The sequence below is a fragment of the Schistocerca piceifrons genome, chromosome 2 (genome assembly GCF_021461385.2).
Source record: "Schistocerca piceifrons isolate TAMUIC-IGC-003096 chromosome 2, iqSchPice1.1, whole genome shotgun sequence".
NCBI classification, from domain to species: Eukaryota; Metazoa; Arthropoda; class Insecta; order Orthoptera; family Acrididae; genus Schistocerca; species Schistocerca piceifrons.
The window spans coordinates 53,817,272-53,961,450 of record NC_060139.1 but is presented as its reverse complement, the minus strand read 5'-3'; the positions used below and the strand labels follow the sequence as shown (position 1 = coordinate 53,961,450).

The 144,179-nt window shown below is 42.9% G+C and overlaps 1 protein-coding gene across 1 annotated transcript; it reads right to left on the bottom strand.

Annotated features, from left to right (window-relative positions):
* Positions 1-78,279: 78,279 nt before the first annotated feature.
* Positions 78,280-139,762, bottom strand: LOC124775143. The gene is made up of 3 exons (XM_047249982.1): positions 139,611-139,762; positions 79,184-79,355; positions 78,280-78,983 (listed from the first exon to the last, which is right to left on the bottom strand). Exons 1-3 carry the CDS (start codon positions 139,760-139,762, stop codon positions 78,609-78,611), a joined length of 699 nt encoding a protein of 232 aa, XP_047105938.1. The 3' UTR covers positions 78,280-78,608.
* Between the last annotated feature and the right edge of the window lie 4,417 nt (positions 139,763-144,179).

Below are 144,179 nucleotides of genomic sequence, written 5' to 3'. Positions count from 1 at the left end.
AACGGGAAGGTTGAAAAAGCCTTTGCTCCTTCGGATCTGGTTCGAATTTCGTGGAATGGTTTTGAACGGTGCCTAGTGGTAGTTCCATCCTGTATATCTGAGCAAAAATTGCGGTCACGCTACACTCCAAATGTGTCAGATCACGTCCAAAGGCGAGTTTTCCTATTTCACATACGTGAAGATAACGTATCAGCGCTACAGCACGGACGGAGTAAGGAGCTAGTGGTAGGTTGCCATGCTGACTAGCGCAGGCAGACGGGGATTTGGCACTTTTAGAGCCAGTTGGATGAAGTGCCGATAGAGAAATCGCTCGCACCGTCAGCAAAGAGAAACGCTGGGAAAGTGCATTTATTCTGGCGTGAATCAAGTAATTGCTATTACTTAACATTTGCTAACCAGTGTAGCCTTTCGCCACTCAATCATTAGGAGTCTACGGGTCGTAAATACTATCCTACAGTAAATTTACAATGCCTGGAAACGTTGATATTCATTAATAAATTGATAATTTTGGTATACCCGAAGATGTACGATCTTAATACGAACTATACCGAGAGTACGATCAAGTTACAGGCTGCGCACCACAGTCGGCAGTCGGCTTTCGATCTAGTCATGTGGCAGACCACGCCCCTGTACCGTTTACAGCCAGCTTCTAGTCAGTATGAACATGTTTTTACGGCGTTTCTTAAATAAACACGCCATAACGGCTTCCCGTCTAGAAACTACTTGCACAAAAATCTTCTTCCCGCTTCACTACGTGAAACATAGACAGTGGTATTGCAATTTCAGAATCCGACGGCGCTGCTACGGCTCTGCAATCCGACATAAAACTACGAGAACATCTCCACACAACAGGAAGGAAAAAGAGCTACGCGACAACTCATTTCAAGGGCAGACTGGCTTAATAATCACAAAACTCGGGCGCGAAAGCGTGGTCAGTTATGCTGTACACTCTTACATATCTATGGACTCACCGCTAAAATGAGACAATTCTGAAGGTTTAGTATTAGTGAGGGGTTCTTGTAGTGGAAATCAACGCCATAAGGTAAGGGCTGGCTGTATTTACGCTCTTTATGGCACCTGCTGAGGGCTTTTAGTGTCGATTCTATGTGGGGTGTATGTGTGAAATGTTTTCCTCGGCCACCCGTAAGACAACCGCAATACTTCAACTCTGAGTGCCGCGGTTCGGACCTCCACCAAAAAGGCGTCAAAAGCATGGATAAGAGGGGTGTGTGGGTGAGAAGGGGTGTGATGACCTTGTCATGGTGCGACACTTCCAATGGCGCCGTTGGTCAGAATTGTAAAGACATTTGGTGCCAGTGTGACATCATTAACCCACCTCACACCTCACATGTACTTCTGAACTGCGGCCCTTTCTTCGTATGTATCGATACGTCGATGTCCGAAACGTCGGCGAGCCCAAGTGTGACGCCACAGAGCGCCACACTTTTGGGCCAGTACTGAGGGGGGTTGTAAGAACCTATGAATTAATTTTTAAAATTATACGCCACGGTCGGGAACAATCACAGGGTATCGAAATAATGGTACTTTTTTGCGCAATGTACTTGATTGGCAGGATTCAGCCACACTTCAGTTCCGTGAGTATCAAGAATAGCGGCGAAGAGTAGCCTAAGAGGAGTCCGAATCAAAAGTTATTCACTATTATAAATCTCTCTGAAAGTGTTTACAAAACGGCAAATCATACGTACTGATTGGATTTATTTTATACAGTGTCATCATAATACAGTTATGAGATCATAAATTCAATAAACATGTACATAGAAGTAATTCAGAGGGGTAGAGTCAAATAGAATCTGTGAACTATAGATCTTAGCGACGCCGCATTACGGTTTTTCAGAAATTTCTCAAACATAAGCATTAAAGGAAAGTGATTTAAATGAAATCCATTTTCTTCTCTTTGGATTAAAGTACCTGTATCGTCGTTAGAAGATTTATATCACTAATTTACAACCTATGAAGGCAATAAAATTAAGTAACAGAAGATTAGTATGCGTTGAGACGCTTACATTATGCAGTGTCCACCAATCACTTCATGAACATCTTTTTTGGCTACAGTAAAAAGTCTAAAATCTCACGAGAGTCAGAATTTATACAGATTCAGGTTTATATGTAGACGAAACACTTTTTATCCAAAGGGGACTTCTGAACAGTTGACACTGGTATTGAATATTCCTCAAAAGCCATTTATCCCTCCTTAATTGAAGCTGTGGTTGGGAAGGGAGTAAGACAGGGTTGTAGCCTCTCCCCGATGTTAATCAATCTGTATATTGAGCAAGCAGTAAAGGAAACAAAAGAAAAATTCGGAGTAGGTATTAAAATCCATGGAGAAGAAATAAAAACTATGAGGTTCGCCGATGACATTGTGATTCTGTCAGAGACAGCAAAGGACTTGGAAGAGCAGTTGAATGGAATGGCCGGCCGAAGTGGCCGTGCGGTTAAAGGCGCTGCAGTCTGGAACCGCAAGACCGCTACGGTCGCAGGTTCGAATCCTGCCTCGGGCATGGAGGTTAGATAGGTTTAACTAGTTCTAAGTTCTAGGGGACTAATGACCTCAGCAGTTGAGTCCCATAGTGCTCAGAGCCATTTTTGAATGGAATGGACAGTGTCTTGAAAGGAGGATGTAAGATGAACATCAACAAAAGCAAAACGAGGATAATGGAATGTAGTCGAATTAAGTCGGGTGATGCTGAGGGAATTAGATTGGGAAATGAGACACTTAAAGTAGTAAAGGAGTTTTGCTATTTGGGGAGCAAAATAACTGATGATGGTCGAAGTAGAGAGGATATAAAATGTAGACTGGCAATGGCAAGGAAAGCGTTTATGAAGAAGAGAAATTTGTTAACATGGAGTATAGATTTAAGTGTCAGGAAGTCGTTTCTGAAAATATTTGTATGGAGTGTAGCCATGTATGGAAGTGAAACATGGACGATAAGTAGTTTGGACAAGAAGAGAATAGAAGCTTTCGAAATGTGGTGCTACAGAAGAATGCTGAAGATTAGATGGGTAGACCACATAACTAATGAGGAAGTACTGAATAGGATTGAGGAGAAGAGAAGTTTGTGGCACAACTTGACCAGAAGAAAGGATCGGTTGGTAGGACATGTTCTGAGGCATCAAGGGATCACCAATTTAGTATTGGAGGGCAGCGTGGAGGGTAAAAATCGTAGAGGGAGACCAAGAGATGAATACACTAAGCAGATTAAGAAGGATGTAGGTTGCAGTAGGTACTGGGAGATGAAGAGGCTTACACAGGATAGAGTAGCATGGAGAGCTGCATCAAACCAGTCTCAGGACTGAAGACCACAACAACAACAACAACAATTGAAGCAAGGTAGTCGGGTCATCACAAGTTCTGCAACATACTTTGGTGAACCAGCACACCTCGAAAAATTGGCTTGTGGAGAAATGACATAGCTTCAAGGAGCGATTTGACAGTTTTAGAAGTTTGTTCTTTTCCTCCAAATATTCCAGTACACTGTGAGGGGAAGCAGTGGTGTTAGCAAATGGCAGTATTTAGGTAAGGATATTAGTTCAGGATTGCACCTGATCAACAAGGAAACAACCCACAAACTGTTGCCGGAAACGGGGGACTGGAACTACTTTCACTTATTTCTGGTTTCAGATACCACGCTGTCACATTACATGAGTGACTTGTGTGTTGTCTAGGAATCCTTGCAAGAGCGTGTGGACTGTTCTGAAACGTCCCATCAGAAGTGTAGCTGTAAGAGAGAGTCGTGAGTCTTGTGTTGATAACTTAATTAGTACTTGTTTCTGCAAGTAATGAAACCTCTCCCTTTATTTCTGTGTTCATATACACAATAATCAGCGGTCTCCGTATCGTTATCGAATCTCTTAGAGATATTTGGTTCGTAGATAATTCACTTGATGCCAATTTTCTTCTTTTCCTTATCTCATTTTTCTTTCCCATTTAAACTACATTAAAATTACTATAGTGTAAATCAGTTAGGCGATACAATACTAAATGTTTCTAGATCCCCATATGCTCTCTTACTTTTCTCACTAGGAAATATTTGGCGTAAACACATTTTTGTAGAAAAACTAAATAACCAGTGTCTAGCACAGCGGACTGTCACCATATCCACAGTATCACTGTAGTGTGCTTGATTAAAACATTTAATTAATTAATTAATTAATTTGTGAGTGAAAATGAACAACATTATCACCTCATACGGTGCAGTTCGGTTCATGTACTCACTAAGTCGTTCGACTTTTGTTCTTCATCGGGGATTTGAACTCGTTTCTTCCCAAGTCCTTGGACAGTGTCTCAGTCACTCCTTCTCTTCGCTCAGTGGAAATTAGTTCAGCCAAAAGGAGAAAAAACAGGATAATGAATGTAAAAACTATAATGAGAACAGTCCAAGTTCTGTGTCACTGGATTTTGTTTATAAAGTACTCGCCACCACAGACTTAACAGAAAGTTTCAGGGAACAGGAGTAGTCACACTTTCCTTTGAATATTACAGGTGATAGAGGTGTCTGTTACCTGCTATCAAATAATGTCATTTCACTGGGAGATGTCTGTGGTTGTAAACGTACATTTTGAATTTAATTGTGCACCAGATGGAGAGAAATACCCATCCTTAGTGATCTGTGACCAACTACATCCTCTGCCGGAGCGGTTGTTATGTGGCATACCACTTGCTAATGTGTCTAGTCGAGAGCTGTTCATACTGCATCACCTTACACTCTCTACCCACGCCGGGCACGCGCACGGCAAGGATATGAAGGATGTGAGAGAAGGTAGGGAGGAGTGGGAATATGACAAGAGCTTAGCTGATTTACATGCACTAAAATTGTTTTTATTTAACTTATGTAAAACAGCTAGACCTACGATAAAATTGTAAAACGTGAAAATTATGAAAAATATCATTAACGTCAAAATATTAAAACTAGAAAACAACTGAAGTTTTTCGTTGATTTTCCTGGCTTTTATCCCGTGTCTACACGTGCTCAGCATGTTAATTTTTGGATTCAGTTTTTGGTTATAGTCAAATGGTTCAAATGGCTCTGAGCAATATGGGACTTAACTTCTAAGGTCATAAGTCCCCTAATACTTAGAACTCCTTAAACCTAACTAAACTAAGGACATCACACACATCCATGCCCGAGGCAGGATTCGCACCTGCGACCGTAGCAGTCGCGCGTTTCCAGACTGCAGCGCCTAGATCCGCTCGGCCACTCCGGCCGGCTGGTTGTACTCGTCTCCACCCCCCCCCCCCCCTCCCCTCCTTAGACTGAAACTGTGAAACTAATCTCTCTGCGACAGTTGCTAATCCGTGTGCATTTACGCGAATGTTATCTAAATGTCTACGAATCGTTTGTCCTAGGCGGGATGTGGGTACCAGCCCGGTATTTACATAGTCGGTTATGGGAAACCGCCTAAAAACCACATCCAGGCTGGTCGGTGCACCAGCCTTCGTCGTTAATCAGCCGCACAGTGTGGACCAACTCGCTTGGAACCTGGAGAAAATAGAACAATGGATATAAAACGCTACAAATCCGAGGTGTGTTTAGATTTCTGGCGTCGCTGATTATGAATCCGAAGTCGGACTTACGATATTCGGAACGGCACATCCAATACGACGGATGAAAGGTTATAAATTTAGCGGATCCGAGTAAAACTTCGAGTACAAAGCATTTCAAGGTCGCTGATAACCTCAGGTGTCATCTGTCTATCTTATTCAGTTGTCATTTTCTGGAATCTCTAGATGAGTGGATACGAAGATTAGATTAGATTAGTTTTTCGTCCCATAGATCCGTGCTGAGGAGATCCTTGTGGATGTAGAACATGTCAAAATTTTCTTTCTTTATTTTTTTATTTTTTTTAAAGCTGAATTAAGAATACTAATAGTATGAATATATACAATACATCATTTGCTTCTATTAAAAAATTCGTCAATGGAGTAGAAGGAGTTGGCCACTAGTAAATCTTTCAGGCTCCTTTTAAACTGATCTTTAGTTGTAACTAAATTTTTTATGTTTGCTGGCAAATTATTGAAGATGAGTGTTCCTGAGTAGTAGACCCCTTTTTGAACTAAAGTAAGTGCTTTTAAGTCCATGTGCAGATCATTTTTGTTCCTGGTATTGTATGTATGAACTGAGCTGTTTGTTGTAAAAAGAGATATATTATCTAGGACAAATTTCATTAAGGAGTAAATATACTGAGAGGCAGTAGTTAGTATACCCAGTTCTTTGAAGAGATTTTTACAGGACGCCCGTGAATTTATTCCACAAATAATACGTATTACACGCTTTTGGACTCTGAAAACTTTTGTTTGACTTGAAGAGTTACCCCAAAATATTATACCATATGACATTATGGAATGAAAGTACGCAAAGTATGCAAACTTTTTCATTTTTATGTCGCCTATGTCTGCTAACACTCGAATTGCAAATACAGATTTGTTAAGGCGATTCTGCAGTTCTGTGGCGTGCTCCTCCCAACTGAATTTATTATCAAGTTGTAATCCCAGGAATTTAAGACTGTCAACCTCTGCTATTCTTCATACTTTATGCATATGCTGGGTGGAAACCTCTTGCAGGTTCTGAATTGCATATAGTGAGTCTTTTCGAAGTTTAATGTCAGTGAGTTGGCTTTAAGCCATTTATTAATATCCATGAAAATATCATTAGCAGATCTTTCTAGAACTACATTCCACATACTATTTACTGCAATACTTGTGTCATCTGCAAACAAAACGAACTCTGCTACTGGCAGTGTAACTGATGAGAGATCATTAATGTACACAAGAAAAAGCAATGGCCCTACGATAGATCCTTGTGGGACACCACATGTAACTTCTTCCCATTCTGATGATGACTGATGACATAATTCACTAGTCCCTTGCACTGACACCTTTTGTTTCCCTTTAGTGAGGTATGACTTGGACCATTTTGCAGCACTGCCCGTGACACCATAGAATTCTAATTTATTTAAAAGGATGTTGTAGTTCACACAATCGAATGCCTTTGACAAATCACAGAAAATACCTGCTGCTTGTAACTTGTTATTTAATGAATTAAGTACATTTTCACTGTAGGTGTAAATAGCCTTCTCGATATCAGAACCCTTCAGAAATACAAACTGTGTTCTTGATAATACACTCCTGGAAATGGAAAAAAGAACACATTGACACCGGTGTGTCAGACCCACCATACTTGCTCCGGACACTGCGAGAGGGCTGTACAAGCAATGATCACACGCACGGCACAGCGGACACACCAGGAACCGCGGTGTTGGCCGTCGAATGGCGCTAGCTGCGCAGCATTTGTGCACCGCCGCCGTCAGTGTCAGCCAGTTTGCCGTGGCATACGGAGCTCCATCGCAGTCTTTAACACCGGTAGCATGCCGCGGCAGCGTGGACGTGAACCGTATGTGCAGTTGACGGACTTTGAGCGAGGGCGTATAGTGGGCATGCGCGAGGCCGGGTGGACGTACCGCCGAATTGCTCAACACGTGGGGAGTGAGGTCTCCACAGTACATCGATGTTGTCGCCAGTGGTCGGCGGAAGGTGCACGTGCCCGTCGACCTGGGACCGGACCGCAGCGACGCACGGATGCACGCCAAGACCGTAGGATCCTACGCAGTGCCGTAGGGGACCGCACCGCCACTTCCCAGCAAATTAGGGACACTGTTGCTCCTGGGGTATCGGCGAGGACCATTTGCAACCGTCTCCATGAAGCTGGGCTACGGTCCCGCACACCGTTAGGCCGTCTTCCGCTCACGCCCCAACATCGTGCAGCCCGCCTCCAGTGGTGTCGCGACAGGCGTGAATGGAGGGACGAATGGAGACATATCGTCTTCAGCGGTGAGAGTTGCTTCTGCCTTGGTGCCAATGATGGTCGTATGCGTGTTTGGCGCCGTGCAGGTGAGCGCCACAATCAGGACTGCATACGACCGAGGCACACAGGGCCAACACCCGGCATCATGGTGTGGGGAGCGATCTCCTACACTGGCCGTACACCACTGGTGATCGTCGAGGGGACACTGAATAGTGCACGGTACATCCAAACCGTCATCGAACCCATCGTTCTACTATTCCTAGACCGGCAAGGGAACTTGCTGTTCCAACAGGACAATGCACGTCCGCATGTATCCCGTGCCACCCAACGTGCTCTAGAAGGTGTAAGTCAACTACCCTGGCCAGCAAGATCTCCGGATCTGTCCCCCATTGAGCATGTTTGGGACTGGATGAAGCGTCGTCTCACGCGGTCTGCACGTCCAGCACGAACGCTGGTCCAACTGAGGCGCCAGGTGGAAATGGCAGGGCAAGCCGTTCCACAGGACTACATCCAGCATCTCTACGATCGTCTCCATGGGAGAACAGCAGCCTGCATTGCTGCGAAAGGTGGATATACACTGTACTAGTGCCGACATTGTGCATGCTCTGTTGCCTGTGTCTATGTGCCTGTGGTTCTGTCAGTGTGATCATGTGATGTATCTGACCCCAGGAATGTGTCAATAAAGTTTCCCCTTCCTGGTACAATGAATTCACGGTGTTCTTATTTCAATTTCCAGGAGTGTATGTTATTTGCGGTCAGATGGTTGAGACGCTGCCTGTACATTACTTTTTCTAAAAATTTTGATGGAATGCGTCGTGCATCTCTTCCAATGGGAATATTTACACATAGAATCTTCTAGGTAACACGGGATATCCTCATTCTGAGCTTTCTGCTTATCTTCAGGTAGTCGACCAATTGGCAACGGAGCAGCTTCGAGTATGGCACACACGTGCATAAAAATTGTCTGACGTTTACATCGAGCATTAATGTACAATATCGCGCACTGTTGCACAATAATTGTTTACCGTACGATACTGACGCACTGAAGAGAAATGACCATCCAGTAAAAAAGTGCAAAATATGAACACACATTTCACCTGTTTACTGTATTGTTATGGTAGTTGAAGAGACATTTACAAAAGTACAGGAATGCAGAAGACATTTTGCAGCCAACTATTTGGGATAGCATGGCTAATACTTTTGTCTTAAGTCGATGTACGTCATGCTACAGGTTAGAAATGTCTTAAACAAGCCTTCTGGAATGGTACCCACCTTATTTTATAGCGAAAACAGGGCCGAATCGTAGTCATATATTAAATAGGCCACGCAAACAATATCTAAAAAATATGTCGGTATCCGAGTCACTGTTTACCGGTAACGGGAAAGGCACGTATCGTATCGACTTGCGATTGGAATGCCAACACAGCATTGAACAACTGTGCACCAATGAAATCTACCCAAGATTTTGCGGGACCAAAGACGCAACTCGCGCCTTTTACTATTTCTGTTGTGTTCAGGTTTTGAAGCGAATTGGCCAGCCTCGCGCCGGATGAGTTCGATCCGGGGTCGGCGCGCCTCTCCCAGTTCCGGATATGGCGCGCTACCGCGCGTGGCTAAGCGTTCGGGCCAAAAGAATGTATGTGTACAACTGTAAAAAGTATAAAACTGTAAAATTTCAAAGAGAAACTTCTGTGAAGTAACTAACATTACGGAAGCAGCATGTGACTTAAGCAGTTAATTCTGTTTGTGTGTGACTCTGGTGCTGTACGGTGCACAAATTTTGAGGTGTGTGGCTTGCGGTCTGCTGATAGGGTGGAGCATGAGCAGGGCAGCGGCCGCAGTCTTCCTTTGGGGAGTGAGATACGTGCGATAAATGACTAAATGAGGCCCTGAGAATGACTAAAAGTACACTACTACTCTGATGACTTAATTCACTGCCACTCTGCTGTGACCAGTGTTTATTATTTATTTTTTATTTATTTTTTTCCACAGTCCATGTTTCACTGCCTCACAATACTGTGCACCAAACTTATATCCTCAGTAATTTCTTCCTCATATTAAGGCATATATCTTATACTGGCGGACTTCTCTTGGCCAACAGTGCGCTTTTTGCCAGTGCTAGTCTGCTTTTTATGTCCTCCTTGTTCTGACCATCATGGACTACATTGTTGCCAAGGTATCAGAATTCCTGAATTTCATCTACCTCGCAATCGCCAATCCTGATGTTAACCTTATCGCTGCTCCCATTTCTGCAAATTCTTCCATATTCAGTACTCACTACACAAGTGATTTACAACTTTAAGGTAATTGCTCCCTGGGGGAAGTTTTCTGAGGGGTAATAGCAACAAAAGGGGTCCATTCGTTTTCGGTCTCCCAAATACATTATGCTTGTAATATCATCAAATAAATGGTTCAAATGGCTCTGAGTACTATGGGACTTACCATCTTAGGTCATCAGTCCCCTAGAACTTAGAACTACTTAAACCTAACTAACCTAAGGACATCACACACATCCATGCCCGAGGCGGGATTCGAACCTGCGACCGTGGCAGTCCCGCGGTTCCGGACTGCAGCGCCTAGAACCGCACGGCCACCACGGCCGGCAATTTCATAACTGTTGTCACTTTTCCGTATCACTCATTATGTAAGTAACCAATAATTATATTGTTTTCAAACAACATCATCAATGTGCAACATAATGTGGTAGGTGTTACAGTTTGTATTACGAGACTATGAACTTCTTCTCCTTGAAGAGTCCATCCACTACACACACACACACTTTGTAGCATGCATCTATGACAGTAAAGTTGGGGCACGTATATCACATATACTTAAATATCTAAATGTTTTGAAGGTCATGCAAAGGACTGACCATGATTTAAGAGTGATTGACTTAAAATAACTATTCCAAAAGTCGTGAGTGTGTACTTAAGAATAGTAATGTTAAGACTGTAAAGTCTCAGAAAGATCAAATGAATATATTAATAAGAATACACGATCTTCAGAAAAAATTGCTGTTGGTGAATAATAAAACTAGAAAGCTAAAGAACTGGTCAGAATATGCAAATGTATGGCACAAGTAAAAGATACCAGTCTCAACTTGATCAGAGCAATGTTTTAATTAAAATAGGGGCCTTTACGAAAAATGGAAGCCGCTAAGTAGTAATGAGAAATTGAAAAATTCGTACTTAGCCTCATATAAAAACATTAAATATCTGACACCAGGAAGTTACTTCTTTTAGGTTTGAACTTATTTACTGAAAACCAAATTTGGTACGAAAACATCCTTACTCATTGTCGATTAAGTATCATTTGCATCTGCAATAGAAACTTCTAATTACAGCACTCGATTACATCCACGAAATAATACAGCAGTACAAAGTTTCAAGACTTAATTGTAGATGACAGTGGTTAAAGGAATCTTAAAGAGGCACCTTTAGAGGTCATGCCCTACTGTGAGTTCCGTTATAATAATTATAGCCGCCGAAGTTTAAATGCAGCCCAGTTAAAACTTTATCAGCAACTAAAGCAAACTTAACACTATTTAATGGGTAACAATTAATGGGTAACAATTAATAAAATCGTCATAATTTCTGGACGGTTTGCATTAGGACGTTCAAACTGCACGGCTGACCGCGGGGCAGGATAGGAATTACTATGGTTTGGTTTAGCGACGAAGCCCACTTTCAAAAAAAAAAAAAAAAAAAAAAATGGCTCTGAGCACTATGGGACTTAACATCTATGGCCATCAGTCCCCTAGAACTAAGAACTACTTAAACCCAACTAACCTAAAGACAGCACATAACACCCAGTCATCACGAGGCAGCGAAAATCCCTGACTCCGCCGGGAATCGAACCCGGGACCCGGGCGCGGGAAGCGAGAACGCTACCGCACGACCACGAGCTGCGGCCAGCCCACTTTCATTTTGATAGGTTTGTCAATAAGCAAAATTGGCGCATTTGGGGGACTGAGGATTTGGATTTCGCGATCGAGAAGTCTCTTCTCCCTCAACGCGTGACTGTGTGGTGTGTCACGGAATAATCGGTGAGAACTTCCTTGATGGCACGGTGACTACCGAACGGTACGTGAACGATTTGGAAGATGATTTCATCCCCGTTAGCCAAAGCGACGCTGATTTCGACAAGGACCCTGATGCAGGACGGAGCTCGACTCCAAGGAAGAAGGAGTGTGTTTGATGTCCTGGAGGAGCACTTTGCGACTCCTTTTTATCGGACAGTATTAAAGACAAGGTGTACAGCAATAGCTCCAAAACCATTTATGAGCTGAAAACAGGCACTCAGGAGGTCATCGACTTATCAGTGTTCCTATACTTCAGTGGGTTATGCAGAATGTCGCTATTTGTATGCGCCATATCATCGCCAATGATGACAGCCATATCGAACATGACATAACCTAAATCCGAATATCGGTAGTGACGTTTACATGTTGAATAGAGTATGTGAACGCCCTAGTTTGCAATTTAGTAATTTACGTTTTTTCATATAGTTCAATAATTGTCACCCCGCACATAAGAATGGAAAAGACTGTAAATTGTTAAGCGACAGAGCTATTAATTGATACGTGTCCGAGAAAGGGACCATTGACACACTACTACCTATGCGTAGAGCGGTTGCTAGCAGACATTCCTTTGGCGGTCTGCTGCGCCCCTACATAAATACAGCCAGAAAGAGACAGTTAGGACACCCGCCACGTTAGCCGAGAGCGCTAATGCGCTGCTTTGTGGACTCGAATAGGCGCGCCAGCCCCGGATCGAATCCGCCCGGCGGATTATGACGACGTTCGGTGTGCTGGCCAGCCTCAATGTGGTTTTTAGTCGGTTTTCCACATCCCCCTAGGTCAGGGGTAGGCAGGAATCCTGCACATGTGTGGTGCACTTGCACGCGTGCAGTTAACAGGTGTTCCGCATGCACACAGGGGCAAGCTGGCCACCCGCTTATCTCCCATCCCCACCATAACTTCTGTCCGCTCCTTCCTCTGTAATGCGTTTTGTTTCCTAGCTTGCTTTATTGAGTGAATGAATAAGGTTAGTAGGAGTGCTTGAAAGAAACCATGGTTTGAAACAGTACCTATTACCTACGATACGTTTCATTTAATTATCACAGGTGGAGTTTACAATACGTTTAATATCTGGAACAAAATTTCTACATACAGACAAACACAAACAGTTACGTAAATTTTCATCACTGATGTTTGCTCTTAACCGAGACTTATTAATTCAGCAAATGGTTTTCCAGCTCTCGCTACATTAAGCGCAGTCTTATAACTTGCACATACCGCTGGGCTATTATTGTTGTCGTCCTGAAAACTTGAAAACAGTGCCCCATAAAATGTTAAATCAGTTAGATAAGAGACATGACGAGAGAAAGTCGCAGATCTCTCGTGACAACAGCAACTACGACAAATTCAAATGGCTCTGAGCACTATGGGACTTAACTGCTGTGGTCATCAGTCCCCTAGAACTTATAACTACTTAAACCTAACTAACCTAAAGACATCACACACATTCATGCCCGAGGCAGGATTCGAACCTGCGACCGTAGCGGTCGCGCGGTTCCAGACTGTAATGCCTAGAACCGCTCGGCCACTCCAGCCGGCCAACTACGACAGGTTCATCTGGTATCGTCAGATCGCTCTTCTTAAGCTCAGTCAATTCCCCATCCGCTCAGAATCCGACAATAAATTGTACTCGTCCTAGTGAAATTTATTATAATGGCCTTCAATACTAAACTTCCTTTGACCAGCGAGAATACTGCCACATATTAAATATTTCGAATTTTCACGTTTTTGAACAAAGAAAAAATGATTCTCCCATTACTTTTAAAAAAAAAAGCAAATCTCCACTTCTCTGTTTCTTGAAATACAACGTTCACTACATAGTGCTCGCTTCGCATCAACGGCCGCAGCTTACCCTGGCACTACACTGCCGCAACCTGCCGGCTGTCGCCACAGCCCCGGTCGACGCCTGCACGCAAGCAGCACACGTGCAGCGCTGTGCGCTCATGAGCCGTGTGCAACGTTGGCCCGCCCCTGCCCTAGGTGAATACCGGGCTGGTCCCCACGTTCTGCCTCAGTTACATGGCATGCAGCCATCTGCACACTTTCGCATTATTCCATGGATTACACCAGTCACACACATTTGGGGTTCACTAATTCCATCCGGGGGGTTGCAGTGTCGCGGCAGGAACGGCATCCGGCCACCCTTTAATCTAACATTGCCAAATCCTATTAACCATGTCGACCCTGCGTTCCCGCGGGAAAACGGCACAAGTAAAAGAAAGAAAGGCAGTGGTAGGACAGACTCCCACCGAGATATCACACTGTGCTTGTCGGTCATACGTCCGCGTGCGCTATGCCTCGACGACGTAAGAAATAAACAGATTTGAATACGTTTTTGGTAAAAGTAGGAAGTGGACTCGCGAGGACTGTACACCGTTCCGGATCGCTTGGATTTCACGCACGCAAATGTTTGTGTGCTGTCCGCAATGTTGACAAAACCGCGTGGCTAGTGGCGAAATTATTTTCCTCTTTCAAGGCAAGTTATTAACTCTTGGTGATTAGACGTCATGTCGACAGACCATTTTAATTGGAACTTTCCGTAGAGTTTGCCTCTGAACTGTTAACAGTGAGCGTTCTGTTAGGGATATTATCTACAATACTAAGACTTGTGTTAAGTGCGTGTGAACTTCTACAGAATACATTAATAAGATTAAAACTCAAGACTTTTATTTATAGTCATAGTTACAGATGCTGCTGAGCAAGTAACAGATATGAACATTTTCTTTCAGTACGCACAAAGAGAAATGTGGAATTGCAGACTGGAAATAATGGTCAGTATGTTATTCATCGCTTTCTTACTGACAAAAATAATGGATTTCAGGCTGCTGTAGGTGGTGAAGGTAATTGGAAAGCACGTACAGACAATTTACTAGTCTTTTCATAACGATGTATTGAAGTAAGAACCATCTGATTATTTGATTGCCCCACACATCGTTCGACGATGATGTAGAGGTTTTTTTTGCGGGGTGGGGGGGGGGGGGGGGTGGTCGGTAAGGAACATGGTGTCGTACAAAGAGTGAGGCTTCAAAGCAATGCTGGTACCTCCCAACGCAACCACAATAGAAGAATGAGCGATACCTGCCACGCCGAGAGTCGTTTCGCTACACCGCTAAAACCGATCTTCTACTTACGGCCGTCGCCAAGAAGAAATTGTAAACAGCATTCAAACATAAAGAGCCGTGAGTACAGTTAGCTGCCTCGCCGCTTACCACGACTAAGTCGCCACTGCTCCACCCGCTTCATGCATACAGATATGTATCGGACCAGTTAATTTGTGTGAGTGATTTAATAATAATCCAAGTGCTATAATCCTATGTTTAGAACCGTATCTTATATCCTGATCGTGAACCTATGCAGGATTCCCTGCTAAGTATTCAGAAAACCGAGTATGCTTTTTCAAACAAACTAGTAATTTATTTCTGTGTATTAATTGTGCAAGAATTCAGTGGTAGACTGTGTAAATGTTGCTGTCTAAAATACCTGCTTCACAGGTCATGAAAAAGGCACGTAAGTTAAACTTATTTGAAACATAATTTAGCCTTGATTGCTGTCATGCTGGATTTTTTGAGGTCAATCGAGCCCAGTGTTGCGTAATTTGCTTTGGAGGACGAAAATAAAAATTATTCCAAGTGAGGCTAAGAATTAAATTTAGTTGAATCTTACTACCAATCATAGAGTTTGACTAGTGATACAGTATCAGTTTATGGGTCACCACAATATTCTTCTCATATTAGAAAGATAATTGGAATATTGCTGATACTAAAGAACTCTGATACATTGCTATGAATGGGAGTATAAATAGTGTAGTTGTAGAATTATTTAATTTTATTTGTGGTATTTTTATGTCAGTTAAGTCAGAAGCTCCACCATGTTCAATTTTAGTTCGGTGCTTCCTGCAGTAACATCTCAATACTGAGTCACGTAATGATCGTGATTGTAATTGTTATTATTATGCGTTGGGTACAATTTTGCTTTCTGTGATTACTGGTCTGTGCCTTAATGGTAACTTCTGCTACCCACAACTTAGAACGCTCTGTATTCTTGTGTATCCAGTGTGCTATTGAAAGGGAGTCTTATTGAAAGTCACTACAACAACTAATATTCGATTTTCTTAAACATAATATTTCAAATTAAGGTGCCTAATTTGGCTGGTGACCGCTTATTATTCATTCGTGTATGAACTTTACTACTTTCACTATCCCCAGAGTAAAAGCCTGTTTAGTTTTTTTCTGTTAATTTCAATATATTCAAAACTTCTCTCCGATACCTTAATCCATTAGACACACGCACGGGCGAAACTCAGAATCCTCCCAGAGGGTAACATTGGTTTGCGTCACAGTAAGCGAGTGTTATAATTGCTCTTATGAGTATTTTGTTTTTAATATCACCATTTTTAAATTGCTTGTTTGCATAGTACTAACTGATTTTGTCCGCCCCCGGTAGCTGCGTGGTCAACGCGACAGAGTGCCAATCCTAAGTGCGCGGGTTCCATTCCCGGCGGGGTCGGAGATTTTCTCCGCTCCGGGACTGGGTGTTGTGTTGTCCTAATCATCATCATTTCATCCTCATCGACGCACAAGTCGCCGAAGTGGCGTCAAATCGAAAGACTTGAACCAGGCGAGCGGTCTACCCGGCGGGAGGCCCTAGACACACGACCAGAGCCAGAACTGATTTTATAAAGTTCTGTTCACGTTGTCGCGCATGTTCTTTATTTAATAATTTTTGTAATAGGTACTAATGTGACTTCATCAAAAAGAAATTGTGTGAAAAATCCTGATGTGTTTTGTTTCATCCGTGGAAAGTACGTATTTATTCGACAGAGACCCATAACTGACTTTATAAAAAAAGAGCTTGTCTGGTCTATTTCAAAGTAACCTCGGAGACCAATGTATGGCTTGGACACCTCACATTGTATGTAAGACGTACACAGCACTTCTGCGGCAGTGTAAAAATGGGAAACGGAAGTTCTTGGAATTTGAGCCACCAAGAGCCGTGCGTGCGGAAACGTTGTTTATCTGTGCCACCGGAATCTATATTCCGCAGACCGCGCAGCGACGCCTCCCGGTCTGAAGTGTTGCGACAAGTCTGCGGCGTGGCAGAAGCAGATTACTAACTTGCCGAGGAGGCGGGGCACAGTTTGCTGGCAGCCGTGCAGTTGGTAATAAATTGGATTCAGCCTTGCTCTAGCGTCCTAAGAGGAATAAGATGTCCTAAACCATTTATGCTGCCATTTCCTGTTTTGATTAAGACTGCCCCCTACTGCAAATACCATTTAGTGGAAGACGACAGAATCGGAATTCTGCACAAGAGTTACGAGGAATCGATGCATATATCTCAGTTCGGCAGAGAGATGTCACTGATACGAATGCAAGCGTCCACAATGGTGGTCGGGAGCGGTGGGAGCGCGTTGGAGCAGTGTTTATTTTTTAATATTATAATACTTTTATAGAAATGGTTGTGTCATTTGCATAGCCATACATTTAACATTGTTGAGCGTAAAAACAATCTTGTAGCTTTAGCAGTCAAGAAATACTTGGGTAAGGTAGGTTACCGTTGAAACCTGGTTGTCAAGGGAAGGCAGGATTCGGTTGCGATTGTGGGCGGGGCCGTAATCATTTACTATTGGTTGCCTTTTACAGTTACACACAATTCATTTTAAACCAGTAATTCCAGACTCAACGATAAATAAAAAATACCACACGTAATTAATGAACGAATAAATAACTGTGTAAATAATAGTGTTTTCAGTGAGTTACAAATTAGCAAATCACCATTAAATACAGGTACAGCAGATGATGTTTTAAAAGCAGGCCACTGTGATCCGGGCAGAAGGCCTTGCACGCCAGGAATGGCAATAAATTAAGAGTTGTTCAAAACTCGCTGCAACTTACAAACTAGGTATTGAAATATTAAAGGCAAGTAGCTACAAACACAGCAGAAGGCATCAGGCGCCAGGAATGGCAGTAAATAAGGTATCAAAGGCTTACTGCATGAATACAAATACCAAATTAGAATTTTAAGGCAAGAGACCACAATCACGGCTGAAGGCCTTACACGCCAGGAACGGCAATAATATAAAACATTTTGAAACTTGCTGTAAAAAGCAAATACAACAGCAAAGGTTAATTAAAAAAAAAACAAGCAACTGATCACCAAACAGGTGGAATAAGATTATGGTAAACTTTGTAACACAACCATTAACATCCACTGAACACTACACTGGTAGATTTATTCCAGAAGACGACCGTAACTATTAACTAGACATATATAACCCTTAACGTAGGCATTACAAGGTGTTGTAATAAATAATACAATAGTAAAACACAAGGACCAGCATAAGTTCCTTAAGGGGTGCTGAAGCAGATTATACCCGCAGAAGGCGTGAACTGAACGGGCGTTACACTGAACTACGGGCCATCAGAGGTCCGGCACAAACAATTTCGCGAGCGATGAAATAGGCAGCCAAGAGTTGCATTCACTCACAAGACGATAATTCAGACTAGTGGCAGTCTAACGAGTGACTAATGATAATCTTGCTGAAGCTACCTGACTTCCGATGGACGAAATGCAACGATCGACCGGTGATCTGGAATACGTCCCCAGAATACTGTGTTTAGAGCGCCCGGAACGAGAAAGGAACCCTTACCACCAGAGTAGAAGAATCACCAGCCGGCCTACAACCAAGAAGGTTGTCAAAACTACACGCCGTACCGGACAGCAATGGCAAGGCGAGGAAACGTACACTAACGTTACATACACTAACCCCCAGGGCAGGTAACTGGAGCGTTAGCGGCCACTAGGCAGGAAAAAATACCGCTGGTTGAACTTAACAAATAGTAACACGTTGCACGCAGTAAATAGTAGTAGGAAGTCGAGGAAAGCTAATCAGATCCGCCTTCCCCAAGCAATCCACTCGCTGCTCTTCGCCTCGGCGACACTACGAGCAGCAACACGAACCCAAGTCACTGGAGAATCGCGAGATATCACAATGGTGGAGGTTTCCGTACTTGGATTGAAATGTACTCACGGATCCGGTTTACGACGAGGTCGTGCACCCTCGTGACCACAGCCCTTCCATCCGGCGGTCCATGCGTGCCGCCAGCGGTACCGGCGTGTTCTAGCACTGCGTGGAACTGGCTCCTCCTGAGTCCCCAACCAAACTGGCCCACTCAAGACCCGGAAAAGAACAACAAAGATTGGGCAACAGTTACTATATATCGATAACCGCCGCTGCTGCCACTAGCGGACAGGACACGCTTGCGAAACCGAGTGGCGCCAGTAAACTAAACGATACAATCTGGCCTCCAAGAGAGGACGAAACCTACAAACAGCACCAACGTGAACCGCAGCACGCCTCAGCCTTGCTGTTCACAAGAATTTACGTCGTTCCATTGACTCTTTGACACTTTCGACTTTGTTGGGCAGACAAATTGGATGATAAAATTTACATATGTAGGCAAAGTAGATTCCCCAAAGTAGATTCTCGAAACACGCCTCAGTCGCTTGCTCGTTAAAAGCTCATCGTGTTTCATAAAAAGATTGGTCCGATACTCTAAACAGAATTCACTACCAAATGCTTTGTCACTCAGCTCCTCATCGCTAGTGGCACAAAACTTGGTTGTGTTCTACAGCTAAATGCATACTCCGCAAGCCACCTTATAGTGTGATCCGCAGCTTGCTTTGTGTACCAGTCGAGAGAAGAACGACTAACAATAAGTCTGCACGGGGGCCCGAGTCAACCTAATGTTATGTTCAAGGTATTCTCACGAGATACACGTAGGAGGAGACAATACATCGGTCGACTCTTATAGGAACGCACCGTCTCGAAATTTGAACGGTAGACCACACCGTGATAGAGAATGCTTCTACTGCAACGACTTCCACCGGAAATGGCTGTGCAACTCTGTGACCCTTTCGCGCTTACGAAATGAACCCGTAAGGAAACGTGCTGCTCTTCTTTGGATCTTCTCTATGTCATCTATATGTCCTATATGGTACGGATCCCAGAGTAATATTCAGGAACAGTTCAAACAAGTGTTTTACAAGCTACTTCCTTATCTGATGGGCTACATTTACTGCCGATTCTCCCAAAGAATAGCTGTCAGGCATCTGCCCTGTTTGCGATTAGCATTACGTAGTCGTTCAATTTCAGATCACTCTGTGAGTCGTGTAATGAGACAAAAAAGGATTTTTCTGCATATGTACGAGGGTAAGTCAAGAATTATTCGCAATTTAGTTATGTTTCTGTTTATTTTGGTAGTATTGTCGTTTTACGTTGAAGACACATGTTTTTAGTTTATTTGTTGTTATATCTCTGCAATTTTCAAGCTGCCAGCTTAGTTTCGTTATCGCTGCCGTGCTGTTAATCATGGCTGCTCCGCTGTCTATTTGCACCAAAGAAGAACAACGTTCAGTGATCCGGTTTTTATGGTCGGAAGGCGTATCAGGGGCTGAAATTCATCGAAGACTTTCAGTACAGTACGGGAATAGTGTTTTGCCATAACGAAGTGTCTACGAATGGATTGAAAATTTTCTAAATGGTCGCACAAGTGTTACGCACGATGAAGGAGCTGGACGACCGTTTGATCGCCACAAATGAAGAAACCATTGAGCGTTTATGTGAAATGATTCTCTTAGACAAACTATTGACAAAGTGGCACATCGTCTGCAAATTAGTCACGATTCTGCCTACGAAATCATCCGCAACAGACTTGGGTTTCATAAACTTTGTGCAAGATGCGTCCCAAAACAACTCAGGCAGTTGGATAAATGGCATTGAGCACTATGGGATGTCATCAGTCCCCTAGAACTTATAACTACCTAAACCTAACTAACCTAAGGACATCACACACATCCATTCCCGAGGCAGGATTCGAACCTGCGACCGTAGTGGTTGCGCGGTTCCAGACTGTAGCACCTAGAACCGCTCGGCCACCCTGGCCGGCAGTTGGATAAACAAATGCTCTTGGACATCTGCTAAAACATTTGGATCGTTATGGTAACGACGAGGACAACTTCTTAGACAGGATCATTACTGGTGACGAAACATGGATCCATCATTACGAGCCGGAGAGTAAACGGCAGAGCGTGGAATGGAAACATCGAAATTCGCCGTGTAAGAAAAAGTTCAAGACCCAACCGTCCGCAGGAAAACTGATGCTTACTGTTTTTTGGGACGCACAAGGTCCAGTACTGGAACATTATGAGGAAAATGGGCACAACAATAAACAGTGTACGTTACAGTGAGATGCTTACTGCCAGGCTAAAGCCTGCAATTCGAAGCAAACACCGAGGATTGCTGTCAAAAGGTCTTGTACTATTGCACGAAAATGCCCGTCCGCATACTGCTGCCCACACTGCTGAAACGCTCCAGAAACTCAAATTTTAAGTACTGGATCACGCTCCATATAGTCCCGATCTTGCCTCTTCCGACTAGGTCCACTCAAACAGGCATTAACGGGCCGTCGATTTGCCCCAGACGAAGCAGTGTAAGAAGTGGTGCATTCCTGGCCCGCTGCTCAGCCAAGAACCTTCTTTTATGAGGGCATCAGGAAGCTTGTACAACGATGGATCAAGTGCGTTGAAACGCAAGGAGACTACATCGAAAAATGATGTTCTTGTAAGTTTCCTGTTTGATTACAATAAAATTTTATAACTACTTTGCGGATAATAATTGAGTTACTCTCGTTCTCGCGATACGTTAGATCTGTTGATGTTTAGCGTCAGTTGCCACTTCCTGCACCAAATATCGATCCTCTGCAAGTCTTTCTGAATTTCGTTATAATTTTCTATCGTTGTACTTCTCTATTAACAACAGCATCATCCGCTTAATGCGAAAATGCGAACATACGTCATTGTCTACTAGGTCATGGTCCTATAGCTCTTCTATGCGGCTCGCCCGAAGTTACTTTTTACGTCTCCGAGACTTCTCTCTGTTCGGAATAGCATGTTGTGTTCTTTTTGCCTGGGACTCTTCAAACCAATCAAACACTTTATTAGGCGGCAGTTCGGAACTCTGTAGAATGCGTTCAGAAAACAAAGGAACACGGAGTATAGCCGGACGCTTGTATGAACTGCTTTCTGGATCTCGTGGACCAACAGAGCGAGCTGAGTCTCACATGTTCGTTGTTTTCGGAATCCATGTTCAGTCCTACAGAAGAGATTTTCGGTCTCCAAAAATATCGTAATACGAGAGCATAAGACATGTTTCAGCACTGTACAACACACCGACACCAGCGGTACAGGCCTATAGCTTAACGCGTCTGTTCGAGACCCTTCTTAAAAAGAGGAATGACCCATGCTTTTTTCCAATTAGGGACGCTTTGCTCGTCGAGAAACGTACGCTACACTGCCGCTAGCCGAGGAGCAAGTTATTTTGCATACTCTGTGAAGAATGGAACTGGTATCCCTCAGATCTCGTAGCCCTTCCTCTGTTGAGCGATTTCAGTTGCTTTTCTATCTCCTGGCCATTTATTTCGAGACATATCCCATAGTCGTTCGTGCGGCGATTTAGAGGAACTGCAGTGCGTTCTCTCCCTGAGAAACAGTTTTGGGAAACGACGTTCACTGTTTAAACCTCTTCTGTGTCGTCCTCTGCTTCAATGTGATTATGGTCACAGCGTGTCGGACGACTGGCTTCGATCCGTTAACTGATTTAACATAATCTCGATGACTTCCATCTCCAAATAAGACAAATACATCCCTTCCCGCTACTGCTCAACTTAATCACAATAGTAGTTTACAGTTAGTCCGCAATTGAAAAAATCTGTGGTGGAATGCTCGAACTAAATGCGGTTTAAAACGTCGGAACAATTGTAATAGTCTTTGGAGAAAACTGTCGTCTCTTAGCATATTTGCGGTCATCTAAGCCTCATTTGGGTATAAAATGCTTCCATCAGAAAGCGAATATTCAGTTTTCTGCTCTACAAAAGAGAAAAATCTGTAAAATTTCAAGGTCGAAAAGGTGTCGTCCTACAAACTGGCACCTTCTCGATGACTATGGGGAGTACAACAATACAACCTACACTCACAGAACTACGAATTCAACAATCTAGTTGGCGTGGGTGCATGCGAAGGTATGAAACTGAGACGAAAAAGATAATTTCTCAGTTTCAACAAATTTGTTGACGGGGAACCAACAACTTAATTAAATTTCTTGAAGTATCGTCAGAATGAATGTCACAATAGACATACGCCTCCTGCCAACTCAGGTTTGACTTGGTAAGAGACGCGTGTGGAGCGTGGCTTTCATTATGCAAATGTATACAAGGCGTGTATTGCCATTTTGATGTTTTTTTATTAAGATCAGGCCCTGCCTATGCATCCTCAGTAGACCAGGCTTGAAAATGAACCTGTAAAGTTTGGAACTAGTCGCCTAATACAAATACTACAACTGTTGACAGAATCGTTAATAAAAGGGCTAAGAAAGAAGGTATGTTGGATCAGTTCTAGGGTATTAAGAGTCAGTAGTACAGGCCTAGCTGAACGACGTTTTGGGAAATAACTCACATTCACATAGTCAAATTTTAGGCCACGAATGTATTTTTCAACCCAAAACATTGTAGCTTCCAAAATATGCTTTGAAATCTTTACGCAACTCGACTTAAAAAAAGAGATATGAAAATGATATAACGAATTTATTAATATGATCAGATTTGAACGTGAATCTCTGTACGCAACCGAAGTGTTCCACATGGTATCTACGTTAATAAACGTTTTTCAATTTTATTCGAATTTCCCTCTCTTTGAATAATATTAGTCAACGATATTTTCTGCGAGTCTGCTTGTTGTCCAATAAGATTTCTCAGTCATCCAGATTTCTTCTCTTTTTCAGACCCTTAGTTTTCAGTATCACTCTAACATTACTGGTATGTGAACAGATATGAATTTTGTAAATATTTTTAACACTTTTTTAACTTGTTGGTTGTAATCGAACAAGGATCAGTAACTTAAAAAAATGTGATTAGTAATAAAATCAGCAATATAGAAAGATGTCCCTTGCATACCAGTACCCTAAATATATTTACTTACCATTGTATCAAAGTGATTAACGTTAAGAAATGAATGCCGGCCGTAGTGGGCGAGCGGTTCTAGGTGCTACAGTCTGGAACCGCGCGACCGCTACGATCGCAGATTCGAATCCTGACTCGGGCATGGATGTGTGTGATGTCCTTAGGTTAGTTAGGTTTAAGTAGTCCTAGGCTCTAGGGGACTGATGACCTCAGAAGTTAGGTCCCATAGTCGTCAGAGCCATTTGAACCATTTGAAGAAATCAATGGACCTGCGTTCATTAAATCTCGGGCTTGCAGCCGCGCAAATAAAACTTCATCCAATGATATTTCGGCCGCGTATCGTCCGGCCATCCTCAGAGTGAGTCACAAGATTGACGACAAGATGCCAAGCGCGGCCTTATATGCTCCACCGCGGCGGTATTGCGTATGCGGGTCACAGATGCTGGTCGGCGGCAGAGAAATACGCTTACACATGCGCCGCCTGTGGCGAAGGCGTACAGATATTCGATTCGCTTATCCATGTATGATCGGTGGCGGTGTCACTATGGCGACTTTTCTGCAGTTTAATTACCCCAAGAGCCGGATTACATGCTTGTCCAAATTAAAACCATTATCTCTATTTATTAAATTATTAGCTAATCTAATCTCTATAGCTTCCTTGAAGACAGATTCCCAAAAAGAAGCAGTGGATGTTAAAATCTTCACATCACTGTAATTCATAGAATGCCCTGTATCAATACAATGTTCGGCCACAGCTGACTTCTCCGGCTGTAATAAGCGTGTGTATCTTTGAAGCTCCAAACACCTCTCATGAACGGTGCGTGTTGTTTGACCTATGTACTACTTCTCACAATATCCGTAATGAATCTGATACACACCCGCTTTACGAAGCTATAAATCGTCCTTGACAGAGCCGAGTAAAGCTGCAGTCTTCATGGAGGGGCCGGAAGATCATCTTAACACAATGTTCCTCAAGAATACGGCCTGTCTTCGAGGAAAAAGCACCCACATAGGGCAAAAACGCACTAGATCTGAAGGAATTACTATTTTCTTCCCCATCACATACCGGCATTATAAGTTTTGTATCGAATGCTTTATGCATTTGTTGCGGAGAAAATCCATTCGATTTAAAAATGCTCTTGAGGTATGTGAGCTCTTCTTGCAAATTGTCTTTATCGGATATACAGTGCGCCCGATGCTCTAAGGTGTTAAGGACACCTATGGTCTGTGGAGGATGATGGCAGCTACTGGCATGAAAATACAGATTTGTGTGTGTTGGTTTCCGATATACGGCATGTCCTAATGTGCCATCACCTTTACGACGAACAACATCCAAAAAGGGAAGGCAGCCGTCTTTTTCTATTTCCATAGTAAATTTAATGTTAGCATGGATGGAATTCAAATGCTCAAGAAATGGGTGGACCTCCAGAGGACCGTTTGTCTAACACTTGCTGAATCCAGTGTCTTGTCCTCGAAGTCTTCGATGAATAAATTAGCTAGCAAACGACGTGTGTTAATGAAGAGATTGGAGAACTCCATCGTGTTTTATTTTACTTTATTCGTTTTGCCTTCCGGATTTCCTCTTCAGGCATAGTTACTTCGAGTTGAAAAAAGCGTTGACCAAACCGCATTAGCTGAAGGAAGACGTCGTCTAAAATTAAACGCTTTAATTCGCTGCCAGACCGAGAATTCTACTCCTTGCTTTCGCTCATATTACGCATCACGGCGCATGGGTATCATAACTTGTTGGAGTACTTTACACTAGAACGACCTAACTGGCAGTTTTGAATTCCTGTCTGTTTATAAAGATAACACGTTTTTCGTAAAAATCTGAAACGTGTGGTTTCAAGAGAGACTGCAAGGTAGAAATTACATACCTTGAAGTACACTCATTTCTTTCTTTTCTAGAAACGCGGTAGCGGTCATTATGGCCAACTGCCTAACGTTTCTTTAATGACTATGTCACCTGAAAATGCTCAGCTGCGTTCCAGAGGATGGTGGTAAGATACCATAATGTATGTTAAACCTTTTGATCTTTTTATTGCGTCTCGCTGTATCTAAAGTGCTTGGACGTCTGTAAGATTTTGAAAATAACGAGTACGTTGTCAGACAAGGAAGTAACGGAATATTTCGAACACCTGCGGAGGGCTTTAGAGCAAGAGCGAATGTGAAAGATAAGTAGAAACTAGCAGTGTTGATTATATTCCAGACAATGCGGACGTTGTGACGTGTTCGGCGAAGCTAAACCAATGACTATAACCTGTTACAGCCGCAAAGCAAATTCCCCCTCAAAAAACAGAATGCCAGTCGTGAATAGATGACATCCGATGCAACAAACTTTCATCAATATCACTGGGTTGTTAGGAATTGGGAAAACACGAGATATAGTGGAGGATTGGGATCATCTCTCGAACAATCTTGGAAGACTACAAAACCAAGCTGCTTTCCGCTATATAGGAAAGATCAACGCCACTTGCCACAGAAACATCAAAACTCACAGCGCTCCTAGTTGTTGACGGCTGTTTGTACTGGGTACAACGCCAAAATATATAAAAATTTGCACGTAACAGAGGCGGTTAGCTACCTCTGAAATAAAAACGCCTAGTTCTTTTTGTAGACTAGATGCTTTCATTGCAATTATGTCTGGTGTGGTTTCTTTAGTACTAAGATTATCGAAGTGGACAGCTTGTGTTCATACAATTGGGAACAAATCTTCTTTTGCACTATATTGTCTAGAGATGGATTAATGAAATCTCGCTTTGATATCAATAAAAATGTGGCTAATACTCAAAACTTCCAAGTCGGTATTAGTTGAAAGATTACGGTCTGAGGTAGGCCAAACTATCAACCCATACCCTGCTCACCTATAACACTACCCACAAGTTACTGCTCATTTATCAACCACACAAGTATCGTGAGTCTCAAGATTTTCAAGTCAAAAATCATACAGGAGACTGGTGGTAAATACAGTAGTATAGCTCCCACTAGCGAGAGATCGATTGTGACCAAATGCTCGTGTAACAATTACATTTCGAGATAATTGGTTGGGCACTAAAATAGTGATCAGAGTTGTTAGAGGTTATACAAAGTGTAGAAACACATGCACAACTCGGATGATTTCCTGTAATGAATTACGCTAGGAGTTCATAATCTTTGCACACCATAGATTACTTACCGTTTTTGGCACTCAATAATCATTCTCACGATGAAGTCCAAGATGGCCGCCGAGTGAGTTTACAGGTATTCGCTTCATCCACTTAAAGAAATTATTTAAGAGGAAATAGCGTCATATTTAAATTTCCTTTGCTCTTTATACTTGCTGTAGTGTCCGTTCTTGTCATACAACTAAATATTAGCGTCCCACCGGTGTTTGTTCTTGAAAAAACTTCGTGTTAGTTGAAGTCCCGAAGATTGAAACACAATCCGAAATTTTGCGTGACATAAACACAAAAAATTTTATCCATTTTTCTTGATAGTGCAAAATTCGCTTAAAAAAGGCAGCTACTAGTTTCATCAGTGTCTATTGTCGCAATAAAAGTGTAATCAAACGTTCCTTAATCGTATTAATCGTATTTAACTAACACGTTTCGTATTGGCTACTAGCTAGATAGACGCGATCTAGGCCTAAATTTTCCGAGTTATAAACGTTTAAAAACCTGACCACACACGCTGCATAACGTAAATTCTCAAAGAGAAAAGTAAATACGAATTCATTCTTCTGTCACTGTAACTCTAAATCAGTACAAAAACAACAACCACCGCACAAAAGAGATTTGTGTCATTTTTTGATTACACGTAGACAATGTCGTGTCCTTGACAAATTTAAAACATTCATTAAACTTAATTGTTCTTTCGAAACTTACCTTGAGTGGGAGCTGTTATAGGGTAGTGAGTACAACGTTGTAGGAAATATTTTCATGGAGGGGAAGGGGGGGGGATGCAGTGGGGAGAATTTTGGGAGATCAGAAGAGGTTCTCTCCTGGAACTACAGAATATGCAGTAGGAAAATTTTGATTGGGGAACAGGAAAGAAAAATGCGTGCCCTTCAGGCACAGTTGGAGGAAGCAAGGAAGGAACTGATAAGAATCAAGGGAGATATGGGGTAGGAGGGTGGTTGTGAACTGGCAGCTGGTAGGAGGATAGGGAATAAGGGCCTCAGATAGAACGAGGCGCAGGAAATGTGCGACACACTTCAAATGAGGCTAAGAAGATAGGAATGTATAAAGTGTTAGGAAGAAGAAAGTGCTGCTGCTAGGTAGTACCCATGGGCGAGGTGTAGGCCCTCAGTTACAGGGAAGTTTAGGGGCAGCGTACCAGGCCACCAGTATCTTCAAGCCAAATGCAAGGCTAAGTCATGTGGTAGAGGACTTACGGTCTTTATCTAAGGACTTTACAAAAGAGCACCATGTAGTGATACTGGGTGGGGCGGGTAAAGTTTGGACAGGGTTGAGGCATATAACAGAGGTAGTGACCTGGACAAGATGGCTTCCCGGACTCATGGCACCAATGTACACGTTGTTGAACTGTTCCGGCGTCATGATCGACCACACCTTGATGGATCTGTGAGGCGAATCAATGTGTTTTAGGGATGGCTCTGAGGACAGCCAACGTTGCTCATGTTTCTCTGGTGCCCGTCTGGACTATCAACAGATGGGGTTTCGCTAGGCATGGCGTACACCTAAACAGGACTGGGAAGGGAAGACTGGTAAAGCTGATTCATAAATGTATAGCAGGTGGATCTCGGGCCACACTATGTAAACGAGCATTTTTCAAGTATTGCAGAGAAGTTACAGCAAGAAACCCCCAAAACAAATATAACACATGAAATAATGTTGCACTAAATACAATGATGTTACTTCCAACCACTGAGACTGAAGTCAATAAAACTGTTCCAAAAATATAAAATAAAAAGTCAGTAGGCTCAGATGAAGCACCAATGCATAGAGATTATGCAAGGCCCCTTAACAAATGTAATAAATGAATCCTTCACATAAGGGACATTTCCAAAGCAGTTGAAACAGGCAAGAGTTGTACCATTGCCTAAGAAAGGTAATGCAGAAGACAGAAAATTACCAGCCCATTTCCCTGCTGTCACCATTCTCAAAAATAAGAGAAGCGATTATGAAACACAGATTAATGAATTACTTGAATAAATACAATGTTTTAAGCGAATGACAGTTTGGTTTCTGAAGTGGCAAAAATATGGAATGAGCCATAGTAGAATTCACAGAAGTTGTACTTGATACCCTTGACAAAGATGAGTGTGTCACAGGCATAGTTTTGCATCTTTCTAAGACATTTGTCACAGTCGACCACACGATTCCATTAAATAAATTAGTGGCATTAGGAATAAGAGGGGTAGCTAATGATTGGTTAAACATTTAGTAAAACACTTATGAGAACCAAAATACATTAATATAGGGGTGCCACAAGGTAGCTTATTAGGACCAATACAATTCCTGATATACATCAATGAGTTTCCCAGTAGTGTTACTCATGGTGATACAATTCTCTTCGCTGATGACAGCAGTATTACGAGGAAACTAGAGAACTCCCTGTGGAGAAAGCAAATGAAACTTTCAAGGAAGTTTATGATTGGTCAATAAGCAATACAGTGACTTTGAACATAAAGAAAACCAATGCCATGAATTTCAGTTTGAAGAGGGAAAATGACAATGTTAAATTAAATTTAGATGGTACCTTTATAGTCTAACAAATGCAAAATTTCTAGGAATGGATATTGCTTCGCAGTTGAAGTGGTGTGAACACACAGAATGTCATCAGCTTTATATACCCTTAGAATCCCGTTATCAGTGTGTAACATCAGCATCTTTTAGTTACATATTTTTCATATGTACACTTAGTTCCTAGGTATGGCATTCTTTCCTGGGGATCAAATGCACAAAATATGAACACAATTTTCAAACTTCAGAAAAGAGCCATAAGAATAATAACCAAAAATTCTATTCGAGATCATTGTAAAGATCTGTTCAAAACACTGAGGATTTTAACTGCTCCATGTGAATACGTTTATCAGTCAGTTGTACACATGAAAAACAACATTGGTAACCACTGCACAAACAGCTCTGTCCATGACCACACAACAAGAGCTGGACTCAAATTACATTTATCAAGAAAAAATCAACATAAAACTCAAAACAGCGTTTTCTACCAAGGAACAAAAATATAAAATAAATTACCAAAAGAGGTTAAGGAAATTGCAAAAATACACTCATTTAAAAGGTCAGCTAAAAGTACCTGTTATGCAATACATTTTATACATTGAAGAATGATTAGATAGAACAGACTAGGGATTCGATAAAAAATATTATACGAATAAATAATTATAATGATTATAAAACATCCTACATTCCATATAACTCCTTCAGATTTTTATTTTTTCCTTCTTTTTTCCATTCTAGAAAAACTTACCCCCACTCTATGCCAAGCACAATATTAACACCTCTTCCTCTTTCTGAGCTCAGCATCTCACTCATTACAGAGGGATGCTGACTCAGTTTTTCATGACAGCGAATGGGAAATTGTGGTACAGTGTGTGTGTCTGTGTTTGTGTGTGTAGTGACTGAAGTATTATGAAACAATATGTGTATATTATGTGCAGTGATTGATAGTGGTATATGAGTGAACAGTGTGGGATTATATTAATTAATAAGTTATTTGTAAAAAAAAACAAGTGTTGTGTACCAGGAGTAAATCTAATGATTGTCTCTAACTAGAAGTCTGTAAAAGTACGTGTATACGAATTAGCTTATTTAAAACTGGTCTAAACTTTTAAATACAGATCTACAGATGAATAAAGCTACTACTGCTACTACTACTACTACTACTACTCTCATATTGAAAAATCAGTTTTTCGTCAGGCTTGCTAAAGTTAACTGTTGCTGCAACACAAAGAGTAGTCAGATGTGTATTTACTGTGGCTTTCCTAGAGAAAATGGTTGTATACACCTTGCAGGTAGTACTAATCTCGTTAAAATAGATAACAATTCGATTTCAAGTTGTAAATATATATAAATATGAATTATATACCCAATTGTCGGTTATTATATATATATATATATATATATATATATATATATATATATATATATATATATATATATATATATATATGTCATGACAGCCAAAAGCAGTTGCAGGATAGAATTTTTTTATTAAAATTCTTGACCAAGGTTTCGGTACATATAAATATACCTTCATCAGAAGTAAAACTTCTAAAATTACATCATGCACTGGAGAATAATAAAAATAATTATGCCAAAAGGCGTCGTCAATAATTAAAATATCATCTCCATTTGTACAACATGTGTAATGGGCACAGGATCAAAGAGAACGGTTTAACACCGTTACTTCGCCTATGAACTATTCATAGTTCATAGGCGAAGTAACGGTGTTAAACCGTTCTCTTTGATCCTGTGCCCATTACACATGTTGTACAAATGGAGATGATATTTTAATTATTGACGACGCCTTTTGGCATAATTGTTTTTATTATTCTCGAGTGCATGATGTAATTTTAGAAGTTTTACTTCTGATGAAGGTATATTTATATGTAACGAAACCTTGGTCAAGAATTTTAATAAAAAAATTCTATCCTGCAACTGCTTTTGGCTGTCATCCTTTATTGTGAAGAATTTTAACAGTTGCTGCTGCAGCCATGTTTAAAATCTTGATATATATGTCAATTAAGAATTTACATTATTGCAGCATGCATACTTTTTCGCCTTCGTCTGGAAACCGAGCACATCGAGTGAAAACACCCTGACTGTCCTTTTCGTGCAGAGTGTTGTGCTGGAAGGTATTTGTGCCTTAAACCGAGAGTTCCATATTGAATGTTCCATTTTAGAGTTGGCTGAAATTCTACATATAAGAGATGCAAAACTTGGAGATTAGAACACACTAGATTTAGAGGTCAGCGAAATGAAAGACAAAACGTAAAAAGAAAAAAGAAAACTGTCACAAAAACACTTTTTATCACAAACTAGGTGGTATGAAAATGCGATGGCACAGACACACGTAAATGCACCGGATTATAGTAGAAAGAAGAAAATGCAAGTCTCGCTTGGTGACGGATTACCTGTGTGGAGACTAACAGTCCGAGGCGCGGCAGCAGCAGTTACCTGCAACAGAAAAGTAACACATGCAGTTAAACGGATTTTACACGAATTGATGTAATTTTAATACAGAACCGCCAATGCTCTTGTACAAAACAGAAAAAGATTTGTTAGTAGAACAATGTGCAAATTTTCTTTGACCTGCTTTTCTTTTAGCTCATTCTGGATCTGTTTCCGCTAATTCAACAGACAACTTCGTTAATAAGGCGGGAGAAATTTATGGAGAAATAGAGCCAATGTCAATTACAAAATTTAAAGAAAATCCTTATATTAGGAATGTTAACAGATTCTCCCATCGCTTTTTCGTAGAAATGTTCATATTCAATAAGGGATATCGATTGATCTTAACTCGTGTTGTATCTGATATGACAGAAACTACATGAGGCTTTTGCATGCTGCAGCACGGCAAAACTGTCAGGAGAAAATTATGTTAAGAGCAGATTTAAAATCACAATGCAGATAATTACCACCTAAGAAAGACACATTTCAGAAGAAATATCAAATATTTTCTAATGACTCTCACAATCTTAAGCTGGATACTGGCCATTCAAGCCTCTGTTGCTATTTGTATATATCCCACGTTTATAATTTTTCTTATTATATTCCTTTCTATTGTGTCATCTTGCTTTATTCGAAACCCGACTCCTTTTTTGCTACAGTTTAGTCTTCATAAATTCTGTGCATTGTACTGTAATTCAGTTGTTCTTAACGTTCGTATTGTGGTTCATACAAGCTTACTAAGATACATTGGGCATCGCGTGAGCCTTCACTACACTGCAGTCTCTGGGCTGTATCTATACTACCGTGATATGTGGTGTAATAGTTTTGTACTGCTATCGCATCATTCACTCTGTAAATTGTTTAGTATAGTTGTGTTCTCACTCTTTTATTAGGTACTACACATTCGATAAAGTATATAGGAGAGGCGTTTAATAATTAATGCAACACCTTTTTTTTCTTCTCTGCCAGTTTCGGTTGAAAAAAATTGTGGAATTTGTTATGGGACATCGTGGAATATTTCAGCATGAAGTTCCGATTGGTGGCGAAGGCATACGTGGCCTTCAAGATGGCCCCTCTAACGGAGGTGCTTTCCAAACAGAGGGCTGTCAATGAGTTTCTTTCGGAGGAAACCCATAGCATCACAGATATTCATAGGCGCTCGAAGAATGTCTACAGAGACCTGGCGGTGATCAAAAGCACGGTTAGTCGTTGTGCGAGATGTCTGTCATCGTCGCAACAAGGTCGGGCACACCTGTTCGATCCCTGAAATGTGTTGTGCTGCCCCCACGAAATTTTAGAAATGACTTCAGCGTGTTCATATCCACAGAAACGCAAACGAATTTCTCCTTCTACTCTGACGTCGACAGGTTTAGTGGTACCGGGGACATACTGTGTCTCCATAAGGTCGTGTAGTGCCGTTGGATTGAAAGGAGTTTATGTGTCCTCGGACATCGAAAGAAAGCAAAGACATGCGCCACGCGGGAGCGGCAAACGTGGCGCCTCCCCTTGGCGCCCCTGACGTCACCGGTGTGGCCGTGGGCAATTGCGCCGCTAGCTGCCCGGGTCGACTTACCAGATTCCGTGTCAATGTGGCAAGTCGTATATTGGTCAGACGATGCGTACCGTCGAGGATCGATGCCGTGAACACCAGAGGGACACTCGACTGATGTATCCGAGCAAGTCGGCGGTCGCTGAACATTGTCGGAAAATCACTCTATGGAGTATGAACGCACGAGGATTCTGGTACAGACGTCGAGATACTGGGACAGCGTTGTTAGAGAGGCCATCGAAATTCGCACCAATGACGACCTCATAAACCGTGACTGTGGCAATAATCTTAGCAAGGCTTAGGAACCAGCGATTGGGTTAATCAAGAGTAAATAGAGCAAACGTATAGTTGTGACGACCACGGCGGACAGAGCCATCACACCGACGTCATCTCAGACGCCGTCGCAATCTGTTCTACCGCCTGACCGTGGCGCGGGGCGCGGACGGCGGAGGGAGTGCGCCGCGGCGGAGGGTATTTAAATCGGCCGCCACCGCGACCGAACCCAGCTCCCCCTGAGCAGCCACAGCGTACGGATCTCCGTGCCGGCACGTTTACAGGAGCTCAGTCCGTCAGTTCACATGATGATGGCGACATGTATGATCGCCGAAATATTGTGCCCGTTGGACACTGTAGACCGGCAGTACACCCGTGGATATTTTGATTAATAACACCTTCGTTCAATGAGTAAACAGTATTAAAAATAAGAACCAATAAGGCATCACTCATACAGCCATTACTTTACTTTTCTTTACATCCACTCTTAGCAGTTCTACCTCACTCTAGTAAACAAAAACATGTAATGGTTGTAACATACTTGACGCAAGACACCGGCTATGGATGTTCCATATAAAATTACCTCCTAATGCCATGATTCTTTTCAAGTTATTATCCTTAGTTTTCACGGTTTGAATTCTTGTATACTAGCGTTTATGTGGATCGTATGTGGCTCTTATCTGTTAATAGCCTAAACTCTAATACAATATTTTTGGAATATAATATGATTGTCTTAATTGAATTTTAAGCTGTGTCTGTGTGCTTGCCGAATACTGCAGTTACATAGGAACATTAATACTGTTCACCCAAACTTGAACCCAGAAGAGATCAGAAAATATACTTCCCAGATATCACAACAGAAACAGAAACCAGCTCTCGATGTACAAAAAACCCACAGCAACATATCTAATAACACACAATACATCCAAGCATCCCACAGCCGTAGCACACAAACAAGCCAACTTGAACTGCCTCCTAAACAGGCCACACAAAATTCCAATGGGTAAAGATAGCTACGAAACATAATCAGACCAGCTGTCACAGAAAAAACTATGAAGTGAACGACAAAATAAAAGCTGAGCTGACACAAAGTACACACAGCAACAAAGATAGTACAGCACAGCACACAAAGTACACAAGATGAAGAAGTCACAAACACAAGGGTAACGAGCCACTCAGTGAGATTTGTCACAATAAGAACCCGCAGAATAGGAAACATGATGTGGAACCAAAGAACGAATATGACTTATATAACAAATAATACGCGACTAAGAAGATTAAAAACCCCACCCTTCTTTAGAAAGATTCAGGAAAGCAGGAATATGAAGTGTCGGCAGAAGTGCCAACACCGTGTTGTTTGAGGAAGCCGAAATGCACGCTATAAGCTTACGCAGGATGGAGTAAGGTCTGGAACAGGATACGTAATGAATGCTATAAAGAAAAGTACGTAGCTTCTGGAATACTTAACTTTAATTCATAATTGTAGAACATTGCTCTCGATGATACAGAAGTATTATAGCAATTGAATACGGCGCCTTGCTAGGTCGTAGCAAATGACTTAGCTGAAGGCTATACTAACTATCTTCTCGGCAAATGAGAGAGTCTTCGTCAGTGTCTGTTGCTAGCTACGTCGACTGTACAACTGGGGCGAGTGCCAGGACGTCTCTCTCTAGACCTGCCGTGTGGTGGCGCTCGGTCTGCTGTCACTGACAGTGGCGACACGCGGGTCCGGCGTATACTAATGGACCGCGGCCGATTTAAATGCTACCACCTAGCAAGTGTGGTGTCTGGCGGTGACACCACAGAATATACCTGTTAATCTGCAAAGATTATGATTCACTATATATATGACAACATGTCGAAATTTCAGACTGATATATTGCAAATATTCAAGTGTATTGGAAAGCAGTACCTAAACAAGTAAGAGAGTTTAAATCCCTGACATGCAATTTTGAATGTTCCAAAGGAGAAGATGTTACCTTGGCCAAAACCGACATCGAAATCCAAACTGAGTGCAGTCTGGTTAATTCGACTTCTACATTATCTCACTTAGAAAAATGGACAGGCCAATCCATTCGCTGAATATGCTCTCGTTCCGAGATCTCATCCATTGTGCTGTTCGATGCGTCGGGCGTTATCACTGCCGAATGCACCCATGATGAAGGAATACAATGTCACAATAACGCTGACCGACATGTGTATCGTGTTTGAAGATTTCGAGGTCAGTGTGCCCACGCAACACGATGCCTCTTACCGCGCTGGGTAGCCGCGCGATCTAGGTCACCTTGCACGGTTCGCGCGGTCTCCCCCGTCGGAGGTTCGAGACCTCCTTCGGGCATGGGTGTTTGTGGTGCCCTTCAAGTTAGTTTAAGTTAGATTAAGTAGCTTGTAAGCCTAGGGACCTATGACCTCAGCGGTTTGGTCCCATAAGAACTTACCACAAATTTCCAACATTTCCATGATGCCCTCTCACTGTACAGCGCCTGGACCACCAAAACGATCATGTTCGACAATGTTGCTGGGTCCACGTCTCTCCATATGAAGATACGTCCAGCATCTCTTTGTAGTAACGAGACGATCCACAAATAGGTAAATCCAGTGACTTAGGAACCTTTGGCAAAATGCAGTTAGTTTTGGGCTTATTCCTAGGAACGAACATCTCGGAATCGATGAAGTAGGTCGATTGTTCGCATGATATTATCATTATCATTATTGGAAAGTGGTTGTAGTACGCTAGAGCCAAGAACAGGATACCTCTCTGAGATAGATACTTGCTGTTAGAGCAATTGGTAGATACTTTTAATCTCAGTCATTCTTTTGAAAGTAAAGATTTTCTCGTGTAGCCTATGCTAATTTTTCCGTGTTTCAATTCACGTTGATTTGCCTGATATCCTACTTTGCCTATCACACTACTTCGATCTCTTTCTCGTCTCTGTCGCGTGTTTTAAATGCATTTTAGTAACGAGCGTGGCACAGTGCCCTGTGAATTAATTGAACACTCGTAAACAACCCAATCAAATTATATGTTCCGAAAATTAAAGTCCGGATGATCATGGCCACGCCTTTGGCGTGAACTGAGACATTGTAAACCTAATGTTATATAATAAACCGCCACGTGGGAATAGATGGAGAGTATCAACCTTCTCAACTACAATGTAAGAACTGATGTAAAGAAGCGCCCTATGAGACGGCTTATCACGATTGTCAAAGTGGAAACGCTGTCTGTGGTGAAATTTTTCCTCTGATTCTATGGCGGTTCTGTTGCTTATTTTTACTTTTTTCGACGTGAATTTTAGTTCAATTGAAGGCAAAAGGAAGGGCAATACTGAATTTATAATGAAATATATTTTCTAGGCGCTACCTGTAGGCAAATTGAATACACATCACTACATTTTCAGTGTATGAAACTCGAAGATTAGACATTATGATTCCATCGAAATTTAATTATTACACAGGTTGATTCCATGATGATGCCAGAGATTTTTAGAGGTGCTATTGAACGGTTAATAGATTAATTTGAGGTAAGGAACAATGGTCCCGAAACGAGAGAGTCGATAGTTATAAGCGAAAATTGTTCTTCTACTGCAATCTCATTGCCTTTCGTACATGGAAGGCAATAATATGGACCAAAAGAAGAAAAAAAGTGTCTACTAAAAATGTACTCTAGAATGCATACCATTATGAGCAATAAGCAATTGTTGATTCGAAGAGATGTGTTTCACTGTAGCAAAAATGAACAAATGCTCATAGCTCTGAAGGTAGGTAGTTTAGAGTCCATGTTTACTAAATTTTTTTTCGTGATTTGGTCAAAAAAAAAAAAAACCTTACACAAATGGAAAGCAAAGACCTTGCAGTAGCAGGGATACACTTTCAGATCTATCAGAACGATTTTCACTTGTAACATTTGGCTCCTTGGTTTCCGTACCATTTTTGTTACTTCATGAGAAGTAACCCATGTCCAGCGGTGTTGAAGGTTAAAAAACTTACGAAAAAATTAAAACTGGATGCCTAACCGGGACACAAACCCAAAGTGAAAAGAACCACCCCAGCCACAATCCCGTACGCTGGTGGCTAAGCAATCTCTTCGCTGGAGTCATGGACTGTGGGGCTGGTCCCAGCGGAGGTTCGAGTCCTCCCTCGGACATGGGTGTGTGTGTTTGTCCTTAGGATAATTTAGGATAAGTAGTGTATAAGCTTAGGGACTGATGACCTTAGCAGTTAAGTCCCATAAGATTTCGCAAAAAAAAGAAGAAAAATCTCTTCGCTATTTCTTTCTTACGGGGATGATAGCGCATAGGGAAGGCAGAAGAGTATCTGTGATGTATAGAAAGAGAGAGAGAGAGCAGCACTGACAAAATTAAATTTTTTTACTACGGCTCATGTAGTGTGCGTGGATAGCTCAGAAGGTATTAGCATTGACCTTTAAAGACAAGGTTCCGATTATTTGTAATTTTCTTCACTTCTTGTGAGTACCAGGATGTTACTTTCAAGAGAACCACCGGTGATAGATGACCCTCAGTTGCTTGCTCCCATCTGTTTATCATCTTTTCGTGAGCTAGAAGACCAATTACTTCGATGTTGTCAAGATGTCAGGAGTGTGGCTGTGTGTTTCCTTGCCTCGAGGAATTTGGTAACAGGGCAAGATACTGAAACGTTCGTATGTGCACGTATGTCGCCATCGCCAACGCACGCCTCGAACGCCGTCCGCATGTGGATCGCCAGCGCCGTAAACCCTGGCCGTGCCGGATAAATGGCGCCGAGCCGGCGCAACCACGCCTCGCCTTACGTCGTAATCGGCACCTCTCGTGAAACCTGCAGCGACAGCTCGCGGAGATTTGATATCGATGCACGGTCGGCCAGCGGCATCTTAAAGTGGAGCACACATCTGAAAAAGCGCGACCGACTTGCACAGTGGATCGTGCTTTGACTACAGTACTGCCACACTCTGGTGCAGTTTCATTCTATGAAGTACTGGACACCGTCTAATGTCTGATTTCTCGGAAAACTACGGCGCCGTAGCGCAGCATTCTGCAAGTTGGGGTAAGAACTATTAGAGCGACGGTTGGAGAACATTCAGAATAGTTATCGTGGACACAGTACATAGATGGTCCTCCATTCTGCTGTGAAGAAACTAGTGATTTAATTCATTTACACAGGTCAACTCATCATCATTGAGAGATTTTCGAACACACGTCGATTTTATTTAGCTACAGTTGTTAACATGTTAAACAAGATGTCACTTAGGATGTTCTTGGCCATTGAAAATAGTTCAAATGCCACTGAGCACTATGGGACTTAACAGCGGAGGTCATCAGTCCCCTAGAACTTAGAACTACTTAAACCTAACTAACCTAAGGACATCACACACATCCATGCCCGAGGCAGGATTCGAACCTGCGACCGTAGCGGTCGCGCGGTTCCAGACTGTAGCGCCTAGAACCGCTTGGGCACTCAGGCCGGCCCGGGGCCATTACGTGAACCATATCTTGGCAATTTACTGAAGGTACTTGTGTATTTTTTTTAGCTTTACTGTATGAGGATATAAAATGTACACTGGCGAGGCAAGGAAAGCGTTTCCGAAGAAGAGGAATTCGTTAACATGGAGTATAGATTTAAGTGTCAGGAAGTTGTTTCTCAAAGTATTTGTATGGAGTGTAACCGTGTATGGAAGTGAAACATGGACGATAAACAGTTTGGACAAGAAGAGAATAGAAGCTTTCGAAATGTGGTGCTATAGAAGAATGCTGAAAATTATATGGGTAGATCACATAACTAATGAGGAGGTATTGAACAGAATTGGGGAGAAGAGGAGTTTGTGGCACAACTTGACTAGAAGAAGGGATCGGTTGGTAGGACATGTTCTGAGGCATCAATTTAGTATTGGATGGCAGCGTGGAGGGTAAAAATCGTAGAGGGAGACCAAGAGATGAATACACTAAACAGATCCAGAAGGATGTAGGCTGCAGTGGGTACTGGGAGATGAAGCAGCTTGCACAGGATAGAGTAGCACGGAGAGGTGCATCAAACCAGTCACAGGACTGAAGACCACAACAAAAACAAACTTGTGATGTAAATCAAGTATGCTGACGTATTTACACTGAGGTGACAGAAGTCATGCGATATCGATATGAAGACATACAGACGAGGTGTGGTATCTGCGTACACAAGAAATAAAAGGGCAGTGCATTGGTGGAGCTGTCATTAGTACACAAGTGATTCAAAGTTTCTGGGGTGATTATGGCCATACAGTAGGAATGATACTTGCAGGTAGATGCATGAGACATGCAATTTTGGAAATCGTTAGGGACTTCAATATGTCGATATCCACAGCGTGACGAGTGTGCCGCGAATACCAAATTTCAGGGGGTGTGTAGGGAAGCAGCCTACTCACGCCTTATAAAATTCTCATCAGTCTTTCCATTGTGTGCCAGCCAAGTCCGCTGTATCTAGCTCTGACGTCATAAATGTTGCGCAATACTTTAAAAATCAAGTAAATAACCTGAAACGTTTCTAGCATGTCAGGAATAATACTAAATCAATATGTGTTGAATATCAGTTCAATAACTTTAACCATTTTCGAAATTTGGACGTTTTTCTGTAAAAATCATTGGCGCAACAGAAAAGAGCTAGAGACTTAAAAACTTATATTTAGATTCCTTTTTCATAATAATTTAGTAGAAACAGTATTCTGGATATCACAAATTAAAATTTTTGTTGAAATTCATGATTTTCTGGTTTTTGTCTTAGAAATTAAGGAAGCAAGATAGATTAAGTAGGCGAATAAATAAGGCTAGGATGTTTAAATTTAAATAGAAGGGAGACCCGCTATAATCATAAAGATGTGAGAAGTTTCAACAGAACAACTATAAAACTATAACTATAGCGATAGCGTATCTCCAAAGGGCAAGTTCAGAGCTCGTCTGCTGCGTGTAGTGTAATTAAATTATTTTTCTCGCCCAAAATAATTGACTTAGCCACGTCAGACTTTTATTATGATTACTTACCTGCGTGCTGATTGCACATTTAAATTGTGAGCGTCATCGGCCATCAGCAAAGGAAGCAATGATTTATTCAATAACTTAAAGTGGTGCATTACTAGCCCAGCGGCTAGTCAGGAGAGCCGATTTGATCAGGCGTTCCCTTAGCCGTCCGCACAGCGGCTTTATATATAAGAACGCTGTGGGCGGAAGTAAAGCCCCAGTTCTCTCCAAGACGCTGATTAGCGCACCATCTGTGCCGGGAAATGCATCTCTTCTACATTACATTCTACATTTAAATAACAACATAATATCCACCAGCCGCCCCACAGGTGGACAACGCAGTGGCCGATGGCCTTCACATAGCAGCGACCTTTGTGTAGAGTTGTCAGTGCTCACAGACAAGCAACACTGCTTTGGAAGCAGCCATAAAAATGCCTGTGTGATGTACGACGAACGTATGTGTTAGGACTGCACGGCGAAATTTGAGATTTATGGGCTATGGCAACAGACGACCTACAAGAGTGTCCCTGCTAACAGCACGACTCCGCTGCAGCGTCTCGGTTGGGCTCGTCACCATATCGGTTGAATCCTAGACGACTGTAACACTGCTTGTGACTGGTCAGGTGAGTCCTGATTCCAGTTGGTAACAGCTGATGATACGGTTCGAGTACGACGCAGACTCCGCCACGCCATGGACCCAATTTGGCAACAAGGCACTAAGCAAACTGTTGGTGGCTCCTTAGTGGTAAGGACTGAATTTACATGAAATCGACTGGGTCTCCTGGTCCAGTCGAACCGATCATCGGCTGGAAATTTTTGTATTCAGCTGCTTGTAGATCTTCCCAAACAACGAGGGAATTTTCATTAATGCAATGCCACCATGTCACTGGATCGCGACTGGTTTGAAGAAAATTCAGGACAATTCGAGCGAATGATCTGGCCATCCAGAACGCCCGACGTCAGTCTCATAGAACGTTTATGGGACATAATCGAGAGATCAGTATGTGCGCAACATCCTGCTCTGCCAACGCTTTCGCAATAACGACGGCTATACAGGCAGTATGTCTCAATATTTCTGCAGGGGACATCCAACGTCATGTTCAGTCCATGCGACGTCGAGTTTCTTCACTAAAACGGACAAAAGGAGTTACAACACGATAGTAGGAGGTATTCCGTGACATTTGTGACTTTAGTGTACTTTCTCTTTACTTGCGTCATGGTCCTTTTCCCGTTTACTGTTACTAAATGTATTTATTTATTTATAATTAACAATGTTGACAAAAAAACTGAAATTTCTATTGTCTAACTGTTTTGGTTGGCAGGGGAGACAACACCGTGTTACTAGAAGGAGGCCGAAAGGCACGCGTTTTAGCTCAAGCAGGCGGTCGTGAGGTCTGGAATAGGACAAGGAAATTAGAATTTAGAAAAAAGGACGTAGCTGGTGGAATACTTAACTTCAATCCGTTAATGAAGAACGTCGGTCTTGACGGTACATGATTTACAATATCAATAGTAACTGATAATGGCGCCTTGCTAGGTCGTAGTAAATGACGTAGCTGAAGGCTGTGTTAAACTATCGTCTCGGCAAATGAGAGCGTATTTTGTCAGTGAACCATCGCTAGCAAAGTCGGTTGTACAACTGGGGCGAGTGCTAGGAAGTCTCTCTAGACCTGCCGTGCGGTGGCGCTCGGTCTGCAATCACTGATAGTGGCGACACGCGGGTCCAACGTATACTAACGGACCGCGGCCGATTTAAAGGCTATCACCTCTTGATATCTAGGACTAATCGTTGTTCAAAAATTCTAATGGCTCTAAGCACTATAGGACTTACCATCTGAGGTCATCAGTCCCCTAGACTTAGCACTACTTAAACCTAACTAAACTAAGGACATCGCACACATCCATGTACGAGGCAGGATTCGAACCTCCGACCGTAGCAGAATCGTTGTTCAAACATGTTTCTGAAATTTATGAACGATTTTTCGTTGTAATTGCCGGTTACTATTCGTTATGGTAATGGAAAGTGAATATTCAACCATAACAGATACTAACGCTGGCGAGAACCATAAAACAATGGTCAACAGACGACCCCGTGGTGAGCTTCAAAAGAAAACAAATCAAAATGTGACCACGAAAGATTGACGGTTTTGAAATATATTGCTCTTGATGGGATTAAGCCATTCAAACATATAAAATACCTACCAGACAGAAAGTAATTTTTTATACTTTATCAAGAAACTACAAATTTGGGAAAGGAATTTGAACGAATATTATTACAAAAACTGCGAGAACGGAAGTTCCATTATGATAAATCTTGGTGAAAATTACACTATAGCCAACATAAAGTCTTAAATTTAATGTATATATGTTACGAAGTCGTTTCGATATATGACACTACTCGCGCATTTCATCAACCGTTTTATGACATTTTGAAAAGTCTGAGGCATAAATAATGTGTACATTACAGAGTGTCCAACAAAGGACTCCCTGCTTTTAAAGTTAAATAGTATGAAAACAATGATTAATAAAAGAATGCTGGAAACTGTATGTGTATTGCGAAAGCTATAATAACTTTTTGGAGAAATTTGGAAGCAGTAGCTACAAAAGCTGCTAATTTGAATCACTACCTGCGTAGACTGATTCTCAGTATTTTATGCAGGCTGGAATGCCTGAAACCAGTCTCTGCTGCAATTAATCTGTCGGATTCCTTGAATGTTGCTGAATAAGTCCAGAAACTGGGGCGGTATTTTCAGTTGGCGTATGGCTAACATTCCGCACTATATGCCTGTGCCGGCCGCGGTGGCCGTGCGGTTCTAGGCGCTTCAGTCCGGAACCGCGAGACTGCTACGGTCGCAGGTTCGAATCCTGCCTCGGGCATGGATGTGTGTCATGTCCTTAGGTTAGTTAGGTTTAAGTAGTTCTAAGTTCTAGGGGACTGATTACCTTAGATGTTAAGTCCCATAGTGCTCAGAGCCATTTGAACCATTTTTTATATGCCTGTCCATTCGAATTCGGCAAAGAGCTAGCGAATGATTTTCGCATCAGGACCTTTTGGAACAATAAATCGTGTTTAAAAACTGCACCTAGTTGCAGTAATACTGTATTTTAACCTGCGATATTCCTGTGCCAGAGACACATGTTGTATAACGGAGCACATTATTTTAATCTATTCCTTCAGTACGTAAATCTCGTATCACGTTTCAACGGTGGAATCTCTTGCTTTTCTTTCTTTCGTTCTCACTCCTGAAGGGAGAGAGTGGTTAGGTTTTTCCATTTACTTTTAGACGGGAAGAAAGGAGAAATTTCTTTTTTCTAGTCCGGTTTTGGTTTAGATTTTGGGACTGTTTGGTTTAAGGGATAAACAGGTGAGAGAAACCCCTTTAAAACCTCACAGGAGAATATTATGTAGACAGCAGTTAGATTATTAGTTTCCTAGTCTTTGTGTCTTGTTTTTCTTATAAGATTCTGTTCATGTCACTGGCGTGTCATGTTTGCAAATCTTTTTCGTTGTATTACACGTCTTTTTGCTTTAAGCATTGGGCTTTTGTGTGTTACTGGCAGCTGTAGTGATATCTTGTAAAACTGAACGTAATAAGTACCCTCATCAGTGTATTGGTACTTAGTCTGTTCTGTCCGTTCATACTAGGAAGTTTGATGAGTCGGTATTTAAAAGGTTTTGTATTGGCTATTTCGTATGTGGCGTTCTTTGGTGTATTTGCGCCATAGCTCGCAACTATTGGTTAGCCAGCGAAACGTGCGTGTATTCGAAAACTGGTGTGCTGAAGTCTATGAAGTAAGTCTTCCCTTGAAGCGCCCATTATACGTCACTGTAATGGATTTAGCGCATTAGACGTTTTCTTGCTTTTGCTGTGATGATGTCTATGCGTGGTTTCCAGGATAATCCCCGCAGTCAGTCCTAGATATCAGATTTCGTTTTGTTGTTATTTCTTTTCCTCTTAGTTTTAGTTTTGCATCTTCTGGTTGTTGTTTTATATTCATTGTAATCTTTTTGCATTTGAAGATGACAAGGTGATTTTGGACGGTAGATTTTATGAACCACAGGATGGCCCATCTGCCTAGTGTGAGCATATACAGCGAGTTCATTTGCTGTAGATGTTCTGTTGACGTTTCTTGGAACTAACATACAGTGTCATCCGTGCATAGCGCTAAACTTTTGTTCCAGAGAGCTGCCCGCATCTCGTGGTCGTGCGGTAGCGTTCTCGCTTCCCACGCCCGGGTTCCCGGGTTCGATTCCCGGCGGGGTCAGGGATTTTCTCTGCCTCGTGATGGCTGGGCGTTGTGTGCTGTCCTTAGGTTAGTTAGGTTTAAGTAGTTCTAAGTTCTAAGGGACTGATGACCATAGATGTTAAGTCCCATAGTGCTCAGAGCCATGTGAACCATTTTTTTGCCAGAGAGCTGGACAGGTTGTGTACTATGTGGCATACAGTAATGGAGATAAGATGGCTCCCTGTAGTACTCTAGGCTTCCGGAATGAAAATCGCGGAGTGTTTGTCACCCACTCTGATGGTTGTGGTCCGTCATCTAGGACTGAGCTGAGTAGCCTTACAGTTGGTCGGGAATGCCGAATGTGATTAGTTTATTGCGTAGTCCGGGGTGCCACACTCTGTCAAATGTCTTTACCACAAATATAGAGCAGATGTGCCGTCTGTGGTGTTAATTGCTTCTGCGATTTTCTTACACATTCATTCTGTATGATCTGTGGTACGACGAAGTTTTCTGAACCCATTTGTATATAAGGAATTATCTCTTTTTCTTTAGTAAAACGTAACAGACGTATATCTGATTGCTCTGGCTTTCAGTGCAGTATTTATAGCCACTACATATTGTGACTGCAACTTCGAGTGGGAATAGAGTTTGTACATACTGCATCGAAACCTCTGGATAAAATTTTTACAGATTTCGCAGTAAACATGTTGCATGCTTCTATCGGTCTTTGTTTTACAAGTTAACTAAATTTAAAATCAGAGTGTGCTAGGTTGGACCCATTGTGTTAGACTAACTATATTTCTGTGACGATAAGTAAGGTCAGCGTAAGGCTTAACACTGAATATCAATTAAAAGAACTTTACTTTATGCTACAAAAGTCATCCGATAATTGATAACGTCTCATGCTGATTACAAGTATAAATTGCCAATCAGTAAAGCATGAAGATGAAGAGGAATTAACATTCGGAAAATGTGGGAAAAGTGATGAGAGTGGAACAAAGGGAAAGGGACGAGGAAAGATTAGAGATAGGATGAAAATGTTATATACCACCTATCATCAGATTACATTTGGGATGAAAGAGTAAGAAATAATTTTTACACCAAAGAAAAGAAATCAGTGCTAACATATAATCGTGCTACAAGGATAGCCCAGAATAGACTTGAAGTTCAACTGTATATTATAAATTAAAATAATTTCAGTAAGAAATACGAAGGAAGGAAAGGAAGGTGGAGAAGAGAGGCGGGAGGCAGAGGGAAGAAACAGGAGGAGGAGGGAACATGTGATAGAGCCAGCGGTGTGGCAACGTGCGGTAAGTGAAAGCAAACGCAAATAAAATATTGTTGGGTTCATGTTGCATTGTCCTCCCCTCCCACATTTTCTAACCTTTTCTCTCATCTTAGCCATTTATGATCGCCCTCCCTTTTCTCTCTCACAGCACTTAGGATTTTATAACGGATGTAATTTCATATTACGTGACACAATTGTATTAAATAAATAGTCTGGAGATTTCTGACAATTTCTTCTTCTTGAAGTGTAATACGCTTTATACGTTATATACTCTGGCATGTCATATCAAAACTTATTCTGATACATAACATTTTACCAGTCCTACTCATGCCTCGTGCAAGTGAAATCCATTCGCACACAACTGTTTGCGAACTTTGTAGATTGAAACAATTATAAAAAAGTAATTTCTTTTAGTACTTATCGTGTTTTAAAATATCTTAATGGACAAAGTTCCAAGCAACAAGACGTAAAAAGGTAACATAATATCAACGCCATCGGTCAGCGAAAGAATCTCCAGACGTTTTTATCATTGAGGTCAGTCAACAAAGATATCCGAGTGATTTTACGTGAAGTGTCTGTTGGCACTGATGCTTTCAGAAATTTACTGATTATAAGAAACTTGCCTTGAGCGTTACATACAACGCAGTAAACCGTTTTTGCAGCGTTGCAAGTAATTTTCGAAGACAGGTAAATGACAATACCTGATGTGGTGTTCAGATGGGTTGGGTGAGTAAGGACATAGTCCATTCGTCTTGATGGGCGAAGTGTGATAATTTTGAGCTTTCTCTTCTGGTTTTGACCCCGATAATCATATTCTCTTGATAAGGTATTGAACGCAGGACCTCTTGAAAATATTTTGAATTGCAAATCGTTAAAAATTACAAAACCTCTGTGTTAAAATGCTAAGAATCATGTGCTCTGTATAAATACAATGACCCCGTGAATCGTATGAATCAAGCTCCATTCACTGGACTAGATCCAAAATCCAATGAACTTCTCTCACGAACGACACCTCCTTTTACGTGTCATACTCAACCTACATCTATATCCAAACTCCACAAGCCACCTGACGGTGTGTGGCGGAGGGTACCGTGAGTACCTCTATCGGTTCTCCCTTCTATCCCAGTCTCGTATTGTTCGTGGAAACAAATTTTGCAACAGATCTTCTCTTTGGTTCAGTAAGAATGAGAGTAATTTATATCAACAGAGTGGCAGAATATGTAAACGAAAAATTTCCCCTGGTGTTAAATACCGTAATATTAGCAACTACAAGTTTTAAATATTGGTTTCGTAGCTGATGTCTATGAGGCGGACAGCTGTGGGTGTTTAAAGCCACTGGGTAACAAAACATATCTGCCATTCGCGTTTTTAGTGAAGTACACGAAAACATTTTAACAGTTCTTCCGAAAATCACTAATGTTTGTAAAGTTCTCAGAGACAGATCCGGAAATAAAGCAACAAATGAAAAAAAGGACTCGAAGGGAATGAGGAATAGTTTAAGAGTGCAAAAAAGATGACACATATTTAGCCTCTTTGTGTGACAGGAAAAGTCGTAGTTAGGCGAACCTTACACTGAAGGAGTTGCAGCTCGAAGCGTAAACGTGAACGTCAGAGGAAGTAAGCACACCGAAAAAATATTAACAACACCCAGGAGAGGTCAGGCTAATACCGCGTAACACTTACTCTCGCCTCGATAACGGCCCCAGTTCCGTTTCTCCACCTGAACCCACTCACTGACGAATAGATCTTGTAAAGCTACCATTTTATGGGGAACCTGATTGCTAGGTTTCATGTTCCCAAATAGTGGCAGATATTTTCTGCGGTATCAGGATCGGACGATTTAGCCGCTCAACTGATGTGCCAATTTTTCGTCAAACTAGAAACGTATGCGTGCCGCTCCGTGAACTTCTCGTGTGTTCAGGCCCGCCCCGATAGCTGAGTGGTTCACACGACGACTTAGCACCTCTCCCGTGTGTAAAAAAACAACGATACCTTGGTATCATTTTCACCTCCACCATGCGCCGCTCCGCTGCCATCAATTTTCGGCGTGCACTCCAAACTATCCGCACGACGGTGCGACAAAATCTTCTCCGACGACTCGATTCTTTACAACGTGTCCAGTACCTCAATCAACATGTGGCGTCCAGAATGGTCCGCATCGCACAGGTCCTCCCGCTGCCATCAACAATTGGACGCAGCCTCCAGGCTGCCTTCGGATACTTCCTTACGGCCGGTACGCTCTTTAAGGTCCGCTACGACACGCTCACCCTTCCCATGCGAGCGGGAGGCCTCGGCCTTGTCAATGTGCGACTCCGAGCGGCGGCCTTGTACATGTCCACCATGCACAAGCAGTGGCACGGGGGCACCTCTCTTACGCGCAGCTTGCTGGAAATTCTTGTGCCCGCGACCATAACACCACCAGTACCAGTCGGACACATCAAGCACCATCTGACGCACATTTCTGATTTAATTGTCGACTTCAGTTATACTCACACACACTTACCAACCACGTATTCTCCTCGACCTAAAGATTTTTACACCCCACTGCTTCGTTCCATATCCAGCAACAATATCGAACTCAGACATCCGTCCAAGCGGTGGCCCACGGTTTGGCGTCATATCCACCAGCCTTTTCTTCCCTCCAACGTCCGGGCAACATGGTACCAAGTCGCAAATGAAAAATTCGCCACAAATCATCGCCTTCACGCCATCGGACTAATGGACTCACCACTTTGTTCCATTTGCCACCTCGTGGATGACGATGTCCATCGACTGACTTGTGCTGCCACTAGTGACGTCTGGAAACTGGCCCGACAGTTCGTTGCCTGTTACCTCCGTGTTCCGCCGGACTCGATTGACCCATGGACTTTTATCCATCCCGAGAATACTTATTTCCCCGCCGCCAAAAATCATGCGATTGTATGGGTCAAGGGATGGACGATCACCTACATGTATAACGATGGCGACAAATCACGCCTTGATTTCTGGCAGTACTTACAAACCGCCCACAGTGAAGTCGAACACCAACCGCGCTACCGCGCCTTCTTCGTCAATTACCTACATGCGATCTGTACGTCACCCCCGCTCAGTTGGATGGTGCCACACGCTGACAACACTCCCCCCCCCCCCCCCCCTGCTGACATCTGAGACTCCCCGCGCTACTTTCTACATTGTAACCCACAGTGGAGTAGGCGCATGGACACGCGCCTCCTTTCTTTTATGCAATATACCAGAACACACTGGTTTTTCCCTCACTCCACTGTATATTGCTTCACACCTCTTAGCTTACATCAGTATTATTATTCTTCTTTTTCATACACCTTGTTCATAAAAACAAAAAAAATTGCTCGCCTTGTACGAGTATAATGTCTTGTGTTATTTTCGCCGGAAGGATGACATTTCTGTTGTATTTCAGTTTGTACAAATAAAGATCTTTTGTTAACTTCCCTGTTCCTGGTAAAAAAAATCTGATAATAAAATAAAATAAAAAAGTAGTCAGCGTATCGGAATGCCGTCCTACGGGCCCCGGTTCGATTCTCGGCTGGTTCACAGATTTTCTCCGCTCAGGGACTGGGTGTATCGTTGTCTTCATCATCATTTCATCCCCATCCGGCGCGCAGGTCGCCCAATGTGGCTTCGAATGTAGTAAGACCTGCACCAAGGTGGCCGGACCTGCCCCGCAAAGGGCCTCCCGGCCAGTGACCCCAAACGCTCATTTGCATTTTTGTCTCGTACTCATCATGAAGGTATAGAACACGGGGGTGGCCACAGCGCACCATCCTGCACGTGAACATCTCGTGTGGGCTGTGTGCGACCCGAAGATAGACCTATCTCGGCTTTGATTGGTCCTTCCCGGAAGTACAGTAGCTCCTACATCGCGATGTTTCATTTCCTATTACGATGTGGCATTTTTCGGTCGGTACAACTCTCTTCAGCTTTGCAGAATCGTGGTGTCAGCACTTGGTTTGAAGGACGACCACAGTCCAGTGCCTATTTGTTCAAAACAGGCAGTCTATCGATCTGTCGCCACACCCTTTGAATGTAAATGGGAATTACAGAAGGCAGGAATGAGAATTACCAATATCTATTATAAGTTCGCATAATGGACTGATCCTAAAAATTTGTTGCCGAGCGACATCCCAATACCATGCAGAAAGAATTTAAAGATTTAGTTGAAAATGAAAGAATGAAAAATTACAAGAATCGAAAGACGGTATTTGTTTTCCTGTTCATCAAGAAGCACTTGTGCTAAATTTGGAAGCATGGAGTACGGGAAGATATTGATGATGGAAATAGCGAAATTTCGGAAGTCGCAAGCAGGATTCGAACCTGCGAGCGTAGCAGTCGCGCGGTTCCGGACTGCGCGCCTAGAACCATTAGACCACCGCGGCCGGTAGGCCGTTAACAGTTTAAGCTGAAATCGCTCCGGTGCGCATGAAGATGTAACCTCCTGATCTGCAACGTAATTCCTCTTTTAAAGATAAATCCTTTTACGTTAAAACTGTCCAGCGCGTCTGCATTTTTTTCCCTCTGGTAGAGGTTTTTCATCTCTATAATGTGGTTGCAGAAGTGCTGCAATATTTCAATCATCATATTTGTGTGCAGGGCGTGTTTTTGATTACATGGTGTCCGCAACTCGTGGTCGTGCGGTAGCGTTCTCGTTTTCCACGCCCGGGTTGCCGGGTTCGATTCCCGGCGGGGTCAGGGATTTTCTCTGCCTCGTGATGACTGGATGTTGTGTGATGCCCTTAGGTTAGTTAGCTTTAAGTAGTTCTAAGTTCCAGGGGACTGATGACCATAGATGTTAAGTCCCATAGTGCTCAGAGCCATTTGAACCATTTGGATTACATGGCAACCTGAATACGAAAACCTCTGAAATTGTTCCCGCCTGTCCGTACTCCGACAGTTTGTAATATACTAAAAGTGCATATTATGTATTCAACGTAAAGAAAATAATTAAATAATACTGAAAATATGTTTTGTTTACGATCAGTTATATGAAGGCAGGTTGGTTTTAGTCAGGATTCCAATACACCAAATTTTCCCAACTGTTTTGGCTACCAAATAATAATAATGGCTCTGAGCACTATGGGACTCAACTGCTGTGGTCATAAGTCCCCTAGAACTTAGAACTACTTAAACCTAACTAACCTAAGGACAGCACACAACACCCAGCCATCACGAGGCAGAGAAAATCCCTGACCCCGCCGGGAATCGAACCCGGGAACCCGGGCGTGGGAAGCGAGAACGCTACCGCACGACCACGAGATGCGGGCTTTGGCTACCAAATCTGAAATCTAGTCTCACAGGAAAGAGCTAATCGGGTTGTGGAAAGGGGCCCAAATCAGTTGCTACTAGTTGCACAAACATACAGACTTTATTTGCTAAAAACACTTAATCACTCATAGCCGAAAAGAAGAAACGGTATCAGCGTGAGATGGCCACAGTTCTAAATCCTACTTTTCAACATAATCTCTGTTCAATCGACAGCCTTACGCTACGTTACTAGAAGGGCATGTGCGCTTGCATGGTACCACCCTACTTTTCGATGTCTGAATCAACGCCTTGCTGCACCAGTAACCTCTCCATCGTCCACGTTCCGCTTCTGGCGGAGTGCACCCTTCATTGGGACAAACAGATGGAAGTCGGAAAGTGAGATATATGGGCAGTTGTGTAGGTGACGAAGAACGGTGGAGTCCGCAGCTCGTGGTCGTGCGGTAGCGTTCTCGCTTCCGACGCCCGGGTTCCCGGGTTCGATTTCCGGCGGGGTCAGAGATTTTCTCTGCCTCGTGATGACTGGGTGTTGTGTGCTGTCCTTAGGTTAGTTAGGTTTAAGTAGTTCTAAGTTCTAGGGGACTGATGACCATAGATGTTAAGTCCCATAGTGCTCAGAGCCATTTGAAGAATGGTGGAGTGAAGTTTTGTCAGTTTCTGTCAGTTGGCAGACATGAATGAGGCCTTGTGTTGTCATGGAGTGGTTGGTTTACATTTTTGTGGCAGCTAGCCCAATGAAATCGTTCATTCAGTTTTCTGAGGGCAGTGCGTACACTTTATATTTGCACGATGAGGGACGACATCAAACACAATAACCCCATCAGGTGCCAGCGGATCGTCACCATGGGTTTACCGGTAGACACAGTGGTTCCAGACTTTTCTTTCGGAAGAGAGGTGGTGTGCCAGTCCTCCATGGATGTCCATTTTGTTTCCTGTTCGAAATGATGGAGTCATTTTTCATCTGCTGTACTATTTTTGACAAAAACTTGTCACCAACTGTCTCTTAAAGCGCTGGCAATTCTGAACTAATGAACCTTCGCTGTTCTTTACGGTCTTCTGTTAAGTAGCGAGGAACCCAGCGAAGACGCATCTTTGAGGCGAGTGTGTTAGCAATAACAACACAGATGTCCAATCGTGCCGATAAATGTTCCATTGTGATCTGCTGATCATCTCGAATAAGAATGAAGTCATAATGAAATCTAGACCTTTCGATGCTTACAGGTGTTGATAAATATCAACGGGGACAGTTGAAAAATTTGTTCACCGAGTTGGACTCGAACCCGGCACCTCCTGCTTACATGGCACACGCTCTATCCGACTTTCTTATTTTTAATTTTGTTCAGTATTGTTCGACGAATGGAAAAACTGGTAGAAGCGGACCTCGGGGAAGATCAGTTTGGATTCCGTAGAAATGTTGGACTTTCAAATTCTGAAGGTGGCAGGGGTAAAACACAGGGAGCGAAAGGCAATTTGCAATTTGTACAGAAACCAGAGGGCATGAAAGGGAAGCAGTGGTTGGGAAAGGAGTGAGCAGGGTTGTAGCCTCTCCCCGATGTTATTCAATCTGTATATTGAGCAAGCAGTAAGGGAAACAAAAGAAAAATTCGAAGTAGGTATTAAAATTCATGGAGAAGAAGTAAAAACATTGAGGTTCGCCGATGACATTGTAATTCTGTCAGAGACAGCAAAGGACTTGGAAGAGCAGTTGAACGGAATGGACAGTGTCTTGAAAGGAGAATATAAGACGAACATCAACAAAAGCAAAACGAGGATAATGGAATGTAGTCAAATTAAATCGGGTGATGTTGAGGGAATTAGATTAGGAAATGAGACACTTAAAGTAGTCAAGGAGTTTTGCTATTTAGGGAGTAAAATAACTGATGATGGTCGAAGTAGAGAGGATATAAAATGTAGACTGGCAATGGCAAGGAAAGCGTTTCCGAAGAAGAGAAATTTGTTAACACCGAGTCTAGATTTAAGTGTCAGGAAGTCGTTTCTGAATGTATTTGTATGGAGTGTAGGCATGTATGGAAGTGAAACATGGATGATAACTAGTTTGGACAAGAAGAGAATAGAAGCTTTCGAAATGTGGTGCTATAGAAGAATGCTGAAGATAAGGTGGGTAGATCACGTAACTAATGAGGAGGTATTGAATAGGATTGGGGAGAAGAGAAGTTTGTGGCACAACTTGACTAGAAGAAGGGGTCGGTTGGTAGGACATGTTTTGAGGCATGAAGGGATTACAAATTTAGCATTGGAGGGCAGCGTGGAGGGTAAAAATCGTAGAGGGAGACCAAGAGATGAATACACTAAGCAGATTCAGAAGGATGTAGGTTGCAGTAGGTACTGGGAGATGAAGAAGCTTGCACAGGATAGAGTAGCGTGGAGAGCTGCATCAGACCAGTCTGAGGACTGAAGACCACAACAACAACAACAGTATTGTTCGTTTCGTTTGGTCTGGGTGGACGTCACATGACGTCCGTTCAAGTCGATCGTTGATTCCTTGACTCAGTTTTTTAACTACAGAAGATAATCGGTCCTCTGACCGAACACGCTGATCTACCGAGCCGGCAACTGAGCCACCGAGCACACAGGCGATAGTGCGACTGCAGGGACTTATCTCTGTCACGGCTTCATATCGAATATGAATGCCCACATTAATATAAGTATAGACCAGATGTGGCTTAGATTCAAAGAAATAGTATCGACAGAAATTGAAAGGTTTATACCAAATAAACTAACAAACGGCGGAGCTGATCCTCCGTGGTACACAAAACGAGCTAGAACACCGTTGCAGAAACAGCGAAACAAACATGCCAAATTTAAACAGGCGCAAAATCCCCAATATTGGCGATCCTTTACAGAAGCTCGAAACTTAGCGCGGAGTTCAATGCGAGACGCCTATAACAGTTTCCACAACGAAACTTTGTCTCGAAACCTGGCAGAAAATCCATAGAGATTCTGGTCGTATGTGAAGTATGTTAGCGGCAAGAAACAATCAATCCCTTCTCTGCGCGTTAACAACGGAGATACTATCGAAGACAGTGCTGCCAAAGCAGAGTTACTGAGCACCGCCTTGCGAAATGCCTTTACAAAAGAAGACGAAGTAAATAATCCAGAATTCGAATCGAGAACAGCTGCCAACATGAGTAACTCAGAAGTAAATATCCTCGGAGTAGTGAAGCAACTCAAATCACTTAATAAAAACAAGTCTTCTGGTCCAGACTGTATATCAATTAGGTTCATTTCGGAGTATGTTGATGCATTAGCTCCATACTTAACAATCATATACAACCGTTCGCTCGACGAAAGATCCGTACCCAAAGACTGGAAAGTTGCACAGGTCAAACCAATATTCAAGAAACGTAGTAGGAGTAATCCACTAAATTACAGGCCCATATCGTTAACGTCGATATGCAGCAGGATTTTAGAACGTATATGTTAGAACTTCATGAATTACCTCGAAGGAAACGATCTATTGACACACAGTCAACATGGGTTTAGAAAATATCGTTCCTGTGAAACATAACTAGCTCTTTATTCACATGAAGTGCTGAGTGCTACTGACAAGGGATTTCAGATCGATACCGTATTCCTGGATTTCCGGAAGGCTTTTAACAGTGTACCATACAAGGGGCTCGTAGTAAAGTTGCGGGCTTATGGAATATCGTCTCAGTTATGTGACTGGATTTGTGATTTCCTGTCAGAGAGGTCACAGTTAGTAGTAATTGACGGAAAGTCATCGAGTAAAAGAGAAGTGATTTCAGGCTTTCCCCAAGGTAGTGTTATAGACGCTTGGATGTTCCTTATCTATATAAACGATTTGGGAGACAATCTGAGTAGCTGTCTTCGGTTGTTTGCTGATGACGCTGTCGTTTATCGACTAATAAAGTAATCAGAAGATCAAAACAAACTGCAAAACGATTTAGAAAAAAAAAAATCTGAATCGTGCGAATAGTGGCAGTTGACCCTAAATAACGAAAAGTGTGAGCTCATCCACATGAGTTCTAAAAGGAACTCGTTAAACTTCAGTTACACGATAAATCAGTCTAATCTAAAAGCCGTAAATTCAACTAAACGTCTAGGTATTACAATTACGAACAACTTAAATTGGAAAGAACAGATAGAAAATGTTGTGGGGAAGGCTAAGCAAAGGCTGCGTTTTATTAGCAGGACACTTAGAAAATGTAGCAGACCTACTAAGGAGACTGCGTACACTACGCTTGTCCGTCCTATTTTAGAATATTGCTGCACAGTGTGGGATCCTTTCCAGGTAGGACTGACTGGGTACATCGAAAAACTTCAAAGAAAGGCAGCACGTTTTGTATTATCGTGGAATATGGGAGAGAGTGTCACAGAAATGAAACAGGATTTCGGCAGGAAATCTTTAAAAGAAAGGTGTTTTTCGTTGCGGCGGAATATTCTCAGGAAATTCCAATCACCAACTTTCTCCTCTGAATGCGAAAGTATTTTGTTGACGCCGACCTACATAGGGCGGAACGATTACCACGATAAAATAAAGGAAATCAGAGCTCGTACGGAAAGATACAGGTGTTCATTCTGTCCGTGCGCTATACGAGATTGCAATAATAGAGAATTGTGAAGATGTTTCGATGAACCGTCTGCCAGGCACTTAAATGTGATTTGCTGAGTATCCATGTAGATGTAGACAAATTCCAACAGTGAAACAGTCACAGCTGTGTGCGGCAGGCCAGCAACCGGGAGATCGAACAGGTTTTCGCGACCTCGTGATGATGATAGACGCCACGCGCAACGACTCACCATGATTTTTTTTCACTGACAAATCTCCGTAGGTACTCTGGAAGCGCGTATGAATATCTGCGGTGCTCTGGTTTTCTGCGAAGAAAAAAATTACAGCCCTCTGCTTGGAACGCACTTCCACTTCAGACGCCATTTCGAAGGCTACGTACATCGCCGCCAGCTGAAGTGCTTCATTGCTCACTGAACGCCCCTCATACAGTGTTGAGAAATGTGAAACATAAAACCAAGTTGAATTCTGTGCCACTGCACTGCCATTTAAATGAGTCACGTTCGTAGTTTCCCCCTCTTCCCCCTCCTCGGGCTCAAGCAGCATGATGTAGCCGTGAGGGAATTGTGAAGTCAGTGCGAGCGCTATGGTACCCATTCCAGGGTACAGCTCGCGAGTCGAACTCTCGGCCAACCTGGTATACAAGGAAAGATCAGACTTGGGTACCGAAAATGTCTGATAAACAAAAAAAAGATGTACGGAATCGCCCTCCACATATTGTGGGTTAAAAACGTCTTTGGAAACGTCGACGTTTTGTGTTAGTTGAAAAGAAGTAAAATGGCGACTCGGCGGACCAAATTACATGCCTCCAATCAGCTACTGCCGAGTTCCTGCGTTATTTATACCTCTGGAGACTTGCGGCTCTATGTGCTACTGTCACTAATGGCGTTTTACGAGGTACCCGAGTCCAAATATCTGTTACACACAGTTTCCTGCGCTACATTCGCTTATAAATTGATTGGGATGGAAATGCATCCATTGACATCAGCCATCCCCGTCAGGTTGCGGACCGATTGTTATTGGTAAGACGGAGAGCTAGTCCCCACGTCCTTTCGTCTGCAATCGCTTTCCAACAACCGATTTTAGGCAGAGTTTCATGGCTGTGAGTGGTACGCCATTCCTTGAAGACACGTGTGACATTCCGCGCTCACAGACGAAAAAACACAGTAGCTCCTATCTGTCATTCTGCCACATCTCCAGGTCGACCCATCTTTCTCCGCTGATACCAAACAACTAGCTGGCTCACACACACGGCTTCACTTCCGTCGTACACCATCTACAGCATTCCAAATGAGCACTGCGTTTTATTTAAGACGGTGGCAAACGACAGATGTTTTGATCCTTGAGATTAGGCGTTGTCGATATTAAATATCAACGTGTAAGAACACGACAGACTTTTTGTCATACTGCGAGTTTTACGCTACGATTATATATGCTGCTAAATCAGTGATGCGCGTGTGGAATCATTGGATTGATGACGCTGTGATTACGAGCTGGCATGCAATCGCTCTCTGTCGTCACAGTGTATGATAACAGTTACCTCGCAAACCTGATGTCGTGACGAAACGTAAGGCCTCGTCTGTTGGCTCCATCACGGATCTTGGCAACGGCTATGAACCTGATTGTGTCGATAGTTCCACAACAGACAGGCTGGTGAAAATCATGCTGTTGCGTCGACTTTCACTTACACCCGAGGCAGCAAAGGGCATGTAACGTCTTCCAAACGCTGAATGGTAAAAAAGGGCTTCTTGATAAGGCCTCTTGCAGCCTAGTGGTTCTCATTGTCGAGTAATGTGGTGGAAAAACTATAACTGAACTAGTTTGGGGTCCTTCTAGAAACCACATGGAATTTTCTGAGTCTCATTATAATTAGCGCTAATCTTGTATGAATATCAAGAACTAAGGTGCAAAACCCAGTTCTAGGCAAAGAAGGAAGAGCGAAAAGGTGGAAGGAGTATATAGAGGGCGATGTACTTGAGGACAATATTTTGGAAATGGAAGAGCATGTAGATGAAGACGGAGTGGGAGATATGATACTGCGTGAAGAGTTTGACAGTGCACTGAAAGATCTAAGTTGAAACAAGGACCCGGGAGTAGACAATATTCAATTAGAAATACTGATAGCCTGACAAAACTCTACCGTCTCGTGAGCAAGATGTATGAGACATGTGAAATACCCTCAGACTTCAACAAGAGTATAATAACTCCAATCCCAAAGAAAGCAGGTGTTGACAATGTGAAAATTACTGAACTATCAGTTTAATAAGTCACGGCTGCAAAATACTAACACGAATTGCTTACAGACGAATGGAAAAACTGGCAGAAGCCGACCTCGGGGAAGATCAGTTTGGAATCCGTAGAAATATTGGAACATTAATCGTAGAAGATAGATTAACGAAAGGCAAAACTACTTAGACTTAGGGAAAACTTTTAACAATGTTGACAAGAATACCCTCTTTCAAATTCTGAGGGTGGCAGTGGCAAAATACAGGGAGCGAAAGGGTATTTACAATTTGTACAGAAACAAGATGGCTGTTATAAGAGTCGAGGGGCATGAAAGGGAAGCAGTGGTTGGGAAAGGAGTGAGACAGGGTTGTAGCCTATCCCCGATGTTATTCAATTTGTGTATTGAGCAAACAGTAAAGGAAGCAAAAGAAAAATTCGGAGAAGGAATTAAAATCCATGGAGAAGAAATAAAAACTTTGAGGTAGGCTGATGACATTGTAAATCTGTCACAGACAGGAAAGAACCTGGAAGAGCAGTTGAATGCAATGAACGGTGTCTTGAAGGGAGGATATAAGATTAACATCAAAAGATGCTAGACGAGGATTATGGAATGTAGTCGAATTAAGTCGAATGATGCTGAGGGAATTAGATTAGGAAATGAGACGCTTAAAGTAGTAAATGAGTTTTGCTATGTGGGGAGCAAAATAACTGATGATGGTCGAAGTAGAGAGGATATAAAATGTAGACTGGCCATGGCAAGGAAAGCGTTTCTGAAGAAGAGAAATTTGTTGAAATCGAGTATAGATTTAAATGTTTGGAAGAAGTTTCTGAAAGTATTTGTGTGGAGTGTATCCATGTATGCAAGTGAAACATGGATGATAAACAGTTTAGACACGAAGAGAATGGAAGCTTTCGAAATGTGGTGCTACAGAAGAATGTTGAAAATTAAATAGGTAGACCACATAACTAATGAGGAAGTATTGAATAGAACTGGGGAGAAGAGTAATTTGTGGCAGAAGTGACTAGAAAGAGGGATCGGTTGGTAGGACATGTTCTGAGGCATCAAGGGATTACCAATTTAGTGTTGGAGGGCAGCGTGAAGGGTAAAAATCGTAGATGGAGACCAAGAGATGAATACACTACACTGATTCAGAAGGATGTAGGTTGCAGTAGGTACTGGGAGATGAAGAAGCTTGCACAGGATAGAGTACCATGGAGACTGGCGTCAAACCAGTCTCTGGACTGAAGACCATAACAACAACAACTGTACTGAGGTATTTACATTGCACTTTATTTGCACCACATGCATGAGATGAAGATGAAACACGACAGCAGACCTTGTCGTGCCTGACTAACAACAACTACTCATTGGTTGAGTTGCATTGCGTACATCAAAATACGGATCAAACAGAAAAGGAAACCATTTCTTAAGGCTAGTTGGAGGCAGACGTTGTCTTGCCTCGAGAACACGAACTACACTACCGGGCATTAAAATTGCTATACCACGAAGATGACGTGCTACAGATGCGAAATTTAACCGACAGGAAGAAGATGCTGTGATATCCAAATGATTAGCTTTTCAGAGCATTCACAGATGGTTGGCGCCGGTTGCGACACCTACAACGTGCTAACATGAGGAAAGTTTCCAACCCATTTCTCATACACCAACAGCAGTGAACCGGCGTTGCCTGGTGAAACGTTGTTGTGATGCCTCATGTAAGGAGGTGGAATGCGTACCATCGCGTTTCCAACTTTGGTAAAGGTCGGATTGTAGCCTATCGCGATTGCGGTTTATCGTATCGCGACATTGCTGCTCGCGTTGGTCGAGATCCAATGACTGTTAGCAGAATATGGAATCGGTGGGTTCAGGAGGGTAATACGGTAGGCTGTGCTGGATCCCGCATGGCAGCCACGTCTCGATCCCTAAGTCAACAGATGTGGACGTTTGCAAGAAAACAACAATCTGCACGAACAGTTCGACGACATTTGCAGCAGCATGGACTATCAGCTCGGAGACCATGGCTGCGGTTACACTTGACGCTGCATCATAGACAGGAGTGCCTGCGATGGTGTACTCAACGACGAACCTGGGTGCACGAATAGCGAAACGTAATTTTTTCGGATGAATCCAGGTTCTGTTTACAGCATAATGATGGTCGCATCCGTGTTTGGCGACATCGCGGTGAATGCACATTAGAAGCGTGTATGCGCCATCGCCATACTGGCGTATCACCCGGCGTGATGGTATGGGGTGCCATTGGTTACACGTTTCGATCATCTCTTGTTCGCATTGACGGGCTTTGAACAGTGGACGTTACATTTCAGTTGTGTAACGACCCTTAGCTCTACCCATCATTCGATGCCTGCGAAACCCTACATTTCTGCAGGATAATGCACGACCGCATGTTGCAGATCCTGTACGGGCCTTTCTAGATACAGGAAATGTTTGACTGCTGCCCTGGCCAGCACATTCTCCAGATCTCTCATCAATTGATAATATCTGGTTAATGGTGGCCGAGAAACTGGCTCGTCACAATACGCCAGTCACTATTCTTGATGAAATGTGGTGTCGTGTTGAAGCTGCATGGACATCTGTACCTATAAACGCCATCCAAGATCTGTTTGACTCAATGCCCAGGCGTATCAAGGCCGTTATTACGTCCAGAGGTGGTTGTTCTGAGTACAGATTTCTCAGCATCTATGCACCCAAATTGTGTGAAAATTTAATCACATGTCAGTTCTATTAAAATATATCTGTCCAAAGAATACTGGTTTATCATCTGCATTTCTTCGTGGTGTAGCAATTTTAATGGCCAGTAGTGTACTTACTGTTTGATTTGCATTGTGTACATAAAAATGTGGATTAAACAGAAAACCGACCCGTATCTCATCGCTAGTTGGAATCAGACATTGTCTTGCCTCTCTAACACGAACTTCTTATTGGTTGATCTGCGCTGCATACATAAAACGGTGGATGAAACAGAAAAGGAAATCATATCTCACGGCATGTTGGAGGCACGGGAGGCATACTAAATAAGTAGAAAGAACACTAGCAGATACTTAACATACATTTATTATATAGGTACCAAACATAATACAGCTAGTTACGTCACGGCGTCTCGTGGCCGCAATAAAAATTAAAAATAAATAAGAGAGTGAACAAAACAATTTCTGAACTTACGTAAATCGCAGCATTAACATAAATTTGCAGAAATAATGATGTTACAAATACAGAGGCTGTGTTAAGCCCAACCTTTGAAAAGAAAATGGGTGGAAAGTAGATTCACACTCTTAAACGATAAACAATGCAGTTAACAAGTTTATCAACAATAAATTTCGACTTATTCGATTGTACGAGGGCTATTCAGAAAGTCGGGAACATTTTGGCATTAAAAAAATTAAGTACAAGAAATAAATTTTATTATGTACATCTGAAACAGCGACTGACATATTACTTTTCCACAAAGTCAGCAAACACATTGAGGCACTTATCATAGTGGAGGATAAGCTCTGAAAGACCTTCGTCGTAAAATTCTGCCGCCTGAGATTTCAACCAGTGAGTTAGCCAGCCCGGAGTTCCGCGTCGTCGTCAAAGCGCTGCGTTGCAAGCCAGTTCTTCATCTTGGGAAGCAAGTGGCAGTCACTTGGTGCAAGATCGAGGATCTACATCTACATCTACATTGATACTCCGCAAGCCACCCAACGGTGTGTGGCGGAGGGCACTTTACGTGCCACTGTCATTACCTCCCTTTCCTGTTCCAGTCGCGTATGGTTCGCGGGAAGAACGACTGTCTGAAAGCCTCCGTGCGCGCTCTAATCTCTCTAATTTTACATTCGTGATCTCCTCGGGAAGTATAAGTAGGGGGAAGCAATATATTCGATACCTCATCCAGAAACGCACCCTCTCGAAACCTGGCGAGCAAGCTACACCGCGATGCAGAGCGCCTCTCTTGCAGAGTCTGCCACTTGAGTTTATTAAACATCTCCGTAACGCTATCACGGTTACCAAATAACCCAGTGACGAAACGCGCCGCTCTTCTTTGGATCTTCTCTATCTCCTCCGTCAACCCGACCTGGTACGGATCCCACACTGATGAGCAACACTCAAGTATAGGTCGAACGAGTGTTTTGTAAGCCACCTCCTTTGTTGATGGACTACATTTTCTAAGCACTCTCCCAATGAATCTCAACCTGGTACCCGCCTTACCAACAATTAGTTTTATATGATCATTCCACTTCAAATCGTTCCGTACGCATACTCCCAGATATTTTACAGAAGTAACTGCTACCAGTGTTTGTTCCGCTATCATATAATCATACAATAAAGGATCCTTCTTTCTATGTATTCGCATATATTACATTTATACATGTAGGGCAGATGAGGGAAACTTTCCCATTTGAATGAATTAAGAAGTTCTTTAGTGCGGTTTGCCGCGTGAGGTCGGGCATCATCGTTCAAAAACAAAATTTCCCCGGAGTTTGAACTGTTCTTCTAAGGCTGTGCAAATTTGACAGCACCAAGCGGAATCTATGGTTGCTCCATGTTCGAGAAAATCAATAAGAACCACACATTGCCTATCCCAAAACACTGTCGCCATCAACTTTTTGCTGACAAGGTTTGCGAACATTTTCTTGGTTTCTGGGGGGACCTTTTGTCTCGCAATTGACGTGTTTCACCCAAGTCTCGTCACTGGCTACGATTCGATCCAGTAATGAATCGCCATATTCGTGGTAGGCCTCCATAAATGTCAACGTTGTCCCCATTCGCTGTTCTTTATGGTGCTCTGTAAGCATTTTGGGCACCCATCGTGAACAAAATTTGTCGTAGCCTAGTTTTTGAGTGACAATTTCAAACAGCAAAGTCCATGAACCTTGTGGAAAAGAAAGTGAAAGCTCCGTTATTGTGAAGCGACGGTTTTCACGAATCGTTTCATCAACTTTAGCGACAAGATCGTCAATCACAATGATCGGGAGTCCACTTTTCTCTTCATCATGAACGTTGATTCAGCCATTTTTAAACCGAATGCACCATTTACGGACGGAACATTCACTCATTACGTTATTTCCGTACATTTCACACAGTTCACGATAAATTTCTATAGGTTTTAGATTTCTTGCCCCACCTGACAACTGGCGGGATTTTCGATTCTAGCGCACATTTCAGATTCGAACATAAAGGAAAACCAGACGCGCCGAGACGTTCCCGTTGTCAACGATGGATGCTGACTGAGCTGCCGAGCATGCACATACCAAAATATACGCGATCGGCGCGCGCCTGGCGGCGTCATACGGAAACGTTACCTACTTTCTCAATAGGCCTCGTACGAAGCAACGGAAACCGTAGAAAACGGACAGTGTGAGTTTGTATTCGACACAATATTTGCTAACTCAGCGGATCCCTCGTCTCTGCACAATCCACGATGTTACTGCTGTTTGGGGGTCCGCAGCTCGTGGTCGTGCGGTAGCGTTCTCGCTTCCCACGCCCGGGTTCCCGGGTTCGATTCCCGGCGGGGTTAGGGATTTTCTCTTCCTCGTGATGTGTGCTGTCCTTAGGTTAGTTAGGTTTAAGTAGTTTTAAGTTCTAGGGGCTGATGACTATAGGTGTTAAGTCCCATAGTGCTCAGAGCCATTTGAACCATTTTTTCTATTTGGGAAGAAAACAGAATGAATGGCCGCCTATTCCGCTGGGTCCTGGTCAGAAAGCACTCCGTCGTCAGGCCACGAATGGTCTACCAGGACCATCCGACCGCCGTGTCATCCTCAAGGAGGATGCAGATAGGAGGGGCTTGAGGTCAGCACACTGCTCTCCCGGTCGTTATGATGGTATTTTTGACCGAAGCCGCTACTATTCGGTCGAGTAGCTCCTCAATTGGCATCATGAGGCTGAGTGCACCCCGGAAAATGACAAAAGCGCATGGCGGCCTGGATGGTCACCCATCTAAATGCCGATCACGCCCGACAGCGCTTAACTTCGGTGATCTCACGGGAACCGGTGTAGCCACTGTGGCAATGCCGTTGCCCTGGTCAGAAACAATGGCTAAATATAACCTTGACACAGTGTGCGTCTGTCGCTCTGTTGAACTGAATACGTAAGCGCTCCACATTCCTAAGCTCAGACAGGGATGTAAATAATCAGAGTAAAATATTTTGTTCCTGATAAAAAACGTGAGAGATGGTTTATGGTCGTAAAATGGATATTCTGAACAACAACCGCCATATCAAGGAGTCAGTAAAGCATATCATACAGCCCCTCTATCAGATAAATCGCGCCACCAGATGTGTGCTGTGAGAGGGGCAATGGGCACGAAGAAAGGAAGCCCCTTGCACATGCACAACACCAGGAGCGAAGTTCTAGCGGCAAACATTTGTTACATCGTTGCTAGTGTGGTAAGTTGGTCGATGTTAGTAGTTAAGGTTTAATGACGGCGTCATCTGGTATGCCTACAATCAACAGCGACTTTTCCTGGCGTTTGAACAGTAAACTCAGGGGCCCTCTACGTGGAAAGACATATTTCGCAGCTGTTCAGGCTAGCAGATCGACTGACATGTCGCCACCAGAACATGGATATGAGTAGTCGGCAATCTGTTCATTATGGTCCTCGAGCAACCGCTGTAAATGCTTTGTGGACCCACATAAAAACCACGTAGAGTTTCCCAACAAAGTAAGATCCACTTCGATTTCACGCCACGTTTGCGGTCTATGACTGCAGCACATGTTGGGTATACAGCATACAAAAATTTTCAAACCATGAATTCATGTGCGCTTGTGAAATCACTATGCGTTGTTATGCAGATTCAGAATTGACTTTCAAAAATGGCTCTAAGCACTATGGGACTTAACATCTGAGGGCATCAGTCCCCTAGACTTAGAACTACTTAAACCTAACTAACCTAAGGACATCACACACTTCCATGCCCGAGGCAGGATTCGAACCTGCGACAGTAGCAGCAGCACGGTTCCGGACTGAAGTGCCTAGAACCGCTCGGCCACAGCGGCCGGTAGACTTCAGTTTATTAAATAACTATTGGAATTTTAAACAGTATTGGTGTCTGTTAAATTACGACGAAATACTTTGTTGCTGTCTTAGCGGAGACTACTTGCAATGTTTTACAATTTGAGTTACTATTCGATTTACTGCGAAAACGATAGATGATCCAGCCGGAGATGGCCGGCGTGTGTCTTTCCGTGCCGGTGGTGGTGCTTTATTTCCTGAGAGACTAATTGCAGCAGTTTCGCGTTGCCGATTAATTGAGCCGAAGCGAGAGATATGGGCGGGCAATAGCATGGACCTGCCTACAGTGCAGGGAAAGCCGACCTAAGGGCAGGTCCCAATTTTCGGCCGAGAGCCGTGTGATTAACTGCGACCGCTGGAGGGGTGTTGGCCGTGTTTGCGCGCGTGCGGCTGCGGCGCGCTATTTTTCGACTGCATCAGCCGCCGGAGGGCCACTCTCTGTCAGAGCCCACGCGCCGCCACAGCGACGCCGCCACAGCCGGACTACCGGCTGCGAGGAGGGGCCGCGGGCAGAGTCACGAGTTTCGCCTAACAGAGCTCCTTGTCTAGCATCTAGAGCGTGTCTGCCCCTGGTAGCTGAGTGGTGCTGGCACGGCAGCACAACGTGTTCGGTCAGATAGCTGGTTGGCCTCTGTAATAAAAAACTGAGTGGAAGGATCAACAAACGAACTTGAACGGATGTCATGTGACGTCCGCAACGAGCACACACAACGATCAATAACGACAAAAAAAAAAAAAAGTGGTCAGCGGGACGGAATGTCATGCGTAACGGCCCGAGTTCGATTCCCGGCTGGGTCGGAGATTTTCTCCGCTTAGGAACTGGGTGTTGTGTTGTCCTTATCATCATCATTTTATCCATATCGACACGCAAGTCGCCGAAGTGGCGTCAACTCAAAAGACTTGCACCAGGCAAATGGTCTACCCGACGGGAGGCCCTAACCACCCGGCATTTTCATTTATCTAGAGCGTGCACCCGCTTAAGGGGGGTTGGACGTCAAACGGGCCGACTTGGAGCAGGAGAGGCATCACAGGACATTTTAATTTCCAATGTCTATACTTTTACTAACAAATTCATAAAACTTTGTCAGCATCACCAGGAAGGATTCCGGATTCACACTCATCGCAGTGGAAGTTCGAAAACATAAGAAAATAATTTTGTTCACGTGTGGAATTTCATCAGTTTTTCACTTACTAATGGCTGCATTTGTTGCTATAGGTACACTTTTCTTCATAAGTTAGAGAGAGTCTTCGATCAATTTTGCACACCATACATACCATACTTACAAGTGTATGAAACTCTAGAATTTATTTAATTTATGAAAGAACGAATTATCTGTTGTATTTTAAACTTCATGCTTAGAAAAAACACAAGTTTTGTAGTTAATTACCTCAATATTTACCACAGTTTTTAATAGATTTGGAAAATTCTAGAATTTCATACACCTTTAAGTATGGTTTGTATGCTGTGCAAAATTCATCGAACCATCTCTCTTATTTATGAAGAAAAGTGTACCTATAGCAACAAATGCGGCCATTAGAAAGTAAAAAAAACATGAAATTTCACATGTAAAAAAAATTACATCGTTATGTTTTCGAACTTCCACTGCTATGAGTGTGAATTCTGAATCCTTCCTGGTCATGCTGACTAAGTTTTATGAATTTATTTGTAAAAGTATAGACAGTGGAAATAAAACAGTCCTGTGGGCCCTCTCCTGCTCCAAGTCGACCCGTTTGACGTCCTACCCCCCTTAAAGGCAGGGTAGTTCAAAGAGAAACAGCAGATTCTTGTTATTTATTACAGGAGAATCGTATAGTACTGACCGACTTAAGTTTTTTCACTTATTGTGTAACTTTTATGGTTAATTGGAATGTTAATACACTATTTCCTTACCTCAAAACATTTTCTGTGTAATGCTTCTTACTTTTCATTTATAGCCCTTAATTACATTGAAAGTAAATGAGCTATAATTACAAGGCTTGTAGAAATTGTCTTCCATTAACGACCATTGTCTTGGTAATGACACTGCATTGACTCTTTTGAATAATAATAAAATACATAAGCTTCAGAACATATTGTTACTATTACAGCTCAATTCACCAATGTTCAGTTCACTGATTCTACGGCGGTCGCCCGCAAAAATACAAAATACTCTCGTGATCGGCACAGCCAACATGTAATCTTCGTTGATCCATTTTTGGATCGTGGGACGACGGCTGGCATGAACTTCTTGATGCAATAATTTACCAACAGCCGTATGGTTTGTAGAAGTTTATTTTATTTTATGAACTTCTATGCAGTTTTGGCATTACATTTATGCCATCTTCAGGCCCCACTCGTCATAGTCGTAAAATCGCTTGGTGGCCACCAAGAGCTGTTGCAGGACGATTGATTCACGGATCCAGTTCTATGGCTCCTTCCGTGTATAACGATTTTACGACTATAACGAGTGGGGCCTGAAGATGGCATCAACGTAATGCCGAAACTGGTAGCACATAGAAGTTCATAAAATAAAATAAACTTCTACGAATCATACGGCTGTTGGTAAATTATTGCATCAACACATCCAACATGAGGCTAGCCCCTGCACGTGGTACACAGTAGCCAGTTGGTTGTTTGGTTGGTTTATTTGGGGGAGGAAAGCAAACACAGAGGTGATCGGTCCGATTGGATTAGGGAAGGATGGGGAAGAAATTGGGCCATGCCCTTGGAAACGAACCATCCTGGCATTTGCCTAAAGCGATTTAGGGAAATCAGGAAAACTTAAACCAGGATGGCGGACGCGGGGTTTGAACCGTCGTCCTCCCGAATGCGAGTCTAGTGTACTGACCACTGCACCACTTCCTCGGTAGCAGTAAGTCTTCTTCAAATGAGTCCAAACACCTCAGCTCTCTTCAACTCTCTCTCAGAGTTTATTTTGTCTGCTCCCAATGTCTACTCGTCGGTGGCAATCTTTTCCTTTTCTGGTTGTTGGACACGATCCGGCTGACTTGGAATTATTTTGTTACACAGTATCTCTCTCGCAACCATTTTCATACACTCTTCATTAAGTTGTCTCCCTACTTTCGTCTCGTTTCAATCTGAAAGGAACTAAGGAGAAGAAAAATTTCGATTACTTCTGAGCGATACTGAAAGACAATCGAGTACTAGGCGACAAACATGCAACAAGATCCAGTCATACTGTACGTTATGTTACAGAAACTATCACAGATAATTGAGATACAGCAACGAGATGAATCACTTACCTTAAAAACGGGTAGCATAGGTCTCAAAACATCTTTGCGCCAAGAGCTACTGCAACAAGACCATTAAACACTCAGAGCAGACAAAGCACTAAAGAGAGGAAGAAGATATCCGACTCTAGTGTTCAAGGATATACAAGCTTGCTCCTGCTTGCTGACCACTTGTGGCACTTGGGAGCGGAAAGGGAAATCACAGTAGTGGCCTGTAGTGTAAGCCGACTGATATGCACAACTCAACCCTATATCAATGGGCACAGGAAGGTCCAAAGCTTTCTGTTCGCGCAGACACTGTACCATCCATCAACAAGACCACTCTCCGTTGTTCGATAAGCAACGAAACCGTCGTCTATTTAATTCCACACACGAATCAACACTTACCTGTTTATTGTCTCGAATGCTTCAACTATTTGAGTTTTCAGGTATTGAAGAGTAGCTGCCGTAGATGGAACAGAGACTCTGTCTTTTATGTATCCCCCGCAGGAAAAAGAACACAATGTGTGAGGTCCTGTGACCTGGGAGGCCAAAACCAATGAACAATATCTTGTCCAAGTCTCCCTTCCAAAGTTTTGAGATAGGGGGGATAAAATTAAGTATTAATGTACATTGCATAATTTCTGTACGAATGAATACGTGCTTATATTACAGGAAGCAGACTACAATGGAACAGAATAAATGAATGAAAAAAACGTAAAATAAGTGAAATAAGAATTCCTGTCACTCCGCTAAAAAACAAGGAAGGTCCATAAACTTTGTAAACAGAAACGGCGCAAATCATATTCAGTTTCGGCGAGTCTCTTTCATGTTCCAAGATGACACCAGGATTTGGTGACCCCCCAGATTCTTACATTATTGCGGTTTACTCTACCCGACACTTGGAGCGTCCATTCGTCTGAAAATGGTTCAAATGGCTCTGAGCACTATGGCACTTAACATCTGAGGTCATCAGTCCCCTAGAACTTAAAACTACTTAAACCTAACTAACCTAAGGACATCACACACATCCATGCCCGAGGCAGAATTCGAACCAGCGACCGTGGCGGTCACGCGGTTCCATTCTGAAGCGCCTAGAACTACTCGGCCACAGCGGCCGGCTCCTCTGGAAAAATGAGTCGTTTGGGAATAGTGTCCTCTACAATATCCGTAAGAATTACAAAGCAGAATTCGTACCTTCTGTAGTGGTCGACGGGACGTAATTTCTGTAGCAACTGCAACTTGCAAGGCTTCACATATAGGAGCCGTTTCAGAACACGGCACACCATTGTTTGATAATTATGAAGCTCATGGCCCTCTTGTCTTGTGGACTTCCGAGTGCTCCGTGTGAAAGCGTCTCGGATACGCTGGACACTTTCTCTAGGCGTGCGTCACCGACCAGTGCTCCTACTTTTGCATATGCAACGAACTTTCAAGAATATTGTGTGCCAGTCATAAATCTGCTTGCACAGAGACGGCTTCTTGCTGAAAAGACGGCGGAAAGCACGCTTGACTGTTCCAGTTTCAATTACACTTGTTGTTGTTGTAGTCTTCAGTCCAGAGACTGGTTTGATGCAGCTCTCCATGCTACTCTATCCTGTGGAAGCTTACTCATCTCCCAGTGCTTACTGCAACCTACATCCTTCTGAATCTGTTTAATGTATTCATCTCTTGGTCTCCCTCTACGATTTTACCCTCCACGCTGCCTTCCAGTACTAAATTGGTGATCCTTTCGTGCCTCAGAATATGCTCTACCAACCGATCCTTTCTTCTAGTGAAGATGCGCCACAAATTTCTCTTTTCTCCAATTCTATTCAATACCTCCTCATTAGTTACGTGATCTACCCATCTAATCTTCAGAATTCTTCTGTAGCACCACATTTCGAAAGCTTCTACTCTCTTCTTGTCTCAACTATTGATCGTCCACGTCTCACTTCCACACATGGCTACACTCCACACAAATACCTTCAGAAACGAGTTCCTGACACTTAAATCTATACTCGATGTTAACAAATTTCTCATCTTCAGAAACGCTTTCCTTGCCATTGCCAGTCTACGTTTTATATCCTCTCTACTTCGACCATCATCAGTTATTTTGCTCCCCAAATAGCTTATCTCATTTACTACTTTAAGCGCCTCATTTCCTAATCTAATTCCCGCAGCATCACCCGACTTAGTTCGACTACAGTCCATTATCCTCGTTTTCCTTTTGTTGATGTTCATCTTATATCGTCCTTTTAAGACACTGTCCATTCTGTTCAGCTGCTGTTCCAGGTCCTTTGCTGTCTCAGATAGAATTACAATGTCATCGTCGAACCTCAAAGTTTTTATTTCTTCTCCATGGATTTTAATTCCGACTCCAAATTTTTCTTTTGCCTCCTGTACTGCTTGCTCAATATACAGATTGAATAACATCGGGGATAGGCTACAACCCTGTCTCACTCCGTTCCCAACCACTGCTTCCCTTTTATGTCCCTCGACTCTTAAAACCGCTATCTGGTTTATGTACAAATTGTAAATCGCCTTTCGCTCCTTGTATTTTACCCCTACCACCTTCAGAATTTGATCTTTCTCTAAGTCTACAAATGCTAGGTATGTAGGCTTGCCTTTCCTTAATCTATTCTGTAACAAACGTCACAGGGTCAGTATTGCCTCACGTGTTCCAACATTTCTACGGAATCCAAATTGATCTTCCCCGATGTCGACTTCGACCAGTTTTTCCATTCGTCTGTAAAGAATTCATGTTAGTATTTTGTAGCGGTAGCTTATTAAGCTGATAGTTCGGTAATTCTCATCTCTGTGAACACCTGATTTCTTTGGGACTGGAACTATTATATTCTTGTTGAAGTCTGAGGGTATTTCGCCTGTCTCATACATTTTGCTCACCAGATGGTAGAGTTTTGTTAGGCCTGGCTCTCCCAAGGCTGTCAGTAGTTCTAATGGAAAGTTGTCTACTCCCGGGGCCTTGTTTCGACTCAGGTCTTTCAGTGCTCTGTCAAACTCTTCACGCAGTATCTTCCATTTCTATAATATTGTCCTCAAGAGCATTGCCCTTGTATAGACCGTCTATATACACCTTCCACCTTTCTGCTGTCCCTTCTTTGCTTAGAACCGGGTTTCCATCTGAGCTCATGATATTCATGCAAGTCGTTCTCCTTCCTCCATAGGTCGCTCTAATTATCCTGTAGGCAGTATCTATCTTAACCCCCTTGAGATAAGCCTCTACATCCTTACATTTGTCCTCTAGCCATCCCTGCTTAGCCATTTTGCACTTCCTGTCGATCTCATTTCTGAGATGCTTGTATTCCTTTTTGCACGCTTCATTTACTGCGTTTTTATGTTTTCTCCTTTCATCAATTAAATTCAATATTTCTTCTGTTACTCAAGGATTTCTATTAGCTTTCGTCTCTTTACCTACTTGACCCTCTACTACCTTCATTACTTCATCTCTCAAAGCTATGCATTCTTGTTCTACTGCATTTCTTTCCCCCCATTACTGTCAATCGATCCCTAATGCTCTCTACAACCTCTGGCTCTTTCAGTTTATCCGGGTCCCATCTATTCAAATTCCTACATTTTTGCAGTTTCTTCGGTTTTAATCTACAGTTCGTAACCAACAGATTGTGGTTAGAGTCCACATCTGCCCCTGTAAATGTCTTACAATTTAGAACCTTGTTCCTGAATCTCTGTCTTACCATTATATAATCTATCTGAGACCTTCCAGTATCGCCAGGCTTCTTCCATGTATACAACGTCCTTTTATGATTCTTGAGCCAAGTGTTAACTATGATTAAGTTATACTCTGCGCAAAATTCTGCCAGGCGGCTTCCTCTTTCATTCCTTCCTCCCATTCCATATTCACTTACTACGTTTCCTTCTCTTCCTTTTCATACTATCGAGTTCCAGTCACCCATGACTATTAAATTTTCGTCTCCCTTCACTATACGAATAATTTCTTTTATCTCATCATACATTTCTTCAATTTCTTCCTCATCTGCCGAGCTAGTTCGCATATAAACTTGTACTATTGTGGTAGGCGTGGGATTCTTATCTATCTTGGCCACAATAATGCGTTCACTATGCTGTTTGTAATAGCTTACCCGCATTCGTATATTCCTATTCATTATTAAACCTACTCCTGCGTTGCCCCTATTTGATTTTGTATTTATAACCCTGTATTCACCTGACCAGAAGTCTTGTTCCTCCTACCACCGAACTTCACTGATTCCCACTATATCTAACTTTAACCTATCCATTTCCCTTTTTAAATTTTCTAGCCTACCTGCCCGATTAAGGGATCTGTCATTCCACGCCGCTGAAAAGTAATGGTTCCCATTTTTAATATGAAAATTCTTACAGATTTTTAAATAAAAAAACTTTTTTACATTCGACACCTTTATTCTTCATATCTATGTATTTTTCAGCCCCCTGCTGCTAGAGAGCTCTGAATTGTAGCGTGTAATATGGCGCTCGTATATACTTTGAGAGTACACTTTTTCGATGCTGACTTATTGCAGCTAGACTTCTATCATTTTGTGATGTCTGCTAGTTCTTTGTTCAAGATGGGGGCCTACTGTTGCTTTTATATTTAATCCTCTTCCCTAAAGCTTCATCATCAACTACTTGGATTACTTTAGCTGTTTCTTTCCACTCAGCATTAACTTTCTGTTTCGCTTCCACGTTTATTGACATTTCATCTAATCGTTTTCTGTATAAGTATGTAATGGATGATCTTGCAGCAAATGTATACACTTCTTCTTGTGTTTGCGTTTTCTTAGTATGTTTACTGTTGTAAACTGGGATTCTTCGTTTTGATAGTACCAGAAAATGCCCTGTACAAACATCATATCCTTTTTTACACTCTAGCGTTTTCTGTTAATGAAATGGCTTTCCCAATTTGTAATAACATAGTCTGTTATAGATCTAGTACCCCTGGGTCTCCATGTACTCGTAAATATTTGTATACCTTTATGGGGGAATACTACTCCTATTTGTGATTCTTGAATGGTGTACGCCAGGAAAATCTCTTGGCCGATCTCCATTACAGTTTCAGTATGTCCTCCATGTGGTCTTGCTTTTCCTCGAGATGTATATTTGCCTATTCTTGGACTGAAATCTCCAGCAATTATTAAATTTTATGCTTTACCTGTTCTATTTCTTGTCATCAGCATGGATTGGTAGGTAGCTTTTGCCCCTCTCTGGAGCATACAGACCAATTAATTATATTTACCACCATTCTCAGCCACTCTAAGCTCATCGTGTCAGTCGTTCATTTGTTACCATTTTATAACTGCAACCATATTTATTAGTACTTTTAATGATAACAGCAACCCTAGCTTTTACTTGCTCTGTTCTTGTACTCCCCTATATATATCATACTATCAATGATTTCTTTGCGCAGTTTCTTCTTTATATGTGATAATACAACTACAACCTCTTTGCGCCATGAAGGCGGCAGTCCTCGAGCAGAAGACGAAGATATATTACTGGATGTTAAAATTGCTACACCACGAAGATGACGTGCTACAGACGCGAAATTTAACCGACAGGAATAAGATGCTGTGATATGCAAATGATTAACTTTTCAGAACATTCACACAAGGTTGGCGCCGGTGGCGACACCTACAACGTGCTGACATGAGGAAAGTTTCCAACTGATTTCGTATACACAAACAGCAACTGACCGGCGTTGCCTTGTGAAACGTTGTTGTGATGCCTCATGTAAGGAGGAGAAACGCGTACCATCACGTTTCCGACTTTGATAAAGGTCGGGTTGTAGCCTATCGCGATTGTGCTTTATCGTATCCCGACATTGCTGCTCACGTTGGTCGAGATCCATGGACTGTTCGCAGCATATGGAATCGATGGGTTCAGGAGGGTAATACGGAACTCCGTACTGTATCCCAACGGCCTCGTACCACTAGCTGTCGACATGACAGGCATCTTATCCGCATGGCTGCAATAGATCGTGCAGCTGCGTCTCGATCCCTGAGTCAACAGATGGGAACGTTTGCAAGACGACAACCATCTGCACGAACAGTTCGACGACGTTTGCAGCAGCATGGACTATCAGCTCGGAGACCATGGTTGCTGTTACCCTTGATGCTACATCACAGACACGAGCGCCTGCGATGGTGTACTCAACGACGAACCTGGGTGCACGAATCGCAAAACGTCATTTTTTCCGATGAATCCAGGTTTTGTTTACAGCATCTTGATGGTCGCATCCGTGTTTGGCGACATCTCGGTGAACGCACCTTGGAAGCGTGTATTCGTCATCGCCATACTGGCGTATACCCGGCGTGATGGTATGGGGTGACATTGGTTACACGTCTCGGTCAGCTCTTGTTCGGATTGACGGCACTTTGAACAGTGGACGTTACATTTCAGATGTGTTATGACCCGTGGCTCTACCCTTGATTCGTTCCCTGCGAAACCCTACATTTCAGGAGGATAATGCACAACCGCATGTTGCAGGTCCTGTACGGTTCTTTCTGGATACAGAAAATGTTCGACTGCTGCCCTGGCCAGCACATTCTCCAGATCTCTCACCAATTGAAAACGTCTGTTCAATGGTGACCGAGAAACTGGATCGTCACAATACACCAGTCACTACTCTTGTTGAAGTGTGGTATCGTGTTAAAGCTGCATGGACAGCTGTACCTGCACACGCCATCCTAGCTCTGTTTGACTCAATGCCCAGGCATATCAGGGCCGTTATTACGGCCAGAGGTGGTTGTTCTGGGTACTGATTTCTCAGGATCTATGCACCCAAACTGCGTGAAAATGTAATCACATGTCAGTTCTAGTATAATATATTTGTCCAATGAATACCCATTTATCATCTGCAGTTCTTCTTGGTGTAGCAATGTTAATGGCCAGTAGTGTAATTTTATAGAAAAATTAGCTTTGTATTCATCGACATTGTGAAAGTTTTTGATTGAGTAGTAAACATCTGTGGAGAATAACGCTCATCCATTGTGTCTGACAGGCGGTCTGAGAAGATATCACAATGATACATTTGAGTGGTAAATAAGCACGAGCAGTATAGTCAAACAAAGGCTTGAGGACAAGGTTTAGTACAACACCCACCCTTCACCCTAGATGATGCAATACGAGAATGGAAAGCCCTGTTTGATAAAGAAATTCCGAGAGACAGAAATAATACTTAATCTTCCTTCATATACAAACGATGCCACACTCTTGGCAAAGAAATAATACGACCTACAGATCGGAATTTATTACGTGGGCCTAATAGTAAAGATTTAGCATTTATATATACACTCCTCAAGCCATCTTACCTACTTCTGGTGGGACTACCTTTTCCCTTCACTATTTCATTCACAAATGGCCGTCGTGGTCATTTCGTGAGACGTTTGTGGGAGGAAGTAATATGCTGTCTGGCTCTTCCTGAAATGAACACTAGCAGAATTCCAACAACAGCCCTTTCCGTGATGCACAACGCCCCTCTTGTAGCGACCGCCACTGGAGATTGTTAAGCACCTTGCTAACGCTCTCTCGCTGACGATAATGATGACATGGTAAAATGCGCCGCTCTTTGTTGGATCTTCTTCAACTCTCTTATTAATCCTACACTGTAAATGTAGCACGCTGATGGGGAATACTCAATAATCCGTCCACAAAATATCGAGATAAAACCACCAAAAGAACTCCATTGACAGGGTTTGAGAATTTTGTGACGCCCACTGACCATCATGACATCCTCTGCCATATGGCGCCATTCGGATGCGATATGGTGGGGCGTGGGGTCAACAGTAGAGATGGGCAATCTCCTACTAAACTGCTACAAAGAGCCAGATCCTTCAAAGCAGTGAATGACCAATGATTCAGAAAAAAGTGTTGCTATCTCCTCTGATCCAAAACGTCTCCCTGAAGACACTAGTGGGAATAACAAAGATTCTGTGGCAGGCTGCTGCAACAATGCCCCATATCACATGCTGAAGGAATCGTTAGACTGTGTGTGTGTATGGATTTGCATATCATACGAAACCGTGTGGTTTTTCTCAGCCGTGAAGAGAATAGAAACCGACGAAAAATTAGTTCTTCAAAACTCTATATTAATGCAGAAAACACTTTGCATCTTATACTGGGTGTAAATAACTGTTTACAATGTACCACAGTGGTTCAGAGGAATACTAGAAGCAACAATCTGATATAGTGCACTTGTGTCTAACGAATCAGGAAATTACTTCAAACTGATGTACAAAAACTACGTAAGGTACAGCAAATGCACGTTGTGCAGTATTTTCAATCAAGAGGACTTTTTATAGGAAATTTAATCTAGTTTAATTTTCGTTTAATTTTTACTGGAATTCTTTCTTGCTGGAGTCCGCATTTTTCATGTTTTACAAGAGAAACGTACAAAATTTAGTTTCAAATGCACCCCCACCGCAACACTCATCTTTGACTAGACAGTAGATGACACTGAACAGAACAGAACAACTGGGCGGATTATTGCCCATAATCGACCTGTTTTATCTTCATTGACAGGACTGTTACACCGACAGTTTAGCTGTACACTTTCAGATTCTAAAATTGACGTTTGCGTAACTTTTACCTCACTGTTTTGTGAATTTTGGCAGCTTAAAATTAAGAATAAAATTGTTTTCTTGTCTGGACATCTTACTAAGAAACTTATGGGCTTTTGAGGACATAAGGTATATAAGAAAGGATATAAGAAATGTAATTAGTTTCTGCATAACATTTACAAAGGAATTTTTTTCTTCCATTTTCCTCATAGGAATGATTAAATGTTGACAATATAGCCGACTACTCCTGTGGTGTAATAATAACTCATCGAATGGTCGCACATTTTTCTACGGTGGTAGATGGGAGGGCCATGAACTACCTATTAAAAATCCTGACTGATGGGAGATATATAAGGGGCAGGGCTTAGATGGTCACTTTGTACATGTTCCTTGCTTTACTCGAAAAACGCTGCGTCTAGCGAAATGTATCCCAGCACGAAATCGAATTTTTTTAAACTGCCTAAACAAATGTCCAGTTTGTTTTCTCTCTGGGACTAATAGTTTGTATGAAGAGAGCGAGAGAATACTCGAACTCTCGCGCTACGAACTTGCACCTTAGCTTAGGCAGCTTTTTAACCAATTTGAGGTAGTTTACCAACTTGATAGGCCACAACTGTCCTACATAAAATTATTTGTCCTGACTGCTTCTGTACTCTTGTAGTATGTAGTAAACAGTTATCATTTCCATCCTCTATTTTAGGTTTTGATTTGAAAACTTCAGATTCCCAATATATTTTTACATACTGTAGAGTGGGTTGCTACTTCTTCTCCTTTGATGTAGCATTACGCTAAGAATATGTTATTAGTGATCATGTGAGTCACACAGGTAACTATCATCAGCCACAAATATCACAGAGCGGATCGTTATCAATGTTCATACAGTAATCAAGTTTAAGCTCTCTAAGGTTCGTCAAATGTTGAGGAAAAACTTGCAAGGGAAGACTTGCAACATTAAATGCATCAAGGATCAGTTCTCTAAGTTCAGTCATAACTATAAGACGTGTTAAGCTTTTCTCTGTTAGTTTGCAGAAACCAAGATTGAGGTACTTCAATTTACTACACTTTAAGACAAAGTCCACAGCGACATCTGTAAGTTCTGTGCAATAATACAAATCAAAATCTTCCAGGTTCTTGCATTTGTGTAGATTCCTCATTGCATCATCACTAATACGTGTTGAATATCTGAGAGCCAATCTCAAGAGATTTGGGCAGTTACTACAAATAGTGTTAACCAGAGTGTCATTTATTTCTGCATAATTGTTTAGTTCAAGTTCTTGTAACTGACACAATGCCTTTTGTTCAAAAATATCTGACATCACATCTGTTCTTACACCACGAGGAATTTTTATGCTCAGGGCCTTCAAGTTTTTCAGTGTTTTTATGATACCAAAATTGTGCGACTCAATGTAGCAATATTTGCTGTCTTCTAACTGCATTTTTCCAGCCTGTCCTTACAAATGTCAAGGAGAGGAATCACACATCTGCCATCTTGAGTGAGTGGGCTAATGCTTAAACTCAGTAGCTTGTTCTTCTTTTTCTCTAAGAAATATTCTAGTTCAGTAAAACTGCACACAACATAACGCATGTGTAAATGCTGTATCGCTGGGCAGCCCTCTGCTAAATACTTCAGTGCAATGGGTTTGTCTGATCTGCCTATAAAATAAATGTCATTCAGGTACTCCCATTGGCCCACAAGTTCTGCCAATTCTTCTCTTACTAGTGCAGATCCTGCGATAGTGATTTCCTCCAGCTTCGGACATTCTGAAACAAGATTCTTGAATGCTTCATAAGGTAACTCAAGCTGAGGCACACAGAAGTCTAATTTACGCAAATCTTTGCAGAATTCTGCTAATCTGTTAAGAACTTCTCCTGATGATCTAAACCAGATACAAAACACTGCAATTTTGGAACTTTTTGTAACAGTGACACAACATATTGAATGGATGCACTTCCCTCTACACTTAAACAGCTGTTCTACCACAGTACATCATTTGAACACACTTCAGACCAACGACTGCAAACAAATTGAACATTAAGTGCTATATCATCAACAGATAGATAAAAAAAGATCTGCAACAAAATTTCATTTGGAAGATCGTTTATGCTAAGTGGAGGATCATCCGTCAGATTCAATGACCTCTTACGCCTCCAATTATTTCCTTTAAGTATAGGCCTAGTAGAGATTACTTTCACAGCTTACGTATTTGGTTCTATGGGCTTTGAAATCCTCAATCCACTCCTGAGTTTTTCCATCACTGAAGCTCTCACCATCCTCACTGCGTGAGATATCCACTGGAAAATCAACACTACTTCCAGTCTACCATAAAATCGTTCACTATCAATATATCCTTTACTAAACGTGCTTATGGACTGACAAGTTACATACACGCCCCCAAATTAGCGCACAACATCCAACTGCCCTACATTATATGTACAAATTGTACCATATTGTGACTTCTTGGATCAATAAAATACAGCTGACATCCAGCAAGTAACATCTCATGCGCCGCATAAGATAGAGATGTGACCCCTGCCTACGGCTCAGTGGCTGAACCCGACTGCCACCCGATCCCGCGGGCTGAGCCGTCCGCCAGTGGCCAGGCGATCGCACGCGCCGGGCGATCCCGATCATTGGCAGTTCGCATGGAGTGGATTACAAAGCAATCCTATTCTACTCTCTGTGCTCGTGGCTGACACACTGATTTAGCTTGCAGCTCGCTTACTTTACTCAGTGCTTCTTCATATTTCTAGACTTCCGAAAAGCTTTTGACACCGTTCCTCACAAACGACTTCTGATCAGGAAGGTGGCAGTTCGTAGTAATAGACGGCAAACCATCGAGTAAAACTGAAGTGATATCAGGTGTTCCCCAGGGAAGCGTTCTGAGACCTCTGCTGTTCCTGATCTGTATAAATGACCTGGGTAACAATCTGAGCAATTCTCTTAGGTTGTTCGCAGATGATACTGTAATTTACCGTCTAGTAAGGCCATCCGGAGACCAGTATCAGTTGCAAAGCGATTTAGGAAAAATTGCTGTATGATGTGGCAAATGGCAGTTGACGCTAAATAACGAAAAGCGTGAGGTGATCCACATGAGTTCCAAAAGAAATCCGTTGGAATTCGATTACTCGATAAATAGTACAATTCTCAAGGCTGTCAATTCAACTAAGTACCTGGGTGTTAAAATTACGAACAAATTCAGTTGGAAAGACCACATAGATAATATTGTGGGGAAGGCGAGCCAAAGGCTGCGTTTCATTGGCAGGACACTTAGAAGATGCAACAAGTCCACTAAAGAGACAGCTTACACTACACTCGTTCGTTCTTTGTTAGAATATTGCTGCGCGGTGTGGGATCCTTACCAGGTGGGATTGACGGAGGACATCGAAGGGGTGCCAAAAAGGGCAGCTCGTTTAGTATTCTCACGTAATAGGGGAGAGAGTGTGGCAGATATGATACGCGAGTTGGGATGGAAGTCATTAAAGCAAAGACGTTTTTCTTCGCGGCGAGATCTTTTTACGAAATTTCAGTCACCAACTTTCTCTTCCGAATGCGAAAATATTTTGTTGAGCCCAACCTACATAGGTACGAATGATCATCAAAATAAAATAAGAGCAATCAGAGCTCGAACAGAAAGGTTTAGTTGTTCGTTTTTCCCGCGTGCTGTTAGGGAGTGGAATGGTAGAGAGATAGTATGATTGTGCTTCGATGAACCCTCTGCCAAGCACTTAAATGTGAATTGCAGAGTAATCATGTATATGTAGATGTAGATGTAGATATGAGTTTTATTATTTTTACATACATGATAGTGCATGTGTATGTTGTTTTTATTAGCCATATATTTATTTGTTTAATGTGATCACATTAATGCTTTCAGGTCACCTCTTAGATCAGAGCAGGATTTTTAAATGTACAAAACCTATTACATCACAGTAATTTAAAAAAAAACATAATATTTTTAGTATGATACGTCTCTGTCTTTCAAATCCATGTATTAGGCATTACCCTGTTACACGTTTTCCTTTGTCTTCCAAAAGACCTAACACCCACTGGGTAATACGTCACAAATAGTTTGGATATTCTAACATTTTCCATTCTTGTTGCATAGTCCATTCAGTTGTTCCTGTACTCCTTAATCTACTTACTTAACCTCCTCATCCCCTGTTCTTCTTTGATGTCGATGTTCATTATTTTGTCAGAGAGGGTGTACCCAGCTACTCTTCTAAGGAGTAACACATCCAGTACTTGTATATATTATTCACGTCATTCTTCTTTTCTTTTTTTACAGCCTACAATTCATTTCCAAGTGTCGTTCTTGGATCTACATCGTTTTGTAAAATCTGGATACAGTTTCCTTTCTTACTTTATTTATTAATGTTCTGTACATTTTTCTGTTAATGTAATTAAATCTTTCTATTTTCTATATGTCCATATTTGTCACAAATGAGATAATATTTCCTAAGATGCCGAGAACTGGCTTTTGTGCCCTGAAATACAGAACTTCTGTTTCCCTTGTAGCTGCAGATAAAATATTAATAGCTGTGTGGAGAATGTTATCAGCTCCAAGGAAGCCATGTGTATTGGCTGTTGAACTAGAAAAATATTTATATGAAGCATATTTGCCTAAAAACAGAGATTACTTAAACCGGTGGGAAAACAGGAAATTGCAGTACCCAATGCTATACCAACTGTTTCTGAAAAAGTTATACTTCCTAGTTGTGACAGTGCCCTGTGCGTGTATCTTTTCAAAAGCAAGCAAATACTCACCAAGAAAAGAAACTGACCCACTTCCAGTAAAATAGATCATAGTTTATTTATAACTCATGAAATTGAATAATTTTGCCTTTCTGGGTACATACATTGTCATACTGATTGTAAATGATGACTGTAGGTACTTAAATTAACTACAGTTACACTACGTGGGTTGGAACTAGAATAGTGGCAATACTGCTGTGAAGACACTATGCAATAGAATCTACGATTGCCGCTGATAGCACACGTCATTGACATATCTACCTTACCTCCGAGCAAATGGACTCGCCCGTCCCACGTCACCTTCGTGTGCACATTCGAGGGAAACACAGCCACTTGTGTGCGAGCGGTCTAACGTAACGGTGTCACTATGTTTTCGAAACAGGAACAACTGAGTTGGATCAAGATTGAATGTGCCAGAGGTCGTACAGCACGATATTGTCATTAAGGTATTGAAGAGGCTTGCGGGGAATCGGCATTGCCGTACAGAACAGTGGCATGTTGGGTAAAAGCCTTCTACGAAGGTCGGCAAACTGTGGCACACATACATCGGGCAGGTCGTCCTAGCGTCTCTCAAGAAGAAGTGCGCGCTGTTGCCGCGTTAGTGGACAGTGATCGACGCCATACGATTCGCGAGCTCGCCCACGAAACCGGATTAGCGCATACGATGTGCTTCGCATCCTGAAGGAACGCCTGGGCATGCGAAAAATTGCATCACGATGGGTTCCCCATAGCTTGACGGAAATGCAGAAATGGATGCGTTACGACGTTGATCAGACGCACCTGGAGCGCTATGAGCGTGAAGGAGAGGCTTTCTTCCGCCGCCTTATCGCAACACTGGAGAGACATGGGCCACATCGCACGAGCCAAACCTGAAAGGCCAATCCAACGAATGGCGTCATTATGGGTCGCCGCGAAAGTCGAAAGTGCGTCAGAGCCCCATTGTGGTGAAAGTTACGGTGATTCTCGTGTACAACTGTGATGGTGTTATCCTAATGCATTACGTTCCTCCACTGCAAACCGTCAATGCACAGTATTACTGTTCGTTTTTGGAGCATCACCTGCGACCAGCTTTGTGAAAGAAGCGGCGATTCTTTTCCGCGCAACGCACCCATCATTTTGCACTACAATGCGCGGGCGCATACAGCGCAAGCTGTGGCTGCCTTGTTCGGTCGATGGGACTGGAAAGTACTGTACCACCCACCATACTTCCCAGACTTAATTCCTGGTGACTTTGATTTGATTCCGAAGATGAAGGAACCACTTCCTGGCATTCGCTTCACAACTGTTCCAGAGATTCGACTGTCAGCAGACCGCTTCATTCGCACCAGCAACAGAACAGGCTCTGCTAACGGTATACTTTACCTTCCACATCGCTGGCAACGGGTTATACCAAACGCTGGTGACTACTTTGAAGTACAGTAACAGGTGCAAACACGTAACTCTTTTGTATCAAAAATGGCTCTGAGCACTATGGGACTCAACCGCTGAGGTCATTAGTCCTCTAGAACTTAGAACTAGTTAAACCTAACTAACCTAAGGACATCACAAACATCCATGCCCGAGGCAGGATTCGAACCTGCGACCGTAGCGGTCTTGCGGTTCCAGACTGCAGCGCCTTTAACCGCACGGCCACTTCGGCCGGCTCTTTTGTATCAGTTGTGAATAAATAGTTGCCAGTATTTAAGTTCCAACCCTCGTATATTACTACGTTTCTTACATTGCATTTTGTCTGCAGCAAAAATATGAAAATATAACAGCAATTATTCTTACCTTTAAAATTTTCCCACTTGATGAACATTTTTATGATGCTGTTGTAATGGTTCAAATGGCTCTGAGCACTATGGGACTTAACATCTGAGGTCATGAGACCCCTAGAACTTTGAACTACTTAAACCTAACTAACCTAAGGGCATCACACACATCCATGCCCGAAGCAGGATTCGAACCTGCGACCGTAGTGGTCGCGCGTTACCTGATATTGTTGTAATACTTTTAATTTTTGCAGGATATGAAAGCAGATGATTTAAATCTCAGAACTACTATGGACGTAACTTAGATTTATTACTTCTCTTTCTATGATCTTCCAAAACGAGATTACTTTCTCTCTCTCTTCTCAGCGATCACAGACCCTGTAGACCACGCGCTGTATCAACGATCTGCTTCCACCGCCTTCTATCTCTCGCAGCCTCTCTCCACCCTGCGGAAATTCCTAAGGCTGCGATGTCCTTCTCTATGTCATCTTTCCACCTTGTACGAGGTCGGCCCAATGGTCTTGTTGCCTGGAGAGTTCCTTCAAATGCTTTCTTGGTGATTCTGTTGCCTTCCATTCTGGCCAATTGTCCTGCCCATTGTAGTCTCCTACTTTTTAATTTCTCGATGATAGTGGGTTGCTTCATTAACTGATAAATTTCATTTTCTTTCGAATTCTCCATACGCCATTCTCCAACACAGGTCCCCAGATTTTTCTCATTACTTTTCTTTCAAAAGCATTGAGCTTTTCTCTTTCATTCTGTGCAGGCGTCCAGCTTTCTGAACCGTACAGTTCTATGGGGCAGATAATAGTGTTGTATATCTTCATCTTTGTGGTGATTGACAAAGCTTTACTTTTGAGTGGGTTGATTATTGACTAGAGACATCTCGACCCTGAGGCTATTCTTTCATTTATATCCACTGCTGTGATATTTTTAGTGTTGAAACGTGATTTCTGAATTTAGAATGTTGGTCAATTTCAAAGTAAGGATTCTGGTTTATAACTCGACCTGTTTCCATATATTCGGTTTTCTCTTGGTTAATCAAAAGCCCGATTTAGCTGGCACTGTGCCTGAGAGACCTGTACATGTCTTTCAGTTCTTCTTCAGTTCCACTCAGCAACACTATATCATCTGCATAAGCCAGGAATTTTACTTCGCTGTGTTCGAATCGGAGGCCATTGTATAGATGTAAATTACTCTCCCGAACCACTTTCTCTAATGCAAGGTTGAAGAGGACACATGAAAGAGCGCCTCCCTCTCGTAAGCGTGTTTTAATTGGAAAGGTGGGGTATATGAATCCTCTGAACTTCACTGCTGCCTGGGAGCCATCCATTCACAGTTGTATCATCCTATGATTTTACTGGGTATACTAACGAGATTACATGAGATTAAAATACAGATATAATGGCCTGAATTAAAAAGACAAGCTGACTTTCGTCTTTGAGCAAATGATGAGGGATGTGCCGTGAAAAATAGATAGTGCGTTCTTGTGAGTGAGAAGTTGTAATCGGACCACTGAAAAAACGATTTTGCCCATCTCTAGTCAGCACACCGCCCTCCTGGCCACTGACAGCTCTTCAGCCCTTAGAGTCGTCACTCCATGGAGCTGAGAGGACCCTGTTGCAGCCCTTTCACCAAGAAAAAACGCTTGGCAGTACTGAGAACTAAATCCTGATACTTCGTACAGCAATCAGACGTGCTGACCACTTGACTATGGTGATGGACAATTACCTAAAGGTACTGACAGGAAAAAGAATATTCTTTTAAAGGAAAAGATCCTTTAAGAATAAAAAAAAATTTGTTGATAATGAAAGAGAACAAGAGGGATATTCATACGCCACTTTCGACTATGTCCTCCATCAGCTCATTGGGCACGCATTACGATCTCACGATGTCCCTGAAACTTACATCCGATAGGTGCAATTGCTGTATCGAAATATTTGCTGCAATGTCCGACGTGCAGTGTGAAAATCACCCCCTTTTACTGTCAATGTCGGAGGTCATCAAGGTTCAGCACTGTCATCGTTACAGTTTATCCTCTGTATGGACACTGTGACATTCGACCTATAGCCACCACATTCTTGGTTACTCTTATGTGGGCCGCGCGGTGTGGTCGCGCGGTTTGAGGCGCTACGTCACTGACCGTGCGGCCCTTCCCGGAAGAGGTTCGAGTCCTCCCTCGGGCATGGGGGTGTGTTTGGGTGTGTCGTCCTTGGCATAAGTTAGTTTAAGTTAGTTTAAGTATTGTGTAAGTGTAGGGACCGATGACCTCAGCAGTTTGGTCCCTTAGGAATTCACACACATATGGACATTCCTATATTATGGCGATGTTTTACTGGCAAGCGAACACTGTGAAGGACTCCAGGCACAGACGCAGCAATGGAATGAATGACATGGCAAATTTGTCCTCTAACTGAACATCACAAAGACATAATACATGTTGTGTGGTGTTCAAACCGATGGGACCATTAAAGTAGGTGGAGAAAACTGAAGAAATTTGAGCAATTCAAATATCTTGGCCCACTCATATTCGGTGATGGTGAAAGTCTTTCAGATCGCCGTGCTCGTGTTAACCCAGCCTGGATAAAATGGCACCAGGTGACTGGCGTCCTGTGTGATCGCTGTAAGACTTAACGCCTTAAGTCAAAGGTTTATAGGACAGTAGCATGCCCAGTCTCACTTTATAGGTCGGAGTGTTGGCCAACGACAACGAAGTATGAGCAGGCTCTCCACGTGACGGAAATGCGGAGGCTCTGATGGTCCCTTGGGCTTACCCGATTTGACCACGTAACCAACGTCGACGGTCGACGGCGACTTGGAGTTGTCTCAGACAAACTAGGCGAAAGCAGGTGGAGATGGTACAAACACGTCATGTGCAGTAAAGCAGACTCGGTGGTAAGAACAGCTATGCACTTGGACACAAATGACCGACGACCTCGTGGGAGACTCAAGACACGATGGATGGACCGTTTCGAGAAGGATATGGAATTCGTCAATGCCACCTATGAAGAAGCCCTTGACAGACTCAAATGGAGCCAGATATGTCAACAAGCGGACCGTGCTAGTGCGGGAAAAAGCTGAGAAGAAGAAAAATGAAAAATTGGAATAAGTTAAATATTTTGTTGAGGGTGTGACTTAGATATGCATATAAGAGACACAGAGAAGAAATTCTAATATATGTGTAACAATAATATGAAATGAGACACAACTGAAATTTGGAAGAGCACGGATGATCCAACTTTATCGTATGGAAATGAAAAACGAGTCACAGGTAACAAGAAGTGAATATATTTCAGGCAGTAAAAGAGAGAGCAATAGCAAATTAGAATTAAAAAAGGTGACATTAGGTACGACTGGAACATTTCCAAATGAGGGACTGAAACCCATGAAATCTGAACAAAATGGAATGAACACGCTTACAGGTTATACATGATGGTCTGAAACAGTCTGATAACCTTGTAAGGATGTAACAGGGTAGGTTATCGTAAGAAGTAATTGTTAAGAAAAAATTCGATACTTTGAGCAGTTTCAGAGTTAATTAGCAATGAAATTAGTCAGTCAGGCCGTAGCACACGCAAATTCAATTGGCCCGCAAGATACAGCTAGTTGTTAGATGTTTTCGTAGCTTAAAGGACAACAGACGAGACTGCTAAGCCGTTGGCACGGATTCGATCCTTACTGCTATCCCATGTGCAATTTTTGCATTGTTCTCCTTTGGAAAACAAACGGAGAACTCGTTCGCAAACCCTCTCTGACAGTCTGCTTGAATTTGCGCACACAACGACCTGATCTGCTAATTTCAACGCTATTTAACTCCGAAATGGTGCAGCTCATCGAAATTCTTTCATAACAGTTATTTCTCAGCACAGCCTACCCTGCAACACCATTACAAGCGTCTCAGACTGTTTATGACCGTCCAGCACTTCTTATATTCTAATCCGTACCTCATCACGTCTAGAGTCATATATACTTATTATTTCCATTCCTTTAGTACCCAATAAAGAAAATATGTCTTAATGTGTACCTCTGTAAAAGTAACTTGTGCAATAACTGTACAAAATCGTTAGATGACCAAAAGATACTATTATTTTACACCTCAATAATCGTGCTTTGTTCTGTTAAGCTGATATTTAAGAAAACTGATTAAATTATTTGGACTTTGTACTTTCAAGCTTTACGGTTCTCCCCGTTGGCAAACAAAAAGGTACTGGCCTCCAATCGAACAGCCCTCCCCATTTCTAGTCTACAAAGACACATTTCTCCTGTTTTCATTGTTACTTACAAAGGTTTCTCTCTGATGTGCCCATGAGCTGGTGGTTTAATTTCCTTATGTAATAACGCCTTCCATTTAAGATATTGGAGGGCGCGACAGTAAGTGTGTTCCCGGTTATAGGTTAGTTCTTCAGTCACTCGCTTATGAGCAAACAAAGATTTCCAGTGTGTCCTGAAGTCAGCCGACATACTGTTAAGTCTTGTGCCAGTTGATCTCAGGTACCTCAATTCCAGTGTAGATCCCGTTGGAGATTAAAAGGAAGTTTTATCCTTAACCCATTTCATAAGCATTTTGAGACATAAGCTATTAATTTATGCGTCATCGCCAAAATAGCGTACGATTAACATGCACTGATACTTAAATGTTTCTCACTAGAGTCACATTACCATTCTGGTAGCCAAATGTGTTTCAATTAGTACAAACTTAAATTGTAAGTTAATTTATTTTGAAATTACTGTGCGGATGCAGTCCTTTTAAGAAAATTTGCTGTTATAGTATCACTTTTTCCTCAAAAAGACGTCGATGGAATGTCAGTGTGCAGTTGAAGGATTTACTACGTTGATACATCTTAGTCAACAAGACACGTGAACAAGACTACAGTTCATGTAAGTGTTCAGTGAAACATCAGTAGCATTTGTGAAATGAGTATCTCGTTATTCATAACAGCCACGTAGCAGTATGTCCCACTTGCTTTAGTATTCTGTCTATCTCGAGGTTCATCATTGCAACAATTACGAGCAGGTCTCTCTATACGAAATTCCTGAAAGAGGTAATGTCCGTTTTGACCTATTTATCTAGTAGGAGTGCTTATGAATTACATGCTTTAGGGAGTTTTCATAATGACATTTGAGAAGGCAATTAAAGTAAGTTACCTCTTGTCTATAAAAATTTCTCACTGTGCTGCTAATGAGTTAAATCCAAGTTTTACGTAATGGATGGGGAATATTGATACTGATGGCTGAAGTTTTCTATCAGGTGTACTATTACGTTACTGGATGAGGGTACTGGTCAGTAGAAGAATCCAAAAATAATGTCAACGTTCTTTTGATAGTTAACTTCATCCATAATTTTTGAACTGACTCGGTTTCTGTCTCACTGAAATCATGTTACATATGTACATCACCAAACAGTTGACGTTTCAATGAATCGTAGAAGGGAGCAGTATGTAAGTGTTACCACCTACGGTATTCTATTGTGAAGAATTCTACTGCTAGTCACTTATACCTCAATAAAAATTCTTATAGGAACGATTTGTTGCTATCTCAAGGGGTACTTCGTAATACTGTTACGGGGGAGGGAAGACTAATCTGCAGAAAAAATAGTCTAGCGAGATTAAATTAACAGTAAAGTCAGGCCCAAGAGATACTATTAAAAATGCTACAAAAGTAAGAAAACCTTGGACACTACAATGAATGGTATGACATCTTGTTACAACTTGGGAGAAATCATTTTCCTGCGTAGGCCATCTTTACTTTTGAAACAAACACTGTAACATCACAATAGGTGTCGTGACATGATAACAAATGAGCGAAGCAACGAATTAATCTCCCGAATGCCTGTAGAAGCAATATGGGTCTACACATTTCTTTTTTATTCTTATTGCACGTCCTCTGTCCTTATTTCCATTTTTCACCCTTCCAGAAAGTGTGTGGTCTAGTGTGGATCATTTGAATGTAGTAGCAGACGAACTAGAGAGGCGGTGGGTTTCTTAATCTTCTACCAATCTAAACGGTGTCGATGGAAGGCAGAGAGCAGGAACAGGAGGGCTTGGCCAAAGATGAGTAAAGCAAAAATGTTTTCCTAGCAGGGGTTGGTCATGGGCCTCCCCCACCACCTCGGGCGGTTCGGAGAGAGCTACACGTGACTGTTACAGGGAGAGTTGTTCTGAAGACAGGTAAGCGACCAGACGTTACCTCAGAACGGCTGTGTCGAACAAGGAACAAAAGGTATTTGAATATGTTAATAATAATTTCTTAATCTCAACAATTTCTTTTCCTAGCTTTTTTTAATTACCATTTAGGTTCTGGTTACAATTTTTGATTCAGTTAATCAGTGTCATAATAGCGTGATTTCTGTTAGGCTGGACCACGCGGTCTATAGATTCAAAGCGCAGCCCAAACCTTAAAAGATACTGCTTGCCATATTATATTTTGTGCGGGACATTTTAAATTATCAATAAAACTGTACCGAGCGTATATGTGGCAAGATGAATTGATTCCATTCCAAGCGCTTCACGCAAAGATATGCAGCCACCAAAATCCTGCTTGCTGCCAGCCACGAGGTGCATACAATTCTTTCCACTAATAAATCCTGTCGACATTTTGTTTGCCGTGTGAATTAGTTCATGTGAATGTCTGTGTTACAAACTTGAGCAGTGACCACGTGCTCCCCAGATCTTCCCACCCCACACCACTCTACAAAACTAAATATTTTATCGTTTGAAGCTATTTACGTGATCGTTAATTTATTTTCAATACATCTGAAAATAGTGTCACATTTGTAGTATTGATGATTACGCTCATAAAATCCAAAGTGATCGGCTCAAGTTTAGCTAACGGTACGTAGCTTTCTCTGATTGACCCACAAAATACCATTGCGTTATCCGTTAGGGCCTTAATGGATTCAGTCGGTGAAAGAATTGTTTCTAAAATTTGGATGGACCTAAATGTATTTCAAATAATGGGGAAAACTATTCAGAGAAGGTTACGTGGCCAAAGAAAAAAAAGAGCGAAAGTGGACAGGATAAGGCATCATAGCAGGCTGGAACAAAAAGAAATAATAATAATCAAAAGAAGCTCCTGCTAGCGAAAGTAAGTAACCCAATGGTGAGTTACAGCACTTCATTACATACTTTTACTGGTAGCCAATTTCACCCCTTGGGTATTTGCAAGCTATTTTCATTATTTTTGTTGCAATGAGAAACTGTAGTCACGTTTATCTCATCTTTCACACATCTTTCTGGAGGAAGCTCCGTCTAATGGTGTACCTAACAACATTTTCTTATGATCACAGTGGCAACGGGAGCAACTAACGCAGATGTTAGTTCTGTATGTAAAATGATAAAAACCAGCGTAAGTGTTGGTTTTATTATTTTCCATACGGAATTCACATCTGTGATGCTCCTATGAAAACTTGATTATGGACACCATTATATGGAGACTCCCCCACACACGCATCTGGAAGATAAATTATTATGTCACTAAATTTTTTCATTGAAACAAAAATAATGGAGGAGGTAGCTTGGAATTGCCCCAGGTTATGAAATTAGCTAACAGCAAAGGTATGCAATAAAGTTTTAATTTCAAAAATAGAAATAGCGTTCGCTGGAAATTGGTTTTCGTCAAGAAATTTGCAGCGACTATGTACAAAATACTCTTCTTATGAAATGGGTAAATACAGGGTGTTACAAAAAGGTACGGCCAAACTTTCAGGAAACATTCCTCACATACAGAGAAAGAAAATATGTTATGTGAACATGTGTCCGGAGACGCTTACTTTCCATGTTAGAGCTCATTTTATTACTTCTCTTCAAATCACATTAATAATGGAATGGAAACACACAGCAACAGAACGTACCAGCGTGACTTCAAACACTTTGTTACAGGAAATGTTCAAAATGTCCTCCGTTAGCGAGGATACATGCGTCCACCCTCCGTCGCATGGAATCCCTGATTCGCTGATGCAGCCCTGGAGAATGCGGTATTGTATCACAGCCGTCCACAATACGAGCACGAAGAGTCTCTACATTTGGTACCGGGGTTGAATAGACAAGAGCTTTCAAAAGCCCCCATAAATGAAAGTCAAGAGGGTTGAGGTCAGGAGAGCGTGGAGGCCATGGAATTGGTCCGCCTCTACCAATCCATCGGACACCGAATCTGTTGTTGAGAAGCGTACGAACACTTCGACTGAAATGTGTAGGAGCTCCATCGCGCATGAACCACATGTTGTGTCGTACTTGTAAAGGCACATGTTCCAGCAGCACAGGTAGAGTATCCCATATGAAATCATGATAACGTGCTCCATTGAACGTAGGTGGACGAAACTAAAATGAGCTCTAACATGGAAATTAAGCGTTTCCGGACACATGTCCACGTAACATCTTTTCTTTATTTGTGTGTGAGGAATGTTTCCTGAAAGTTTGGCCGTACCTTTTTGTAACACCGTGTATAATGTGTCCTAATAAAGGTGTCTCACATCAATAAACGATGATGAGGATGAGACGGAGTTTCTATCAAATCATTTCTATAAATATGGATATTACACTCCTGGGAATTGAAATAAGAACACCGTGAATTCATTGTCCCAGGAAGGGGAAACTTTATTGACACATTCCTGGGGTCAGATACATCACATGATCACACTGACAGAACCACAGGCACATAGACACAGGCAACAGAGCATGCACAATGTCGGCACTAGTACAGTGTATATCCACCTTTCGCAGCAATGCAGGCTGCTATTCTCCCATGGAGACGATCGTAGAGATGCTGGATGTAGTCCTGTGGAACGGCTTGCCATGCCATTTCCACCTGGCGCCTCAGTTGGACCAGCGTTCGTGCTGGACGTGCAGACCGCGTGAGACGACGCTTCATCCAGTCCCAAACATGCTCAATGGGGGACAGATCCGGAGATCTTGCTGGCCAGGGTAGTTGACTTACACATTCTACAGCAAGTTGGGTGGCACGGGATACATGCGGACGTGCATTGTCCTGTTGGAACAGCAAGTTCCCTTGCCGGTCTAGGAATGGTAGAACGATGGGTTCGATGACGGTTTGGATGTACCGTGCACTATTCAGTGTCCCCTCGACGATCACCAGTGGTGTACGGCCAGTGTAGGAGATCGCTCCCCACACCATGATGCCGGGTGTTGGCCCTGTGAGCCTCGGTCGTATGCAGTCCTGATTGTGGCGCTCACCTGCACGGCGCCAAACACGCATACGACCATCATTGGCACCAAGGCAGAAGCGACTCTCATCGCTGAAGACGACACGTCTCCATTCGTCCCTCCATTCACGCCTGTCGCGACACCACTGCAGGCGGGCTGCACGATGTTGGGGCGTGAGCGGAAGACGGCCTAACGGTATGCGGGACCGTAGCCCAGCTTCATGGAGACGGTTGCGAATGGTCCTCGCCGATACCCCAGGAGCAACAGTGTCCCTAATTTGCTGGGAAGTGGCGGTGCGGTCCCCTACGGCACTGCGTAGGATCCTACGGTCTTGGCGTGCATCCGTGCGTCGCTGCGGTCCGGTCCCAGGTCGACGGGCACGTGCACCTTCCGCCGACCACTGGCGACAACATCGATGTACTGTGGAGACCTCACGCCCCATGTGTTGAGCAATTTGGCGGTACGTCCACCCGGCCTCCCGCATGCCCACTATACGCCCTCGCTCAAAGTCCGTCAACTGCACATACGGTTCACGTCCACGCTGTCGCGGCATGCTACCAGTGTTGAAGACTGCGATGGAGCTCCGTATGCCACGGCAAACTGGCTGACACTGACGGCGGCGGTGCACAAATGCTGCGCAGCTAGCGCCATTCGACGACCAACACCGCGATTCCTGGTCGGTCCGCTGTGCCGTGCGTGTGATCATTGCTTGTACAGCCCTCTCGCAGTGTCCGGAGCAAGTATGGTGGGTCTGACACACCGGTGTCAATGTGTTCTTTTTTCCATTTCCAGGAGTGTACGTCCTGTCCGAGGTATACGGTAGTACAAGATTTACGACGAGTGCACGTAATTTGGGAGTATATGTTATCTGTTTGGCGAATTTTTTGAGTTTTGCGTAACGCTCGCAAGTGTATTACCACAAGGGCAAACTGTGCTCCCTACAGCGTCAAGTGGATTAGCTCAAGCTACTATATGGAAGAAGCCGTGCGCGGCGGTTACGTTATCCAGCGTTGCTGGAAATGGTCGTAAGGTCGTAGCAGATGGCGGAGGTCCCTGAGGGGCCCTGCTTGCTAGGAACCTTCGGATGGCGGGCCCTTGGGAAATGTTGTAGAGCGCCTGAGCAGCTGGCAGTTACTGGGACGTTGTGTCACGCCAAGCTAAACTGCCCGTCACTGGCCCTTCGTCCTTGCCTGTATGCGCTGTGTCCTTCAGGCACCTTAATGGGCCCATTGATGGATCTGAGCAAGGAGGCACCAAGTGTATTACGAGCTGCATGAATTTATATTTAGAGCATATAAACTTAGAGGTAGAGATGCCTTCCATTTTAACTGTGTACATGGCACAGACTATGTCTACATCTACATGGATACTCTGTAAATCACATTTAAGTGCCTGGCGGAGGGTTCATCGAACCACCTTCACAATTCTCTATTATTCCTATTTCGTATAGCGCGCGGGAAGAATGAACACCTATATCTTTCCGTACGAGCTCTGATTTCCCTTATTTTATCTTTGTGATAGTTCCTCCCTATGTAAGTCGGTGTCAGCAAAATATTTTCGTATTCGGAGGAAAAAGTTGGTGATTGGAATTTCGTGAGAAGATTCCGCCGCAACGAACACTACCTTTCTTTTAATGATGCCCATCCCAAATCCTGTATCATTTCTGTGACACTCTCTCCCATATTTCGCGATAATACAAAACGTGCTGCCTTTCTTTGAAATTTTTCGATGTACTCCGACAGTCCTATCTGGTAAGGATCCCACACCGCGGAACAGTAATCTAAAAGTTGACGGACAAGCGTAGTGTAGACAGTCTCCTTAGTAGGTCTGTTACATTGTGTAAGTGTCTCCCAATAAAACGCAGTCTTTGATTAGCCTTCCCTCAGCATTTTCTGTGTGTTTCTTCCAATTTAAATTCATCGTAATTTTAATAGTTAGGTATTTAGTTGAATTTGCGGCTTTTAGATTAGACTGATTTATCGTGTAACCGAACTTTAACACGTTCCTTTTAGCACTCATGTGGATGACTTCATACTTTTCGTTATTTAAGGTCAACTGCCACTTTTCGCACTATTCCGATATTTCTTCTAAATTGTTTTGCAGTTTGTTTTCATCTTCTGACGACTTCATTAGTCATATTAACAGAATCTTCCGTCGGTTCTTGTTAGAACAACATTATAATAAATGAAAAGCACCAGTTTGCTTTTGTTCTACTTTATAGTCGATAAACGACAGCGTGATCTGCAAACAACCGAAGACGGCTGCTCAGATTGTCTCCCAAATCGTTTATATAGATAAGGAACAGCAAAGGGCCTATAACACTACCTTGGGGAACGCCTGAAGTCACTTGTGTTTTACTCAATGTCTTTTCGCCAGTTACAACGAACTGTGACCTCTCTGACAGGAAATCACAGATCCAGTCTCATAATTGAGACGATATTCCATAAGCACGACATTTCTATAAAATTTACGCCAGTAAAATAAAATAATGTAAAATGTAACCTACCTTATTTTCGAATACAGGGCTTAGGTCAAACCTTCCGAAGATAAACTTATCAGCCAGAACATTATGACCGCATAGCTAATAGCCGATCTGTCCACCTTTGGAACGGATAACTGCAGCGACGTGTCGTGGCATGGAAGCAATGAGGCCTTGATAGGTCGCTGGAGGGAGTTGGCACCACATCTGCACACACAAGCCAAGCAATTCCCGTAATTTGCTCGGAGGATGCGATGTGATCTGACGCCACAGTCAGTCACAAAAAAATGGTTCAAATGGCTCTGGGCACTATTGGGACTTAACGTCTGAGGTTATCAGTCCCCTAGAACTTAGAACTACTTAAACCTAACTAATGTAAGGGCATAACACACATCCACGCCCGAGGCAGGATTCGAACCTGTGACCGTAACGGTCACGTGGTTCCAGACTGTAGCGCCTAGAACCGCTGGCCGCCCCGGCTGGCGTTCAGTCACTCCCCATGTGTGATCGATCGGGTTCAGATCTAGCGAGTTCGGGACCAGCGCATGAACGGGAACTCACCACTGTGTTCGTCGAATCACTCCAACACACACCTCGCTTTATGACATGGCGTAATGTCTTGCTGGAAAATGCCACTGAAGTGGTATACGTGGTCTGCAAACAGTGTACGATACTCCATGGCCATCATGGTACCTTGCACGAATTCCACTGGACTCCTGGAGGCCAACGTAAATGTTCCCCCGAGCACAATGGAGCCCCTGCTAGCTTGTCACTCTCCCAAAGTACACGTATCGAGGAGCTGTTCCCCTGGAAGACGACATATTCGCGCCCACTCATCGGTATGATAAAGATGGTATCGGGACTTATCAGCCCATGCAACGCTCTGCCACTCCGCGAGCATCCAATGCCGATGGTCAAGTGCCCATCGTTAGGAGTGTGTGTAAGTGTGTGTGTGTGTGTGTGTGTGTGTGTGTGTGTGTTCAGACTCACTTGTACATTAGAGTCTGGTGTTAGTTGTGCCACAATTCGCCGCCTGTCCTGTTTTACCAGTCTTCCCAGCCCGCGACGTGCGACATCTGTTATGAGAAGTGACTGCCCAACCACACAACTTTTAGACATAGTTTTATCTGGTTTTTGCCACGTTCTGAAGACGCTCACGACAGCACTACTCGAACACCCGACAAGTTACGCAGTTTGCGTTATGCTTGTGTCGAGGTTCCGGGCCATCAGAATCTGCTCTCGGTCAATCTCAGGTAGATCGCACGCCTTCATTCGACACACGGAATGCACGCTCACCGATACTACATGCACCGTGTTGTGTGTGTGTGACTGGCAGTCATTCCTCGCCAGGCTACGCTGCTATCTCCTGGACGGGTTTATATTTCCAGAAAGTCGGTGGTTATAATGTTCTTGTTGTTCAGTGTACTTCGAACCAGAGCTTCAAAGAACTGCACCGTATTTATTTATAATCACACTTTACAGCGAAGGGAAGATGCTGTGAGGAGAAACGCACTGGTCAGGTGACACTGAATGAACCAACAGAAGGAAAAAATTTAAGACCATTGCTGTAAGCAACGGTAAGGGACAGTCGAAGCAAAATAGAGTTACTATATGTAAATCGTGTACAGGATGTACTTTATATGTATTAGTCGATAGTTCGATGATTATCAGAGGAATGGCAGGTCGATTTCTAATCTCAGATTTTCAATAATAGCTACTTTGTCAGTTTGTGAGCATGTAAGCAGAGCTAAAAATATGGCTGCCACTTTTGTAACGTTTTTCACGCTCAATTTGTACCAATGCGAGGATGATGTGGATAACTACAACGCAGGTAAAGACCCTGAATATGTTCCTGAACTCAAATGCGCTCCAAAAGGTGTTGTTAATCAGGTAGATGTGAATAATTACTTAAACAAGTAAACAACGTTGAATAGTTCCCATTTTTACAGATTACGTGAAGTTATGTGACACTACGATGGGATCAGTGTTGAGAGCCGTCCTTAACGTTGTTACCGTGGTGTAGTAAGGCGACAATAAAATTAATTTAATATACTGCTGAATGATAGATTAATGTTTGAGGCTGTCATTCTTTGTTATTGCAAACATTGGTACAACAAATTTTAATATGAGAAACTAAAAACGCGTGTTTTGAGAGGTCTCATGGTAACGTTTGGTAACTTGCCCATCAAGTAAACAGTTATAAGTCAGTGTTAATAGACGTTAAGTAAGCCAGGCACCCAAGTGGACAACGTAAGCATCCATTCATATATTTTCTAGAACAAATTTGCATAGAATTTGCAATTTCTTCTGGAAATATTTCAAAACAGGGACCATTTTGCTAAAACAATCACAGTCGACGTACTAAAAATATCTTAGGAGATTTTACTGATATTCTGTTGCAAAATTTGTCAAAACAACCAAATTGTTCCTTACCACTGCCTACAGCGAGGTCTTCGTGAAAAGAGCGATCGTTGTGGAAGCTCATGGAAAAGTCGAATAGAAGCTGAAGTTGTTTTGTTCTACAACCAGTCACATTATTTATTTATTTATTTATTTTAATACATTTCTGCGCGATTCGATGTTATGCTCATCATTAGACATTTGTATAGCGCGAATAAAAAAGTTACTGAAGTGTTATGAAGTTAACTATTTGAACATTTACAAGCTATGTTAAGTAACCTAGTCTTTCTTGTGAGAAATTGTGTTTCGGGGTGTGGAGTGTGGGTAGGAAAAAGAGAGCGACGAAGTGAGATTTACTGTTATTTCTCTTTCATTTTCTGTTGCTGTTCTACTGAACACAGAAGACATTCAATCACTCTTTCGAAATGTTCAACGTGTACATCATAAAAGCAACGACTGAAACAAATACTAGCCTTTTCAATGGAGATCTATGCGAAAAACTTCACAGTTGGTATTGCTAATCTCGATGGAATGAATGACAAGCAGACGATACGAACTGAGAGGAAACCAACGGAAGGCAGAGAGGGGCATCTAAAATGAGGCTGTCAGTATTTTAAGATAAACTGGATTAATGTAGTAGAGAACATGAAGGGACTGTACTATCCTGGAAGCAAAATAACACATGAAGGGCGCAGCAAGGTGGTACGAGTTGCAGTCAATCGCAGGCAAAGGCTACATTTGCTCTTTCTTCTACACGATCCAGTCCCATTAATGTGATCACCACCTATGTTCGACGTCAACGTGCAACAACAGATCATATGACAGGTGCAAACACTAACAATGGATGGTATATAAAGTGTGTCGTGGGGATGTGGCAAACGGTGCAATGTTTGGTGTAATGCAGTAACGGAGTGATTTATCTAACGTCCAAAAGGGCTTGATCATGGGCTTTCAGGGCAAGGGGGGAACCATTTCCGAAATGGCTAAGTTTGCAAACTCTTCGTTTGCCGACGCGGTTAACGTACACCGTGGATGGCATTAATGGCGCTGTCCAAAAGAGGCGCCGAGGCAAGAGTGATGCAGCACGGGCTGTAGGCAGGGATGAATGTCGGCTGCGAAGGCGTGTTCAAACGAACGGACGAGAAACTGTTGAGCAACTGACAGCCCAGATGAACCAAGTGGCTACCAACAGAGTCTCCTCAACGACCGTTCAATGGATGTTGCTGCATCTGGGCCTCTGCAGAAGGAAATGGTTTATTCACCCATGCTCACTACAGTTTATCGGGGTCAAAGACTAGATTTTTCTTACCAATGCCGCATCTGGATGTGTACTGAGTGGTGACAGGCAGCCTTTTCAGATGAATAGCGTGATGTGCTCCATCTGACAGACGGGTGTTGGCGTGAACGATGTGAAACGGTTGAAAGCAAACACTTTGCACCATTCATCGGAACGATCCAGGTCGCAGGAAGGACCGTTTTGATTTCGGGGATATTTTTATGGCATTCCCTGGATGCTTTCGTCATTCTGGAAGGCGCAATGGATCAACAAAAGTATGCATCTGCCCCTGGGACCACACTCAGGTTTTTGATTGGTGGTCACGTTAATATGTTATTCCTTCTGTAACCTCCCCCTCACTTATCGACCTTAATGACAGTGAAAAATTAAACCGCGTGTACCTAATGGAAATTTGGGAAAAGCAATCGTCACCGAAGTTAATCTGTCGGTAAAGAGTGAGGAAAGGGTTACATCTAAATGAAAGGAAAAATGCAAATGAAACTGGTGGAAATTAATTTTGAAAAGGGGTAAAGTTAATAAAGAAAGTAAATGTGCGGCCGTTACGTTAACAGTTAACTAGCGGTAATTAGATATTTGAGATTTGGGGGAAATTACGGTCGCCAGTCCTAAGGACAATTACTATAGTAACTGAAAAAGAAAGGTTATTATATATACAATTAGCACTAGAAGCGTGGCAACTGAAGGTTGACACGTGTAGTGTGAAAACTGAAAGTTTGTCAGAAGTAATAAATTTCGCTACACTCTGACTTAATTTAGCAAAAGAATTAATAAAACCGGAAAATCGAAAGTTAATTTAGTGACTGAAGTTAATAGTGAGCTTTCTTTCTGAAGCACATCGAAATCCAGTAAAATACGGTTAGTCTTGGACTACCTCAACAATCATTTCAAAAGCAACTTGACTCTACTCAATTTAGAAACAAGAGATTTAACTTTGAACTTGAATTAAATGATTCTGAACAATTAACAATAGTAAAATTTAGTACGTACCAAGCTGAGCTGCAGCCACAGGTAAGCTAAAATGTGCTAACAAAACTCGCACTCTTAATTTGTGCTCGTGTAACCTAAATATTGTAGCCAGCTATGATTACTTTAACTGAACTTTGAAATTAAAGCAGTGAAATCTAATTATATTATTTTAATGCTGGCGTTTGAATTTCAACGACACTCGGGTTCATTTCGGAAAAGGAAGGGACCCTGCTTGGCAATGCAATTGGGACAATGAGCAACAAAGGTTCATGCTAAGTTGCTGTAATTTTGCGAGGCAAATGGAACAATTTGAAAAGCTGAGGTCTGCCACACAGTTCTGAAACTTTACGTGCTTTTAGTCTTCCTTGTTGGTTGATTGAAGGTTTGAAGCCGTCGATCGAGGAGGTGGCGAGAGTCACTCATTGTCGGCCGTAGCTGTTGCAGAAGCTGGATGTTGGCGGGCCTTCTTCTCGACACGGTCACCAGACGAAACGGGCTCTTGATGTGCGCCAGCTAATGCTTCCAGTCCGCGACACCATGTCAGAAACTATCATCGCAAGTCGAGCGCAATTACTTGCTGCCAAACCCCGAAAGCGCAGCAACTCGCGGGAGCGTCACACAACACACCTGCTCCACTGCACTACTCCAGCCAGACTCCCCCTGCTCTGCCCGCGCTCCACGCGGCAGCGTTAACACTACCAAAGATCCTACACACTTTGATTCTTTACACGACCTATCGATGTAATCTTTCGACAGCATAGTTTTCCCTAGGCAAGACCCAGCGTAAAAATACAAATAATATTTACGAAACAAACCAATTATACATCGACATAAATGCATAAATATATATATACAAATACTAAAACAATTACAATATGTAAAGACATAGAAATGTCATATATTGAGGTAACAAAACAAGGAAAAAAATTATAGTACAATAGATGGAAATAGGAGGATATGCATTTCCGGCGTTACACTTCCATTCTATTGGGCACTCGTAGGTCTTAATTTTAGGAAAAAAATTGTGAGGACGTGTAGCTGTAATCCAGCATTCTATGAAAGTTAATCATGCATTGTGGGAAAACCCGGAGAAGAAGAGAGGGCTGAGGCGTGTCGTTGCAGAAGAAAGCTGAAAACTAGTGATAAGAAATGAGGAGGTCCTGCATAAAACCAGGAGGACTGTAAGACATGTGTTAAGGCATTAGCGAAAAATTTCCACGGTACTGCAGGGAGCTATACAGAGTAAAAACCGTAAATAAATATAGATATTGCAATATATCCAACAAATAACTCAGAATGTTTTATGTACACTGAGGTGACAAAAATCATGGGATACCTCCTAATATCGTGTCGGACCTCCTTTTGCCCTGCGTAGTGCAGCAATTCGACGTGTCATCAACTCAACATGTCACTGGAAGTCCGCTTCAGACATATTGAGCCATGATGCCTCTGAAGCTGTCTGTACTAGCGAAAGTGTAGAAAGTTCAGTATTTTTTGCACCAACAGACCTTTTGATTGTGTCTCATAAATGTTCGATGGGATCGATGTCGGGCCATCAGGGTGGCCAAATCATCCGCTCGAACTGTCCAAAATGTTCCTCAAACCAATCGTGTACAACTATGGCCCGTTGACATGACGCATTGTCATCCATAAAAATTCCATTATTGTTTGGAAATGTAAAGTGAATGATTGGCTGCTCTAGGGCGCTGCAGTCATGGACTGTGCGGCTGGTCCCGGTGGAGGTTCGAGTCCTCCCTTGGGCATAGGTGTGTGTGTTTGTCCTTAGGATAATTTAGGTTAAGTAGTGTGTAAGCTTAGGGACTGATGACCTTAGCAGTTAAGTCCCATAGGATTTCACACACATTTGAACATTTGATTGGCTGCAATAGTCTCCACATAGGCGGACAAAACCATTTCCAGTCAATGATCGGTTCAGTTGGACCAGAGGACCCAGCCATTCCACGCAAACACAGCCTTCACCATTATTGAGCCACCACCAGCATTCACAATGCCTTATCGACAACTTCGGTTTATGGCGTTGTGGGTTTTGCGCAAACCACAGTCGAACCGTACCACCAGCTCTTACCAACTGAAATCGGGACTAATCTGACTAGGTCACTGTTTTCTAGTCGTCTGTGGTCCAACGGATAGGGGCACGGGCTCAGCAAAGGCGCTGCAGCTGATGCCTCTTTGTTAGCAAAGACACGCATTGGTCGTCTGCTGCCGTTGTCCATTAACGCCAGATTTCGCCGCACTGACCTACTGGACACGTTCGTCGTACGTTCCACATTTATTTCTGCGGTTATTCCGCGCACTGTCGCTTGTTTGTTGTCAGTGACAACTTTAAGGAAACGACGCTGCTCTCGGTCGTTAAGTGAAGACCGTCGGCCACAGCATTGTTCGTGGAGAGAGATAAAGTCTGAAATGTGATATTCTCTGCACACTCTTGACACTGTGGATCTTGGAACTCTGAATTCCCTAATCATTTACAAACTGGAATGTCCCATGCGTCTAGCTCCAACTATCATTCCGCGTTCGAAGTCTGTTAATTCCGATCGTGCGGCTATTACTACGTCAAAACCCTTTCACACAATCACCTTAGTACAAAAGACAGTTTCGCCAATGCACAGCCCTTTTATACCTTATGTACGCGATACTACCACCATTCTTACATGTACGTACGCTAGCCCACGTCCCTATTGTCACATCCGTGTAAGTGCTCCTCTTAGAGGTAGATATTACTACAGGATTCAGAGTCGTGGTGGTCCGCGTTAAACGACCCAAAAGTCCAGTCAACTGCCACCTCCCGCCCTACATCTCCCACGAAAAGAAGGCGTGAAAGAGAATTCTTTAGTCCTCGAATTTCCACGGGTTATATTACATTGCTGCAAAAGCGAAGAAATTTTGCCGATGTCTGTAAACATTACTTTGTAAAGCGGCTACTCGGAAGTTCGTTGGAAATGAAACTGTGGAGCCAACCGCAGTCGTGGGCTAGGAGTGTGTTTACAACTTAGCTGTCCAACACTACTTCGCGAATACCTCAGGATTAGCAACGGGGAAGAAGGTGGAAGATTTACAGTGCGTGCTTCCAGCAGCTGAGAAATAGTGCCTAAGCCTCCCTTTCATAATTTTTCCGTCGTATAATCTTAGAGAACTTATTCAGTAGCAATCGCAGCTAGTTGTACATATTCGAGCCTTGACATCAAGTTTTCCAGTACAAGTTATAATCGATCTTGTCACATTACGAGCCTGTATGTGTCTGTATTACTGGTCATAGGTCTAAATTAGTCTGAAGTGTCATTATATACCGCGCCCAGCCATTGGGCAGCGCATTACGTGAGTCAAAAATTTGTAGCGTTACGTCACTGGTCTAATGCAAGGTCCGATCGGATGGCACTATACTGTGACAGAAAGGCGTCGGAGTATGCCTCTGCGAGGCCAAAGTTATTCATTCATGGAACAAATTGAACGTTTGAACCATTAATTAAATAGCGGAATAGAGCCGTAACTGTCAACTTGTCAAATTTCGGGAAGAAATGAACAATTTTGTACCAAGAAATGCTGTTTGCGAGTTTCGATTAAGGAATTATAGCAACAGGAACGTGTTAAATAGCAATCATATATTAGCATTACTTCCTAAGCTCCATGCAAAACATATAAACAAAGTGACATTCGACGTCGTAGATGGTATCACTATTGACTTGTAACACCGAAAATATACGATGCATGGCACCTGGTACCGATTTATAATTTTTTTTTTGCTGATTTGTATGTAAATATTTGTAATTTAAATGCTTTCTTTTTACTAAGTAAGGACATTGCTTCACTGTATTTATAAATTTAGGTAGAAGATCGTTGACATTTCATTGTATTTATCTGTGTCTTACTGTGAAACTTATAAGCTCTGGGTAAAAGCCAAAGGAATTGTTGTTTGCATCGACTAGCAACGATAATAGCTGTGCTTGTGCGTTCTAAAATCTTTGGGTAGGGAGTTGATCGGCAGAGCGCGAGGAGAGAAAGAGACAGGTTCCTGCGCTTGTAGTGTGCGGAAGTACGGTGCTAACGCTCTCGCAGTAGAGAGTACCATTTTCGGCGGGATCATGTACGCGTTCCGGCGAGATGTCTAGTAGCGGCAATACGGACAGTGGACGGGCGGAAGAGGCTGTATTAATTACGATTGCCAGCTCCTATAATTAGCTGTGGCTCCACAATATGCTACCGTATTCAACAACAGCAGCAGTTTCATTAACACAGATTCCTCGTCTGCTCTGAGTTACGTCGTATGCACAGCACTGAAGTAAGACTGTTCATTGGTAGAGAGTATTAACGGCTAACCCAGCAGCACAACTGAATGTGATTTGATTGATAAAACTTATTTAAATAATAATCAGTTCAACTCAGGACGATTGTGTCCTCATTATCATCAGACATTGTTACCAAGCAGGGTCCTTGTTCTTTTTTTACCTTATGTGCTAAGCGAGTATCATAAGAAAGAAATTGAACAGTTACAGCCAGCTTATTAATGAATAATTTCACTTTTAAGAATTTTGGCCTCAGTCTACTTTCAATTAACTGTTGTGCAACAGAGGTTTCGGTATATAGGGTGTTACAAAAAGGTACGGCCAAACTTTCAGGAAACATTCCTCACACACAAATAAAGAAAAGATGTTATGTGGACATGTGTCCGGAAACGCTTATTTTCCATGTTAGAGCTCATTTTAGTTTCGTCAGTATGTACTGTACTTCCTCGATTCACCGCCAGTTGGCCCAATTGAAGGAAGGTAATGTTGACTTCGGTTCTTGTGTTGACATTCGACTCATTTCTCTACAGCACTAGCATCAAGTACATCAGTACGTAGCAGCAACAGGTTAGTGTTAATCACGAACGTGGTTTTGCAGTCAGTGCAATGTTTACAAATGCGGAGTTGGCAGATGCCCATTTGATGTATGGATTAGCATGGGGCAATAGCCGTGGCGCGGTACGTTTGTATCGAGACAGATTTCCAGAACGAAGGTGTCCCGACAGGAAGACGTTCGAAGCAATTGATCGGCGTCTTAGGGAGCACGGAACATTCCAACCTATGACTCGCGACTGGGGAAGACCTAGAACGACGAGGACACCTGCAATGGACGAGGCAATTCTTCGTGCAGTTGACGATAACCCTAATGTCAGCGTCAGAGAAGTTGCTGCTGTACAAGGTAACGTTGACCACGTCACTAGATGGAGAGTGCTACGGGAGAACCAGTTGTTTCCGTACCATGTACAGCGTGTTCAGGCACTATCAGCAGCTGATTGGCCTCCACGGGTACACTTCTGAGAATGGTTCATCCACAATGTGTCAATCCTCATTTCAGTGCAAATGTTCTCTTTACGGATGAGGCTTCATTCCAACGTGATCAAATTGTAAATTTTCACAATCAACATGTGTGGGCTGACGCGAATCCGCACGCAATTGTGCAATCACGTCATCAACACAGATTTTCTGTGAACGTTTGGGCAGGCATTGTTGGTGATGTCTTGATTGGGCCCCATGTTCTTCCACCTACGCTCAGTGGAGCACGTTATCATGATTTCATACGGCATACTTTACCTGTGCTGCTAGAACATGTGCCTTTACAAGTACGACACAACATGTGGTTCATGCACGATGGAGCTCCTGCACATTTCAGTCGAAGTGTTCGTACGCTTCTCAACAACAGATTCGGTGACCGATGGATTGGTAGAGGCAGACCAATTCCATGGCCTCAACGCCCTCCTGACCTCAACCCTCTTGACTTTCATTTATGGGGGCCATTTGAAAGCTCTTGTCTACGCAACCTCGGTACCAAATGTAGAGACTCTTCGTGCTCGTATTGTGGACGGCTGTGATACAATACGCCATTCTCCAGGGCTGCATCAGCGTATCAGGGAGTCCTTGCGACGGAGGGTGGATGCATGTATCCTCGCTAACGGAGGACATTTTGAACATTTCCTGCAACAAAGTGTTTGAAGTCACGCTGGTACGATCTGTTGCTGTGTGTTTCCATTCCATGATTAATGTGATTTGAAGAGAAGTAATAAAATGTCCACATAACATATTTTGTTTCTTTGTGTGTGAGGAATGTTTCCTGAAAGTTTGGCCGTACCTTTTTGTAACACCCTGTATAAGAAAAGCAATTTGATTTTTCAAGTCTGAGAATTAATCACTGGAAAAATCCAAATCTAAAGAAATGCACAAATTAAGATTGCGGAAGTTTTCCTTATTTTACATATACCTTGGAGCACATGTCTGTTTGGTTTGGTACGTATTCTATTGTTTATTTCTGTTCAAGTCAGTAAAAAAGGCTCAGTTGTTCAGGCAATAATTTGAAATCCAATTTGCAAAATAAGTAACTGCGAAGGAAAAAGTGCTTGCTTTTTTTCTAAGTATCTTTGATGACGTTACGTTGAGGTCACTGAAATTCATTGTTCATGTAATGAAGTTCAATACTGATATACAGTTTAATTGCATATTTTCAAACGATTAGTCGATTGTTTTTTTTTTCAAAATTTAATGACAAACGTAACGTAAGAGTGATTTCTCAGTTTTCTTTATTATTACATACTCACTTAAAATTAGTGTAAAAAAAACTGACAACCTTCAGTTGCCACATCAGTGTTTAACAATAAATGTTTTTGTTTCCCATCTTCGTGTACAGGATTATGGATGTAAATTGCCCTAGTGGTCTGGCGCCCGTTAATTACTTCATTTTCGTTCATTAGAGTAACTTTTTGATTCATGATCAGTAGTACCCCTTTTCTGTCCAGTGTTGGTCGTGAGTGAATGCACAAAATAACTTTCATTTTTGCAAATTATTACCCTGTTCGGTTTAATTACTTTTTAATTTTAGCAGATTTTTCCATCAGAAGGGTCTGTTGTACACTTTCCTCCTTCTTATCGGTATTATTTCTTCGGGACAGACAGCCTTATCCAGTTTTAAAATGTCCATTAGGCAGACTACCGATCCACGGTCATAATTTATATCGCAAGCAGGATAGGTCGATTAGTAAGGGGGAGGTTACAGACTGATGAGCCCTCGGAAAATACATCTGTGCTCTAAAAGAGAGCGTAAAAACACTGCTCATATCACGTTAGCATCTGAAGACTTCCACAGATACCAGACGCAAAATAGTGAATGAGTACAGTAGGGATTTTAGTTAATAGTGCAGAGCGCTTCATCCAAGTTTTGATCTAAGTGTGACTGCCATCGCTAAGAACTAGGTTCAGTTTCCAGTATTGAGAGGTATTTCTCTTGGAACGTGTTGCACCGTGCCTCGTAAGGTCTACTGAGAAGCAGCTCAATGCGCCTGCAAACATGACTACGGCCGCAGTGGCGGTGTGCTGACCGTTCCACTTCCTTGATGCATTCGTCGCCATTTGCCAACCGCAGCGACTGGTAGACATCGTGTGGTCCTTTGATCATGGCGTCTATTTTTATCTTTGATCAGGAAAATACGAGTTGGACAGTCAATTAGCGCTCTTTGGGTTGTTTCACGAAAAACTTACAACACCATTGTGGACGAACCGCATTGCACGCTTAAGGAAAATTCCTAGTGCACTCATTCATGCACATATAGAACTGCACGATATTAACAGATCTTTAGCTATATACTGTAGTGAACCGGAATAAGTTAGGTCCGTATGAGTTTGTATATAATGTACGTATAACATATGGCATGTCCTACTTTAGATGTTAACACCATACCGCATCGAAGTTACAAATATCTTGTCTTATGACCTTGCCACTTAACGTCCCTAAAATCAAAGCAGTTCACGTAGCAAAATGGTTCAAATGGCTCTGAGCACTATGGGACTTAACATCTGAGGTCATCAGTCCCCTAGAAGTTAGAACTACTTAAACCTAACCAACCTAAGGACAGCACACACATCCATGCCCGAGGCAGGATTCGAACCTGCGACCGTAGCAGTCGCGCTGTTTCGGACTGAAGCGCCCAGAACCGCTAGGCCACTGACGCCGGCTAGTTCACATAGCAGATTGTATCGTTTCATAGGTGCAAGGTGTTTCTCAAGAATAAGATAACTCCTGGCTGCTGCCACGGTTTCCACCTTAGCGTAGTTTGTGACAGTAGATGAACCCTGGGTGGCCCACGCCATCGCGCAGTAAAGCTCGCTCCCTATCAGGTGGGCTCTTCCGCTGTCGTATGGAAATCGGTTATTGGACTTCCTATGCGGTGCAGCAGGTGGCCAATATTGTCGGAGGGAATCTAACGGGCCTGGGATATTTGGAAACTCTGTCAATTCTGCCCTCTCGTATTGCCACAAGACCGAATGGGCGTCCTTCACGCTATTCATATGCCTGTGCGTGTGATTGGAAGGGAGACATAACTGAAAGGCGAGGAGAGGGAAACATGTTCAGGTTCACATTTCCGTTATAAGTAACTTAACAGCGATTTTGCCTTGTACTGCTTGCAATATTTAAGGATACGTGTTCGTACCCATGTTAATTCTTCTACTTCTTTTCGTTAACGTTCATCGTGTCTAGGATTGGCTCCGCTGTACTCAAGTTCCGGTAATTTCATTTTTCAGTACTGAGATCGTTACTAAACAGTATCAACAAGTTTGGGTCTACATTATCCCATTATCAAGTGGGATAAATCAGGGAGGCAAAAATCATTGCACTGCAATACTACATAATCTGCGAACCACGTTAATCTACCTATGTTGTCATATATTATTACATAACCATAAGTTACTACACCGTTAGTCACCATCAAAATTAACGAGGCACCATGAAATATGCATTCTCGAAATACAGAACACTTCCTTGAACGTCAGATGTTGGCACATAACTCCCTCAAGGAGATCAGTTATTAAATGAAGGCCACGATGCTAGTCTCTACAATAAAGTCTTTGAATGTTAATATGTTATATCACTGCCAATCCTCAAAAGCAATATTGCACGCATGTTGCAATGTTAGGATCCATAAAGAATAACTAAGAGAATCATTAAAAATTTACGGCCACTAAATACGAGGGCTATTCGGAAAGTAAGGAACGACAGTTCAAGAAAAAGAATCCTCAGTGAAAATCAAAACTGTTTATTTGCAACAGTTAGCTACAACTTCCAGATATTTATCTACGTAGTCGCCTATCCGACTTAGATGTTTGTCGTAGCGTTGTGCCAACTTTCCAATATCCTCGTTATAGAAGGCAGTCGCCAGTGCTTTCCGTCAATTCTCTACGCTGGCCTACAGCTCGTTGTCTGTGCCGAAATATTGTCTTTAGGGCCAGCGGTTCATGTGAGCAGGGATGAAACTCAGAGGGAGACAGTTACTGGTTATATTGTGGGTAATCAAACATTTCCGATTGAAAACGATGCAGGAGCATCTTCACTGCCCCTGCAGAATGCTGCTGTTATGTAATGTTCGCTGCATAGCTTTAGGCGAAATTTCTCTCTAGGCCCTCGTACTTATCGGGAGACACTATTGTTCTAGGTATCTTTATGTGCTCCCTGCGTGCTCACAACTAAAGAGAACTATGTAATGCGATCGTCAGGCATACTTGAGATGCTGCCCAACACACCTGTGCCAAACTTCATCGGATTTTCAGTATGGTTTCCATTTCGCTACTGATCGTTCCTTACTTTCCGAATAACACTCGTAGATTAGGGCAGTGGCTGCTTCTCCAAGAGGATGTGGCTTAATCGGAGCCAGTATGTCACTTGGACATAAGTTGACGTATTCCTCCCTTAAAGAGAAAAAATCTGTTTTCCCCAAATTTGAGAGCAACTACCCTTTATCTTCTGACTGCAATGTATTCATCCCGTCTGAGACATTTCCCAAGATGGCTCCTCATTCTTGGTACTGCCGACGAACAATTCTCTTAATCATTATGCTGTTTAAACCTTATTTCAGCATACTTCAATATGCAAACTGAAACCAACAACTGTATTGTGATTCGAACGCCATTATTCAAAACATCCTACCAGTCTCGACGCGAAACAGGCCCCAAGCCAATCTCCCATCAACGTACAAACCACAAAGACAAAGACCACAGATGTATTCAAACGGGAGTTGACATCTGGCAGTTGGTAGTGTTGTTGCAGGAAGTTACGTAATCTAGTTAGTTACGAATGCGTTTGGCATTCTGGCATCTCGTTTTCGTGATTTGGGAAAACCAGATCTAGCTAAAGAGGACACTGCAATGAAGATCGTCTTATGCGCATGTACGAGTTACACAGCTGGTTGGTGTGATTACGTCAAGGAGCGCAGATTATGAAGACATGAATTTTCAAATCAATTTTTGGCGGTGCAGGTCAGAAATTAATTAATGACACAGCACCCATCGCTTGTGGATCAATAATATATCTAAAGCAGTAGTAGAGAAAATGTGAGATAAATATAAAAATTACTTCAGTGACGAGGAAGAAGTTACATGTCAAAATAATGTGTGATTATAAATAATATTATAAATAAAATAATAATGAAATTCTTACCACATTACTTGCTTTTGTTTTCCTTTTAGATTCATTATTTTCATAGTGTAATCCATGGCATCGAACCGTATGATGCATGGCTGCAGACCTCATCAAGACCACATACACCTTTTTTGCTTTATCCAGTTTTGAATAACTTCTGAGTATACGTGGAACGTAAACCTGTGACTTCGTTTTTGTTTTATTTTTGTTTTTTTTATTCTTCATTCGTGTCTTATAAGCCCAGTTCCATGCGCATGTGTTCAGTGTAGGCTTTAGACAAATATCTGTTCATACAGTCAGGATCCAAACAATTCCATAAGTTGGTTTGGTCCCGGTATAGCTCCGTAAACTTTATATTTTGTTCGGGCTTTCATACAGCGACCATTTTTTTTTATTTTAACCACTCCTCAAAACACAAAAATACATGCAGCACCGAAGTATACACCCGGCATTGCCCCGAGCTTACGAGTTACTGCAATTTCGTAGTATACCATGCAAGTTGACACTCGAGTCGCATGCGAGCTGCTGCTTGTCATTAGGTGGGGGAAGACGAGAGGCAATTAAAAGCAAAGTATATTACAGTAACTCGAATGCGCCAATGACAGTGCGTCGTATGAGTAGCTGTGCTAGTAACTACCCTGCAGTAACTCGCTAAGCTAGCTCGGGTGCTAGCTCACACTGCGTAGCCAGGCCATAATGGGACCGGCAAGCGTTGGGATGCATTTAGAGTTAGATTTTCTTTTTAGCATTGAATTTTCCGTGTCTTCTATTGCGAAAGTGTGCTGTGTGTTCCTGTGATTCATCAAATAGTACAAAAGAGACTCTCATTGACGTGATAATCGAATATTGAATGTAACTGAAGGTCATTGATTTAGATACATGTTGAGGAGCATGACACTTTCTAGTCAAGTCTATAACTTTGCTCCCACACCATTAGTCTTATCGAAGTTCGAGGTTTTATTGCGAAAAGCTTACAAAAAATTTACGATCAAAAGCATTGGTCATCGCTGGCCACTACTTTCTCGGATCCTTCGCGCAGCATACGAATCCCGCGGCGGAAGAAATGGGTGTCTTTTGAGGAGATCAATGAGTCGATTCAATTTTGCACTTGTTCATATGACCGGAAGTGCTGGTCAGCCTGGCCATGTGTCGTTGATCGAAAGAGGTGGTAGTCAGAGGGAGCAATGTCTGGAGAATACGGCGGGTGGGACACTATTTCCCGTTTCACCGTTTCCAAGTATGTTTTGTCGGGTTTAGCGACGTATGGTCGTACACTGTCACCGTGGAAAATCACTTTTTCGTATCTGTTGCTGTATTGTTGCCGTTTGTCTTTCACTACTCGGCTACAAAGCATCAGTAGCTTTCGATAACGATCTCCTGTGATTTTTTCTTTCGATTTCAGTAGCTTCGAACACCTTCTCTCATCCATCGCCATGCCGGTCAACATGAAAATCACCGTTCTTGAAGCATTGAAAACATTCACGTTCTTTCACTAATACTGGAGTCCGCAGCTCGTGGTCTTGCGGTAGCGTTCTCGCCTCCTGCGCACGGGGTCCCGGGTTCGATTCCCGGCACGGTCAGGGATTTTCTCTACCTCGTGCTGACTGGGTGTTGTGTGTTCTTCATCGTCATTGACTCGCAAGTCGCCGAAGTGGTGTCAACTAACAAGGACATCCAATACGGCGGCCGAACTTACCCGCAAGGGGCCTCCCGGCCAACAATGCCATACGCTCATTTCATTTCACTAACACGCGGGTTGTCCAGAAAGTAATGCACCACATTTTTTTCAACAATTCTTTATTGAACATAATGGGAATTGCACACACGAATTACGTAATCTTCATCCTGTTCTACGGCCTTCCTCCAGTGTGTGAATCACCTCCTTATCGTCCTCAACAGTCTTCTACGAATGGCAGCCTTTAATGGTCCAAAGAAGTGGAAGGGATGCGTCAGGGCTGTATGATGGATGGGGAAACACATTACAACCCCATTTTGCGATGTGTTCAGCAGGTCCTCATACTTGTGTGAGACGCCGGGCTTTATCATGTTGCAGCAAAACACCTCCTGGGTTGATGGTTCAGATGGTTCAGATGGCTCTGAGCACTATAGGACTCAACTGCTGTGGTCATCGCAAATGACGAGAAGGAAAGAAGGAAGAAAGATTGGGTTTAACGTCCCGTCGACATAGAGGTCATCAGAGACAGAGAATAAGCTCGTATTGTGTCAAATATGGGGAAGGAAATCGGCCGTACTCTTTCAAAGGAACCATTCCAGCATTTTCCAGGAGAAATTTAGGGAAATCACGGAAAACCTAAATCTGAGTACCCGGACGTGGATCCGAACCGTCGTCCTCCCGAATGCGAGTCCAGTTTGCTAATCACTGCGCCACCTCGCTTGTTTGCAAATGACGAGAATTGGGCTCGTAAGTTGACACATTTAGTGGAGAATAACTTTATGATGCAATCGCAAATCGATTAATAACTTGATGGCGTTATGTTTACAAATGCCTAAGCTTACTGTATGACCCTTAACAACTGCCACTTACATTATCACTTGCCTCTAGTGCCATCTATTGCAAAAAAATGGTTCAAATGGCTCTGAGCACTATGGGACTTAACTTCTGAGGTCATCAGTCCCCTAGGACTTAGAACTACTTAAACGTAACTAACCTAAGGACATCACACACACCCATGCCCGAGGAAGTATTCGAATCTGCGACCGTAGGTGTCGCGCAGTTCCTGACTGTAGCGCCTAGAACCGCTCGGCCACATCGGCCGGCTGTTCTAAAATGATGCTAGAAAAATAAATCTCAGGGCAGAATGTTGATGCTCAACTTACGACATCTCTACTGTAGGAGACATATACTGTTAGAGAACCATCAGAATTGTATAACATATGTAGTAAGCATTTACCGTCAGCAGTTCGCAGTTTAAACCAAAACGTTATTGATACAGTAAAATATTCTGAGCTTAAGCTGGTGATCAGTAAAAGTTATGTCACAGGAAAAAAGCAAATAATAATTGTGTAAATTATTAAATGGCAGTGCCGTGTGTCTAGGGCCTCCCATTGGGTAGAACGTTCGCCTGGTGCAAGTCTTTAGAGTTGACGCCACTTCGGGGACTTGCGTGTCGATGGGGGGTCAAATGATGATTAGGACAACACAACACCCAGTCCCTGAGCGGAGAAAATCTCCGACCCAGCCGGGAATCGAACCTGGGCCATTAGGTACGACATTCCATCGCGCTAACCACTCAGCTACCAGGGTCGGACTATTATTAAATATATGAGCAATAAACATCCGCAAGGGTAGAATGAAATATGAAGTTGGCTTTCCAATATCCGTACAAAGATCAGTGCACCATATATTAGTTCTGTACTTCATAATTTGTGCAAAATATCTTTCAAGAGCCGTCAGCGTTGACACATTTTAGATACTTGTTAGTGAAACCAATTCTTAAAAAAGAGAGGTCATTTAGACAGTCACACGCCGATATCATTTCTGCCAATATTTCGGAAGACTGCACGCCAGTATCCTTTATGACAAGGTTCTCGACAACTTACTGAATACTGATGCGTCAGAGAGAAGTAACAACTCTATTTAAGCCATTTTCAACACACGTTTGTTGAGGTACAGTAAAGGAATATAACCAGGAAATCCAGTTTAATTTTGTATGTGAGGCGCTTACAGCCGTCAATTATACATTGTGTACAGTAGGTAACTTCTTTGAGTTAAGGAAAGTCGTTAACTGGGTGGACCATGCGATAAGTTTGTTAAACTTGAAACATTATCGAATCAGCAAGAAATCTGAACGATGGTTCATCACGTATGCAGAATCCTGATTGCCGACGTTTTAGGTTGGCTTTGACCGTCACCATTACGAGTATCAATTGAAAATACAAGTCTCATTTGTTGTTCCTCCCACTATGCATTTTGGCGCACTGTGCCTCCATCATCAAGTCTCTTTATTAAACTTAGGCATAGATTATTTGCGATGTGCGACATTTTATTGACAACCTTTGGCACCGAAAAATGAAGTACTACGCACGAAGTTATATGGATGCTTATATTAAATAAGTGAACAGTAATACAAATGTAAATACCTTTCTGTGGTCACAGGTTGCACTTCGAGTCATATTCACATCATACACACTTTCTACAAAATGGACTAAGCAAGGAGGTTGCAACTGCAATAAACATGTAGGATAAAACCAGATGGTTTTCAACTAAAAATGGACTTGTCTGACTCTGGGAAACCAATACACTAGTCAGCACAGCAAGAGTTTGTAACCCTTGTCAGCTTAAGTGTCTATTTACTTGTGTTATTTATAGATATTATTCCCGTGTTTCATCACGCATTTCTTTTTCATATTATGTTATACAGGATATAAAATACAATGTACAAAAATCTGTAAGTAATCAGATGAAATATAAATTGTCCTAGATGGGTTTAACTCTGGACTTCCCTTACAGAAACGTTACCAGGAGACTTGATTACCTTGTGTACAACACACTGACATTGGAAAGTGATGTGCTAAATACTTACAAGTGCATCTCACTGCTGGAAGGGGTAAATTTTAATCACTGGAAACAGAGTCTACGTTCCTGGATAAATATTATTATCGTTAATGCTGTGTTGTGTTTATATAAATGTTTCTGCTGATGTCTAGAAGTTTTTAATGGTCGATTACACACTGACTTAGATAGTTGACATTTACGTGGCAGCACGATGCAACAGCCGAGCAACGATTTCTAGGGTCGAGGTTACACAATTATCCGATGACTAAGTGGCAGTTCTCGTCTAACAGAACTCCTAAGATGGGAAACTGATAGACCTCGTAGTTCACGAACTGTGCAATGTAAGGAAGCTGTTACAGCAGCTTGAAGTCAAGACCAGCAGCAATAGAAGATGTAAACTATCCGTAGCCAAAGAATTAAATACCTCCATCACAAATGTGTGGAAGGTCGTGCATGAAAATGCCATGCATCCATTAATGTATCAGTAAGTACATGATAGCTGACGACTTCCTAAAGAGGGTAGATTTCTGAAAATGATATCTACAGCAAATGTTAAACATCACTGACTTCCAAACGTGTGTTGCAGTACATCGTACTGGGGATACGAGGTACGTTCTGGTTCGAGTACTATGCGAGAGTTTCAGTGTTTTCGAAAATAAAAGGCATGGAGTAGTGTTTGCCTCATGTGGAGATGACTTATGCCTTTTAAACCCTGACAGATAACTAGAGGGATGCCGATAACTCTCGAATATCTACAGACGCTTGAACAACTCTCTGACCTACCTGTTACAAAAGAGCGAATTTGTTTTGGTGTGACTGCATCCGTGACAACACAGGAATGGAGCCAAACATTAAAGAGGTTGAAACCAGACCTGAGACTGCTGCGACATGGATCACGTGAGTACGGGCGGGAGTTCGTGAGACACATGCCGGCTGCCGAAATGTCAGACATTTTCACACTGCATGAACCCTGGGCGGCTTGGTCGCGAAGTGGCGCTCACAATTGGACGGAATTACAAATTCAGCCCTTAATTGACAACGACAATACGACTGAAATGTTAAGGAAGTTGTAAGCCATGTAAGCACCCAGGCCAGATTCAGAGAGAGATCCAGTCACTTGGTTACATACTTGTTTTCGGTCCATGTTGAATGGACGGCGTTTGTTGGTTCGGTGCTTAGATGAAGCATCCATCTGCTCGCTAAATTTTCCTTGTCAGACATTATCCTCCCAGCAATGAGATAACACCACTTCTGCAATGCAATTACTATGGGCATTCGCCTCCAAGCAAAGCGATAACATCACCTCTGTAATGCAATTACTTGGACAATAACGTTCCGCAGCGCTGAGACAGGAATGTCGCATCGGCCGCCGAGCGGTCAACCTGAGGTGGGATTAACGCCAATGGCCAGTCAGTGTGAAAACTGCGCTGGGCTGTCGCCTCCGAGTCGCTGAAGACGGAAGGTGCCGGCTGCCAGCTAACTGCCACACAACAAAGAGTTGTATGACGCACTGCACCAACCTCGCATCCGCCACTTATGCCTTCAAGCAAAACATTACTGCCACAGGCGACGAGACGGTCCACTTCCTCCCGCCACTTGCCAGTTACTGAGTCGTGCATGTGCGCCACCATGTCGGCCCTGATATTTAATTTGTTATGGATGGTAATCAACAAAAGTAAATGTTCCAGGTTTCAAAGTTTCATTTCATTTGTTTGACTTGCACATCAGTTCCTCATTTTGGCATCCAGTGTGAGGTCCCTTCTTTGTAATTCAGTGCATCACTTTTGAACTTACTGAATATTGATTCTCAACTTGGCGGCTCAATTTGATTTCACACTCTGAATGTTGACAGTACAAGGACTTGTAAATACTAGTCTTGACTCGGAAAGAAGTAACATCCCATAGCTGCATGCAATGTAGTAATCCCTTTGTGTGATGTGCTGTATGTTTGCATGTTCTAAGAGTATAACGAATGAACATGCTGATGTACTTTGGTATATTTAGCGTGTATTGCTACAGCATGCTGTGTACCTTCTGATGTAGTTTTAGAATGTGTAGCCTGCTGCTGCGAGTGATCTGTTTCTGTTTCCCTTATTCTGTTTGCTGCTACCATCTTTCACATCAAGGTTGCTTTATTTGTACCATTTTGTACAGTGGAAAATTTTTGGTTTGTCGTCAAGTTTTTTACACTGCTGATGTATGGGAAGCTGACATGGAAGCCGGCAGGTCAATCGAAGAAATCTCGACAGCAAGTGAGGAGACATTCCGTAAGGGGTACACAATGTAAGGCTCCAATGGATCACATTGTCGCAAAGTTAGCTGAAATGAAACAGGGAAGTTCCACAAGTGCAGCTCAGATAGCCGAATTATCGCACTGCAGTTGACCCATATAAATCCAGAAACAAGTTGCATAGCAACTAAGTGAAATGAGACAGGAAAAGCAAACGCAGCTTGCAAGACTATAAGCCAAGATGAAACTCTGCAACGAAAAGGCCGATTGCAAGTTTGCAGAAGTAATGTGTGACTTGGGTACCGAGAATGCAAAGGTAGGGGTGGAGATCACATACAGAGTAGGCAGGTGAGAAATTCGTGTAATGAGAGAGTTACCAGCGTGGTAACACGAGTAACTTCAAAAGTGCCGCGGATCGATGACCGTGTGGATATCGAACAATAATCGACCATGCAGACACAGCAGGAAACTAGTTGGCAATTAAGTAACGCACAGACGAGAGGTCTGCTCTCGAGTGTTAGCAATGCGACAAGGAAGTGTCCTTCCGACGCCAGTCACGGTAACGGGTTTCCATGCTGTTTTTCTGATGCATGTTTTGGAAGAACAATTGACTGATTTCGGTCAAACACGCACCATCCGAAGGCACACGTGAAGAATTTAGACCAGTACGTGCTTGCAAAAGGAGTGGTGGAATGCAGCGCTTTACCTGTTGCAAGACAGGAACTTGATCAGGAGAGGACTGCCTGGTTTAATACAACTATGTGTCAGAGCAGCGCTTACAGAGATTTGTGTACCAAGTTTCCTGCGACATACTGAAACCCGGCCATACAGGCGAGTCCAAGGACGAGTGTATATGGCGGACTGCACGCGCCACAGTCAGTCAATCAATGGCAATGTATGATGCACACTTTTCCGTTCTGCCAGGAAACTTGGACGACATCGACAGACGTTGACAAGTATTGTGATGACCTGTAGTGGCCAGAAAGGTAGATGATTAGTGTCCTTAACTAAGATAATCGTTTAAGCAATCAATATCAGGCGCGTCTGATTTCTGTTTCTGAAATGACAGCACATTCGACTCCTTGTTATTCACAACTGATGGAGACGGTGGAAGATTAGCTGAAGTACCCTTAAAAGGCATCTTATTAATTCCCGCGTTTGGGGGAGACACGTCTAAAAATCGCTAAGCTGTCGACGTGGAGTTGACCACGAAAACTGTGATTAACTGGTTACATATCTGATCGTATGGAGCGCACATATCATTAAGGATGCATTTCATTTAGTAAAGTATAAGGAGGGCAAGGACATTTTTATACGTGGACGAGGGGCTAAAAGACAATTTATTAGAACGAACAAATGGTTCAAATGGCTCTGAGCACTGTGGGACTCAACTGCTGTGGTCATCAGTCGCCTAGAACTTAGAACTACTTAAACCTAACTAACCTAAGGACATCACACAAATCCATGCCCGAGGCAGGCTTCGAACCTGCGACCGTAGTGGTCGCGCGGTTCCAGACTGTAGCGCTCAGAACCGCTCGGCCACTGCGGCCGGCTTAGAACGAACAAGGGTTCCAGATAAGGTCAGTTTTCCGTCCACTTGTAGTGACGATTGTTCTATGCACCTAATCAACGAAATGGATTTCGAGAGACGAGTTGGGACTGCTCGTGGTTTAAAGATTATCGCTCACATAGTTATAGTGTTTAGAGGGCCAGAGGCCGTTAATGAACACACTTCGGCGACATCCAACGTCGCGGCAGACACTTCCCGAAAAGGAAAGGGTAGTAAGCGATGACAGACATCGCATCAGAAGGCTATAATCGCGTCAGGGTAATAATAATAGTTTGGAGATTGTTTTGTCCCACGAAAATTCGGAATACAACTTAGAAGATTTGTTCTGAAAACAAGGTGAAACATGATCAGCGTAATCGCTAGCGTCCACGTCCGTAGCCAAAGTTCATCTCCCGTAAACACTAACACAGGAAAAGCGTCGCGACTCAGAGGAGACCTGGTTCGTACTCCACGAGGCCTACCAGACGACTCCCCTTCCGGGCCGCGACGACGCGAATTAATCGTGAACGGCTTCACCGACTCCAGCGGTATGACTGGCGCATGTCTTGTGGCGCCCACACTGTGAGCCGCTGGAGCGTTGGCACACAGTTCGAGAAGTCGATGACCGCTTCTTACGTGCGGACACCGAGATGTATGAACGCACGGCGCAACACAGGTAAAACTCCCACAGCAACAGAGAAGCTGATATGGAGTGGCATGTGAAAGAGTGTAGGCCGGAAATTTGTCTCTCGAGCGCACTCTTAGAAGATTTAATCGAGTGCTATCACTAGAACCTTGACCACTGCAGGGCAATGAAGTTGAATGCGATTATCGTCAAGGAATGGTATAACGGTGGGCTCAGGTGGAAGATTGCAGGGATACGTAATGAGATAGGTGGCAGTGTATAATACATCCGAACGCGACTTTCTGAGATGAAATGCATGCTACCAGAATTGAAACACGTAGTGGTCTTTTGTGCGTCAATTCCTATGCTCCGCTTCTGAAGGAACAATTCTCTGGAAGTTTATCTTCGTTGTCAAGGGCACATTCACGAAGCGCGTCAGGCGTTATCCTACAAACCGTTCCAAAATGAAAGGCTACATAAAAATATTGACGGATGATTATATGCACACGTATGGTAAACTATGGAGGGTCCGCTCGTACCTTGCGATGATTTACACGTCTCCAAGGCTCCAGGCAGAATTAGAGATTGAGAAATCAAAGTAACCTTCTCTTCAGTTAGAAAACCTCATTCTAACACTGTGGAATGATATAAGTTCCAGATAGAAGTGTTCTTTAGGATATTGGTATCTGACAGAAACAATGTCTGAATCCATTACTTACCGGAGGCAAAAAGGTAATTTAAGGAATGCCTTCACTGTGATTTGAAATAACGACCAACGGATTTACAATTCCAAAAGATGTGGATGGTGGAAAGGACTACCGAAAATCCGAATGGAGGAGAACAGAGACACATCAGCAACGCCCAAATTTGACCTGGGTGGTCACGTTAAAGAAAAGATTTGAAAAAGAGGAAGAGAAAAGTGCAAGGACTTATGGGGTCAGCGATCGAATCCGCGTAAGAATGCATAGACTGTCCTACGCCGACAATAACCCGAAATGCCGTTGGGCGCCAAACGCTTATGCTATTGATGACGACGAAAGTGCAGTTGGGGTGTTAACACCCATGGAATTAGGGCAATGTCGATCATTAGCGCAATATATGTCAGAAGGAGCTTAAACAGTGGTCTACGGGTAGCGTCCTTGATTCGTAATCAAAACGTCTCTGGTCCCGGGTTCGAATCCTGCCGCTGCTTAAATTCTGATTAATAATCAACATTGGCGGCTGAAGACTTCCGGCATAAGAAGTCACCCCTTACTCTGCAAACGTCTTGTCAAAGAGGGCGGAGGAGTGGACAGAGGTTCAGGGCACTCTCTTGTCCTACAGGTGAGAAACTGCCCCTAAAGGAGGAGGAGTCAGCAATGATCAACGGCATGAGGATGCAGAAGGCACGTAACGTGTATCCACAGGACATGTAGCCTTTAATTGAAGAAGTGTCATGATGATCTCTCCATTGGTAAAAGATTCCGGAATTGTCCCCCATTTGGATCTCCGGTAGGGGATTGCCATGGGGGAGGTCACCATGAGAAAAAGATTGAATAATCAACAGAAGGATAACGTTGTACGATTTGAGGCGTGGAATGTCAGAATATTAAATGTGGTAGGGAAACTAGAAGATCAGAGAAGGGCTCTACGTTGATATAGTAAGGGTCAGTGAAGTGGAGAAAAGAAAAGGATTTCTGGTCACACGGGTATAGGGTAATATCAACAGCAGCAGAAAATGGTGTAACGGGAGTAGGATTCGTTATCAACAGGAAGGTAGGGCAGAGAGCGTGTTACTGTGAACAGTTCACTGACATGATGATCCTTATCAGAATCGACAGCAAACCAACACCGACAACTATAGTTCATTTATACATGCCTACGACGTAAGCTGAGGATGAAGAGATAGAGAAAACGTATGAGCATATTGAAAGTAAAGTGGCAGGATCGAAAACAAACAACGGCATTTTGGAAGAAGCCAACTTCACCAGCAATGAAGCAAAAATGGTCAAACACCAACTTCGCTTGGCTGGTGGGATGAAAAGGGGGATGAAAATCTAATAGTCATGGTCATGAGAGATTGGAATGAAGTTGTAGGGGAAGGACTAGAAGAAAGAGGTACAGGAGAAAATGGGCTTGGGAGAAGGAATGAGAGAGGAGAAAGACTAATTGAGTTCTGTAACAAGTTTCAGCTAGTAATAGCGAATACTCTGTTCAGGAATCACAATAGGAAGTATTCTTGGAAGATACGGGAAGATTTCAATTAGATTACATCATGGTCATGTAGGGATTCCGAAATCAGATACTGTATTGTAAGGGTACCCAGCAGCAGATGTAGATTCAGATCACAATATAGTAGTGATGAAGAGTAGGATGAAATTTAAGACATTAGTCAGAAAGTATCAATATGCAAAGGAGTGGGATACGGAAGTACTAAGAAATGACGAGATACGGTTGCAGTTCTCTGAGGCTGTAGATACAGCAATAAGGAATAGTTCAGTAGACAGTACAGTTGAAGACGAATGGACATCTCTAAAAGGGGCCATCACAGAATTTGGAACAAAACACAGGTACAAAGAACGTAACTGCGAAGAAACCATGGGTAACAGAAGAAATACTTCAATTGATCGATGAAAAGAGGAAGTAAAAAACTATTCTGGGATACGCAGGAACAGAGAAATACGAGTCACTGAGGAATGAAATAAATAGGAAGTGCAGGGGAGCTAAGACGAAATGGCTGCAGGAAAAATTTTAAGACGTCGAAAAAGAAATGACTTTCGGAAGGACTGACTCAGCATACAAGAAAGGCTCTATGAGGGCGATGATTTATCTGATATGATAGAAGAAGAATCAGGAGTCAATTTAGAAGAGATGGGGATCCAGTATAAGAATCAGAAATTAAAAGAGCTTTGGAGGACTTAAGATCAAATAGATAACATTCCATCAGAATTTCTAAAATCATTGGGAAAAGTGGCAACAAAAACGACTACTCACGTTGGCGTTTAGAATGTAGGAGTCTGGCGACATACCATCAGACTTTCGGAAAACCATCATCCACGCAAGTCCGATGACGGCGAGAGCTGACAAGTGAGAGAATTACCGCACAATCAGATTAACAGCGCATGCGTCCAAGTTGTTTACAAGAATAATATACAGAAGATTGGAAAAGAAAGTTGAGGATGCGCTAGATGACAATCAGTTTGGCTTCAAGAAAGGTAAAGGCACGTGTGAGGCTATTCTGACGTTGCGGTTAATAATGGAAGCAAGCCTAAAGAAAACTCAATACACGTTCATAGGATTAGTCGACCTGGAAAAAGCGTTCGATAATATAAAATGGTGCATGATGTTCGATATTCTGAGAAAAGTAGTGGTAAGTTATAGGGGGAGCCGGGTCATATGCAATATGTACAACAGTCAAGAGGGAATAATAAGAGTGGACGACCAAGAACGAAGTGCTCGTATTAAAAAAGGTGTTGGACAAGGATGTAGCCTTTCGCCTCTACCGATCAATCTGCACATCGGGGAAACAATGATGGAAATAAAAGAAAGGTTCAGGAGTGGAATTAAAATTCAAAGCGAAAGGATATCTTTGATACGATTGGTTGATGACATTGCTATCCTGAGTGAAAGTGAAGAAGAATTACATGATCTGTTGAACGGAATGGACAATCTAATGAGTACAGGTATGGACTGATAGTAAATCGAAGAAAGACGAAGGTAATGAGAAGTAACAGAAATGAGAACAGCAAGAGACTAAACATCAGGATTGATGGTCACAAAGTAGACGAGGTTAAGGGAAATCTCCTACCTAGGCAGTAAAATAACAAATGACAGACGGAGCAAGGAGGACATCAAAAGCAGACAAGTAATGGTAAAAAGGGCATTCCTAGTCAAGAGAAGTCTACTAATATCAAATATCGGCCTTCGTTTGAGGAAGAATGTACGTCTGGAGTACAGCATAGTATGGTAGTCAAACATGCGTAAGTAGGTTGGTAACACCACGTAGCGATCTATATGAAAATCACTGACTGTGCTGTGTGAAGTCTGTGGCTGGTTTGCATTGTTGGAATACTTGCTATTGTAGTGTTAGGCAGTTGGATGTGAACAGCGAGTAGCGTAGCGCAGTTGGAGATGAGCTGCCAGCAGTGGTGGATGTGGGGAGAGAGACGGGAGAATTTTGAGAGCGGACGATCTGGACGTGTGTCCATCAGAAAGAGTAAATTTGTAATACTGTATATCATAAACTGATATAATGTAATTTGAACACTATTAAGGTAAATACATTGTTTGTTCTCTATCAAAATCTTTCATTTGCTGACTATGCCTATCAGTAGTTAGTGCCTTCCGTAGGAAGAATCTTTTATTTAGCTGGCAGCATTGGCGCTCAATGTATTGCAGTATCTCTCGTAACGAGGATTTTTGTGAGGTAAGTGCTTCATTGAAAGTATAGGTTATTGTTAGTCAGGGCCATTCTTTTGTAGGGATTATTGAAGGTCAGATTGCGTTCCGCTAAAAATAATGTGTGTCAGTTTAGTGTTGATCAGAATAAGTGAAGAGAGAAATGTCTGCGTACAGTCAGTTCTGCTCACCTGTTTGAAAATTAAATGACGTAAGAGGATTATCAGCACTGTAATTCATAAGTTTTTCTAAGGGGACGTTTCACATGGACTGTGAGAAACCCGGAACAGAAGAGAATCGAAGCACTTGAGATGTGGTGTTACAAACGAATTTTGAAAATTAGGTGCACTGATAAGGTAAGGAATGAGGAGATTCAGCGCTGAATCGGAGAGGAAAGGAATATGTGGAAAACACTGATGACAACAAGAGACAGCATGATAGGATATCTGTTAAGACATGAGGGAATGACTTCCATGGTACTAGAGGGAGCTGTAGAGGGTAAAATCTGTAGCGGAAGACAGAGTTTGGAATACATCCAGCAAATAATTGAGGCTGTAGGTTGCAAGTGCTGGTATGGGTTCGAATGGTTCAAATGGCTCTGAGCATTATGGGACTTAACTTCGGAGGTCATCAGTCCCCTAGAACTTAGAACTACTTAAACCTAATTAACCTAAGGGCATCACACACATCCATGCCCAAGGCAGGACTCGAACCTGCGACCAAAGCGGTCGCGCGGTTCCAGACTGTAGCGCCTAGAACCGCTCGGCCACTTCGGCCGGCTGCTATTCTGGGATGAAGACGTTAGTACAGGAGAGAAATTCGTGGCGGGCCGTATCAAACAAGTCAGAAGACTGACGATATAAAAAAAAAGCAGAAGAAGAAGCAACACAGCAATTGTAGATATTAGTTAAAATCACCCAGTAGTTGGTGAATGTATTTATTTCATATTATTAGGACGCATTTATTGTGTGTAGGTTGTTAACGGTATGTGTATGCTTGTGGAAAGTGAGATAACTGATAGGGGCACTGAGAGGTCAAATATGGAGTGCATGTGTGAACATGAGATCCGTGCGCTGACGTATGTGTATGTGTATGTGTGTGGAAAGTGAGATAACTGATAGGGGCACTGAGAGGTCAAATATCGAGTGCATGTGTGAACATGAGATCCGTGCGCTGACGTGCAAAAGGCAAAGGTCCCGTGTTCGAGTCTCGGTATGGCACAAAGTTTTAATCTGCCAGGAATTTTCATCTTAGGATTAGTTTACACGCTAGATTTAGGGATTGGTTACGGCAGATGAAGTACTGTTTACTGTTTCACGTGATTAGTCTCTTCGGTTGCACTCCCTCTGTGTTTTTTATATTTCTCATTGATGGGTATTATTGATGTGTATTGTTTATTTCTTTCTGCATGTCTTATTTCTATGTTCCTAGTGTATATTTTAAACACTTTATTTTGCGACGTAATTATCTCATCCTTCCTAAGTTTTGTTCTTGGTGTGTAGTTTAGATGTTGTAGCGAGCAGATGCTCACAAGCTCTGCCCGCGGCTCTCCCCCACTCTGCCAGCCAGCAGTACCCCCGCCACCTACTCGCCTAGCCACGTACGTCACTGCACCGCACGGAGCCACTCGGTGCGTTTACTCTTCCTGTCGTTTCTATTGTCTTTGTAGACATCGCGTTCGGTGTTTGTGTTGAAACAGAACTAGTGGATGGGAAGTGGCTGAGGAGGAGTTAAAATAGTTAAAACGAAAGTCTTTGAACCCATACTCGTTAATCCACAGTGGGAAAAAGAGTACTTTTTTGTTGTGTTTGATTTACAATGCAATATTGTCTTCACGGAAGAAGTACAATGCGAAACGACATTATCAGCTGCTTCATGAGAAGGATATAGCCGGTTTGAATAATGAAGAAAGAAAATCCAAACTCATCGAACTGAAGTAGAAAAAGGAGAAAGACGTACGTATACATATAAATAGTTATGATACTCAGGCACATTATTACTGTTATTAATAACATGTTGTTGTTGTTGTGGTCTTCAGTCCTGAGACTGGTTTTATGCAGCTCTCCATGCTACTCTATCCTGTGTAAGCTTCTTCATCTCCCAGTTCTTACTACAACCTACATTCTTCTGAATCTGCTTAGTGTATTCATCTCTTGGTCTCCCTCTACGATTTTTACTCTCCACGCTGCCCTCCAATGCTAAATTGGTGATCCCCTGATGCCTCAGAACATGTCTTACCAACCGGTCTCTTCTTCTTGTCAAGTTGTGCCACGAACTCCTCTTCTCCCCAATTCTATTCAATACCTCCTCATTAGTTATGTGATCTACCCATCTAATCTTCAGCATTATTGTGTAGACCCACATTTTGAAAGCTTCTATTCTCTTCTTGTCCAAACTATTTATCGTCCATGTTTCACTTCCATACATGGCTACACCCCATACAAATACGTTCAGAAACGAGTTCCTGACATTTAAATCTATATTCGATGGTAACAAATTTCTCTTCTTCAGAAACGCTTACCTTGCCATTGCCAGTCTACATTTGATATCCTCTCTACTTCGGCCATCATCAGTTATTTTGCCCCCCAAATAGCAAAACTCCTTTACTACTTTAAGTGTCTCATTTCCTAATTAATTCCCTGAGCATTACCCGACTTAATTCCACTACATTCCATTATCCTAGTTTTGCTTTTGTTCATGTTTATCTTATATCTTATTAATAACATTTTATTAATAAATTGTTATTAATAACATGTTATGTGCATTTTCTGTGACTTTCATCTTCTTCTGTACGTATTTACAGGACGAAAACCTCATCAACCACAACGATGTAGAGATGACAGTAAGCTATCATGTAGCTCTAAAAATAGCTGAAGCAGCATGGCCCTTCAGTGATGCAGAATTTGTGAAATAATGTTTTGTTGCTGCCGCAACAATTTCGTGCCCTGCAAGTCTTCCTGTTTTTGAAATCGTTACTCTTTCACGGAGAATGTTTTGCAGGTACATTGAAGAAATGTCACACGATGTAGAACCTCAGTTGTTAAACAGGTTCAAAGATTTGGTTTTCTTTTCATTAGTATTGGACGAAAGCACTGATGTATGTGATGTTGCTCAACTTGCAGTCTTCTAGCGAGAAGTTGATGCTTAGTTCAATGTGATTGAGGAACTCATCGATTTAATGCCATTGCATTACACAGCAACGGCCGAAGATATATTTTCGTGCGTAGAACATATAATAGAGAGATACGAGCTATGTTGGGAAAACTTTCATCGATTGAAACAGATCAGGCTTGTAGGGAAGCAGCCTGCTCACACCGTATAAAATTCACATCAGTCTTTCATTTGTGTGCCAACCAGTCCACTGTAACTAGCTCTAACGTCACAAATATTGCGCAATACTTAAAAATAAAGTAAATGACCTGAAACGTTTCAAGCATGTCAGGAGTAATACTAAATCAATGTGTTGAATATCAGTTCAATAACTTTAACCATTTTCGAAATTTGGACGTTTTTCTGTAAAAATCATTGGCACAACAGAAAAGAGTTAGAAACTTATAAATTTATATTTAAATTCCTTTTGCATAATAATTTAGTAGAAACAGTATTCTGGATCTCACAAATTAAAATTTTAGTTGAAAATCATGATTTTCTGGTTTTTGTCTTAAAAATTAAGGAAGCAAAATAGATTAAGTAGGCGACTAAATAAAGCTAGGATGTTTAAATTTAAGTAGAAGGGAGATCCGCTATAATCATAAAGATGTGAGAAGTTTTAACGGAACAACTATAAAACTATACCGATAGCGTATCTCCAAAGGGCAAGTTCAGAGCTCGTCTACTGCGTGTAGTGTAATTAAATTAATTCTCTCGCCCAAAATATTTGACTTAGCCACGTTAGACTTTTATTATGATTACTTACCTGTGTGCTGATTGCACATTTAAATTGAGAGCTTCATCGGCCAACAGCAAAGGAAGCAATGATTCATTCGATAACTTAAAATGGTGCATTACTAGCCCAGCGGCTAGTCGGGAGAGCGGATTTGATCAGGCGTTCCCTTAGCCAGCCGCACCGCGGCTTTATATATAATAACTCTGCGCGAGAAAATAAGGCCCCAGTTCTCTCCAGATGCTGATTAGCGCACAACCTGTGCCGGGAGTCGCGTGGCGTCGGTATCATTGCTATAAACAGCCTCGGATGCCGTAATAAGTTACTCGTAATACGCGTAGCCATGAAATCGTTTTCGAGTGAAGTGTTAATACTCGGATGACTTTAATGATCTATCTTCACTATGCGTATGTCGTATTTTCACGTGCCGCCGTGGGACAGACATTCTACCATTATTTAGCGTGGCGTTTGATGAACATTATCATCAAATTATGGCGAGTATTCACTTAAACATTTGGTTTGAACAGTTATAGTTGCATCAGCGCATTAGACTCTGAACTGCTCTGGTAGTTGGATTGTGTGGATTCTTTTTGGTCTGTGACTTTCAGAATATAGTGAATATTTTAGAGAGAATGGTTTTTAATTATGAATCACAGACAATCTCCTAATTCCTCAGAGCTCTAAGCTGTAGCTATAAATGTATTTCTCAGATGAAGTGGGCACTAGGAACTCTAATTACAGGCTTCACGTTTTGCTAATCACTTTCTGGTTGCCAATATTGTAGTTAGAGATCCAGTGTTGAGAACGGCAAACAACAGCATTAAATAAATAAAAGGAACATTTTATAACAATTATTCCACCCGCCGCCCCACATATGTTGCTAATCTGCCGGGAAAGCATCTTTTCTACATTACATTCTACATTCATAACCAATAATTCCATCCGCCGCCCCACAGGCTCCTGCAATGTTTGGTCATAAGTCTGGTGTTGTTGCTTTCATACGAAATACGTTGAAGGCTATCAGCGTGTAGCAGGAAGTACCAGCAATACATTACGTTCTTCACCATGTTAATTTGTAACCAAAATATGCCACACTAGTTGGAGTCATGGACATGGTTATAAAGACAGTTAACATTCTCAGCTTCCACGGTTTGGGACACAGACAAATTTAAATCGTTCCTGGCAGATCTCGAATGTGAATACGGCGATGTTCCATAGTTTAGTGAAGTACACTGGTTGAGTCGAGGTGTTGTTTTAGAACTACTTTTTAATTTACATAACTATGGAGCGTTATTCATGGATGCGAAAGGGAAACTGGTTTAAGAATTGGATGACTCAAAGTGGATTTTAGAACTTGAGTTTGTAACTGACGTAACCAAGCATCCGAATAGCTTGAATGTAGCTTCCAAAGGTAGAAATAAAGTAATTAGCGAAGTGTTTGACACTATTTTGGCATTCAACAGAAAAGTGCATTTTTTGGCCAAAGCAACTGTCAGAAATGTCGTGTGTACACTTACAGAGCGTTGCACTAGTTCTTAGTAAAAACAATTTGGAACAGGAGAAGCTCAGGGAACATTGTGATGGGTTTGTAATGGTGCTACAGAGTCTGTAACGCATGTTTGATAGTAGATTTGAGGCCTTAAATCGACTGGAATGCTATGTCAACCTTTATGCGACTCCTTTTGTAGTAAACGTTGAAAATATGCCTTCTGAATTTCAATTGGAACTCATTGACTTTCTGTGCAATGGTGTGCTGTAAGAGAAGTTTCGCACTGCAGAAAGCTTCTACAAATATTTCCCGTATGAGCAGTTTCCATTATTATTTAAAATACCTGCTCGTGTGTATAGTTTTTTTCGAACAACATGGTGAAACTGACAAAATCGAGGCTTAGGAGTAGTCTTACTGATGTTAATCTCACATGTGCAGTGCGCCTAATCACCAGTAATTTCACAAAAAATATCGAGATGCAGGTTCGAAATCATTGTAAAAACATCCAGGATGATATAAATTAATGTCTGTGTTCTATTCGTACATAGTACCCCTCCTCTAAACTACTCACGTCTATGTAAATATAACGTAACATTTACAATATACACTACTGGCTATTAAAATTGTTACACCAAGAAGAAATGCAGATGATAAACGGGTATTCATTGGACAAATATGTTTTACTAGAACTGACATGTGATTACAATTTCACGTAATTTGGGTGCATAGATCCTGAGAAATGAGTACCCACAACAACCACCTTTGGCCGTAATAATGGCCTTGATACGCTTGGGAATTGAGTCAAACACAGCTTGGATGGCGTGTACAGGTACAGCTGCCCATGCAGCTTCAGCACGATACCACACTTCAACAAGAGTAGTGACTGGCGTATTGTGACGATCCAGTTGCTCGGCCACCATTGACCAGACGTTTTCAATTGATGAGAGATCTGGAGAATGTGCTGGCCAGGGCAGCAGTCGAACATTTTATGTATCCAAAAAGGCCCGTACAGGCCCTGCAACATGCGGTCGTGCATTAACCTGCTGAAATGTAGGGTTTCGCAGGGATCGAATGAAGGGTACAGCCACGGATCATAACACATGTTAAATGTAACGTCCACTTTTCAAAGTGCCGTCATTGCGAACAAGAGGTGACCGAGACGTGTAACCAATGGCACCCCATACCGTCACGCCCGGTGATACGCCAGTATGGCGATGACGAATACACGCTTACAGTGTGCGTTCACCGCGATGTCGCCAAACACGGGTGCGACCATCATGATGCTGTAAACAGAACCTGGATTCATCCAAGAAATGACGTTTTGTACCCAGGTTCGTCGTTGAGTACACGATCGCAGGCGCTCCTGTCTGTGATGCAGTGTCAAGGGTAACCGCAGCCATGGTCTCCGAGCTGATAGTCCATTCTGCTGCAAACGTCGTCGAACTGCTCGTGCAGATGGTTGTTGTCTTGCAGACGTCCACATCTGTTGACTCAGGGATCGAGACGTGGCTGCACGATCCGTTACAGCCATGCGGATAAGATGCCTGTCATCTCGACTGCTAGTGATGCGAGGCCGTTGGGATCCAGCACGGCGTTCCGTGTTACCCCCCTGAACCCACCGATTCCGTATTCTGCTGACAGTCATTGGATCTCGTCCAACGCGAGCAGCAATGTCGCAATACGATAAACCGCAATCGCGATAGGCTACAATCCGACCTTTATCAAAGTCGGAAACGCCATGGTACGCATTTCACCTCCTTGCACGAGGCATCACAACAACGTTTCACCAGGCAACGCAGGTCAACTGCTGTTTGTGTATGGGAAATCGGTTGGAAACTTTCCTCATATCAGCACGTTGTAGGTGTCGCCGCCAGCGCCAACCTTGTGTGAATGCACTGAAAAGCTAATCATTTGCATATCACAGCATCTTTTCCCTGTCGGTTAAAATTGGCGTCATCTTCGTGGTGTAGCAATTTTAATGGCCAGTAGTGTAAATGTGTTTCTTTCTTAATGGTTCAAACGGCTCGGAGCACTATGGGACTTAACTTCTGAGGTTATCAGTCCCCTAGAACTTAGAATTACTTAAACCTAACTAACCTAAGGACATGACACACATGCATGCCCGAGGCAGGGTTCGAAACTGCGACCGCAGGTTCCTTACTGGAGTGCCACTCCGGCCGGCGTTTCTCAATATTTTATTTCTGTGTCCTGTTTTTGGTCATGAAAGTAGTACGTGTTACGATAGTTCGAAACTGTGTTTCGTCAGTGCATGGCCAACCGTTGCATGACACAGGATACACAAGCTTCACATAAGCACGTTTTGCACTTACGTCCCACACACGCACGTCGTGCCACATATGATTGGCTTCTCGATAGCCGTGTACCGGTGCGGAGTTCACGGATGCAACATACGTGTGAAAAGCCTCCAACGTATGTGCGTTCCACCTGCACTGCGCACGTTAGCTTGTCTGTACTCGGAGCTGTGTGCGCAAAGCGCTCTCACAGAGGCACGGTTGCCCCCTCCATGCAGAGTACACACCCAAGCGGCCAGCCACATCACTCAGCTCTGCTACCCGCACTACGCGCCCTCACAGCTGCTCAGCTTCGGTCTCGCGGCTCACGGTGCCCACGGGCAACCATGCTGGCAGCTCTCGTACCCACCCTTGTTATAGAACCTTGTGCCTTTATATGTGTACGTCAGGTAATGATTTACCAAGGACAGTTATTTATTTAAATAGTCGACTGGACTTGAGAGCCTGGGTACAAATGGCAAAGTGAGGCGCAATTTGTACTGTTATTGTTACGAAGTGTGTTTGATAGGCCATGTGAGGACAGAGGGACCACTTCAGCATGCCTCTCAACGTTTTGAGCCAAGGAACTTTGTAATACAGCTGACTACATGGCAGTTTTGAACCTCATTAAATTTGCAAGCTTAAAAACGATGACATAATCCTTAGAAAAAAAAGGTCACCATCATTACAGCTGTTCGGAAAACCCGTTGTGTGGACAACGAACCTTACAATGAAACGAATACAGAATATATAAGTGCAAATCGAACAGCAGGATATTAAAGATCGCACCCACTTAACGAATTGATATCCTCTGCCCGCATCTCGTGGTCGTGCGGTAGCGTTCTCGCTTCCCACGCCCGGGTTCCCGGGTTCGATTCCCGGCGGGGTCAGGGATTTTCTCTGCCTCGTGATGGCTGGCTGTTGTGTGATGTCCTTAGGTTAGTTAGGTTTACGTAGTTCTAAGTTCTAGGAGACTGACGACCATAGATGTTAAGTCCCATAGTGCTCAGAGCCATTTGAACCATTTTTTGATATCCTCTTTGACATTAAAATCCACAAATAAAGTGAATAAACTCTGAAATTTTCGTTCCCCAACTAACCTTAAAAAGCGAAAGAAAACCAGACCTAATGTACACGAAGAAGGGGAGTAGATAGATATTCGCCAGGGTAGCCGAGAGCGCTAACGCACTGCTTCCTGGACTCGGGTAGGCGCGCCGGCCGCGGATCGAATCCGCCCGCCGGATTAACGACGAGGGTCGCTATGCCGGCCAGCCTGGATGTGGTTTTTAGGTGGTTTTCCACATCCCGCTAGGTGAATACCTGGCTGGTTCCCAAGTTCCACCTCAGTACCACGGCTCGAGACATCTGAGCACTTCCGTACTATTACATGGATTACACTCGATGCAGACAGTTGTGGAACACTAATCCCATCCCAGGGGGTATGGGGTGGCGGTGGGAAGGTCATCCGGCCACCCCTTAACCGTTAACATGCCAAATGGATTAACGATGGCTGACCCTGCGTAACTGCGGCACAAGGCTCAAGCGGTAGAATAAAAGGAGAGAAAATAGATAACTATATGAGTAAAATGCCATCGAAAAATACTGTTATTGTGGTGTGTGATTTCAATGTACGAACTGGACAGACAAGTGGAGAAATACAGGAAAAATTCTGTACACGTGTGAACCATCAGAAACGAGGAAAGACTGATACAGTTACACCTAATCGCTGTATATTCCTAAAATCTACATCCTCTGAGAAAAACCGAAGGAGCTAATGACACGAGTGTCACCGAACCCACTATGGGGAAGAAACGGCTACACAACATAGCAATAAGCACAAAACCATTGTAAGAAACAATGAATGGTAGTCATAAGTCCGTAAATACTGAATAAGACTAAATATAAGATTAACCGTTAAGGACGTAGGAAATTAAAGATACAGACTGATATTCCGAAATAATGACACTGATAAGCTGGAGTGAGGAAAAACTGCTAACAGAATTTCAAAACCAGGACATTCAAAATAAATGGCGTAATCAAAGCAATAACCAAAACAACAACACGCACTAAACGTAAAAAACGGACGTCATGAAATGTTCAGTGACGCAAGACTCTACAAGAAAGACAGAGGTGTGGAAAAATGGAAAGCATATAAAACTCCCAAAACGAAGAAGAAAGCCCAGTAGAACTTTTAAAGAGAGAGAAAAGAATGAGCAACTTCAAATTTATTACATCAACAATCGAATTTGAATATACGTAAATAAATCAGACGCCCGCGCACTCCCCATCCCAAGTTGTACTGTGTATTCTCTATTAACTTTCAGATAAAACGGGAATCAGGCGTTTATCTAGACTGTGACATAATGGCATAATTATAGTATTTGAAGACTTAGACAACTATCTTGAACCTCAATCAAAATTTACTGTTAGTAAAAATAATACTCAGAACGACTCGACGAACGTGTTTAGCAGAAATTAAGGAAGTGTGATCTCACTGAAAAGCGGAACGCCGACAGTGAGGCTGGATTAAGGCAGAGCCAAAATGATGATGACATTCTTGACCTTAACAATATAGTAGCTAAAATCTGGGAGAAAAAAGAAATAACAGAGGGATGGAAAACAACCATTGTACATCCTCTGCGCAGGAAGGAACTAAAAGGTGACCCATATAACATTACAACCGTGTCACTTTGCCAATTACATTCAACATTTTACGGATTTGTAAGGCTCTGTTCAGTCGAGCTGAGGCCCAAGTAGACCCAAAACTATAGGAATATCAAGGTGGATTTCGGAAAAATAAATTATTCTGGGTTTTAAAAACCAATCTGCAAATTAAACAACTGCGAGATAAACACAAAAGTGAAATTGGGAAATATCAAGAAAGCGTATGACTACATTGACAAAAAACACGCTCATCAATATAACGAATGAATTCGGTTTGGATCCAAAAACTACAAACATTGTCTAAGAAACATTAACAAATGCTTGATGTGAAGTCAAGGTCTCAGTATTCTCCTTAAACTTTGAGATAAAACTGGAGTCAGGGAGTTGTATGCACAGCACCTTTTGCTTTTCAACTGCAACATGGAGAGGGTGGAGTGGATAAAATCCGACACGAAAGACATCAAGTTGGAAAAACCAAAAATATAACATGTGTATAACATCTAACATTCGCGAATGGCATTACGTTATATCAGACACACCAGATATCAAACGGAAGACCTGACACTGCAAGTAGGAAAAATCAAATGGTTCAAATGGCTCTGAGCACTATGGGACTTTAACATCTGAGGTCATCAGTTCCCTAGAACTTAGAACTACTTAAACCTAACTAACCTAAGGACATCACACACATCCATGCCTGAGGCAGGATTCGAACCTGCGACCGTAGCGGTCGCGCGGCTCCAGACTGAAGCGCCTAGAGCCGCTCGGCCACACCGGCCGGCTAGGAAAAATCGGTTAATTGATTTTTTCGCAAAGAAAAAAATTGTAATAAATGTTAAAAATTGTTCTCAGAAATTAGTCATGAATCAAAATAAAATCAGTAAAGTTAACTTATTCAAATATTTTGGTGAGTGGCTAGGAATACCGACAGTGACGACAATCTAGAGATAAGAGCAAATAATACTGTGTCTCAGTGTTTAGAGGCACAAAAGGCGTGGGTGTTTTCAGCTCGTTACTAAATGCAAATAAGTAGGAGGCCGAGTTGATAGGAGCTGAAGGAGTCCAGGTTGCAATAATATGCGGTACGGCACACTGTTGGACAGAAGGATTATTATTCAATAAACACACAGTACAATGAAATTACTTATCTTCAGTAGTTTGTAGGACTGCAGCTGCGACTATGGTCTGACAATCTGGTAACATGGACCACCATGAACAAATACAACATATTCTCAGGGACTAAGCCTGATGGGCCCTCCTCAGAGAATCAATGCAAACATTACAGAACTGGCTGAGGGCCGATTATGAAAGTGCGTCTGCCTAGGTTGAAATCTAGCTAAGAAGTGAACGAGGCACACTCCAGTTCCGTCGAGCTGCGCAGCCCGCTAGAGTCCGCTGTGCTCAGCAAACGACGGGCTGCCAACCTTGTGTTGGCACAGCGTTGTTGTAGTCTCTGTGGCAATAATACTACAATTAATATGAACATTCGTGCTCAAATACCAGTTGCACACGTGACGAAGTCGTTGTTGTGGGACACCAAAACTGAACACAATAAAGCAGTGTGAAACGAAAGTAATCATGTAATGTAAATGTTTTCCAGCCTCGCTCGGATGCTCAAATCGTTATACACTCCTGGAAATTGAAATAAGAACACCGTGAATTCATTGTCCCAGGAAGGGGAAACTTTATTGACACATTCCTGGGGTCAGATACATCACATGATCACACTGACAGAACCACAGGCACATAGACACAGGCAACAGAGCATGCACAATGTCGGCACTAGTACAGTGTATATCCACCTTTCGCAGCAATGCAGGCTGCTATTCTCCCATGGAGACGATCGTAGAGATGCTGGAGGTAGTCCTGTGGAACGGCTTGCCATGCCATTTCCACCTGGCGCCTCAGTTGGACCAGCGTTCGTGCTGGACGTGCAGACCGCGTGAGACGACGCCTCATCCAGTCCCAAACATGCTCAATGGGGGACAGATCCGGAGATCTTGCTGGCCAGGGTAGTTGACTTACACCTTCTAGAGCACGTTGGGTGGCAAGGGATACATGCGGACGTGCATTGTCCTGTTGGAACAGCAAGTTCCCTTGCCGGTCTAGGAACGGTAGAACGATGGGTTCGATGACGGTTTGGATGTACCGTGCACTATTCAGTGTCCCCTCGACGATCACCAGTGGTGTACGGCCAGTGTAGGAGATCGCTCCCCACACCATGATGCCGGGTGTTGGCCCTGTATGCCTCGGTCGTATGCAGTCCTGATTGTGGCGCTCACCTGCACGGCGCCAAACACGCATACGACCATCATTGGCACCAAGGCAGAAGCGACTCTCATCGCTGAAGACGACACGTCTCCATTCGTCCCTCCATTCACGCCTGTCGCGACACCACTGGAGGGGGGCTGCACGATGTTGGGGCGTGAGCGGAAGACGGCCTAACGGTGTGCGAGACCGTAGCCCAGCTTCATGGAGACGGTTGCGAATGGTCCTCGCCGATACCCCAGGAGCAACAGTGTCCCTAATTTGCTGGGAAGTGGCGGTGCGGTCCCCTACGGCACTGCGTAGGATCCTACAGTCTTGGCGTGCATCCGTGCGTCGCTGCGGTCCGGTCCCAGGTCGACGGGCACGTGCAGCTTCCGCCGACCACTGGCGACAACATCGATGTACTGTGGAGACCTCACGCCCCACGTGTTGAGCAATTCGGCGGTACGTCCACCCGGCCTCCCGCATGCCCACTATACGCCCTCGCTCAAAGTCCGTCAACTGCACATACGGTTCACGTCCACGCTGTCGCGGCATGCTACCAGTGTTAAAGACTGCGATGGAGCTCCGTATGCCACGGCAAACTGGCTGACACTGACGGCGGCGGTGCACAAATGCTGCGCAGCTAGCGCCATTCGACGGCCAACACCGCGGTTCCTGGTGTGTCCGCTGTGCCGTGCGTGTGATCATTGCTTGCACAGCCCCCTCGCAGTGTCCGGAGCAAGTATGGTGGGTCTGACACACCGGTGTCAATGTGTTCTTTCTTCCATTTCCAGGAGTGTAGTTAGTAACAGTGTTCCTCAGAAAGGAAGAGTTTTACGAATTAAGCAAATCAATGATTCGTTGGTCCACCTTTGGCCCTTATGCAAGCAGTTATTTGGCTTCACACTTTGATAAAGTTGTTCGATATCCTCCTGAGGGATATCGTTGCTAATTCTGTCCAACTGGCGCTCTAGATCGTCAAATTCCAAAGCTGGTCGGAGGGCTCTGCCCATAATGCTCCAGACGTTCTAGATTGGGAAGAGAACTTGTGACCTTGGTGGCCACGATAGTGTCCGGCAGGCACGAAGACAAGCAGTAGAAAATCTCACCACCTGCTGGGGGGCACAATATTTCTGAAGTGTAATCACAGGATGGCCTGCCATGATAGGCAGCAATATGGCTGGTAGAATATTGTCGACGCACTGCTGTGATGTGAAGGTGTCGCGGATGACAACCTAAGCAGTCCTGTTATGAATCGAAATGATTCCCCTGACCATTACACCAGGTTTTCGGGTCTTACGAACGGTGACTGTCAGGTTGGTAAAGCGCCATTGCCATGGGCGTGCCTGGATACGTCTTCACTTGTCATCAGGACTCATTTCGAAGCGGGTCTCCTCACTGGAGACAATAATTTAGCCGTGGTAAAAAAATTGCTGTTTTGAAGAGCGCGCCGCAGCGCGTTGTGTGAAGCAGTAACCCCCCCCCCCCCCCCCCCGTTTCTGGCGGTGGCGTCGCTGTGGTAATCGCAGCTTTTGTGTCTCCCTCTGGTGCGAAAGCGTAAAAGTTGCCTGTTCACGTGCATTTAAGGGGCGCTATGAGCTCGGCGGTGGAGCAGTCAGTGAGTCTGAGTCAGTCAGTCTGAGAAGTGTCAGTCTCGGCGAGTCTGGTTAGTTGGTCAGCCGGATCAGTGTGGGGCAGTCAGTGTCTGTCTCTCTGTTGTCCGGAGTGCTAGTATGTGTTAGGCCGCCAGTCTGCTCGAGTTGCTCAGGGCAACTGTCATTGGCGGTCGCACTGGGACACAGGATGACTTGTCCGTCTTGAGCGTCGGCGTATGTGAGGTCGCCACGTCAGTCCAGCAGGCCTCGCCGTGTACCAAGTGGAGTGGCTTCGCGGCCGACGAGAGCAACTGGAGTCAACCCACGACGTCGGTCTGGCCGGGGCGAGCTGCGACGCCGTGACACGGGAGATCGGCGCGCCTTCCTGCGTCCGTTGAAGCGGCTGGCAGCGGACGGTTCGGGAGAGCGTTTTGGGGGTGCTGCGCCAGGACTTCGCCAGAAATCGCAGTTATTAGAAGTTAAGTGATCCGTGATATGTTTGTTTCAGTTACTTGTTAAATTCTACCTGTTTTCTTGGTCAGTCTCTCGTCCCCAGCTTGCTCGTTTTGTTAGGCAGTTAGTGTCTGTCTGTCTGTCTTTCGGTCTGCCGTACGTTAATAGCTGCCTCTGTCATGTTTGTCGGATTCGGTGTTAACGAATTTATTGCTTGAGGTAAAGGCCGAATTCTTGAAATATTTTTCTATCTTGCGAGTTGGTATATGTGTAATGTAGAGCATGTTATACATTTTGTGTAAATCTGCATTTTATGGGTTTTATTTAAATAGTTATTTTAGGTTATAAGCTTGCCACCCTTCCACCACCGTAAGAGTAATTGAAAAAAAAAAAACAAATTGGACTTTCGGTGGCAATAATTTGAGGGTTGTACCATTTCCATTCCTCTTACGGGGTGCATAGTTTACATGTTTGTGTGAGTTGTTAAAAATTTTTTTGTTTAAAGTAATCTGGTGTGTTGCTGATTTGCACCAGTGTACTCTATCAGAGGTTGTTGTGAACGGTCATGACTACGGCCGTGTTGAAAGGGAGCAGGCAAGCTTCTCAGCCCTAAGGCTCCTACTGTTAATATTGTTCTTTGCTTCTAAATAAAACTGTAACTTGATATTTCGAGGGTGCTTTTCTGCTTATAATTTTAAATCTGTTTTGAAAAGGCTTTTAGCAAAAAAATTCACATTTGTTAGATTGTGACTTGATATTTAGAGTGTGTTTTTCTGCTTATAAATTCAAACCCGTTTTGAAAAAACTTTTAGGAATACATTCACATTTGTTAAAACTAATATTCCATCAGTTACTTCCTGGCAACTACTTCCACGCTCACCTAGTGTGATTAAATGTGTAAATGTTCTTGATGAAACGCCAGTAAATAAATTCTTTAAAAAAACTTGATAGTAATTTCGCGGTTCAATAATACTCCAGTCAAAGAGATTCCCGACCGAAGGCATGTCTGGAGACACTCTGGACTGTGGTGGGATAATGACCTAACTATTTCCTGCCATATGGTGCACAACCTGGAGTGATGGTCCGGGGTGCAATTTCATTTTTTTTTCTTTTTGTTTTAGAGTGTATGTTTATCGTGAAGTTTCTGTGTAAGTAAATACAGACAGTCTAGGAATGCTGTTAATCGTGTTCACCACGTGACATCAAACAATGGCCCCAGTAAAAGCGGTCCAGTTGTCCAGTACCGGAAATCGCCGTCCCCTTGCAGCTGCGGCCACTGCAGCAGATTCCGTGTAGGAGTTGGGGCGGAGTTTCTCACTTGGCGCCCAAGTCCGACGGCTGCGCAGCCGCCAGCGGCTGCCGGCAGCGAAGCAGCGGCGAGCGGGCGCCGCCCCATGATTGCTGTCACGCTGTCCGGAAACTGCAGCCGACAGCCGACTGGCGGCTGACGCCCGGGGGCCCTCCTGGCCTCTGGCGCAGTTGCCCAATTACCCCAGTCCCCTGTCACATTCGCTGAAACTCCCTTTCCTGGACAGTGAAAAGCCGCTGACTATAAATCAACGTAGATATAAAACCGTTCGTGCGGAGCAAAACTTCGCTCTGATGAAAAGTTGCACTGATATGAGATACCACGTCGCTTCGACGATTGTCATCATCACCTTCTGGTACAGTGTCAAAATTTTTCAGTGATCCATATATTTCTACGCCTGAGGCAGCCGCATTCTTCACTTATTAATGGGCGCCAGGATCTTGTGTGGCACAGTAAAATTGTGTTTTCGAAACCAAACTTACAAGCCAGTGGCTACTATGAAAGCATAACAAAGGAATCTATAGAAACAGGACAGCTAAATTCGGCGGAGTTACCAGCTGTACACCGAGAGTGCGCACAAACTATGACGATGACGCCAAATGGTTCGAATGGTTCTGAGCACTATGGGACTTAGCATCTGAGGTCATCAGTCTCCTAGAACTTTGAACTACTTAAACCTAACTAACCTAAGTGTTGTGGGTTGGCAGGAGAGCCAACACCGGGTACTAGAGGAAGCCGAAAGGCACGCGTTTTAGCTCACGCAGGCTGGCGTGAGGTCTGGAACAGGACAAGGAAATTAGACTTTAGAAAAACGGACGTAGCTGGTGGAATACTTAAGTTTGATCCATAAATGGTGAACGTCGCTCTTGACGGTACATTATTCATAATCTCAATAGTAACTGGTAATGGCGCATTGCTAGGTCGTAGCAAATGACGTAACTGAAGGCTATGCTAACTATCGTCTCGACAAATGAGAGCGTATTTTGTCAGTGAACCATCGCTAGCAAAGTCGGTTGTACAACTGGGCGAGTGCTAGGAAGTCTCTCTAGACCTGCCGTGTGGCGGCGCTCGGTCTGCAATCACTGATAGTGGCGACACGCGGGTCCGACGTATACTAACGGACCGCGGCCGATTTAAAGGCTACCACCTAGAAAGTGTGGTGTCTGGCGGTGACACCACACTAAGGACATCACACACATCCATGTCCGAGGCAGGATTCGAACCTGCGACCGTAGTGGTCACGCGGTTACAGACTGAAGCGCCTAGAACCGCTCTGTCACAACGGCCGGCCTGATAACGCCAGAGGCATAAAGAATGCCTGCTCGCAGATTCAATCGCTGCCTACAGCCTAATCCCACTATATCGGCCCCTACATATTCAGCGACCATTTGTCCTACCAAAAGTGGCCAGGTGTAGAGACGGACGGCCTCACTAGCACACTGAACTGTCAAAAATTATGGGATACCACCTAATATCGTGTTGGACCTCCTTATGCCAGGAGTAATGCAGCAGCTAAACGTGGCATGGACTCAGCAAGACGTCGAAAATTACCTGCAAAAGTATTAAGCCAAGCGGCACTTGCCACTCTATTGGCGTCCATAATTGCGAAAGTGTTGCAAGTACAGGACTTTTTCACGAACTGACCTCTAGATTATATCCCATAAATGTTCGATGTCACTCTTGTCGTACAATCTGGATGGCCAAATCATTCTCTCGAATTATTTAGAATTTTTTTCAGACCAATAGCGAACAATTGTGGCACGGTGACATGACGCATTGTCATACATAAAAATTCCATCGAAATTTGGGAAGAAATAGCCGATCGTAACCATTTCCAGTAAGTAATTGATTCAGCTACACCAGAGAGCCTAGTCCGTTCCATGTAAGCCAATTATGTTTGTACCTTCAGATTGCACAGCGCCTTGTTGACGACTTGGCTCCTTGGTTTCGTGGTGTCTGTGTTACAGTCGAACCTTACGAACTGAAGTCAGAATTCTTCTGACCAGTCCACGGTTTTTTAGTCGTCTACGTAACGAAGACGTAATGACGGAAATGAAACAAAAGATTCCAGAGTCGGACTGAATTTCTAGGTGGAAGCATATCAATGATAAGATTTGCTGATGACACTGATATCCTTAGTGAAGCGAAGAGTTACGGGATCTGTTGAAAGGAAAGAACAGTCCAATGAATACAGAATATAGATTGAGAATAAACCGGGAAAAGAATATGGATTGAGAATAAACCATAAAAAGAGAAAAGCACTGAGAAAAACCAGAAATGAGAATAGCGGGAAGCTTAGGACCTAAACTGGTGAAGACGAAGTACACGATGTTCAAGAATACTGCTGCCTCGGAAACAAAGTAATCCATGACGGACGAAGAAGGGACATAAAAAGCAGAAAAGCACAGGCAAAGAGGACATTCCTGGGCATCAGAATTCTGCTTGTGCGAAACACAGGCCTTAATTTCAGGAAGAAACTTCTTTGTAATCCGTGTTACTGCCTTGAGAATTTTTAAGTCTGTGCTAATGTTATTTGGCCTGTGTTGGATCCATAAGCCGTTCTGCGAATGTAGAGTGACAGCTGTTATTTTCTGGTTCTCTTCTGTGTTTTGTTTACTTATCGCTATAATTTATGCTAGTCAGTCCAATATAAACTGAACTGTAATCCTGACATGTCATTTGGTAAATGGCCGATGTGATGTGTTTGCCTATGATGATATTGGTTCTCCTTGGGTTCCTCTGTATTGAGTTAATATGTTCTGTAGTCCTTCAGCGGGCTCCTTTGCTGTAGAAAGTGATTGTACCTTTTTTTTGTTGTTGTGCATGTTTCTTATTCATGCGTGCTTGTGTGTATGTTCTGTGTATTTGTATTGTCTGCATTCGTATTTGTAAAATGGCGGTTACTAGTTTATTTTTAAGTGCTAGGTGTCACTCACTTTTGTTTCAATTTAGTGATTCACTTTGTTTCATATCCATTCTCCACACGCATCTGACTGATTATCTGCAGTTCATGTTTGTAATTGTCATCACTGAGTGGAGTTTTATTCAATCTCCAGAATGTGTACTGGAAATCAGCATGTTTGTTTGTAAGTATCCGCGAGAATGGCAGTTGAAATCCACCTCTGACCATCCTGATTTAGGCTCTCTCTGTTTTCCCTAAATCACTTCCTGCCAATTCTGACACAGTCTGCATCCCGACTATCCTCTGTATCACAAAATCTTAACCCTACAGAAAATATCTGGGTTTATTTGCGTAGCAGGTGAAATGTAGCAATCAACATCCCTGTTATTTACTAGTATAATAAGATGTATTGACCAATGTGTGGCTTCAGCTGGATATGGCATATCTGAAGAAAATTCTGAATGCCCTTCGTCGCTGAACTAATTCTATTGTAAAGGCTAGAGGTAATACTGCATGATTTAACCATGATGTCTCATGGGTGTAACTGATTTATAGACCAGCGTGCTATTTAGTGTTTTAAAAGAAACTACAGTCGACCATAGTAATTAACCTGGTTTTTAGATGAGGAATGACAAGTAGACAGATAGATAGTTTCTTTCTGTAAGTACAAGATTCATAATACTTCCTGTGCACAGCAATCGATAAAATCACGCTTTTGCTTATTGTGCAAGATGGACTAGTTTGAGTAGCATCACATTTCTCAGCAGCAAATATCGATCATTGGAGTCCACCACTAAGTTTCACTTTTGACATCTAAACCATTTATATGCCTATCCTGTTGTCGAAGGCAGTGGCCATTTGAATAACACCCTGACTTCTAATACGACAATAATTAAGGAGATGAACTTGGTAATAAGACACTTAAACAGCAACAGTAATTTAAATTTCGGTGCTTATGGGAGTATTTTAATAACACCTGCCATTAGAAATTAAGACAGATAAGGTGAAGGTGAAATAACAGAGATAAATGTTACTATTTAAGCAGATGATTCAATGATGTTAATGGAAGACAGTGGTAGTGGTCAGAGAAATTAAAGACGAATTTGGGTTTATAGTGTGATCCATGCAACTACATGGTCATGCCAGTTTTAATTAGGTGTGCACATCCTCTGTGATACCAACTAACACTTAGAAATTTAAATTGGAAAGAGATTTAAAAAAGATATCTGAATGGTGCGAAAATTGGCAATTGACTCTAAATAATGAAAAGTGCGAGACCATCCACATTAGAGCTAAAAGGAGTCCGTCAAACGCTAGCTACACGACAAATCACACTAATCTAAAAGCTGTAAATTCAACTAAACACCTAGACATTACAATTACGAACAATTTAAATTTGAAAGAAGAAATGGAAAATGTCGTGGGGGAGATAAACCAAAAACTACGTTTTATTGGCAGAAAACTTAGAAAATGTAACAGCTCTACTGAAGAGACTGTCTACACTACGCTTGTCCGTCCGCTTTAGAAGTATTGTTGCGCGGTCTGGGATTCTAACCTGACAGAATTAACGAAGAACGGTGACAAAGTTGAAAGAAGAGCAGC

Excerpts from the sequence above, each read along its gene's own strand:
- LOC124775143 (XM_047249982.1), bottom strand. The coding sequence starts at position 139,762 with ATGGGGCGGCGCCCGCTCGCCGCTGCTTCGCTGCCGGCAGCCGCTGGC. Across the intron at positions 79,356-139,610 it reads CAAGGGGACGGCGATTTCCG|GCCTATACTTAAAGGAAATA; the intron begins GTACTGGACAAC and ends AATCTCTACTAG. Across the intron at positions 78,984-79,183 it reads TTTGCAGTCGTTGGTCTGAA|CTTGAGTTACCTTATGAAGC; the intron begins GTGTGTTCAAAT and ends TGTGTGCCTCAG.